Raw genomic sequence first — 141,536 nt, forward strand, 5'->3', positions numbered from 1 at the left:
CACTGTATTCTTTATATTAGCTAATGATCAACAACGACTGAAGTTTAATGGTTTTCTCTTTCTTTTTAATGTTTCGGATTTGCGATCGATAGATTAAAATATGCTGTACACTTTCTCAGTTTAAATCTGCCCTTCAATCAATTTACGAATCGACTAGCCCAAGCACAATCTCGTCGTCATTAACTCTGATGTCATTCTATGGAGTGTCAGGGTCACTGTTAACAACGTTTTGTAGATGCTCTTTTGACCTGCTGTGGATTGAATTATTTCTTATTTTTGATTTGCAAATGGAAGAACCAGAAGTTGAACACCCTTTTCCTGAAACTTTCTTTGAAGGGTAAATCCTATGTCGGCCATGTATATCTCGCCATATTAACATTACCCAACAATCCTGACTGTTGGCACATGTCTACATCTGTTGTACTGTCAGGGAACTTTTCAGAACCATAAGATAAACCCCCATAAAATGCATCCGAATAATACCTTTGCTGTATGACGACTCCAATATTCCCAACTACCGACTGTTAATCAAGTTCTCCAGGCTCATCTACCTCGAATTCTGTGCAGTCCAAAATCATAACGCAGCCCGGAATTTTTTTTAAAAGTATATCAGGTAGACATCATGCCTGTAATTCGTTCTTTGTTGGGTTCATATTAATTTTTGAAAACATTTTTTTGACGTGACAGTCCGATGTTGACAAAATGCATGAAACAGAAGACATTAAAACATTTAACAAAGAGGAAAGAACGGTTCCACCTATGTCTTGTCGTAGCCAAAAATACTTAAAAAAACTCGTCTTGTGCTGATAAAGGTCTGTGACTACCAGAACTTCTATCCAAATTCTTCTTTTCATAAGTTCAATACTGCTTAGATTTGTCAAATAGTGAAATAGTATTTCAAAAGTGTGACTATCAGGTCAGCTGCTTAATTATTTATCTTTAAATCACTGTACTTTTAATTGTCGTATTTACATTTTCCTCCTCTAAGTTAAGGCATGAAACCACTTTTTCCGTAATTTGTTTTTTGGTATTTTGAAAAAAAACGCAAGTTTTGTGCAAACGGCACATGTCAAATCCATAATATTATATATCTTGTACCAGCTACAGTTAATGGAATGATTTCAATAGAAAAAAAATGGTGTCTCATCGAATTGATTGGGTCATTTATGTATCTGTGTCTAACTAGAAACTTTAAATTTATAAGATCGTGTCTTTTATCAATATCTTTTCAAAAATATTAAGTCCTGTTTATTATTTTTCTGTGTGTTTAACATCACCATCCTCAAGCAATCCGGATCCGCTATCTGTCAAGTCTACTGATTGCTTATTTCTTAACGACTATAAATGCATGTGCTGCAAATATACGACTGACATTCCCAATGGGATAATAAAGGGTTATAAAGGTGTGGGCTAAATCCAAAATGTACAATTACTTGAAATTTAGAAATTGAAATGCTACTAAAAATTACTATAGTTTTCTCAATTGCGTTAAGGAAGTATGATATTGACTCTTTCGTCATATTGGATCGCAAATTACTTCAACTTAAATTTATAGTAAAATGAACAAAGTGGTAGATCGCAATCCCACGGAGTTGCTAAAATTCTGATAAAAGTTATCTTTTTTGTGCAAGCTGTAGCTTGAAAACAAACGCGATGAACTTTACGCATTATCAAATTTTTTTGAGAAAAAAACACAATAAAAACTCTCTTTGACATAGTAAGAATAATTTTGTTAATCTTTTGTTTATACCTCTATATTACCTTATTGTGTCTATTAACCTTTCTGCATGGAAAAATTATAACGAAAAGAATGCAGTTGATCAAAAAAGGAACTATCTAATGAATGAAAGATACGTAAAGGGGTGTTAACACAAACTGATTCCAGATCCATAGGACATGGTTTTATTAAAAATATGCATGCAACAGTATAACATATAGTGTAATATATAATGTGTAAAATGATTAAGTTAAAAGTCATAATATGCATTTATATTTGACCAACGATCTACATACTAGTATCGGTTCTTAAAAAATACAAATGAAACATTATTTATTTTCCCCAACATTTTTTAACCAAATTAACCAGTTCGGAATTTTTGATGCTGGAATAAAACGCCAAAGAAACACAGTAAATTAAATGATTAAAACATATAAAAAACGGTATGTTACCTTACATTACAACTTATGTAACTGTAATATTCAAGCACATGGTTTAGTAAAATATATGTTGCGTTATAAAGATAGCTCTTAATTAAGTTAGAGTATTATGTACTTACATATAAAACAATTTTTTTTAAACCTTTTAAATAACTTTACAGAAAAAAGTTGTTCTAGTATGGGAGTGCTAATGATTAAATTATTTTATGGATACAAGGTTCATCAATATATAATACACTAACATAGTTGTTTTCCCTATTAATACCTGAAGGTATACAGAATTATTTGTATACAACGCACGAAATCTTATAAAGGAAATCAGTATACATTGTATTTGAACCTACTACATCTTTTTTATGTTCTTTGATTTCATGTCCTTTTTTGTTTTGAATTTCAGTAATATGTTTAAAAGATCACATCAAATGCCCATAAGTAGAGGTGAATAATTAATCGCATTGCACCAGTCATCAATAAACAGAAACAACTGCTATTAAAGTCGTATATGCTTACTTAGGTGAAAAAGTGCTGATATAGTGCTTCCATGGTTATCTCCAACGATTGCATTTCATTACCTATAACACTTTTGGACAAGAAAAAAATGATATCATAGTTATTGGTGAATGTCATTCTATTTTGAATTAAATTGTGTACCTTCATGAATGTAAATACAGGTATCACAGTTTGTTTTTCCACACTTTTTTACTGTTGAAATACTGTTGGAAATGCTCGTCTGGCCAAATTCAAGTGTTGATTAATAGTTTCCTATGGTTTTTACATTGTCGTTTACATATGTATTTATAGGTTGCCGAGTGGTCTAGAGCGCTGGCAATTGTGCAGGCGGTGTTGTCTCGATATCCCAAATAGCATCAGTTCGAAATCCGGCAAGGGAAGAACTTTACTTTCGCAAATTTGCAGATTTAACATTATTGTTATAATATTTAGAGTAATTATTAATATGATATATATATATAGAGGCGAATATTTTGATATCAATTAATCCAACATATTTACAAATATCACAGACTACTACCATTAGGAAATAATCATTCTGCAAGTAGTTAAGTATTGTTTTTATATTTTTTCCCGAATGTCATTTAAGCGTTTTACTGAGCGTTTATTTATATTCACAAATTGATTATGCATACAGCTATACTTGACACATAGTTAGTGTATATGTATTTGTATATGTATATGTAAGTTGATTGATTGACATTTACAGTCTAATTTGATCATTAGAAATGTATTTGACTTTTTTATCTCCTACATAAGCCAAGTTGTCTTTTCCGTTTGATGCAACATTTCTGTGTCTTACTGCGTTTATTGGCTCATATCGCTTGCGAGGATCTTTAGCACGGTCCTCGTCAAGAGCAGGTCCCCATTCAGGCTGCTTCTTCAAAGCTCCAGGGAACTAAAATACAAACGCCTTTTATCATAAATACACAAAAAGTTCTAAAATGCACTATTTATAATGTTAAAACATACAAATAATATATAAAAAAAGGTATCTTTATCATGTGTGTAAATTGATGTACTGTTTTAAAGATTTACGATATTAACTGATTAATAGGTAAATCAAGATAAAAGGTAGAACTAGAATCAAATGATTTGGCGCAAAGAAAAGAATATGACATACGTTTTCTTTTGAAAATGCCTGTACCAAGTCAGGAATCTTGCAGTTGTTATACATATTCCGTTGGTAAATAGCGTATATGAATATGTGGCTGTTATATCTTCCTCGTGTATAACTGACAAGAAATTGTTTGGCTGTTTCATCTTTATCGAGAACAGATAGGTGGGCTGTTCTATCTTCCTCAAGCAAAATTGACAAGAGATTACTCGACTGTTCAACATCCCTCAGGTAAAATTGGCATTATATAGCTTTTATCTAAATGCTCTCACTTGTTTTTTGTGAGGATTTTCTTTCTTTTAGTTTGATCTCGGACATATATGTGGTTATTATAGACATGTGTCGAACACAATTAAGGCTATCCATCATATGTTTTAAGACATTATTTAAAATACAAGAATGGTTTATTTATCTGAAATTGCATGGTTGTGTCTTCATCTGAATTTTGAAACATTTTACACATTTAAAAGTCAATACAATCTTAATTTTACTGCTTTGTACTACTTCCTGAAATAGCTTAAAGTTATCCTGAAATGAAACACAAAAATATTTCAAAGCGGTTGTTATACAACATAAATGGAAAAATCACCCTCCAAGAATAGAAAATAAAATTGGAGTAAAAACCTTTTATGTTATCATTTATAATTCTCCTGTATATATGAAATCGCATTTATCATTTACGTATTAAGATATATCTTTTGTTTTAGGACTTCAACAGATTTTCCACTTTTCCACTTACAAAAGTTAATATACTTACACCGTATCGGATACTCTGTACGATGAAGCCCAATACAATGAGTGCTAATGGAGAGCATACCATCAACCAACCAAGAGCTTCGGCGTAGCCAGGAAATACATAATCTCCATAGTAGGCAGGAGCATAATTAACACCAGACATAACCACGATAAACTATAACAGAATTTCAGTGTCATGGTTATACAAATAGCAAGATAAGAAAATAAACGTTATCAAAATTTAAAGCGTTATAGTGCATTCCCCGAATCTGATTTTCTCGATTCTAAAAAATATTATCAATGAACAGTCAATTTTAGAATTAGTTTTATCGTGGAAATAAAAACCCATAAAAATCATACACAACTGAATTTCCTGATTGTACAAAATTATGGCATACAGTTTGGTATGTTTGAGGTTTTTATGATGTTGTTAATTGCCCCCTGTATCGTTCATGCTCTTTAGCTATTATGGGTTGAGTTAATTAAATATCATCATCACTGTTAAATTTATACAGAATAAAAGATATTTACCAGCCTAGTATTATGTGACGTTTTATCTTTATTTATCGTAAGAGATGTTGTTTTTGTCTTTTTGTTTTTTTGTTTTGGTCCTGGTATAGTTTTTATAATTGATTGGTAATCTTAATTGGCATCATATCCCCTTTATACAATATTTTTAAATCATTAAAAAAATTAAACAAAAATCATTTGTTTGGTTAACATGTTTCTACAACCAGGAACATAAATATAGATATACTGTTCACAGTTACAACACTGCTTGAATAAATGATGATTAATTGCCTCCACGCTTAAAAACAGTATATATTTAGTAATTCACTCTGTAAATTTGTATTTGTTTGTGTTTGCTCATCAGTAACATGCATTGCACACTATAAGTATTTTACAATTATTGATAATTGATATATACCTTAAGCGACTACAATTAATATGAATAGAGCCTTTATAGGATGAGAGCCAGTTCCTGACTTAGGAAGCTGACATTTTTGAATTCCGGAAGGTAACGACATGTAATCTCTCCAATATAAATCGAAAAACCGTCACATTTGGCACATAGAAATCTTCTTTTTATCAAATTTTATTATATTCTTAGGCGACCAAGAAACAAAAACACCCGGTGTTTATGTTTGACCCCGGAAGCATACCAATGACGTCACCTAGTTTTTAATGTTCAGTACTTTGGCTTATAACTACCACTATGAACATTTGAATACTTACAATGATGGCCACAGGTGTGATAAACGGCCACGTGATATACCAGTAAATCCAAAAGGCTGGATGCTGTTTGCCAACCATCATCTCAATATCATGTTTGAAATTATTAATGCCTAGAAAAAACATTAGAATATCATAAAAACTAAAAACGAAATGAAGGTAATAATTTTCCCTCAGAAAAAGTCATATCGTGGATCTCGGATTAAAAAAAACCCAATTGTTTGATACATTTAGCGTATTATTCTGATGATGTCGGGATATGGGTATTTATTCGAATCTTAACAGAAAGGTGTGATAATATTAAAAAACGGATAAAAATTCTAAACAATGGCAAAGTGTTCAGGCTTAAATTTTAATCTTTATTATGGGAAATTGATGCAAGCATACGATCTGTATTGTGTGTTGTACTATAAGAGGCAAAGAATGTTTAATATTCGTATTATACACATGTGTTAACACGTTAATTATGAGATTGGAAAGTGGAGTAGTTCGTGTCTTTTTCTGAATAAGGTTTAAACAATTTTTCAAACAAATATAATTTACTATTGGTTAGCAATTGTTAGCTTCCACTATCCATTAGATTAACAATTAACTGTTGGTTATATTGATAATCTAGAATATCAATTGAAGGTGGAGCACGAATGGTGTGTTGATTAATTCCTTTGATGAGTAGTTTATATATTTAAGGGTGACATCCCTTTGTACTATGTTCACACTGCCAAAAAGTCTATTTAACGATGTGTTAATTGTCTCCCTTAAAATGTTCATATTTTTTTTTATGTCTACGTATAGTGTTTCGATTAGATTTACAATTTCAATAGATTTTTTTTATTGGTTTATTTAAGACATTTATGTATCGATAATTTGTATTCATTTGTTTTGAAACGTTTAAAGTTGTTATATTATCCTGTCATACAATATAGTCATTTTAGCGGTATTTTAAACATTCCAATATAAGCGGGAGATTTGGCATATCATATAACCAGGTTCAATCAACCGTTTTTCTTAAAAAGTCAGGAGTATGGCAGTTTTTATCACATAGACCGTTTCTATGAATGTTGGCGTTTAATTTTGAAGCACCTCACAGTGTTTCTTTTGTTCCGTTTTTGTTTTTTCGCCTCTTATAATTGATGTGTTTTCTTCAGTTTCGGTTTGTGACCCGGATTTGTTTCAGTTAAATCGATTTATGACTATTGAAAACAGCGGTATACTACTATTGCCTTTATTTATATAACAATATAAAAATCATGTCATAATTTTATAAATATTATTTAGGTACATTAATTTTTAAGTATTAATATTCTCCGACCGTTCAAGACCCTTATGGATAGTGAAGGTAGGTTAAAGTGCCTTAATATAGTTGCATTACTTGATTCCACTTGTTTTTTGCCTCAATGATAATTAGACTAGTTCAAATTGAGTTACTCTCTTAATTTAGATTTTTTATTATTGTGAAACACCCCTAACACAAACACTTATAGGATACACATATGCGCAAACACAAGAACAGAGCACCATATCAACTACTAAATCCAGAAACTTCCAACCTATGGCAAAAGCTTTAGTGAGAAATCATATTTGGAACCTACACAAAGGATTTGCACTTTTTTGAAAAAGACTATATATGAAAACCAAATTATATCATCTTCGTAAAATGAAAAAATGTTTGGAAAACTAACCAGAGTTATCTTACATTAATCACAAAGAGGAGCTTTCATTTTGTTTTAATTTGAGCTGAATCTACGTAGCACAATTTTCCAATAAAAATAAAAGTGCTTGTACTTTTATTCATTTATAAGGACTTGGTTAGCCAAATTTACTAATTCTGTTTGATATAATGAATTTTTCTGACAATAGATAAACATGGTAATACTCACCCATATTATTATTCATTGCAACAAATACTGCTTGTGCATTTGGGCGAGATTCGGGTCCTTTTGTTTCAGTAAATCATTACTTTTATTTAATTATTTCTTACTGCTGTTTCATTTAATTACTAATAGCACAGTAATATAACACACAAATGCTTCAGTTTGTAATCATTGCACAAACTGTTTTATTATGTCACCCTGATAGAGGTCGGGTGACATATTGTTATTGTTCCATTCTTTTAGAACTTATAATGTTTATTATTCCACACTTTTTTGTCCCGACTATTTCTCGGAATTGTATGGACCAATGATTATGGAACTTTACCATAATGTTAACCCCCATGTGTAGATGTGCAATCGGGGGTTGGCACTTTCAAGATGGCTACCGTGGTCATAGAAACAGAATGAATGTGAAAAATTGGAAAGTCTTCCAAACTGAATGAAACTTTGTGGAAATGTTACTTGGCATACGAAGACATGCCATCCATCTTTGGAATTTTCAAAATAGCCGCCGTTGCCTTAGAAAGGGTACAAATATGAAAATTTTCAAAATGCTTTAAACTATCTGAAAATTAGCAGAATGATGTATAACGAGGTATATATCTAGTGTTAAAAAATTTCGAAATGGTTGCCACTTAGTGGCAATTGGTGAACCAGGGTGACATCCGCTATTGCTCGCAATGGCAATTCTAGTTCATATTCCTTTGATGAAAGTTATTTTAAATGCATTATAAATCCAGCTCATCATTTCTCATACATACAAGTCATGTATCTGCTAAGACAGATAACATTTGGTACAATCTACTCGTTTTGAATCCTTTATTGTTTGTTATATGTTACTCACCATAAACATAGCATATCCCAACCAGTTCACACAAACTGACAATCATAAGGTTGTAACTTCCCGAATACCAATCTATCAGTGTCAATAGGTATATTCCGCCCTGGAAATGTTTTTTTCTATTGTTAGGTATATATATATATATATCATGAGGTTGGTAATAGTCTATGCGTACATTTAGTGCATATAATACCAATATTTTACAATTAAGGCCAAAAATCCCCTTATATATAAATCAAATTTTGGAAACAAGCAGTCATCGATTGGTACATAAACAATTAATATACAGGTGAAAGAAATGCTGTAAATGAAAATATGGTAAATCAGTCATATCCATGTGAGACATGTTTGTACAATCAATGAAACACTGGGATAACCATCTTTCCAAAATACCACTTTTACAAGGATTTACACTCCTTGAAATTAATCAAATATTCCACGGTAGATAGACCCACTTTTTGTTGTTAACAAAACCTCTTTACTGAAATAATGTATTCGAATCATATGAACATTGGTTTATAAAACAATGACTATTTGGTTGATAAATGTCTGTTTTGCATCAAATCGTAATTAAGACAGGTATATTGAGGACTAAAATAGAACTCAATATATACATGTACCACCCTCATTTGTACAAAAGAGACACGCATTGTCGAATTTAAAACGTACTACATCGCTAGAAGAAAATGCAAAAATATACTTTTTAAGATAGTAACCTTGATATCTGAATACATTTTAAATTATTAGATCGTTCTCTTTAAAAATTAATGTATTCTTTGAAACGTATACATTGTTTATACAAAAAATCAACTATGATCAAGTTGATCAGGGTTTCAATTAAAAAAAACTCCTACATTGATTATACAACAAAATCAACTATGATCAAGTTGATCAGGGTTTCATTTAAAAAAATTTCCCTGTCTTTTTCTGTCTAGTTCTTCAACAATGTGTGTTACGGGATGTAGAGATATATGAAATATAGTTGTTTGACATACCTTGCAAACTTGAGGCATACCCAACAAAAAGCCAATGACACAGAGAATAAAGGTGAACAGTGTCTTCTTAGGTCTGAGGAATGCTGGAAACGCATCAATAAAACCACTTATGACAGTTTCCATCATTGCAAACTATAATAAATATTAAATCTTTTAGTGGGTATTGCTGTAGTGTTGTAATCTTTAACTGCACGTTGATACATATTTCTATTAGGACGTCTCTATAAATAAACCCTCCAAACCATACTTAGACGAAGAAAGCGCATGGATGATACAAATGTATATCTTCCTACTCTCACAGTTTACATTCAACAAAGCAGGTTTAAAAAGTACGGACATAATATGACCGGTCTTCAGTCCTTTTGATAAAATGGTAATGATTTAAAAATTATGTAGAGATTAAATACTGCCAAACACAGATAACAGAAACATGCATTTTTAATTATCAACTCATTTTGCAACACACAGAGCAGAAGTTTAGACAACATAAATTCACAAAAACATAAAGTTTTGATGTAGGTTTAGCTTACCCGGAATTAATCGTATTGCTGTCTTGGTGAAATTTAAATGAATCAAAATAAGACCTGTTTAGGAACGGGAACTGCATCGATGTAATTCTAACATACATATACTGGGTCTATACCGTTATATCATTGGCCCAGTAGGCAGTATTGCTTTGGTCCTGACATGATTTCTAACATAACTTTTTTTTAAATTCGACATTGATAAATTAAGAAATTGATAAGAAAGTAATGTTCAAACTCTCTCATGCAAAGTTGACCTTAGATATATTTGGCTATTCCTTCTAGGTCACTTTGAGTAAAAGAGGGACGAAAGATACCAAAGGGACGGTCAAACTCATAGATCTAAAATTAACTGACAACGCCATGGCTAAAAATAAAAAAAAACCCAGACAAATAATAGTACAGAAGACACAACATAGAAAACTAAAGACTAAGCAATACTGGGGTGATCTCAGGTGGTCCGGAAGGGTAAGCAGATCCTGCTCCACATGTGGCATCCGTCGTGTTGCTTATGTTATTACAAATCCGGTAAATAGTCTAATTCGGTAGGTCACATTCGTGAAAAGGGAAGGGTATTGTAGTTATGACATTAGGAACATATCCGATATCATCTGTGAAACGATTATTTCATAACGGTCAACCAACTCGTGATGGCGTCCGTAAAATTCAGGAAGGGATGATTTCAACTTCAACTTTTGGTACTCTTGATTTAATAGCTTCCTTAAGAGCAGTAATATATACAGCTCCTGAAGTATTCAAGATTTTATACATTTTTTGTTTTTGTTTGGATTTGAGCATTGTGAAGTCTATAACACGTTTCAAAATTTTTAAAATACTATTTTCATCATTTCGCTTTGATGGTACTTGATGAAAACATTTGCAATAAGATTTTATATTTATTTTTTTACTAAAGTCATCGTTTAAACCTTAACACCGCAAAATGATATTCAAAATTATACACCGAATACCTAGTGATGGACACAACTTCTAGATCTATAAGCCTTCTCGATGAAGAAAGAATAACTGAAATGACATGTTGTACTCTTTGATCCATATCCTTTTCCGTCATGTTCATTGTCAAGTTGAAGTAAGATAAGTTAAGGAAGTCGCTACTCAGTTTCAAAATAACAAGCTTTTCTAAACACTAGTATATATTGATACGGGATTAATAAAGGAACCGAAAGAGCAAAAAAATATATAGGTCAATGTGCTTGTTTTCGAGATGTTAGCCATTTATATTTTGGCGGGAAAATGTTCTCTCTTGATTTTTATAACTATATCATCGACAAGTTAAAGTTCTCAAAAACTATTAAAAAAGACAAATGTTATAAGACTTTTACAGATGGTTTATAATTATACATGTAAAAGATTTATAAAAAGAAAAATGGGGGTCAATGGGCAAATTGTTTTAAGGCATTAAAATGGATAAAACCAGAGGATTTCGAAAATCTATCAAAAATTCAATAACATGATAAGCAAACATCATTAAAGAAAATTACTTATAGCCATAAGTGTCTTAAATTTAAAGCACACTCACCTGACTGTCAAGTCCTAAAGTGAAAATCATGAAGAAAAACAGGAACGAGAAAAATGCTGGAGCAGCAGGCATCCTAGCAATACCTTCGGGATACGCAATAAACGCCAATCCTGGGCCTAAAATAAATATGTTATTTACTGAAAATAATTTACGAGATTATCTATAAATAAACTAATGGAAATATTCTTTATAAAGCACAAAAATGTCAGTATTCTCCTCAGAAACTAACAAAACCTTTAAATAGACTTATTAAAAGGGGATATAGTTACGATACTGTTGTCAGGTCATTAAAGATTGCATATTTTGGCTTTAACATTGATTCACTGATAGGGTCTTTGCATCGGAACTAAACACATTTATTTCTTAAAAAAAACAGTTGTTGGCATGACACGGGTTATGTTCTTCTCATATATTTTATGATAGTATGATACTAAACCCCCAACGGGAGGGATTGTACCTGATATTCATATGATGAAGACATAATCTTTCAATCAGTTTAATTGAGGTCTGGAGCTGGCATGTCAGTTAACTGCTAGTAGTCTGTTGTTATTTATGTATTATTGTCATTTTATTTATTTTCTTTTGTTACATCTTTTGACATCAGACTCGGACTTCTCTTGAACTGAATTTTAATGTGCGTATTGTTATTCTTTTACTTTTCTACATTGGCTAGAGGTATAGGGGGAGGGTTGAGATCTCATAAACATGTTTAACCCCGCCGCAATTTTGCGCCTGTCCCAAGTCAGGAGCCTCTGGCCTTTGTTAGTCTTGTATGATTTTAAATTTTAGTTTCTTGTGTATAATTCGGAGTTTAGTATGACGTCCATTATCACTGTACTATTATGCATATTTTAGGGGCCAGCTGAAGGACACCTACGGGTGCGGGAATTCTCGCTACATTGAAGACCCATTGGTTGCCTTCGGCTGTTGTTTGCTCTATGGTCGGGTGGTTGTCGCTTTGACATATTCACCATTTCCTTTTTCAATTTTATAATGTAACTTCTTGGTTTGGGGCACAACGATAATGATGCATGCTCTATAATTTGTAATAAAACCACTGTCCTAAAATCATGTTTATTGCTTTCGGTTTATGCACTTTACAAAAATGCTCTTGCTATCACCTAGATGTGAACTTTCGGTACGGTTTCATGAGATATATTTTAGTTAAAAGTGATATTAATTAATGTATAATATATGCAGAGAAACTTAAAACCTTTACAAAGTCTTACCAGAATCAACAACATCTTTGACATCCCTGTTTAGTGTATGTGCCATAAATCCAAGTAACGAAAACACGGCGAAACCAGCAAACACACTAGTACAACAGTTTATCAAGGTCACTAAGAAAGCATCTCTGAAAATAAGGTAGATCAGAAATGGTTAAAATTAATTAAAACCAAAATGAAATAAAATTTGAAGAAACAGTAGTTTTTTTTTTTCAAACGTCGTAATAACTTTTTATCACACGTATATGTATGTACTAAATAAATAAAAACGGATAATAATCACAAAGAACGTAATGCATTTGTAAATAGTATAATGTAGAAATAGCTACGCTAACCACAAGTCCATGTATCAACATTTAACAAAAACCGCCCTTGTGAAAGAACGAATTACCGAAGCATCCCCACACATTAAAAATAAAAATATATGTGTGAACAGTTTCAATAAAATAAAAGTAACTTTAATGTATATTGTATAAACCTAAAAACGAACAAGTCCCATATCCCATAAACCTATAATTGACAACAATAGTCAATTTATATTTCTACGAAAGAACAATATTGAAAACTGTTACCGAGCATCTTTGAAGTATATTTAAGAACCTGATAATGTAAAACGCTTTAAAACACCGTGAACTTTATTTTAAATGATTTACCGTATAGCTGGTTATTTTCGCGGGGTGTAAATTTTCGCTTATTTTTTGCGGATAAAACAAAATCGCCAAAATAAATTACGCCAATTTAAAAGTGCACATGCAAAGATATTGATAATAATTTTGAATCCGCCAAAATAATAACCGCCAAAATATTTCGTATACCTTATTCAATGAAAATCGAGAAATTTTACAACCATGAAAATAACCAGCTACAAGGTATAAAATACACACCTGATGGTATTGTTCTTAAATCTATTGTAGCTCGACATTGTAAGCAAACCTCCAAAAGCCACACCAAGGGAATAAAATATCTGTGTAGCGGCATCACCCCATACCTACAATTATAACATGTGTAGTTGTATAGGTGAAGTACAAGGACGCGTACCTTTATTATAAGCTAATTCAGTTAGAATGAGCAACTTATTGTTTTATCATTTTGTTAAGTGGACGACCTCAAAATTATAAAATTTGCAATCACTAGATTTTTTACCACATTTGAGGAAGGACAATTGTTAGTACTTTTTTCTGTTTTTATATGCACTATAGTGCAAATGCATTATCTTTACACCGGCGCTACTTTTTAGACAAATAGAATATTCATCGGCGAATAAAATGCGCAATATACAACATATATAACGGTACCCAAATTGCACCGAGTACCCAAATTGCACCTATTTAGCAAAACTAGCAGCGAAAATCTTACAAGATTTCATAGAGACTAAACAATTTGTATTTTTATGATTTAATACTAAGCACATCTTTCAACATAGGTAAAACTATTTAGATATGCCCAAAACGTTCACAGTATTTATCAACAGATGAAGTATTTACTGAAAAAGCAAAATGTACTGAAACGTCGCCATGCGACGTCATCAAAACGTCATCTTTTTAAAATGAGCAAACACAATATGTTGCAAGTATCCATTTAAAAAATAATGAAGAGTAAGCATGGACTAATATCCAATTGTTCAAAAATATTTGAAGAAATTAAACAAAAGCTCTGTTATTAGACTTTTGACGATGTGAATTTAAGCATGGATGCAATTTGGGTACTCCTCATTTCAGAATCATTGATGGTTTGGAGGTCAGTTTAGACCAATTTTTCTATGATTCCATATGGAATAAAAATCAAATTGGTGTATCTTGATAATAAAGAAGGATACGGCTACAAAATAAACACAGAATGGACATTTTTGTCTTACCATAAAAAAACGTAGATGAAAAAACTGTCAAAATAGGTGCAATTTGGGTACCGTCACGTTACATGTAGCTATTATTGTTCAATAACTATTAGGCATGCAGCAAGCAGATTGGTCCTTTATGCCATAATTTCTACCTTGTGATTACCGATACATTATGCCAATCAATGAGGTACAATTTTCCAAATGCTTTCATTTTTAACGATTTCTTCTGGTATATTTAAAACCTCAGCATTTTTAATCCAGTGCAGTGGATGTTAAAACTTAATATTGGAAGGAATTTTCTACGTTATTTTCAAAATTTCAGAAATCGAGGATGTACATGTATTTCCATTAGTGCCTCTTAATTAATTATTTTCCCCTAATAACTTACCTTGGGGTCTTTAAGTTTTTGCCAGTCTGGTATCATGTAAAACTCGATTCCTTTTTCGAATCCTTCTAATGTCAAGCCGCGGATTAACAAAATAATTAAGACAATGTATGGAAAAGTTGCCGTGAAGTAAACAACCTAAAATGAAAGACATACATGAATCGTAGTTCTAATTGTAAAAGAATGCTTGTTACTATTTCTAATATGTATAACTGAAAATTGACCTGTCAATTCTGCTAAAAAACGATTTTCTTATTAAGTACTTCATATAAAGCAAACATACACATAAATGATTTAGTAATTGTTTTTATAAATAAATCACGTATGTTTCTATTACAAATAAATTCAAAATTATTTTTAGCCAGTGGTAATTTCGTAGTATTTGAATGATTTAAGATGGGCACATTACTTGTTAATTTTGCCTAGAAAATAAAAAAAAAGTAATGTACGGGCACATTGGTTGTTAATTTTGGTTAGACAAGAAAAAAATTAATTTACCACGACTCCACTTGTAAGTGTTTCACGAAAAGCCGGAGCAGTGAATACAACCGATCAATAGATAATAATAAAATTGATTTCTGTTTAACGTCCAGTGGCAAATTAAATGCAAATTAAGGACTATAACATATTATTGTGATATGAATAGGAACCCAGCCGATTTTTAACATGTTAGTTCACAAGACACGTCACACTACTAAGGCCAACTAGTCTTTGGTCTAACTACTAAATGTCGTGTGCTTAGTAAAGAAAAAGAAAGTGAATGCTTAGTTCTCCTTTTCATTGGCAAAACTTTTAGGAACTGTTGGTCCTCAATGCTCTTCAACTTCGTACTTTTTAGGCCTTTTTAAGTTTCTTTTATTATTCGATCGTCACTGATAAGTCTTTTGTAGACGAAACACGCGTCTGTCGCAAATACAAAATTTCAATCATGGTATGTGTTTATTTTCAAGTCTTTATTTTGCCCGACGCGGATCGAACCATAGCCACGAGGTCCCACACTCGAGGCGAACATGATACCACAAGACTACTGTTACTGATGCTGTTATCAATTAATAAAGAAATATGTCTTTGAATATTTAATTCATAATCCTTAGACTGGCTGTTTAAAATATGACATGCACATGCAATTGAAAACGAGATTTACCTCTACAAATGTAATATGATAAAGAAATTAATAGGAGAACCAGTAAGGTAGATGGAAAATGAATTTATGTCACTCCCCAAAGAACAGAAATTTTTCAGATCTTTCAGAAAGGTCTTTAGAAAAGACGGTAGAGTAGCTTATTGCAATGATAATGATTCTTTTCCGCTATGACCTTTTATTGGTCATAAACATTAGAGGTGTTTGTTATAGTAAAGGTCCGTTTTTACTTTTATTTTCAAAATCATTTCCTTTATTTTGACTTTTATCCTATTCATCTAGAATGTGATTACTGACGCTATGTATATAGGAACATGTAGTTTGTACAATAATATTAATAGCATGCAATAATATCACAGCCGGGAATAAAAATGAATCCAGCTAATCATAGACAAAGTTATTATTATAACTATGTTTTACTGCAGACGCTGACGACGGAAAGTATGATACCTAAGTCTCGCTTATGTGACAATTCGTATATAACAGGCTCGACACAAAATATACTAGTAATTTGAAATTAAGGAAAGAAAGATTAAAATGAAAATCCCACATATCAATATCATATATTTTTTTGTTATGGAAACATAAAAGTGTTTGTTTGTTTAATTTAAATTGTCATTTGTCTGATTTGTCTCATTATTTGGGTTCTAATTCGACCTTTACCTTTCCGGATGATTTGATGCCCTTCATCAAGCAGAAGAAAATAACAACCCATGTTAATAGTAAACATATCACCAACTTCAAACTAACACCTCCAAAATCACCAAATCCGTTTGCCTCATGCAGCCGTAAGACATATCGTCTGAAATAAGACAAACCTGCAGTTATGTTACAGCATTTAATCAATGTATTACTGATTGTTTTTGTAGTAACCTGGTGCTACAATTAATGTTGATTAGAAATACTATTCAATATAGTAAAAATAATCACAAACAGATATTGACGGGACATCATTTGAGAGTAATGATTTATACACTGTATATGAAGTTGGTCGACAATTTCGTACGTTTACTTATCTGTGATTTTTTTTATGCTCATGTTAACTTCTTACAATATTTCTACGTCTATTACGTTTCAAAGATGCATTGTAAAATTACAAAAGATTGGTAGACAATGTCTATTTGGGACAACACTTATTTAAGGAGTCACAACTAAAGATCTCTTTTGTTGATTATAAACACAATTCTACCAACTATAATTTCTTGGACTTTAATTTGTTAAATGTATAAATTAACAGTTAATTGAAAACAAAAAAGATCAGATTAAAAAAGAAACAAAGTCTTTTAGAAACCTAACTGTCAATTTTAACAACCGATTAGTTAACAAACACGTAAAAATGCTTGTTGACAAAAAAACAAACCCATACAAGACAATTATAGATAATTATTTATTTTTATATGAGACAGACGAAGTAAAAAAATAAACCGCATTTATATGAGACAGACGAAGTAAAAAAATAAACCGCAAACAGAAACATTGGTTCACAGTTCATCCCCAGTTAATCAAAACCATTCCACACCAAAAGGAATAACATAATTCCTGTTAACTTGGATTCATAAGGAAAAACAAAGTCATTGTGCGTCGCGATCATACATAATTCCATGGATATTTATACAATTCTTACTTACTCAAAGTATTCCGCACTAGGTAGTTTCAGATCCTTATCACAGGATGTCGTATTTTGGATAAGAATAGATGAATTAAGATCATTATAAGTAGTGTAGTTCACAGAAAAGGATTCTGACAAGTTTGTTAGCAAACTGGTTAAACAGTTCGTATGCTTTAATTCTGCAATAGAATATAACATAATCAAACTTAACAGAGAGAAAACATCGAAAACCAAACAGGACATCCTAAATGATATACAATAAATATAAAATATCTACAGTTGTTATTTCTCACTTGAATTATTTCTATTGCTGTCTGGATAGTTTCATGGCAGTCATTAATATGCAGATTTTTAAACAATGACAAAGTTTGAAAAGAACAAAAAAAAAAAACAAAAAAAATAATGTAAGGATGTCAAACAAACAAACAAACTTTGAACTAAGTTCTACTGTATTTTAGATAAAGTTGATATTAACTCACCCATTGCCGATTTAATTTTATCTGTTTCATTTGTCATACTATCGAACTTTGGGTATGGTTCTTCTCTGCAGAGGTCTGATGCCCATTCGTGGTCGCAGTGTTGCCACGGTAGATCGCCATCCATGTTTACAAATGAAACCATCATATAGTAAACGGAATACATGATGATAACATTATAGTAAGTACAAACCATGGCGCTTATCAAGACCATGGCCCATCCAACTCCTAAAATGTTTATCATTATAATAATGATTATTCTAAAGTGAAAATTAAAATTTATGTAGATACATCTATATGTCTTTTTTTTTGTTTCATCTAGTTACTATAAAAATTAGAAAACAAAGTCTAGTTTGATAAGACGAGAAGTTGAACATATGTAAGTAATACTAGGTGCTAATAACTACCTATAAATCAACTCTGGGTTTTGTTTTAAATCATGTTGTTTTTGAAAATTGGGCCATGAATATTGTTTTAATGAGAACATTTCTCTTGATTCCTAATTCCAACTTTTCAATAAATCTTATATTTGATATTGAGTTACTCTTGTAGCTGTGCATTCCGTTTTTTTAAAATAAAATATGTTTACACTAATAGCTATTGAAAGAAATGTGTTGTTTAGTGTAAGACAAAAGTTGGACTTATTTTATGTCGTTTCATTAAAGCTTCATTGACATATATCTCAAATATTCCTCAAAAAACGTAATAATAAATCCCCTCCCCAAACAAAAATCAATAGAAATCAAACGGATTATTCATCGTTTTTATTGCAGTCTAGGAAGGTATGAGTAGTGCTTAGAAGTAAAATAAGGAGAGAAAAAAAAAACCTTCAATCAAAAATCGGAATCAAAATACCGTTGTGACACATATTTTTTCAGATGCAAAAACAAATCTCAGATTGTGCAACGTGTTTGTCTTATTCTTTGAATACACAATTTCAAATATGCAGAAGACTAACTTATGGAAGGTTATATATATGTTTCTTACCCATGAAAAAAGGGCTTACTGTCCAAACAGTAATAGGCCCCTGAGATGCAAACTGTCCAAAGGACAACTCAAAGAAATACAGTGGTATTCCAGCAATAACCAACATGATGGCATATGGAATGAGGAAAGCACCTGTAGAAATACGAAAACATTTCATTTTTTATTTCAAGAAAAATTGTGAAGAATCTCTATGTATATAACCTAAGCGGTATTTGGCACAACTTTTTGGAATTTTTAGTCCTTAATGCTATTCAACTTTGTATTTGTTTGCTTTATAACCTTTTGATCTGAGCGTCACTGATGAGTCTTATGTAGACGAAACGCGCGTCTGACGTATTAAATTATAATCCTGGTACCATTGACAACTTTTTATATTCACAAAAGTTAAATCTAATGAACAACTTATCACCTTACTTCTATAGGAAAACATCTTGTAATTCGTATATTTTATAATATTTATTAACTGGTTATCAAAGGTATCAGGCCTATAATTTGATACGCCAGACGCGCGTTTCGTCTACATAAGAATCATCAGTGACGCTCAGATCACAAAAGTTAGTAAGCCAAACAAGTATAAAGTTAAAGAGCATGAAGAACCTCATAACTGTCTGTTTCAGATAGATCCATAACTGTTTCCTCTTTCATCATTGGTAATTATATTACTTGTATATATAATGGAAGTCATACTTGTAAAGATATCAATTACTTGTTTCGCACTTATAATTCCTTGTAGTTGTACAGAGAACACAACCGATTGTAAACGTATTTCCAGAATTTCATATAACATTATATGGGCTTTACAAAGTGTAAACAACTACAAATCTAACCCTTAACTTTCTGATATCTACCTGTATTTTAAAGGCTTTCTTATAGCAGAAATGATTTTTGAAACACATCATGTATGTCTTTTCCCTGATTTATGAACGTTCGATATTTATATTTACGGAATAAAGAGAAACCTAATAATTGACCAACTATTTGATTTGATTTTTTGTATGGACACAATCTATGACAATCGATCTTTGGAGAAAAAAAGCATTTCACAGACATTATTTTTATACATGTATGTTATTTCAACAAAATGTAAGTATACATGTAGAAATGTCCGACCTGGAAATAATGAGAACAAGTTAATACCTTTAATACAAAATATAGCACAAAGGAAAAGTCTTTTTTAATCTTAAATTAACTTTAAAATTGTGAGTACACGTACTTGATGAATTGCAAAATTTTATTAAAAATAGTGGGCCATTTACATTAATTTACTAGGTAGAAACCTAACATCAAAATCATCACTTAAAGTGCAGATTTTTATTTTTTTTATCTTAGTGTGACAATTTGCCGTAAATAATTTGTACCTCCGCCATTTCTGTAACACAGATACGGAAACCGCCATACATTTCCCAAACCTACAGAAAAGCCAATACATGATAGGATGAAGTCCAAACGTCCAGACCAGTTCCCTCTATCTAAAATCTCTTTCTGGAAAATAGTGTATATTAAACAGTTAGTTGTCGGGAATCAATTCTTAACAAATTTTTATTAAAATAAGTATAATGAACTTTGTTATTAACAGCCAAGTTAAGCAATATTTTGCAAACCAGATTTGGTAAATCAATTGAAAAAACTCACAACAGTATTGCAATGATTTTAAGATATCATGAGTAATTTAAATCACATGTGTAAATTCATTATGAAGAATCAGTCGAATTGAACCAGTTTTTGTTGAACATATTTGATTACTCAGATGTTTTATTAAGCTTAGTATCATAATTATCTAGATAGCACATCAGTCAATTCAATGGCAACAACTAAAGCAAGAAATACAACAATTCACATATGGTTTGTTTTTGATTATTGTATGAGGTTTTGTTGGTGTGTTTTTGATAAACGAGTGAGTTTTTGTTGGTGTGTTAATGATTAACTTGTGAGGTTGATTTCGTTTGATTTTGATTTACATGTGATGTTATGTTTGTGTGTTATTGGTCATTATCGCTATTTTGTGCATTTTTCTTTTGATCATTTTTTGTGATAATTTTCATATCATGCTTCTCGCTTGAGATGGAAAAATTATCGCTAGAAACTAAGGAGGCCACGTGGCGTTGCTAACGAAATTGACATGAAATTGGCAACGTCGCATAGGTAAAATAGCGATAAACAGATTATCATTGGTCATCTCAACTCGATTGCTTTTCTCTCTTTCGCTGTACCAGCTCAAGCGAGAAAATTGATCTCGTTGAGATGATCAACGATAATCTATAAATGTGTAAGAAAGTTGTGTTGGTGTGTTTTTATTTCACGTGTGATATTGTGTTGGTGTGTTTTTGATTAACGTGTGAGGTTATGTGGGAGCTTTTGATTAACATGTGATGTTGTGTTGTAGTGGGTTTTTTTTGTTAACGTGTAAGCTTGTGTTGTATTTGATTAACGCATTAAGTTTTTTTGGTGTGTTTTTGATTACGGTAGAGATTATATTAGTGTTTTTGATTAACGTGTGAGTTTTTGATTGACTTGTGAGGGTATGTTGGTGTGTTTTTGATTAACTTGTGAGGTTTTGTTGATGTGTATTTGATTAATGTATGAGGTTGTTTTGGTGTGTGTTTGATGATTACTAATATGTTGGTGTTTTTAAGTAGTGTGTAAGGTTGTGTTGGTGTGTTTTTGATTAAATTGTGAGCTTGTGGTGTTGTACATTTGATAAATGTGTGAGGTGATGTTGGTCTTTTCTTTATTAACATGTGAGGTTGTGTTGGTGTAATTTTGAGTAACATGTAATATTGTGTTGGTGTGTTTTTGATTCAAATGTAATATTGTGTGGGTGAGATTTTGATTAATGTCTGAGGTTGTGATTGAGTTTTTGATTAACATGTGATGTTGTGTTTCTTTATTTGTATGTAAGCTTGTGTTGGTGTGTATTTCATTAATGAATGAGGTTGTTTTTGGTGTGAGTTTGATGATTAATAATATTTTGTTGTTTTAAAGTAACGAGTAGGGTTGAGTTGGTGTGTTTCTGATTCACGTGTGATGTTGTGTTGGTGTGTTTTTGCTTAACGTGAAAACGTGTGAGGTTGTCTCGGTGCGATTTAGTACCGATTATATTGCTTCTCTAAACAGTGTATGATATCAAAAACACCTTTTTGTTATTTAGCCAACAATATACATGTGGTTTTCAATTTATTACGAAAACAACATCATTTTCCTCTCTGTTGATCCGCAGCTACCAAACAGTAACGTATGGCATCAGAAATGTAAACATGTTTGCAAGTCTGTAAAACCTGATCCGACATTTAACCGACAACCTGTAAAGGTCAATTTTGTGAGGCACATATATATTGAAATAATAGAAATCAACAACAATACGAAAAGAATTTAAACATAATATGATCCGTGGTATGAAATATGAATTGGTGTCAACACAATCATAAAACGACGCATTAATGTTTTATAACCCACATATTGAATAGTTGTTTAAAGACTATGTTCTTCATAACTATGACAAAGAGCTTTTTGATCTTGAAACAAAATGTCAATTGTTATGATAGCAAGCAAGATAAAGGTAATTTCCACACAACTAGATTCAGGTCATCCTCTTTTTATCTGTTTACATTTATTATTACATTGTTTTTTTATATTTCAGAACTTACATTTAATGCATAATAAACAAACAAAAGATGATTGCAGTATTTTAAAGAAAAGAGTGCAAGGCTAGGTTACATTTTGTGTCACAGATAGTTGAACAGTTACCATGGACACGAGGAAAACACTAACTCTCCTAATTTTTTATTAGTGAGGTACTATTGTACTGGTTTGTTTCTCTTACATTATAAGATTAAATGTAATTTAGATACAGTGATAGTTATCCATAACATGCGTTCCAAAAATAATTGTTTTTAAATCGTACTATTAATATTGTGATGTAAAATACAAAAATCTATTGATGCGGTAGTGTACCCCTGACATACTGTTCAAATACATACGAGTGACAATATAGCCATCCCTTGTTTTATTAATTTATATTGTTGATATGAATTGAGATGAATGTTAAATCAAACGACACACACCAGTTTAGTCAACATGAGATGCACCAACCCATCGTAAAAAAAACCATAATTAAATAATATCAGTCTTTTGATCTCATAAAGCATTATTTATTGGGAATATTTATACTTATACTTATATCCATAAAGACAATTTTCGCCACTCAATACATGGAACTGGTCCCCTCCCAATTAACTGTTTACAGCCAGTGATTTGATCAAATAATTATCCAAATACACTGTCACTATGTCCATGCATATATGATACTTATAGGATCTAATTTGCTGGATTTTCATGGCTAAAGGTTTAACAGAATAAATTATGGTTGTTTGTACATCATGGAAAAGAAAAGATTTTTGACCACAATCAGTACATGCACAGCAAAAGTACAATGGACAGCACTTATATTGCTACTCTATCTCAAAGACAGAGTGAGGTCTTCAATACGTTCAACACTAACATATCTAAACATGTATGAACTATAACATCCACATATCTAAACATGTAAGAACAAAAACACCCACATATCTAGACATGTAAGAATAAAAACACCCAGTTATCGTAACATATATGAACAAAAACACCCAGTTATCTAAACATGCATTCAAATGTATCAAAACGTATGTGAGATGATAATGTTTTTAGTATACTCTCATCATCATTACCAATTTTTCAGTAATCATTTCAGTCACCCTTATTTGACATAACTCCTAAAGTATTGTAAATTTAGAAATATTGTCAGCTCGTATCAACATTATATTGTTACTGTTATACGGAGCGGACTTTATAAGTTTGATTTTTCATTTAACTTTGAGTAAAAAAAATCTTTCACAATAATTGATTGATCAAACGACTTATTATTTTTTCTCGGTTTTATCGACAATATTTCATTTTCGCTGGTAAGCAAACATTTATTTTATACACATATTCTACGTGAATTGATGTACATTAAATTAAAGTGTACCACAACAAATTCTTGTACTGCACGGTCCTGAATATAAAATATGTTTAATTTATGTGTGTCAAACATTTGATACGCTAAGCATAACTAATAAGGGTAATTAGCATTAGATTAATATGCCTTCACACGAAGCATCGAGTATCATTCTCAATGACATAATTAAGTACTCAGATTGGAAAACATTTGAAAGATTGTGTGTGGATTATGATCATAATGTCACGATGATTCTTCTGCAATATCAAAAACAACTATAATCAAAATATTGGAATGAAACGACTCCTTTACAATGTATATTTATCGTCAAATATGCAATTATTTTATAGGATTAAAAAAAGCGTTTAATCCTCAAAATACTTTAGAACTGGACATCAGGAATTCAATCCCCAAACTCGATTTCTCAGCAAAACGTAAATTGTATATTTGTGTCAGTTAATCGGCTTGGCGGATGACTGTATTTATTTTGCTATTAATAAAGAAATCAACCAAAACATCTTATAATCATCCAAATAAAAGTATTGTGTTTATCATTTAATCTAACGGGAAAACTTAGTTTGAACGTTGAGCTGGTTTGAGACATTATCTCTGACACCCTTTTAACATTAGTTATAAAAAGTGGTTCCGTCAGTTCTGTTTAGCGAAGAAGTAAATAACTCCAAGACCCACTACCGTAAGCCAATCATATAAACGTCTTCCCTAATATATAAATCATATAATGATTTTATTGAAATATCATACTAGTAATTTGATCTGCATCGACATTTTTATTAACAGTTAAATCGTCGTATTGAATTCGTTCTATAAACACACTTAATCATCCCCTTATTTGAGCTGTAAATCACTCAAACAAGAAAAAACAAAGTGTTAAGTGTGACACAGATAAACATGAAACCAGCAAATTCTACCAGTTTACTGGTTCTCAAATCATTAAATGTGTGAACGTCTTTTTCGGCTGTAATTATATCGGACCATGCATCAAAGGTCTTAAAATTCCAACTTTAGACAATCCATTCAATAACAGTCTAAAAGAACAATATTTCAAAAGCCCCCCCCCCCACCCCCCACCAAAAAAAAGTACACAATAGTTGTTCTACTCACAAAAAACTGCTATCATAAACATGACAACAATAAATCTATTTGAAATAGTACTTTGATTTCACAAGATTGGATTTTATGACAGCAACATATTAATAAATCTTGAATGCATCTACTTTATATAAATCATACTAGTTTGTGAGTAATACACAGATGATGTTTACAATAAGCCAGTGCTCAAACAGCAGAAGTCTTTATAAATAAATAAGATATTTAAATAATGAAGACTGTATAAGCATAAAAGTTATTTGTAAATTGCCCATCCAGTTTAAACAAACGTTCAGAAGAAACAATTTAAAAATATAACAACACACTTAATTAATTAAAAGTACCTTGACATACATTACTCAATGTATCCTACACTTTGTCGTCATGTGAATATACAAAAATTGGTATTCATCGTTATATGAGTAGACAAATATACTTATGTTACACTGTCTCAATTGTATTTTTAAAGACATACTAGTACTGTTAAATGATTTAATTATGTGTGTCAAGGATTTAATACAGTTAGCAACAATAGAAACTCTAATAAACATAAAATTAAGATGCCTTCACACGAAGCAATGTGTATCAGTCTTGTATGAAAAGTCATATTAATTAGTCATTTTTCAAAGTAATAAAATATTGCAAGTTGCGCATGTTTACAATGCATGGAGATAATTACTTTTATACACTCAAAACAACTATACAAAACCGGAATTAAAAGCCTCCGCAAGCCTACCTTTCCCCTTACTGAAAAGTCGAGCGGTATTGTATTGTTATTCAAAATTAAATTGTATTTACTTTTAATAAATGTTGAATAATTTCACAAGGATGGGCATGGTTTCATGCCTCATTTATTGTACTCCTTAAAAACCAATTTGGAAAGTCTTTAGATCCAATTAATTAGATGAATGACGTAATATAGAAACTTTACATGACTTGCATACACAAACAACAGTTAATCCATCGGAGGGTAAAATTAATATATATATATACAAATATATAGAATATAATGAAATATTATGTATCTCTATATGATATCAACTTCAAAATATTTATATAAATAAACTCATCAAAGATACCAGGATTCAATTTTTGTATTTGTGCCAGACGCGCGTCTCATCTACAAAAGACTCATCAGTGACGCTCGAAGCGAAAAGTAAAAAGGCAAAATAAATTATAAAGTTGAAGAGCATTGAGAACCAAACATTTCTAAAAAAAAAACTTGTTAAATACAGCCAAGGTTATCTATTCCTGAGGTAGAAAAAGAAAGCCTTAGTACTTAAAGGTTCAAAGTTAATTGATGAATTAACAAAGAAAAAGAGGACGTGCCGATGAACTAACAGAGAAGAATAGGTGCTGGTGAACAAACAGAGAAGAATAGGTGCTGATGATGACCTAACAGAGAAGAATAGGTGCTGGTGAACTAACAGAAAAGAAAAGGTGCTGATGAACTAACAGAGAAGAATAGGTGCTGATGATTAACTAACAGAGAAGAATAGGTGCTGTTAAAATAACAGAGAAGAATAGGTGATGTTGAACTAACAGAGAAGAATAGGTGCTGATGATGAACTACCAGAGAAAAATAGGTGCTGGTGAACTAACAGAGAAGAATAGGTGCTGATGAACTAACAGAGAAGAATAGGTGCTGATGAACTAACAGAAAAGAAAAGGTGCTGATGAACTAACTGAGAAGAATATGTGCTGATGAACTAACAGAGAATAACAGGTTCTGTTGAACTAACAGAGAAGAATATGTGCTGATGAACAAACAGAAATAGATGCTGTTGAACTCAGAGAAGAAAAGGTGCTGATGAACTAACAGCGAAGAATAGTTGTTAATGAACTAGCAGAGAACAATAGGTGCTGATGAACTAACAAAGAAATAAAGACATATATAAAAACTTCTTTTTCTAAAAGGTGTAACAATGGATGCAGGCTTTGTCTTATTTAGTTAAGTTTATTTCAGAATGTTTAGACTCTATAACACAAATAATTACTCACTCAAAAACGGTGAACATTATTAGATGTTAAATTGTAAAATAAAATCTTTTAGCATAATGTAAAAAATGAGGAGGGGCTGTATGTTTGCAAACGACACAACTTTACTATAGTGAAGGAGGATGTAAACAAATGTCAGCCAGAGCGCGGCCTTCCACGATGATGAAAACCCCCACTATATTGTTTTAACTATAAAAAGGCAACGGAATTACAAAATTTGTATATAAACAAAAAAGAAATAGAGAACAACAACATGTTTAATCTGAATAAAAAAGAAAACATCAACATTTGATTGTCTTTATTTGCCTTAGTGCCTTAAATAAAACTTTATATTTTAAAGAATATCGTATGTCCACATTGTTATGTTTACGTTAATAAATAAATTTGGTGTTTTTACTGTCTTCTGATTGGTTAAAATTATTAGTTTTATTTTCAATGCTGTCAATTTTGATGGCGACACGCCCACTCTGACGTTGTGTATTCATACGCCAACATGTGTAGGTTGTTATTGTTTATATATATAATACAAAAAGTTCTTTGAGCCTTATTTTTGATAGAAATTTATTTATAATGAATGGCAATAATTTATTTTGACTTTATTGAACCATAAAACTAATATTTGACTCTTCACATTTTACATAATCCGCTTCGCGGATTATTCAATGTGAAGAGTCAAAAATTAGTTTTATGGTTCAATAAATTCAAAATAGATAATAGCCATTCATTAAATGATTATTTCTTCAAATAAATCTTCAAGTCCTCCCTTCGGTATGAGTGCCCAAAGATCTAATGCGAAAGCTACCCGTATAATATATCTGTTTAATTCAGGTATCGTAAAACCATATATGACATATGTTAAATAAGCTATTTTAAAGCTTTTCTTTCATTTTATGACAAACATCTATTATATGTTTGCATATTAAATGACTATAAAGACCTTGATACTATTTTTATGTGTGTGTACTACATATTTTGGAGACTATTTGAAAGGTTACAAAGAGGTGAATAAACATTGCATGACTTGGCTTTTTCTACGACAACATCATTTGATCAATTCAAATGTGAAATTGAAATCCATATAAGATATTTAAACTGTAATGTCAAGTACTCTCAACAATGCAACGAATGGGATGAAAACAATTGTGACAATTTACAATAAATGAGAACATAAGAAGGGAGTTATATTCTATACAAGTTGTTACACCTCACAATTCAGAATATTTTTTATATAACCTAAAATGAGTTGAACCAGTTTGCCATTACCGTTGAAGTACATATACCCACTAAAAGTTGTAGTACCCACAAAAGTTGTAGTACCCACTAAAAGTTGTAGCACCCACTAAAAGTTGTAGTACCCACAAAAGTTGTAGTACCCACAAAAGTTGTAGTACCCTCTAAAAGTTGTAGTACCTACTAAAAGTTCTCTCTCTTTTTCATCAGTGGGATCTTTTACGTATCTTTTACGTAGCTGTCGTATCCGTACATGAGTATTGACAAATGACACCATCAAACTAACTTGGCGTACATACATAACATTAACCCAATTGTAAAAAAATAATGTAGGCGTCAATGGACTAACTGGAAAATAAAGTAGCCAGTATTTTTTTCTCTCTCTCAATATAGGGATGCAGTTGCGTGAGTATATGTAAATATGATGAACCTGATGAAGTTTATTCCACAACCCGTAGGTACTGAAATCGAACGATTTATTCGTAAAAGAGACCATTGAACGATTAAACATTGCATTGAAAACAAATAATTATTATTTTGGATAACTTTTACAAAACTGGTGTTCTACCATGATGTAAATATTAGGAGTTGGGGTATTGTTGCCAATGAACTTAAAGTTACATAAAGCTCCAACAATAACCAAATTTCATACATTGTAATTAGCTACATGTATTTAAAATATTAGAAAAATAACATCGTCCCCTGAATGAATGACACATTTGGAGGACAGGAACCAACAAGAATCACTGAATATTAAGTTCGTGCACATAACACTATGGCAAGGGTCTTCAACATGCTAATAATCGCTCTATTCTTCCATTTCATTGGAAATTGGTGTAAAATATTTACTTATGAACTGTGAAAATCAGTTCAAAATGGCTTCGCACAAAATAAAAACAGATAGCATAAAGACAGCTTGTATCAGTGAGAACTAGGACTGCGTGAAAGCTGATTCAAAGCTTTATTTCAACTAATAAATAAGTTGACAGGATGTAAATATTTATTTGTCATTCCTTTAGAATTCATATCAAACTCGTTTTAAAGTGTTAGAAAGTCATAAAACGTTATGTCATATTAACTATATACTATATATAATTTATATGAAAAACTTTAGGTTTTCAAGTATGAACATAACATATTGATATAATTCCTACACGCAATCAAGCAATTCCTAAACGAATCAACACACACGTATGAGAATGACATATATGATATATTTATAATTATATAAAGGCTGGCAAGAGATGTTTATCCTGCTAATGAGAACGTTGATTGATTTCAAGAGATTCTACTTTCCATGCATTATTTTTTTTGTATTCTCAACGAAGTTGGTTGACATATTGTTATTCTACGTTTTTTTTTTAATATGTATTATTTTTCTTCTACTTTATTGACTGGCATATGCAGATATCTCATTTGAGTTTGGAATTTCCAAAATGGCCGCCGTAACCATGGAAATAGCAAAAATCTGAAAAATTTCAAAATGCTCCAAACTCAATGAAACTTTACAATTATGTTAATTGGCATGTGAAGATCCCCTCTTTGATTTTCAACATCGCTGCCGTTACCCTGGCAATTGGGGGACGAGGATGATATGATCCGTTATTGCTAGCAATTACAAATCTAGTTTCTATATCTACTCGGTATTATGAGTTTATAAGTTACATTGATACAGTACCTGTATTAAGTAGTTACTGTTTGTATGAATCATTGGTATACAGACATACAGTACTAGATTATTCCCATTAGATATAAATATATGTTTTAACCGAACGTCATATTTAACAAATAGCAAAAACTAAACATTATAATAAGTGTAAAATTGACTATATTTTTGCGTGAACCCCTCGCTATATGTGGGTGAGTTTTGGTAGCTTCTATGTGACATTCAGATATCATCGGAAACAAGATTTTAGGAACGTCACGAATTTTTTTCGAACAATTAAACAAAATGTATGTCTTCGATACGGTTCCTCAATGGATAGGCTAGTACCATGTGGCATTGTATATTTCAACAAGGTCTATTTGTAGATCGGAAAGATAAATATTAAAATCATTTATTTATTATAATTTTGACAGAACATATGCGTTTGGCGTTAATGTTTGTTAAATATCTAGTATAAATTGAATGATAATAATCAAAGTACTGAAGTACTGAACATAGAATGACTTAAATTTCTTGTTGCTGGTCAAAAGCACTTGTCTAAAAAAGGACAATCATCCTTATACCTGAAAGTGAAGTTAAGGCACATATATATATTTTTTCTGAGATAAATTCATGTGTTGAGGATGAATACATGACAGGGAATTTAATCTCACCGAAATAACTATAAACGTATTTACACTTTTGGTATTTAGCTGAATCTTGCCTCCGAATGACCTTAGATCTACTCCGAATCACCTTTTGACGTCAAGCAACAATCACTTTTAAATTGTGACGTCAAATATTTTAAATTATGATGTCAAAGTTTACGGGAACCTGTGTGATTTTACGTAATGGCGGACAAATTTGCATACAAGTGTAAATACGTCTATTATATTGTAGTGATTCAAATCAGTATACTCTGGGTTTTTATAATATGTTATATTAATAACAGTAACATGTACATATAATTTTCATCCATTTGTATATCATTCTATCCTACTATTCTAAATAAATAATAGTGCAGTGCAAGTGCATGGTGGACCCTCTTCTAGTAATGTTATTACAAGCAATATTCTGGGACATAGTATATTATCAGTATACTATTTCAATGTCTATTCCAGGTTTTAAACACACAACGCATACAGTTTTGTCTTAAAATATAAATCATATAAGTGTGTTTCCTTTATTACATAGTGTATTGTTGCCACAGACATTTCTACCCATGCGACTTCCGTTTTTGACTGATAACTGAATGCAAAATATAATTATTTTTGAACGTTTACCACGTGATATTTTGTATTTCCATCATAGACCGAGCAAATGTCGGAAAATAGGAGGAAAATTAACAAAATGATTATAAAATATGTATCTTAGGTCGAAAGCATATAGTACTCGGAAAGATAAATAAAAAACCCATTTAAAAACAATATATATATATGTATGTCCAAATTTTTTTAATTTCATTAGAAGATATTAGCCAATCAAGAGACGATTCATTAGAATTATTATGTTTAAACTGAAACTAATAAATAAATATACACGATAACGCAAATGCATGTTACAATCTAGAATATCAGTGCGTGTGTTTTTCATTTACTATTTCTTGCGCCGTAAAGAACAAAACGTGCATCCATAAATATAGATTTTGCATTAATTCTTATCCAAATTCAGGACAGACCAGAAAGCTTAAAATGCGGCTTTGGAAAATGGTTTTCATTGTTATTCTAACCTAGTTGTTTCTCTTCTCTTTTATTTTTTAGTAACTGTCCTATCATAAACTTGCAATTTTCTACGACAGGAATAGATCACGTTAGCTGTAATAGCCAAAATGTTCGGAACTGGAGTCTACAGTCCACAATTTTCATCATGTTATCTATGTCAAGGTAATTGAAAATTACTTGATATGAAATATTTTTTAAAGTATGTTCAGCAAGGTATTTATAACACAGTGCTTTAAATTGCATTGTGCAGAATTATACAAACAATTACATATCTTCAATAGAGATAACATCTGCATTACCTCATTTCTTTTTCGTGCAATATCAGGTTAAATAATGAAAATTCCATTTTGATGTTAAGAAATTGTATTTTATTTCTATAGCTAATTGTATTGCTCTGTAATAAGTAGGACGTGAAGACTATTATCAATCTGATCTTTTCGTGATGTCTCGTGATGTCTCGGTGAGGGTCGTATTGAACCGGAATCTTACTTCCACAAGTTAAAGCGTGATACTTAAAGGAACAAATGTATGTCCAAAGAATTTATTTTAATCTACTAATTCTATTCAGTATAATATGCTAAAACGTTATTCAGCTAAAACACTAAAATATGTATTGAATAAAAATACAATCTATGGAACCGTTATAACGTATCAGCTTTTTGAGTGTTTTGACTGGACACCATAGCTAAATATAACTAATAATATAAAGACTGTTAATATAATTTGCGTGTCGAATCTATCAACGAAATCGTAATTTCTGGAACTTGCTTCTCTTGTTTCAGCATTTGTAACTGACATTCGTTTTCAACTTCGTACTTTATTTGGCCTTTTTAACTTTTTTGGATTCGAGCGTCACTGATATGTCTTTTGTAGACGAAACGCGCGTCTGGCTTATATACTAAATTTAGTCCTGGTATCTATGATGAGTTTATTCTTTCACTGGACATTTCTTACGCAACCGCAACCCAACTCCAACAAAGGTTTAATCTATGGTGGCCAGATGCGCTTATTTCGCCTTTTCGCGTGTTCGTGTTTTCTTCCTTAACTTTGCAAACGCGAAATCGGGAAATCGAGAAATAGGGAAATCGGAAAATCGAGAAATCGAGAAAGCAAAAACGCGAAAACACAAAAGTGAAAACGCGATAACGCGAAATGAATTTCTCGATTTTGCGTTTTTGCTTTCTCTATTTCCCGATTTCCCGATTTCCTAATTTCTCGATTTCTCGATTTCTCAATTTCTCGATTTCCCGATTTCCCGATTTCTCAATTTCTCGATTTTGCTTTCTCGATTTCTCGATTGCCCTATTTCGCGTTGGAAAATTGAGAGGAGAAATCGCGAAAACACGAAAAGGGGAAATGGCCGCATCCGGCCATCATATTAATCAAAGACCGAATGGGAAAGAATTCAATCGAAGTTGAATTATTCACTTTCAAACCAATAATACAATAACATCAGCAATGTTTTGAGTTCTTAATGACAAAATTGAATAAACTGGCAGCTAATAGCGAATAGTAGTATCATTGAAAAGTTCTATTTCTAAATTATCATTTTTCAATGTTGCAGACAATATAGTTGTATTATGCCCCTTTAAAACTCTTTATGGCAAAATGTAACGAAATGAAATATAAATCGAGATGAAAATGAATATTCAGGAACACAAAACAACTCACGATTGACGAACGACTGTTGCACGACCGACTTGCGACAGACCCACGACAGTAAAATTATATTTTTTTTTTCTGTCGTGTACCCATCGTGGACATGTCGTAGCTGATGTGACCACTCGAAATATTGTTTTGACATTTTGCACAACAGTGCCACGATAACTACTTTATAGATATTCAACGACAAAAAATCGTGCGATCTGTTGTGACCGGGGCTTAAGACAACAGTTAACAACACCTTGAAAAAGGCCAAAATAGATTAACATAAAAATGAATTGAAAGATTAAAAAACTGAGGACAATACTGACTGTACTTAAAATGACATTAAAAGGGGTGAAGAGGGGGTGGAGGTGGTAAGGGGTGGGGTGGACAATAACATGTAAAACACCTCTCGGTTTTGGCAAAAACAGTTAACAACATCAGTGGGTTGAAAACTGTTAACAGTTTAAATTTATCTCAGACAACAGTTACATGTAACAAAACCTTGAAAAAGGCCAAAACAATTTAACATAAAAATGTATTGCCCACTTTCCACTCCTTTAACATGTTCATTACATGCAAGTTTACTTTTAAGCAATTTAAAACTATTTCTCTTTGTTACATGTAATGTAAGCGATATTATAGTATATGTAATTAATAACTAAGACAATTTAGCCTTTTATATTCATATTGAATTTTCTACAAAAACTTATTGTTACATGAATTATATTATTTTAGATATTTTATATTAAAGCAAAAAGTTCGAATGTAATTCAGGCATAATAGATATAAAAAGGATACAAAGTCATTATGATTATCCGATATGTGTATATACATGTCGTCATGAGGTTTCTATTTTTAATTAAAAAAAGCACAATACGATGTTTTAAAAAGGTTGAAATTATGTAAGTCAAAAGCCGTAAGACTGTCGAACTCGAGACGCATATCAACATGTTTTTGTCGTGTTTCTTAAGGTTCAATCAACCTATTTAAAAATAGTTATTTCTTATGCAGTAAAAATGCTGCAATTTGATTGGTTAATTACCACGGTGTAGATTACACCCCACCCTAATTCACGGGATGAATAAAATTTTGACAAAAACTAAAAAAAAAATACAAAAGTTTACAAAAAAAAGATCAAATGTCGAAAAAAAGAAAAAAAGAAGTAAAATATCAAAACTTAAAACAAAATTGAGGATCAAAATTTGAAAAAAATTTAAATCTCAACTCGGCCGATTCCAAGGAGAGTAGCGGATTCTACCAAGGATTGGCAAATGGGATTTGTTCAAAAGACATAAATTCGTTATCTTTGTGTAATCAGGGGTGTACGGAATCGTCTGCACCTCAGGGTGTATGAATTTTCAACAACGGTGAAAAATTCTGTGCCCCCCTGGTTACACCAATATAACTAATATTTGCGTTTTTGACTGAATGAACGTATTTCGCATAATTACGCGTCTATTATCGAGTGCAAAATAACATTCCTTATCGCTTGTTATATAAATGTTATATATTATTCAAGAAATAATTTTAAAGAACATAGATAAATGATATAAACATTTTTGTACTAAGAAATATATGTGTCAATTACAACCCATGAATACCGAAAATGTGTGTTAACACATGCGGAAGAAAATGTCGGGAACGTTTTTTTTTCAATAAAAGCGGGAAAATATGAATGAAACTCAAATCCAATCTATTATAACAATCAATTATTAGAGAAGAGCGTCCATGTTGCACGTGCACTGCACTATTATTAGAATAATAAAATAGAATTGTATACAAATGGATGATAATTTGCCTGTAGAATAATTTTAAAAGATGATCTACTATATGTTTAACAGCTATACAAATATTGATATAACATATAAGAACAAACCAGAGTATACTGATAACAAATGATTATAGCACTACACTATAAAAAGTTATAACGGTGAGGGTGAATTCTCTGTCATTTATTCATCATCCACACACGAACTTGTCTCATAAAACAATATATCTATGTACCTTAACCTGACATTCAGGTACAGAGATGTGTTTTTCTGAGGCAAGTACTTGTGATCCAAAAGAACTTGAGGTCATCCGATGTTCAGTATGTCATTACTTTGATTTCTCTTTAGCTATGTCTTCTCTTTGAGCATCACTGTATATATTACATAAGTATGTTTTGTACAAGTTGTTTTTAAAATTTTCCAGGGGCTAGTAATCTATTAGACAGTGATATCTGATTTGTGAAATTACAAAAGACCTTTTTTTAACAGCGTTGATCCTTTTTGGAAAATCTGTACCGTGAATAGAGGGAAGAAGTCAAGGTTCGTAGAACATTAGTTAATATCTATACATACATAAGTAAACAAATATGCACTAAAAATCAAGATTTCAATATAAGTTTAAAATAACTTTTGACAAAGAAGTAATCGAAGCATGCAAATTTAAGTATTTTATTTTGAAAATATTCGACATTAGAATTAAAGTGAATTAGGTAAATGAAAAGTTGAAGTAGTGTGCACAGGTTTAACAAAATATAGAGTTATACTAAGTTTCAGACTCTTTTACAGATATATCGAGATCATGATTAATTCCAACAAGTCGTTCGCCATATAAATGATAATTATATTTATTGCAGTTTAAGGTGGCTCGGGCCTATTCGAAGTTTCTATCAGAAGTGCCGTATTTTTTGTTATTTTCCCTATTTTTTTTCGACAAATTTGATTCACTTGCTGTAATTTTCACCTTTCGTTTTTATCAATTTAAAAAGATCTCAAATGTAAACGTCTGCAGTATGTTCAAAAGAAGTCTAAATGCCTAGCTACCGAGAATACGAGACGTTTCCACGACATAAGGTAATACATTGTATTTTAAACCTCGACCTTGTTTATTTAGTTTTATACTTTTGTGATAAAAGAATGATAAATTTGGCTATATCGCTACTACTGAATTTCTATCATCATTGTATCTATGAGGGTATTCATCCGGGTTCTTCATATCTGTATTCTTTAATTCTTTTATGCCAATTTTTCTATTCTTAATTTCTGTCAATTTATATATTTTGTCCATTATTCTGTATTCTGTAAATCAGGTTCTAATCCTCACCAATGAAATTTGCACAAATGACTAATAGACGACGATTTGACTTTAAGGGAGAAGGGGCTATTATACAGATGCAAGAACGTGCAATAAAAGGATGGGACACAGTTAAATACTCAACAATATAAACAAGCAGTTAATGGCGGTTTTCAATTTGATACATTTACAAAACTTTTTGATACACTTGTCATGTCTGTCATTGAATACGGTGCCTCAATTTGGGGTCACCAGGATTTTTCTTGTATTAATGCTGTAAAAAATAGAGCAATGAGATTTTTTATGGGTGTGGGTAAATACACCCCTAACTTAGCCTTATATGGAGATATGGGTTGGATGCCCAGTATTATATCTCAGTGGACATGTATTTTTAGATTATGGTCGAGACTTACTAAAATGTCTCATTGTAGAGTTAATAAAAAGGTTTTCTTATGGGGCAATAAATGCTGTAATAGTAAATTTAGAAATTGGAATTATAGAGTCAATGTGAAATTTAAAGAAATGGATATGGAGTTTTTATGTAATACTGATTTTTCTATTGATAAAAATACAATTAAACAAATTGAAAAGGAAAATTTTTGTAGATATAAAGAGAAGTGGTACTCTGACTTAATGTACAATGAAAGAAGTAAATTGCGAACGTATAGAATGTTTAAGCAATGTTTTAATAAAGAAAAATATTTATGTATTAATATGCCTGGAAAATATAAGAGTGCATATGCTAAATTTAGATGTGGTGTTGCACCTCTGAGAATAGAAACTGGCCGATATGAAGGCATTATGGTTGACAATAGATTATGTTTTAATGAGCAATGTAAGAAAAATAACATTATTGAAGATGAGAAACATGTCTTAATTAACTGCCCAGTATATGCAGATTTACGAGCTATTTTATTTAAACATGCTAGCTCTTTTAATTGTGATTTTGTTAATTTGTCTGATGATGATAAATTCAAATTTTTATTCACTGATGAAAATGTGTGTTACTTTTTAGCCAAAATCTGCTATGATGTATTATTAAAAAGAAAAGGTATTTTATATAATTGTAGATAATTATAATGTGTTTTGTAGAAATTTTATAGTCTCTCATAACTCTTTTTAGAGTGGCTCATGTTGTTTTAAATATTACTGTAATTTTATAAATGTATAAATGTATGTCAATTTTGAGGTGAGACTCTAATAAAGTATTTGTCTTGTCTTGTCTTGTCTTGTCTATACAGATGCAAGAACGTGCAATAAAAGGATGGGACACAGTTAAATACTCAACAATATAAACAAGCAGTTTCGTTTGCGATGGGAAATATATCAAGCCAAACGTCATCTTTTTATTATTATTCATTAACTAACATTCAAGAAATAATTATAATTTATCAAATTTTATCACTTTTTTCACATTTCCCAACCAATTGGGAAAAAATATTCTCTTCACTAGTAAAACAACTGTTCTCTCGGCAAATGGTTGGTCGAAATTTCAATTATGAGGTCAAATTTCTTGATTTCTTTGGAATTTCCTAATGTGACGTCATGATAAAAAGACGATCATGCATGATGTCATAATAATAGTTTATTGATCAGTAATACACCGGTTACTATTTTCTATTTAATTGCAGATTTCTAATGATAGATAAGTAAGAGAAAATTATTTAAGCTCCTTTTGTCTCATATCATATTTTACATTTTCGGACGAAAATATATTTTATCTGAGTATGTAATGTTATTAGAAAGTAAAATATTAACAGTTTTTTTATATCAACTTTTTTTCCAGTATCAGTTAATAACAATATGACACTTAACAAATATGTGTAAAAAAATGATAATTTAGGGCGATTTTCTATTCAAAATTTTGCATTTAAGCAACATTATACAATCAGCATTATATATATTTTAACGCCTACTGAGAATAAAAAAAAAATCATAACCAGAAAGTGAATAATTTCCACCTTTCGTTTTTATCAATTTAAAAAGATCTCAAATGCATACGTCCGCAGAATGTTTAAAAGAAAACATAAGGTGCAGTTTCAATGCATAGCTACCGAGATTACGAGACTAAGAGTTACGAGACTTTTCCACGTAATAAGAATTTGTTATAAGATATAAAAATTGTACTTTAAAACCTAGACAGTATTTATTTAGTTTTATACTTGTGTGATAAAAGAATAATGAATTTGGCTATATCGCTACTACTGAATTTCTATGATCATTGTATCTATGAGGGTATTCATCCGGGTTCTTCATATCTGTATTCTTTATTTTTTTATGCCAATTTTTCTATTCTTAATTTCTGTCAATTTATATATTTTGTCCATTATTCTCTATTCTGTAAATCAGGTTCAAATCTTCACCAATGAAATTTGCACAAATGACTAATTGACGACGATACGACTTTAGGGGAGAAGGGGCTATTATACAGATGCAAGAACGTGCAATAAAAGGATGGGACACAGTTAAGTACTCAACAATATAAACAAGCAGTTTATTTTATTTTATCGTTTGCGATGGTAAATATATCAAGCCAAACATCTTGTCATTTATATTTATGAACTAACATTCAACAAATATATAATATATATATATATATATAATTTCTCAAATTTTATCACTATTTTCACATTTCCCAACCAATTGAGAATAAATATTCTCCTCATTAGTGAAACAACTGTTCTCTCGGCAAATGGTTGGTCGAAATTTCAATTACGACGTCAAATTTCTTGATTTCTTTTGAATTTCCTAATGTGACGTCATGATAAAAAGGCGACCATGCATGACGTCACATATAAAGATTTCTGCAAATCTTTGAAAAGAAAAGGTAAACTTGTTTAGATATTGTCTTTAAATCAGCAGAGAAACAGATTCCACTACTATCTCTCGTGTATTACGATATTTCACCACTATCAAGTAAATTTTAAATATTTAAAAAGCTCGGTAAACCTCGCGTTTTAAATTTTAAAGTTTAACTGTCTCGAGTGGAGAAATATCGTAATACACTTGATGCAGTGGTAAAATCTATATAACCACAACCTGATTTGATTGGAAATCTAGTACTTTAATACTTAAACTGGAACCCATGCATAGCCTTTATCAATAATAAGAGATTTTTTTGTCAATACGCGAAAATTGGTACCTAGGAAATAAATGAATCCAGAGTACTGTGAAAAAAAATTGCGAAATTTCAAAATTATCCATTGCTATCGCAAAACAAACATCAAGAGATCACTGTAGGGTTTCCAGTGCAGTAGCTATAGGAATCCTAAATGACCCTGACAAAAATTTTGCAATCAAATACAAGGACACTGCAAAATATCAATATATGAATATAAAAAGAAACATTCTACTAAGGCCGGGACATACCTATGACCAACATATATAAAGCTGTCTATGCGGTTTGGGTTTTGATCATTGTTGAAGGCCGTACGATGACTTACAGTAGTTAAAACTTTTATGTCATCTAGTCTCTGTTGGAGAATTTGCATTGGCAATCATACCACATCTTATACTTTTCATATATTCCTGACATGGGATGGGCAAATAGTACAAGCAATGGGGTTTAACCTAAAAAAAAAAAAAGATCTTTAAAGAGGGATTTCAAAAATTATCCTAAGGGTGCAAACGAGAACAAGAAAGCATCAAGCTTACCAGTATTAGATATGTCTCAAAACTTCCAGCAAAGATGGCAAATCTTTGTGTTGTGCATTGTCAGAAGAATAACAGCATTTTTTTTATTCTATGCAAGGAGTGAACAAGAGCCTGGGCAGTCTTGTGCTTTGTGGTTCCAAAAAATACTTCTAAATTTCAAATGAATTGGTTCAGGCATTCTGATGTTTTGAAATGGAAATAAAACTAGGTAAGAACTGCACACCTTGGACTCCTAAAGGTTGGACACGAAAAAGCTGCACGAGATCAAACTGACATGTCTGGAAATTTTTAAAACACATTCAATCATGTTTACATATAAAATCTTTAAATAAGCTAATAATACATAAGTATGTAAAAGTAAACAAATAGATCACAATTATTGTTTATTGTGGGCCACTCTCCTATTGGTGCTTGTCTCTTTAACACCACACATATTTTCGCTTTGGTGTTTGTTCAAAAGCCTTTATCAGTTTTTTTTGCTACCTTCATTACATCTGCTTTATACTGTGGTATATTGTGGAATCCTTTTCGGTATCGGATATCGGATATGATATCAAGTGTTTAATGTAGTTGATTAAATGAGGATATTGCTTTGAGTGCGCAACAATGCTTTCTTTGGTCTGGTGTCCTGTAACTATGTCCTTGCTGTCTCTGTTCAGCATTTCTACATATTGATTCAGAGCAAGGTTATTGTTCTTTCCCCTTGAATGTTTACTGTTCTGTTTAAAACCAATCTATCTCTTTGTTCTTAACTGATTAAGCTTCTTCTGAAGGAGCAGTCAAATGAATGCAGCCAATGACATATTATATATTTTTTTGTTTTGGTGAAAACTGGTAGTTCATATTTTGCTGACCTCACATATCTCCTCCCATCTGTCCGAAACATATCAGTATTTAAAAAACACACTCATCAACAATACTTGACCTTTTTGTTCACAGTTCTTTTCATTGAAATCAGATGTAATGGGAGTTCTATAAATCCTTTCATTTCAAGTGTAATGAAGTATTTTATAAATAAATACAACAGCAGGCATCAAATATAGTAAAGTATAACAGTTTGTATCAAATCGATTTGACAAACAATAATTGTATCCAGGAGTCAAAACACACAACTTACTAAAAATTCAAACAAAGACACAAAAAAAGCTGTCAAGGAGTGCAGACAATGAAGGCTGATGTAGTAGATAGTACATACAGTAAAGTTAAAAATAATTTCATACACACTTCCCCGAAGTACACATTAAGTTATATATAATTCAGTGGCGGATTCAGAGGGGGCGTAGAGGGCGTACACCCCCCTTTGCTCGGACTATTTTGTAAAATGATTAATCAGACTAGACTTCGTGAACTTTGCCATTTCCCGTGTACTCTTTATTTTATTTGTATGCGACAATTCTTTAATCATAAAGATATTTTTCGCTGGAATCTACTGATTATCAAAGTCATGTGTCTATGACTCGCTATGGTGGAGTTGACCAGTGCATCGAAAAAGTCGTCGCTCAGTCATTTTAATATTTAAATTACAGTAACACATTGCTTTTGCTGAGGATGATAATCATGACACCTTCAAAGCGACACATGATTGAGCAAGAACGTATTGACTTCTATTTCATTATTCCACCAAACAGAAAGTAATACTCTATATATACAGACTATTACACTCTCATGACAAAAAAGTTCCGCATCAATATAAAACACCTACGAAAACATGTTTAACCCCAAACGCCCCAGCCTATTTTAAAATAACATAGCTGAATAATGATCCCCAGTCAGTATAAGCTCTACATTCATTTTAAGTCTATTGTACGAACAATTTGATTTGAGTAGACAAGTCTTAGATATTGGAGAGAAAAAAATTGATTCTGATTATTGCCTCAAACAAAAATTCTGGTCGTATTTGGATTGAAAACAAAAATCTTGTCCACATTTTTGCTATTAGAAACGAAAATTTCCAACAGAATTATTAAGCATACAATGAACATGTTAATAATAAACAGCTGCGCCATGAGCGCATGATACGCCCGTCGTCTTGTGTGAAAGTTTTATGCAACCATCATAAATAGTTTCTGAGAAAGTTTTAAGCAATAACCATGTATTGTTTTTGAGATACGGCGGAACATATTTCCCCTCCCCCCTTCCATCTTTTTTTTTACAAAAAAATCTAAATATCACTAAAATAAAATTTTGAATCATCACCAAAAAGTATACAGATCTTTAGATTAATGTAACAAAGAAGTGTGTAAATTTTTAAGCAATTATAATAAACCGTTTTTAAGATACGGCGCGACATGTAAAAAAACCTCCCCCTTTTTTACAAAATACTCAATAACTCAAAAATGAAATTTTGAATCATCACCAAAAAGTATACAGATCTTAAGATTAATATAACTAAGAAGTGTGTAAAGTTTTAAGCAATAATCAAAAATCGTTTTTGATATACGGTGCGACATGTGAAAAAAAAACCCTGTTTTAGTTACAAAGTGCTGTAAATCAAAAAGTTTTCATCTCATTTTCACCAAAAAGTATACAGATCATTTGACCATCATAAGAGACAACTATAATAAGTTTCATGAAATTTGGATAAGTCGTTCTCAAGTTACGGTGCGACATGTTTACACCGGACAGACGGACAGACGGATTGACACCGGACATTTGTATAACATAATACGTCTCGTCAAAATTTTGACGGGCGTATAAAAGCGTGCATATTTTATTTTGTGGCAAGAGTTTGCATGTCTGGCCGTCATATCTGTTTCGCCGAACTGATATATTGAATACTTTTTTCAAGACCAGACTGCAACCTGCCTGCTGGGTGTGGCCATTATGTCTCAATTCGTTGTCATTTCAGACTCATTATTAGCCTTTGGTTGATTTGTAAACCCTCACTTCCCTTAATTTTGTTGGGTGAGATATATCAACCAAACATTTGGATAAAAATTGCTTGTTTGTCTTTTTTAACTCGTGACTGTCGTATTTTAAATTTAATCATATAGCCCGGCGTATATCTTGTTTACAACACGAAATTTGTGAGGTTATGATAAATTTATTACTTGCAACAAACCGGCGAGAATTTTCCATGTCTTTTTTTTTACTGATAAGTCCCACGCACATCAAATTTATCAGAACATAGCTTTGGATCCATACTACTAGTATCATTTAATGATAGACAATAATAGGGAGAATACAGCATCGAAAATATCCAACACTTACACTTAACAGCAACTACAAAATATACATGTTATATATGTTAAAATATTCGCCCCCCCTTCCAAAATCCAGGATCCGCCCCTGCATTTACAAGGGTATGCAATATGAAACCAACACCATAAAACACACGTGTGTTCGAAATGTACCTCTGGACACAACCAATATCAACATATTAAGTAAAACGATAGGATCGAATATCTAAATGCTTACATGTATGTGCACGCCTGCACTTTGTAATTTTAAGCTTGGAGATCTACTAATGTAGTAAACAGTTAGTAGAATGCAATCATGACTTCATTGAAAGTTACATAACGTGTACTTCAAAGGGAACGTCTGATAAGAATATCTCATTCGAGAAAAATAATAAAAAACATTTTAATCTTTGAACATGTAAATGCAAATACATAAATTAGGTATCAGATATGGTAAATGCTTGGAAACACAATAAATTATAATTATCGTGAAATGGACGTCAAGATTTGCACCAAAATGTTTTAAGCTTGAATTCGTTTGTATTCTATATACAAAATATACTCTAATCTTGAAACAAATTGTCAACAATTTTTCTTTGGGAAAACCGTAGATAAAATTAATTTGTAGTAACGAGATTCCTGACTAAATCATAAAAAATCTAAAAGCAAATTAATTAGGAAAAATACAAACCGTAAATAAGAACCTAAGGAACATCAAAGTCCAGAAAAAGAAAATGAAAGTAAAAAAAGAAAAATAAGAAGAAAGCCAAAAGATCAACGATACAGCGAAATAATCTGTTTGAATTAGCCTTTTGTTGTTATTTTTCTATTTTCTCTCTGTGTCTACTTGATCGTCATTAGTTTATATTTTTGGTATTTTTCACTCTCTGTCTTCTTGACCGTCATTGGTTATACTTTTTGTATTTTTCTCTCTCTGTTTACTTGATCGTCAATGGTTATACTTTTGGTATATTTCTCTCTCTGTCTTCTTGACCGTCATTGGTTATACTTTTGGTATTTTTCTCTCTCTGTCTTCTTGACCGACATTGGTTTATACTTTTGGTATTATCCACTCTCTGTCTTCTTGACCGTCATAGGTTAAACTTTTGGTATTTTTGTCTCTCTGTCTTTTTGACCGTCATTGGTTATACTTTTGGTATTTTTCTCTCTCTCTTCTTGACCGTCATTGGTTATACTTTTGGTATTTTTCTCTCTCCGTCTTCTTGACCGTCATTGGTTATACTTTTTGTATTTTTTCTCTTTGTTTTCTTGACCGTCATTGGTTATACTTTTGGTATTTTTCTCTCTCTGTCTTCTTGATCGTCATTGGTTATACTTTTGGTATTTTTTTCTCTCTGTCTTCTTGACCGTCATTGGTTATACTTTTGGTATTTTTCTCTCTCTGTCTTCTTGACCGTCATCTGTTATACTTTTGGTATTATCCACTCTCTGTCTTCTTGACCGTCATTGGTTATACTTTTTGTATTGTTCGGCTGTAAAGGCTCTTTAACATTTGTATATGCTTGGGATAATCAACTACTAGCAACTTTCACTCGATTATCACTGAAGGTAATTTATGTCGAAATTAAATTTGGTACCATAAATTTGGAATTTCGAGACAAAAATGATGTTCAGGAAGAACATTTGAATTTTTTTTTTAACCAGAACTGACCACCCACAACTGTGAAAGGCCTGGAAACACACAAGTCATCGTAATTGTACTCTTATATGATGTTTCGTCAATATAAGACAACTCTCTATCAGAGATACACACGTCTTTTTAATTATAATGCGTATATATATATATATATATATATGTTCAGACGTAGTTATAATATATATATATAATGAGCAACTGATTATTGAATCAGATGAAATTGCAGAATGTTGAACGAAGGTATTGTGTTTTGCAAAAGTAGTTTGTATTGATACACATTGTACTTTTAAAAACGTCGACATCTTTAAAACATAGATTTGTTTACCATATTTAGAGGTAATGTAAGGGTTTAAGGAACATACTTTACAGCTTAAAAAGTCAGTCTGGAGTTTTAATCGTTTTTAAACTGTAAATTGCATTCAACATAGTAATAAGGCTTATAATTGAAGCGTGCAAAATATAACATAAAATGAAAGCAATAAATTTAATAAGTACATTAAATCTGAACAGAAGAAGTGATTGGACTAATTAGATGTCTAAAACGTTGAAACGATGTCTTTCAAATAGTTTATAACATACACAACTTTTTTTAACAGTTTTTGTTATATCTTTTATGCTATTTTAAAAGGTCCTTTTGATTAAAATTGATTGAATAGAATACCTGATAAAGACTTGAAAGATGTTCAGCGTTTTAAATACTCATATTTTTGTACCCCAGACACGGACGTCCTTAACCAAGTTTCGCATAACGTTTTGGAAAATTTGGGCTTCTTTGCTCTTCACAATCGCTATTGATTTGACATATGAACTCTTTTGAAATGCACGTCTGGCGTACTAAATTCTTTTGTCAAAAACAAATAATTATTATGAAATAGCAACAATGACAAACCCTCCTTTGGATGTATTCAGTAAATAAAAGAGATGTAACTCAAAAGCACAGGAAAATAAAACAGTCAAGCATATGAAATCTATATTGCTATTAGCCGACATCAATACACTTGAAAGAAAAGAATGAAACAGATAAAATATCTAATTTTTTACATGATTAGGAGATACTTTAATGTATCATCGACAAAAGTATCCAGGGAGCTTTCGTATGAGCATGATCAACAGGTTGGCATTTCAAATAGGGAAATAAAGACGTATATAAATGTATATATCATTTATCCTCGACTCTTACCCTATTTTTGGCATTCAATCATAGCAAAATAAAAACAAGAAATATTATGTATACTTGTCAATCTTACCTCTTTCTGTCCCATTCTTTTAGCTCAGTATACAGAAGTTTAACAAAATAAAACGAAATAACTAAAATAATAATCCAGCGATCAGTTTATGAAAAAGTTGGCAAAAACAAGTACATTTTTTAAGTCATGTGACCATTGACGGTTCGTTGGACAGAATTTCGTTTCGTTTCACCTAAACAGTCATATGATATACAATGGGTAAAAAGTTTGTATATCTTGACGTGTATTGGTTTAAATGCAGTATGCGTTAATCGATACTATAATACTATATATGTTAAAATATGTTTATGTAATGTATAATTCAAATAAGATAAATAGCAAAAGAATGTTAAGGTATAGTGCCTTAAAAGCGTTATTTTGTAAGATTCATTGTATGACTAACATTCATTTCGTCTATTTTGATGTCGAAGAAAGAGGCCTGAACATGACCAGTTTGCCCGAAGACCTCAACATAAACACAACTTGCATCACCAACATAAAATCTCCCAGTGCCAGTACGGATGCTGCAACATTGACGGTTGGTCATTAAACCGAGTCATTACCTCTGAGTGTGATTAGATTAAGAAGGAGATGCAACTGATGAAGAAAGAGTATAATGCAACGTTCAAAGAACTCGAGACTAAGTTGATAGACAGAGTGGGGAGGTCTAAATTGGTCTCTGTCAGTAAGGTGGTATATAAGATGAACAACGACATAGATATGCAACAACATTCTATTCATAATCTTCCCAGATGGCAATAGACAGCAATGGCATGAAACAATAGAAGAGAAATACAACGGATTAATGAGATTCATACAAAAAAAACCAAGAACATCCAGCAAAACCTGGAAGTTCTTAAGGTTTTTGTTTGAATTGGTGAAAGGTCAAAACGTTGATCCGTTAACGATTTAACATTTGACATCATCAAATTATTGATCGAGTAAAGACACAATTGAATGTCTCGAATAAACCTTCAGTGCTTTACAGTATCCCAAACTTTCCAGTTGAAGTTAATTGTCCAGAAAATAAATACAGGTTAGATATAAAAAAAAAAAAGAAGTTGTGGTATGATATGATTGCCAATGAGACAACTTTCCACAAGAGACCAAATAACACAGGAATTAACAACTATAGGTCACCGCAGTGTTTGTTTTGAAACTGTATGTCTGATTATCTATTCCAATAATTGATTGACAAAAGAGGGACGAAAGAGAGACAGTCAAACTCATAAATCGAAAATAAACTGACAACGCCTGGCTAAAAATGAAAGAAGACAAACAGACAAAACAATAAAACACATGACACAACATAGAAAACTAAAGAATAACCAACACAAACCCCACCAATAACTAGGGGTGATCTCATGTGCTCCGGAAGGGTTAGCAGATCCTCTCCACATGTGGCACCCGTCGTGTTGCTTATGTTATAACAAATCCGGTAAATAGTCTTATTCGGTAGGTCACATTCATCATGTTCATGAAAGGACAAGGACAAGGAGTACCCTCTATTTTTATTGTAGCTCTTTGATTCCTATCCAAATTCGCCTTTGCTAGACCTTTTAGATGCGGTACACGTCCTGGTCGGTCTTCTGAAGACCGAACTATAGAAAGAACCATATTTCTGCTAGTTGTTGACATCCTTGAGGTGTTAGGTCATGGTCAAGTGTTTAACAATTTGGAAACGGTGAATACTGCTTCAGTCTTTAGACGGATACGGATCAAGGTATTTGTGTTCCATTAATATTCTCTTGATTATACAGATTTGCACCAGGTTCCGTAAAGTTTGTGCCCTTCAAAAGTCATCTCCAACGGTAAGATGTTGATCAGTTTGTTCATGAAATAGCCACCATTATTACTCAACAACTGATATTTCCTTGATACATACTTACATTCTTACTAACCATCGAAGTCTTTTGCTAATCATGATATTAAAGTAGCTATGATATTTATCCCCTACGTTTTACTTTTGTATTTAATCTAATTTAAATACATGGAAATTGAAGACATTTCATACGATGAAATTACTAACTCTTACAATTGGTTCCAGTTAAAGGTGACGTACGCATACTCTTGTTCAATATAAATTTCCCACATCGCTGATCAATTTGTTCTTGCGTTTATTGTGATGAATGTTCATGCGTATGTTTGTGTTGTACTTCTGTCACGTAGGGTTGTCATTTTATCGATATAGTGTAGCATTGTATTATAATCTGGAGATTTGACTAGCCATAAAACTAGGTTAATTCCAGCATTATCGATACAATAAAATGTTTTTTACCAAGTCAGGAATATGACAGTTGTTATCCATTCGTTTGATGTGTATGAGCTTTTGATTTTGTCATTTGTTAGGGACTTTGCGTTTTGAATTTTCCTCGGAGTTTAGTATTTTTGTGATTTTACTTTTTCCTACAAAAAAAGGTCCAATTTTGGGTTCTGACATTCTTATCCATAACACCCCCTAAAACTTTTAGAGTTTGTAAAAAAACGTTCGTATCAAGAGAGATAATCTAAACAATTTGAACAGTGTTTCATTCATCCCAAAGCAATATAGCTAATTACTATTTGCCTTGTACATTGTTGTACGCCATACTTTGATTGATAAAACAAATCCATCGTTTTATCAAAACTAAGCGAAATCAACTGTTACAGAAAGGGAATGGCTCACTCAAACTGATTTTTTCACACAAGAAAATATTAAAGTATAAACGCAACTTTATATTTTAGTACCGTTGATGCATTTTGACTTTTTCCGAACTATTTTAGGATGCCGAGAATATAGAAGGCTATTGCACACAATATTACAAAAATGATTTCTGGATGATGTTGAAAGGGTCGACACTATAAATAGAGTGTTACTAACATTTGTATAATTTCTTCTTTTGAAATAATTGTTAACGATTCTATTTACACGAATATGTGTATTTGAATTAGAACGAAATTCATAACAGTGTGGTCGACAGTAAAACGTTTATTAGTAATTGTACTGAAAAGTTTACCTTTAACTTGTTTGTCGTGGACGATGATTTTATGCTCACTCAGTCTATCGGAGGCCTTCAAGTGGGGATTTAAATAATCATTTGTTACACATTTTGATACATAAAATGAAACTTTCTTTTCACATATCATTTAAGGAATTTATTTTAAATAATTGTTATACCATCACTTACAACAGTTTCACTTTTAAGAATATTAATGTCCAGAGCTGATATCAATAAATAATAATAAAAAAAAAAAGTTTATTCATGGTAAAAAAAAAACAAAAAAACTTTTAAGTTAATAGGGACCCGCGTTATTTCAGAAAATATCTTATTGATTAAGAGAACAAAAACTTCTACGTTGTGATCATTTAAGAGTGGCCTTCTATTTATTCAATGCTAACCATGTGGGCTTTTTTTTATATACCATAAATCGATTCGTTCATTCAGATATTTGTCAGTTTGCCTTGGCTCTTCAAGTCCAACACACAACTTCTCACGAAATTGGTATTTTTCTTACAAAAATTACATCCATGTGATGTATTCTTTTCATGGAGAATGAATGTTGCACCTTATTTTATGTGTTATCGTTTTTTTTTTTGTGTGTATCATTGACGTATAAGACAACCTGAATCTTCTTTATTCAAATTTAAAACATACGAGATGGCAATTATGACACAAAATAACTAAATTAAACTTACAGCAGAAGAAAGATAATGAACATCGCTTTTATAGTCTTCTAAATATCGAAGACGCGTGGTCTTTTTAAAAATGATGTAAATTTATAAAGGAAACAATACACAAAATAGTTCGAATATTTATATTGGAAAAAGTAACGGTGTGTAAATCATAACAATTATTTTATTTCAATGAAAATCAAACTGTTGCATTTTTTCCGCTGCGAGCAAATTTTTAATTTTGGTCGCATTTTGAAAATCAATAAATCTTGTATTCTTGTTGGAAGCTGCACTGTGTAGTTTATACCCGTTTTTTTTCAATGCCACACAAATCCAACACAGACAAAAAAAATGGTAGGCTCAAGAAATAATTGATGCAAACTATACTTTATTGTAGTTTTAACATGGGTAGGCATTATATTCGTGATTATTTTTGCCCGAGCGATATCGAAAAACTATTATAAAAAGTGTCCTAGTTCAGGGAAAATGTACGTCATACTTATTTCCTAAACAAATAAATAAACAAACATTAATTAACATACAACACTACCAAAGGCCAGAGACTCCTTACTTGTATGATTTTGTAAAAAAATGCATCTTTTTAAAACAGTCGAAAACAAAATTGTCTGTCCAATTGAAAAGTCGAAGCCCAAAAAAGATGAACAGTGCATTATAGAAACATAGAAGCTGGTTGCAAAAGTTGACGACAAGATCTATTTTATAACTTGAGTATGGCCTAATACTATTAACCTGAAATACATTTATTTATAGCAATTCCCTTGATACGAAAGATCTACATGTTGCCTTGGGCTTTTTTTTTCTTTTTTTTTTGCTCTTTGGTTGGGTTTTTGTCTCAATGACAATTCAATTTTCATTCTTATCATAGATATAACTGCATGTTAAAATAAGAATATGAAGTGTGATAGGCAATCAGACACATTCTTTCCAGGGACCAACAGGCGTTATCAAGCTATAGGTCCCCGTATGGCCTTCGACCATTAGCAAAATACACACTTTATAGAATGAAAGCTCCAAGAGGTCTTGGGATGAAAAAAACAAACATAAAAGATGAGCGAGAAAAAAAAAAAGGGATACCGCATGGAAATTGGAAAATGGTCCGCAACATTAATTTAGTCAACTCACTTAGTTGAAATTAAAGACCTGGCGAATTTTAGCCTTTTGCAATGGATGTGATGTATGTTTAAAAAAAATCATGGTTTGTTTGGACATTTTTATAAATCAAGTCTTGTTTTTAAATTATTTGCAAGTAAGTTTTAAGTCATGAACAAATAATCACTCACAGAAAGACGACAAATCCATCAACAAAAGAAAAAAATTAATAGACGACCGACAACGCACAGAATATCATGTATGTGTTCCGGACCATATGAGTATTTGGACCATACGCATATATCATGACCATAAGGGTATACTAATATGGTCCAACCATACACGTATGGTCCAAATACTCATAAGGTCTGGAACATATTTTATTTGCGATCACAAATGCACGAAGACGTCCATTTCTATGTAAATTGGGTCGATTTTTTTATATAGATAAGATGAATGTGTTTCTGTTGCCAAGTGTTTTTCACAAGTATAGTAGCAGTATAGCAGAACGGTTTAAGTTTCCTATATACACCAAATGATACATTTTGCCAATACAATAACGTAAATGCATGCAAATTTCACAAGGTTTAATCCAAATAGCTTTCTTACTATCCAATAACTTTCAAGTACGAAAAAGACAGGGCAGAAGTATATTTTGTCTTTATGTTTCGTATTTGCACAACTTTTGAAAGTGGATTATGCATTCGTTCTAAAATAAAATTAGACCAGATAAAAGTTAAAAGATTACATAACTCGACAATCGCAATTGTTAAATCCGAAAAAGATAATCAATCAATACATGCATTCAGTAAGTCATTCTTTTTTCTGAAAGAACATGGCTTTGCGATATCTTATTATGAAAATTGATTGTCGAAACATAACAAATACACAAGTAAAGAACGTTTAATTAATCAATATAAATCAAAACACAAATTCCTGATTAGTATTTCGAATTATTTTATATAGACGTTGAGAACCTTTGGTGACCCCACGGTTTAAATGTTTATATTAAGGACGTCGTGAGCAATGGGCGTTATAGACGAACGTTCACCTAAGCTGTCCTAGTCAATGGGATATTAAAGTGCGCCAATCAATGTCCATAGCCACACTGTTATGAATTCGATACTAAAAATGAGAGCGAAATAAAGGCAACAGTAGTGTACCCTGTTGAATAGTCATCAGTCGATTAAAAGAAAACGAAACATATACTTCTGGGAACGAACCCGGGCGAAAATGTTAACTGGACGAACAGAACCAACACCATGAAAAGTGTTGACTGTTAAAGTTTTAAAGTGTACAGGACGATGTTATGGTACATGTAAAGTAATATAAAAAATAAAAACGACAAGATAAAATACTGATTAAAGTTTAAGAGTAGCAATTGCACGATGAAAATGATATTCTGTGTTAAAGAAAGTACCATAAAGATAGATTGTGATAGCATAAATTGAGTCTTTGTTCATTTAAAGTGAAACGCAGCTGCATATTCTAATACTTGTATTAACTGTCATAATTATTCATACTCAAATTTTAGTATTGAACTTTAAGAGTTATGTGCAAATCATTCACGATCTCAAAAATTTTCATTTACGCTTTGAAAACAGTAAAAGATGAAATATGGATCTGTGCATATCATTAGCTTGATTTTTCCCCTTTATTACGTTATTAAAAAAAATGAATCGGGTAAACCCTTTTGCATTCATACGGGTGTTTACGACAGTTTTTGGCTTTAAACGAATAAAACAAAAAACAGGTAACATATCATAATGTGTTTATTTTGAGGCTTTTTCTCTCTTTCTGACATTACAAATGCACATTACTAAAATATAGGTCAAATGAAATACCTTAAGTTTGTAATTTGTCATTATAACAGAGTGTGTGTGTTTGGGCTACAAAGTATTGGATAAAGGCCGAATTATGTGCAAATCTGTTCTTTTTTCAATAAAAGCCCCTTCCCCTTGAGACGCAACATATGAGATTTAAGTCAAATCGGTGAACATGAATTTGACAGCTAAAAAGTGCCCCTTCAAATAGGATTATAAAACCACATGTTGTTCAATAAGTTATCAAATGTACCAGAATTATAATTTAGTACGCCAGACGCGCGTTTCGTCTACATAAAACTCATCATTGACGCTCATATCAAAATAGTTATAAAAGCCAACAGTGGCGGATCCAGAAATTTTCAAAAGTGGGGGCCCACTGACTGACCTAAGAGGGGGCCCGCTCCAGTCACGCTTCAGTGATTCCCTAAATAAGCAACCAAATTTTTTCCCAAAAGGGGGGGGGGCCGGGCCCCCCCCCTAAATCTGCCAATGGCCAAACAAGTACACAGTTGAAGAGCATTCCAAAAAATTGTGCCAATACGGCTAAGGTAAAGATAATCTATCATGCCTTGGATAAGAAAATCCTTAGTTTTGCGAAAAATTAAAAGTTTTGTTAACAGGAAATTTATAAAAATGACCACATAATTAGAACTTTTACAGTAGAACTTTAAACAATTGCAAATAAGAGATGGAAATCAATGTGATCAGATTTTAAGCAGGCTTTGAAATCAAATCATTTATATCAATAAACAATTTGAAATTATCAAAATCAGGATAGCAGCATAAACAAGTCGAGCTAAAATTGATGATTAGAGAATCGAAATTCAAGTACTTATCATTATGTGGTCGAAGTTTTTATTTACGTCATACCTTTCAGCTTAGCTGGCCTGAAAGGCCATGTGAGCTTTTCTCATCACTTGGTGTCGTCCGTCGTCGTCGTCGTTCGTCGTCGCCTTGTGTTAACTTTTACAAAAATCTTCTCCTCTGAAATTGTTTTGCCAAATTTTACCAAACTTGGCCACAATCATTATTGGGGTATCTAGTTGATAAAATGTGTGTGACGACCCCGCCTGGCAAACAACAAGGCCGCCATGGCTACAAATAGAACATACAGGTTAAATGCATTTTTTGGCTTTTATCTCTAAAACAAAAGCATTTAGAGTAAAATTGACATGTTAAAATGTTCATTAGGTTAAGATTTATTTGCTCTGAAGTTTTCAGACGAATCAAACTCCTGTTGTCGGGTTGCTGCCCCTGAATTAGATATTTTAAGGAAATTTTTAAGTTTTCGGTTATAATCTTGAATATTTTTATAGATAGAGATAACCTGTAAACATCAATAATGTTCACTAAAGTAAAAACTACAAATAAGTCAACAAGGCCAAAATGGTCAATTGACTCCTCAAGGAGTTATTGTCTTTTATAGTAAATGTTTAACAAATTTATGTAAATTTTGTAATTTTTTTACAAAAACCTTCTCCACTTAATCAACTGGGCAAAATAAAATTAAACTTATAATTAGCCACAAATATCAGTAGAGTATCTTGATTGGAAAATGTATCTGATAAACCATCAAACCAACATGGCCACCGGGACTAAAAATAGAACATAGGGGTTTACTATAGAAGTCTATGGGAAAATTGTAAAAAAAAACAAAAAAAAAACAAAAAATAATTTTAAATTTTGATCAGGAATTTAAATAATGATAAGAAGTCTTCAGTAACTGATACAAGATTACACTAGGATGACCTTCTTTTAATTTTACTACTGGGCCAAATTAAACCAAATTTGGTCCCAATCATTATTGGGCTATCTACTACTATTTATTATGATTTTAATCTTATTTTACATGATTTCCAAACCACACTAGATATAGGTGACCGACACAGGCTCTTGAAAGCCTCTAGGTTTATTACGTATTTCTTTACAAGTCTGTACCTTTGCCTTTGATCGTCTCATTCTGGCTACAGTGAAAGAGGGTCTACAGAAATACTGTGCAACTGTTAAATCGCGTAGAGGTATGGCGTACTAAATTATAATCCTGGTACTTTTGATTATTAACTATTAACCATATGTGGATCCTAAAAAACCTCTAAAGAAGTTCTCGATAATTTTAAATCTCGATCTTTTTCTGAAATTTGTTCTATCAAAACTTTTGATTTTTTAACCCTGTATACCACCATTTCCCATGTGAAATTGAAAAATCGTCTAAAAGAAATAATCTACAATGCTTTTCAACACAAAAATGGTAGCATAAGCTATACATTTATTCTTTTAGGATACCATACGGTATATTTTGTTAATAGTGAACAAAAAGGTAAAACATGTTAGAAAGAGGAACAAGACTTAGTGATCAGTTTGCTGGAGGTTTTTTTTTATTGACAACACATTAATATTTTGTTGAATTCGGAGGTAGACTTTTTCAACATTTTGTCGGCATTCCTATAGGAACTGTGCACCACTCCTTGTTGACCTCTTCTTATTTTTATATGAATTGGAGCTCCTCCAGACACTTGTAAAAAAAGGAAGATCAAAGAAGCCAGGTCATTTTATCCACATTTAGATATATTTATGATGTTTTTTCCATTAAAAATCCAAACATTTCTGATTGGGTTCCCTTATTTATTATCCAGAACTAGAAATTAATGAAACAGACACGGCTTCCCCTGTCTCATTTTTTGACGTTTACCTCGAATTTGACATACACGGCATCTCTGTACCAGAATCTATGACAAACGAGACGATTTTAATTTTGAAATTATCGATTTCCTCCACAGTGTTGCAATATACTAACTTCACCTACATATGGGATATACTTTTCCCAACTCATTCGGTATTCAAGATTATGCAGCAACTACTCAGACTTTGTAAAGCGTCACCGGTGTCTAAGCAGATAGTTGATGAATTAGGGATATGTCAAAGAACGTCTCGTCCTCTTTCTAAAAAAAAAATCATCGGAAGTAACCAAGACCTTGTTGATAATATTCCGTCTCAACTTCACATATAATACACGATGGTCTTGAAGTATAGATTCTTGGTACTGACGTTGTTTACCATCTTAATTACTTGTCATATATTATTAGGTCTTTCCACCTTTCCGTGGAAAGACCTATTGGATTTCTTCTGATTATTATTAGGTCTTTCCACCTTTCCGTGGAAAGACCTATTGGATTTCTTCTGATTATTAGGTCTTTCCACTTTTCCGTGGAAAGACCTATAGGTTTTGTTCTGCATGATTATTATTAGGTCTTTCCACCTTTCCGTGGAAAGACTATTAGGTTTTGTTCTGATTATTAGGTCTTTCCACTTTTCCGTGGAAAGACCTATTGATTTTGTTCTGATTATTAGGTCGTTCCACCTTTCCGTGGAAAGACCTATTGAATTTGTTCTGATTATTATTATTATTAGGTCTTTCCACCTTTCCGTGGAAAGACCTATAGGTTTTGTTCTGATTATTAGGTCTTTCCACCTTTCCGTGGAAAGACCTATTGGATTTCTTCTGATTATTAGGTCTTTCCACCTTTCCGTGGAAAGACCTATTGGATTTCTTCTGATTATTATTATTATTTTTTTTTTTATTCTTCCGCCTAATTCTTTTCTTGCGTAGTATTGATGTTTCAAAAGATGTCGCTAAGATATTTGGAATATGATATCGTAAAGCGTATGCACTTTTAAAACTGACCACTGCGTAACCAAATACTTTACGTTGTAAGAGTTATCTCCCCAAACACTGTTTTTCTTGTGGCCACTACTCCTTCGCAACCATAAAAGATTACGACAAATTTATTTTACCAAATTGCTCGTTACATCCTCAGGATGTTCTGTTTTATTTTGACCGAAGCCGTATAGAGACTCCATATGAGAGTTAGTTCCCCTTTTGTATTTGAAATTTTGAAATGTATTTTAAACTGGAAAACCATAAGTGATAGAGACCTAGGGTCTTTTGTTTTGAGATCATTGGTCCAAAAAAATGAAAATTAGGTAAAGGTCAAAGGTCAAGGTCATATTCTAAATTTTGATTTTGGCCTATTTTCACTAATTTTCATTAACCTTATAAGATACCGACAAATTATTTTTACTAAATTGTTAGTTGCGACATGTCGTAACTTATATATTTTGGTTAAAAGGGTGTGTAGACATAAAATGGGAGTTTTTGCCCCTCCTATATTAAGAATTAAACGTAAAGTGATATAACTCATTAACTATACATATTACAGACCTAGGGTCTTTTTATTTGGGGTCCCTGGTTTATGACCTTGAAATATAGGTCAAGGTCATCAGTAAATTTGACGTTCTAGATTTTGACCTTTGCTCAAAATTCATATTTATACATCATTAAGCCATAGGAACTGACATTTTCAACTGAATTTTAATATTTTCATATCAAAATAGATCCTTATTGGTGGAAAGACCTTCAATTGTTCTCTGAACAATTGGTTTTTAATTATTATTATTATTATTTTTTTTATTCTTCCGCCTAATTCTTTTCTTGCGTAGTATTGATGTTTCAAAAGATGTCGCTTAGATATTTGGAATATGATATCGTAAAGCGTATGCACTTTTAAAACTGACCACTGCGTAACCAAATACTTTACGTTGTAAGAGTTATCTCACCAAACACTGTTTTTCTTGTGGCCACTACTCTTTCGCAACCATAAAAGATTACGACAAATTTATTTTACCAAATTGCTCGTTTCATCCTCAGGATGTTCTGTTTTATTTTGACCGAGGCGGTATAGAGACTCCATATGAGAGTTAGTTCCCCTTTTGTATTTGAAATTTTGAAATGTATTTTAAACTGGTAAACCATAAGTGATAGAGACCCAGGGTCTTTTGATTTAAGATCCTTGGTCCAAAAAAATGAAAATTAGGTCAAGGTCAAAGGTCAAGGTCAAATTCTAAATTTTGATATTGGCTTATTTTCACTTATTTTCATTAACCTTATAAGATATCGACAAATTATTTTTACTTAATTGTTAGTTGCGACATGTCGTAACTTATAAATTTTGGTTGCAAGGGTGCGTAGACAATAAATGGGAGTTTTCGCCCCTCTTATATTTAAAATTATGCGTAAAGTGATATTACTCATAACCCATACATAATACAGACCTAGGGTCTTTTGATTTGGGGTCCTTGGTTTATGACCTTGAAATTGAGGTCAAGGTCAAAGGTTAATTGGACGTTCTAGATTTTGACCTTTGCTCGAAATTCATATTTCTACATCATAAAGCCATAGGAACTGACATTTTCAACTGAATTTTAATATTTTCATATCAAAATAGATCCTCTTTGGTTGAAAGACCTTCAATTGTTCTCTGAACAATTGGTTTTTAATTATTATTTTTTTTATTCTTCCGCCTAATTCTTTTCTTGCGTAGTATTGATGTTTCAAAAAATGTCGCTTAGATATTTGGAATATGATATCATAAAGCGTATGCACTTTTAAAACTGACCACTGCGTAACCAAATACTTTACGTTGTAAGAGTTATCTCCCCAAACACTGTTTTTCTTGTGGCCACTACTCCTTCGCAACCATAAAAGATTACGACAAATTTATTTTACCAAATTGCTCGTTACATCCTCAGGATGTTCTGTTTTATTTTGACCGAAGCCGTATAGAGACTCCATATGAGAGTTAGTTCCCCTTTTGTATTTGAAATTTTGAAATGTATTTTAAACTGGAAAATCATAAGTGATAGAGACCTAGGGTCTTTTGTTTTGAGATCATTGGTCCAAAAAAATGAAAATTAGGTAAAGGTCAAAGGTCAAGGTCATATTCTAAATTTTGATTTTGGCCTATTTTCACTAATTTTCATTAACCTTATAAGATACCGACAAATTATCTTTACTAAATTGTTAGTTGCGACATGTCGTAACTTATATATTTTGGTTAAAAGGGTGTGTAGACATAAAATGGGAGTTTTTGCCCCTCCTATATTAAGAATTAAACGTAAAGTGATATAACTCATTAACTATACATATTACAGACCTAGGGTCTTTTTATTTGGGGTCCCTGGTTTATGACCTTGAAATATAGGTCAAGGTCATCAGTAAATTTGACGTTCTAGATTTTGACCTCTGCTCAAAATTCATAAATTTTATACATCATTAAGCCATAGGAACTGACATTTTCAACTGAATTTTAATATTTTCATAACAAAATAGATCCTTATTGGTGGAAAGACCTTCAATTGTTCTCTGAACAATTGGTTTTTAATTATTTTTTTTTTTCTTCCGCCTAATTTTTTTCTTGCGTAGTATTGATGTTTCAAAAGATGTCGCTTTGATATTTGGAATATGGTATCGTATAGTTTATACGCTTGAAAAATTTACAACTGCGTAACAAAATACTTTACGTTGTAAGAGTTATCTCCCCAAACACTGTTTTTCTTGTGGCCACTACTCCTTCGCAACCGTAAAAGATTATGACAAATTTATTTTACCAAATTGCTCGTTACATCTTCAGGATTAGGGTATTCATTTGGACCGAAGCTTTACGGAGACTCCATATGAGAGTTATTCCCCCTTTTCCATTTAATTAAGTGATATGCATTTATAAATGGTAAACCATAAGTGATAAAGACATAGGGTCTTTAGATTTGAGGTCATTGGTCCAAAAAAATAAAAATGAGGTCAAGGTCAAAGGTCAAGGTCATATTCTAAATTTTGATTTTGGCTTATTTTCATTTATTTTCAAATACCTTATGACACATCGACAAATAATTTTTCATAAATTGTTAGTTGCAACATGTCCTTACTTGTTTATTTTGGTTGAAAGGGTGCGCAGACAATAAATGGGAGTTTTTTTCCATCTTACATTAACAATTACGCGTAAAGTGGTATTACTCATTAACCAAGCATATAAAAGACCTAGGCTGTTTTGAATTAAGGTCCTTGGTTTGTGACCTTGAAATTGGGGTCAAGGTCATAGGTTAATATGACGTTCTAGATTTTGACCTTTGCTTTAAATTCATATAAATACATCATAAAGCCATAGGAACTAACATTTTAAACTGATTTTTCATATTTCGATATCAAAATAGATCTTTACTAGTGGAAAGACCTACAATTGTTCTCTGAACAATTGGTTTTTAATTATTTTTTTTTTTTTTCTTCCGCCTAATTTTTTTTCTTGCGTAGTATTGATGTTTCAAAAGATGTCGCTTAGATATTTGGAATATGGCATCGTATAGTTTATACGCTTTAAAATTTACAACTGCGTAACAAAATACTTTACATTGTAAGAGTTATCTCCCCAAACACTGTTTTTCTTGCGGCCACTACTCCTTCGCAACCGTAAAAGAATACGACAAATTTATTTTACCAAATTGCTTATTATATCTTAAGGAGTAGGATATTCATTTGGACCGAAGCTTTACGGAGACTCCATATGAGAGTTATTCCCCCTTTTCCATTGAATTAAGTGAAATGCATTTCTAAATGGTAAACCATAAGTGATAGAGACCTTTCAAAAAGACCTAATTAAAAACCAATTGTTCAGAGAACAATTGTAGGTCTTTCCACTAGTAAAGATCTATTTTGATATTGAAATATGAAAAATCAGTTTCAAATGTTAGTTCCTATGGCTTTATAATGTATTTATATGAATTTAAAGCAAAGGTCAAAATCTAGAACGTTGTATTAACATATGACCTTGACCTCAATTTCAATGTCACAAACCAAGGACCTTAAATCAAAAGCTTCTAGGTCTTTAATATGTTTGGTAAATGAGTAATACCACTTTACGCGTAATTCTAAATGTAAGATGGACAAAAACTCCCATTTCTTGTGTGCGCACCCTTTCAACCAAGGTCATATTCTAAATTTTGATTTTGGCTTATTTTCACTTATTTCCAAAAACCGTATGACATATCGACAAATAATTTTTCATAAATTGTTAGTTGCGACATGTCCTTACTTGTATATTTTGGTTGAAAGGTGTGCAGACAATAAATGGGAGTTTTTGCCCATCTTACATTTAGAATTATGCGTAAAGTGATATTACTCATTAACCAAACATATTAAAGACCTAGGGTCTTTTGATTTAAGGTCCTTGGTTTGTGACCTTGAAATTGAGGTCAAGGTCATAGGTTAATAGGACGTTCTAAATTTTCACCTTTGCTTTAAATTCACATTAATACATCATAAAGCCATAGGAATTAACATTTTAAACTGATTTTTCATATTTCAATATCAAAATAGATCTTTACTAGTGGAAAGACCTTCAATTGTTCTCTGAACAATTGGTTTTTAATTATTATTTTTCTTCTTCCGCCTAAATTTTTTTCTTGCGTAGTTTTGTTGTTTCATAAGATGTCGCTTAGATATTTGAAATATGATATTGTATAGTTTATACGCTTAAAAAATTTACAACCGCGTAACAAAATACTTTACGTTGTAAGAGTTATCTCCCCAAACACTGTTTTTCTTGTGGCCACTACTCCTTCGCAACCGTAAAAGATTACGACAAAATTATTTTACCTAATTGCTCGTTACATCATCAGGATTAGGATATTCATTTGGACCGAAGCTTTACGGAGACTCCATATGAGAGTTATTCCCCCTTTTCCATTAAATTAAGTGATATGCATTTCTAAATGGCAAACCATAAGTGATAGAGACCTAGGGCCTTCAGATATGAGGTACTTGGTCCCAAAAAATGAAAATGAGGTCAAGGTCAAAGGTCAAGGTCATATTCTAAATTTTGATTTTGGCTTATTTTCACTATTTTCAAATACTGTATGACATTTCGACAAATAATTTTTCATAAGTTGTTAGTTGGGACATGTCCTTACTTGTATATTTTGGTTGAAAGGGTGCGCAGCCAATAAATGGGAGTTTTTGCCCATCTTACATTTAGAATTACGCATAAAGTGATATTACTCATTAACCAAACATATTAAAGACCTATAGGGTCTTTTGATTTAAGGTCCTAGGTTTGTGACCTTGAAATTGAGGTCAAGGTCAGAGGTTAATATGACGTTCTAGATTTTGACCTTTGCTTTAAATTCATATAAATACATCATAAAGCCATAGAAACTAACATTTTAAACTGATTTTTCATATTTCAATATCAAAATAGATCTTTACTAATGGAAAGACCTACAATTGTTCTCTGAACAATTGGTTTTTAATTATTATTATTTTTTTTTCTCTTCCGCCTAATTCTTTTCTTGCGTAATATTGATGTTTCAAAAGATGTCGCTTAGATATTTGGAATATGATATCATATAGTTTATACGCTTTAAATACTGACAATGGCGTAACCAAATACTTAACGTTGTAAGAGTTATCTCCCCAAACACTGTTTTTCTTGTGGCCACTACTCCTTCGCAACCGTAAAAGATTACGACAAAATTATTTTACCAAATTGCTCGTTACATCTTCAGGATTAGGATTTTAATTTTGACCGAAGCTATCCAGAGACTCCATATGAGAGTTATTCCCCCTTATGTATTTGATATAGGTGATATGCGTTTCTAACTGGTAAACCATAAGTGATAGAGACCTAGGGTCTCTTGATTTGAGATCCTTAGTCCAAAAAAATGAAAATAAGGTCAAGGTCAAAGGTCAAGGTCATATTCTAAAATTTGATTTTGGCTTGTTTTCACTTATTTTTAAATACTGTATGACATATCGACAAATATTTTTTCCAAAATTGTTAGTTGCGACATGTCTTTACTTGTATATTTTGGTTGAAAGGGTGCGCACACAAGAAATGGGAGTTTTTGTCCATCTTACATTTAGAATTACGCGTAAAGTGGTATTACTCATTTACCAAACATATTAAAGACCTAGAAGCTTTTGATTTAAGGTCCTTGGTTTGTGACATTGAAATTGAGGTCAAGGTCATATGTTAATACAACGTTCTAGATTTTGACCTTTGCTTTAAATTCATATAAATACATTATAAAGCCATAGGAACTAACATTTGAAACTGATTTTTCATATTTCAATATCAAAATAGATCTTTACTAGTGGAAAGACCTACAATTGTTCTCTGAACAATTGGTTTTTAATTAGGTCTTTCCACTTTTCCGTGGAAAGACCTATTGTATTTGTTCTGATTATTAGGTCTTTCAACCTTTTCGGTTGAAAGACCTATAGGTTTTGTTCTGATTATTATTATTATTTTTTTTTTTCTTCCGCCAAACTTTTTTCTTGCGTATTATTGATGTTTCAAAAGATGTCGCTTAGATATTTGGAAAATGATATCGTTAAGTTTATACGCTTTAAAAATTGACAGAGGCGTAACTAAAATCTTTACGTTGTAAGAGTTATCTCCCCAAACACTATTTTTCTTGTGGCCACTACTCCTTCGCAACCGTAAAAGATAACGACAAATTTATTTTACCAAATTGCTCGTTACATCTTCAGGATTAGGATTTTAATTTTAACCGAAGCTATCCGGAGACTCCATATGAGAGTTATTCCCCCTTTTGTATATGATATAAGTGATATGCATTTCTAACTGGTAAACCATAAGTGATAGAGACCTAGGGTCTTTTGATTTAAGATCCTTGGTCCAAAAAAATGAAAATTAGGTCAAGGTCAAAGGTCAAGGTCAAATTCTAAATTTTGATTTTGGCTTATTTTCACTTATTTTCATTAACCTTATAAGATATCGACAAATTATTTTTACAAAATTGTTAGTTGCGACATGTCGTAACTGATAAATTTTGGTTGAAAGGGTGCGTAGACAATAAATGGGAGTTTTCGCCCTTCTTATATTTAGAATTATGTGTAAAGTGATAATACTCATGAACCATACATATTAAGGAACTAGTGTCTTTTGATTTGAGATGTTTAGTCTATGACCTTGAAATTGAGCTCAAGGTCATAGGTTAATTGGACGTTCTAGATTTTGACCTTTGCTCGAAATTCCTATTTATACATCATTAAGCCATAGGAACTGACATTTTCAACTGAATTTTAATATTTTCATATCAAAATAGATCCTTATTGGTTGAAAGACCTTCAATTGTTCTCTGAACAATTGGTTTTTAATTATTATTTTTTTTTTTTTTTTTCTTCCGCCTAAATTTTTTTCTTGCGTAGTATTGATGTTTCAGAAGATGTCGCTTAGATATTTGGAATATGATGTCGTATAGTTTATACGCTTTAAAAATTTACAACTGCGTAACAAAATACTTTACGTTGTAAGAGTTATCTCCCCAAACACTGTTTTTCTTGTGGCCACTACTCCTTCGCAACCGTAAAAGATTACGACAAATTTATTTTACCAAATTGCTCATTACTTCTTCAGGATTAGGCAATTCATTTGGACCGAAGCTATCTGGAGACTCCATATGAGAGTTATTTCCCCTTATGCATTTGATATAAGTGATATGCATTTCTAACTGGTAAACCATAAGTGATAGAGACCTAAGGTCTCTTGATTTGAGATCCTTGGTCCAAAAAATGAAAATAAGGTCAAGGTCAAAGGTCAAGGTCATATTCTAAAATTTGATTTTGGCTTATTTTCACTTATTTTCAAATACTGTATGACATATTGACAAATATTTTTTCCTAAATTGTTAGTTGCGACAAGTCCTTACTTGTATATTTTGGTTGAAAGGGTGCGCATACAATAAATTGGAGTTTTTGTCCATCTTACATTTAGAATTACGCGTAAAGTGGTATTACTCATTAACCAAACATATTAAAGACCTAGGGTCTTATGATTTAAGGTCCTTGAATTGTGACCTTGAAATTTAGGTCAAGGTCATAGGTTAAAAGGACGTTCTAGATTTTGACCTTTGCTTTAAATTCATATAAATACATCATAAAGCCATAGGAACTAACATTTTAAACTGATTTTTCATATTTCAATATCAAAATAGACCTTTACTTGTGGAAAGACCTTCAATTGTTCTCTGAACAATTGGTTTTTAATTATTTTTTTTTTCTTCCGCCTAAATTTGTTTTTTGCGTAGTATTGTTGTTTAATAAGTTGTCGCTTAGATATTTGGAATATGATATTGTTTAGTTTATACGCTTTAAAACTTTACAACCGCGTAACAAAATACTCTACGTTGTTAGAGTTATCTCCCCAAACACTGTTTTTCTTGTGGCCACTACTCCTTCGCAACCGTTAAAGGTTATGACAAATTTATTTTACCAAATTGCTCATTACATCCTCAGGATTAGGGTATTCATTTGGACCGAAGCTTTACAGAGACTCCATATGAGAGTTATTCCCCCTTTTCCATTTAATTAAGTGATATGCATTTCTAAATGGTAAACCATAAGTGATAAAGACATAGGGTCTTTAGATTTGAGGTCCTTGGTCCAAAAAAATATAAATGAGGTCAAGGTCAAAGTTCAAGGTCATATTCTAAATTTTGATTTTGGCTTATTTTCATTTATTTTCAAATACCTTATGACAAATCGACAAATAATTTTTCATAAATTGTTAGTTGTGACATGTCCTTACTTGTATATTTTGGTTGAAAGGGTGCGCAGACAATAAATGGGAGTTTTTGTCCATCTTACATTTAGAATTACGCGTTAAGTGATATTACTCATTAACCAAACATATTAAAGACCTAGGGTCTTTTGATTTAAGGTCCTTGGTTTGTGACCTTGAAATTGAGGTCAAGGTCATAGGTTAATATGACGTTCTAGATTTTGACCTTTGCTTTAAATTGATATTAATACATCATAAAGCCATAGGAACTAACATTTGAAACTGATTTTTCATATTTCAATATCAAAATAGATGTTTACTAGTGGAAAGACCTACAATTGTTCTCTGAACAATTGGTTTTTAATTATTTTTTTTTTTCTTCCGCCTAATTTTTTTCTTGCGTAGTATTGATGTTTCAAAAGATGTCGCTTAGATATTTGGAATATGATATCGTACAGTTTATACGCTTCAAAAATTCACAACCACGTCACAAAATACTTTACGTTATAAGAGTTATCTCCCCAAACACTGTTTTCCTTGTGGCCACTACTCCTTCGCAACCGTAAAAGATAACGACAAATTTATTTTACCAAATTGCTCTTTACCTCTTCAGGATAAGACAATTCATTTGGACCGAAGCTATTTGGAGACTCCATATGAGAGTTATTCCCCCTTTTTCATTTAATTAAGTGATATGCATTTCTAAATGCTAAACCATAAGTGATAAAGACATAGGGTCTTTAGATTTGAGGTCCTTGGTCCAAAAAAATAAAAATGAGGTCAAGGTCAAAGGTCAAGGTCATATTCTAAATTTTGATTTTGGCTTATTTTCATTTATTTTCAAATACCTTATGACATATCGACAAATAATTTTTCATAAATTGTTAGTTGCGACATGTCCTTACTTGTATATTTTGGTTGAAAGGGTGCGCATACAATAAATGGGAGTTTTTGCCCATCTTACATTTAGAATTATGTGTAAAGTGATATTACTCATAAACCAAACATATTAAAGACCTAGGGTCTTTTGATTTAAGGTCCTTTGTTTGTGACCTTGAAATTGAGGTCAAGGTCATAGGTTAATATGACGTTCTAGATTTTGACCTTTGCTTTAAATTAATATAAATACATCATAAAGCCATAGGAACTAACATTTTAAACTGATTTTTCATATTTCAATATCAAAATAGATCTTTACTAGTGGAAAGACCTACAATTGTTCTCTGAACAATTGGTTTTTAATTAGGTCTTTCCACCTTTCCGTGGAAAGACCTATAGGGTTTGTTCTGATTATTATTAGGTCTTTCCACCTTTCCGTGGAAAGACCTATTGAATTTGTTCTGATTATTAGGTCTTTCCACCTTTCCGTGGAAAGACCTATTGAATTTGTTCTGATTATTATTTTTTTTTTTTTTTTTTTTTTTCTTCCGCCTAATTTTTTTCTTGCGTAGTATTGATGTTTCAAAAGATGTCGCTTAGATATTTGGAATATGATATCGTAAAGTGTATGCGCTTTTAAAACTGACAACTGCGTAACCAAATACTTTGCGTTGTAAGAGTTATCTCCCCAAACACTGTTTATCTTGTGGCCACTACTCCTTCGCAACCGTAAAAGATTACGACAAATTTATTTTACCAAATTGCTCGTTACATCTTCAGGATTAGGCAATTCATTTGGACCGAAGCTTTCCAGAGACTCCATATGAGAGTTATTTCCCCTTATGTAAATGATATAAGTAATATGCATTTCTAACTGGTAAACCATAAGTGATAGAGACCTAGGGTCTTCAGATTTGAGGTCCTTGGTCCAAAAAAATGAAAATGAGGTCAAGGTCAAAGGTCAAGGTCATGTTCTAAATTTTGATTTTTGCTTATTTTCACTGATTTTCAAATACCGTATGACATATCGACAAATAATTTTTCATAAATTGTTATTTGCGACATGTCCTTACTTGTATATTTTGGTTGAAAGGGTGCGCAAATAATAAATGGGAGTTTTTGCCCATCTTATATTTAGGTTTACCCGTAAAGTGATATTACTCTTTAACCAAACATATTAAAGACCTAGGGTCTTTTGATTTAAGATCCTTGGTTTGTGACCTTGAAATTGAGGTCAAGGTCATAGGTTAAAAGGACGTTCTAGATTTTGACCTTTGCTTTAAATTGATATTAATACATCATAAAGCCATAGGAACTAACATTTTAAACTGATTTTTCATATTTCCATATCAAAATAGATCTTTACTAGTGGAAAGACCTTCAATTGTTCTCTGAACAATTGGTTTTTAATTATTATTATTTTTTTTTTTTTTTTTCTTCCGCCTAATTTTTTTCTTGCGTAGTATTGATGTTTCAAAAGATGTCGCTTAGATATTTGGAATATGATATCGTAAAGTGTATGGTCTTTTAAAACTGACAACTGCGTAACCAAATACTTTGCGTTGTAAGAGTTATCTCCCCAAACACTGCTTTTCTTGTGGCCACTACTCCTTCGCAACCGTAAAAGATTACGACAAATTTATTTTACCAAATTGCTCGTTACATCTTCAGGATTAGGCAATTCATTTGGACCGAAGCTTTCCAGAGACTCCATATGAGAGTTGTTTCCCCTTATGTAAATGATATAAGTAATATGCATTTCTAACTGGTAAACCATAAGTGATAGAGACCTAGGGTCTTCAGATTTGAGGTCCTTGGTCCAAAAAAATGAAAATGAGGTCAAGGTCAAAGGTCAAGGTCATGTTCTAAATTTTGATTTTTGCTTATTTTCACTGATTTTCAAATACCGTATGACATATCGACAAATAATTTTTCATAAATTGTTATTTGCGACATGTTCTTACTTGTATATTTTGGTTGAAAGGGTGCGCAAATAATAAATGGGAGTTTTTGCCCATCTTATATTTAGGTTTACCCGTAAAGTGATATTACTCTTTAACCAAACATATTAAAGACCTAGGGTCTTTTGATTTAAGATCCTTGGTTTGTGACCTTGAAATTGAGGTCAAGGTCATAGGTTAATAGGACGTTCTAGATTTTGACCTTAGCTTTAAATTGATATTAATACATCATAAAGCCATAGGAACTAACATTTTAAACTGATTTTTCATATTTCCATATCAAAATAGATCTTTACTAGTGGAAAGACCTTCAATTGTTCTCAGAACAATTGGTTTTTAATTATTATTTTTTTTCTTCCGCCTAATTTTTTTCTTGTGTAGTATTGATGTTTCAAAAGATGTCGCTTAGATATTTGGAATATGATATCGTATAGTTTATACGCTTTAAAAATTTACAACCGCGTCACAAAATACTTTACGTTGTAAGAGTTATCTCCCCAAATACTGTTTTTCTTGTGGCCACTACTCCTTGGCAACCGTTAAAGATTACGACAAATTTATTTTACCAAATTGCTCGTTACATCTTCAGGATTAGGATATTCATTTGGACCGAAGCTTTACGGAGACTCCATATGAGAGTTATTCCCCCTTTTCCATTTAATTAAGTGATATGCATTTCTAAATGGTAAACCATAAGTGATAGAGACATAGGGTCTTTAGATTTGAAGTCCTTGGTCCAAAAAAATAAAAAGTAGATCAAGGTCAAAGGTCAAGGTCATATTCTAAATTTTGATTTTGGCTTATTTTCACTTATTTTCAAATACCGTATGACATTTCGACAAATATTTTTTTCATAAATTGTTAGTTGCTACATGTCCATTACTTGTATATTTTGGTTAAAGGGTGCGCAGCCCATAAATTGGAGTTTTTGTCCATCTTACATTTAGAATTACGTGTAAAGTTATATTACTCATTAACCAAACATATTAAAGACCTAGGGTCTTCTGATTTAAGGTCCTTGCTTTGTGACCTTGAAATTGAGGTCAAGGTCATAGGTTAAAACGACGTTCTACATTTTGACCTTTGCTATAAATTCATATAAATACATCATAAAGCCATAAGAACTAACATTTTAAACTGATTTTTCATATTTCAATTTCAAAATAGATCTTTACTAGTGGAAAGACCTACAATTGTTCTCTGAACAATTGGTTTTTAATTAGGTCTTTCCACCTTTCCGTGGAAAGACCTATTGAATTTGTTCTGATTATTATTATTATTATTATTATTTTTTTTTTTTTTTTTCTTCCGCCTAATTTTTTTACTTGGGTATTATTGATGTTTCAAAAGATGTCGCTTAGATATTTGGAATATGGTATCGTATAGTTTATACGCTTTAAAAATTTACAACTGTGTAACAAAATACTTTACGTTATAAGAGTTATCTCCCCAAACACTGTTTTTCTTGTGGCCACTACTCCTTCGCAACTGTTAAAGATTACGACAAATTTATTTTACCAAATTGCTAGTTACATCTTCAGGATTAGGATATTCATTTGGACCGAAGCTTTACGGAGACTCCATATGAGAGTTATTCCCCCTTTTCCATTTAATTAAGTGATATGCATTTCTAAATGGTAAACCATAAGTGATAAAGACATAGGGTCTTTAGATTTGAGGTCCTTGGTCCAAAAAAAATAAAATGAGGTCAAGGTCAAAGGTCAAGGTCATATTCTAAATTTTGATTTTGGCTTATTTTCTCTTATTTTCAACAACCGTGAAAGATCTTGAAAAATTATTTTTACTGAATTGTGAGTTGCGACATGTTGTATCTTATAAATTTTGGTTGGAAGGGTGCGTAAACAATAAATGAGAGTTTTCGCCCATCTTATATTTAAAATCATGCCTAAAGTAATATAACTCATTAATCATACAAATTACAGACTTAGGGTCTTTTTATTTGAGGTCCTTTGTTGGTGACCTTGAAATTGAGGTCAAGGTCACAGGTTAATAGGACGTTCTAGATTTTGACCTTTGCTTTAAATTCATATTTGTACATTATAAAGTCATAGGAACTGACATTTTAGATTGATTTTTCATATTTTGATAATAAAAAAGATCTTTACTTGTGGAAAGACCTTCAATTGTTCTCTGAACAATTGGTTTTTAATTATTTTTTTTTTTCTTCCGCCTAATTTTTTTCTTGCGTAGTATTGATGTTTCAAAAGATGTCGCTTAGATATTTGGAATATGATATTGTATAGTTTATACGCTTTAAAAATTTACAACCGTGTAACAAAATACTTTATGTTGTAAGAGTTATCTCCCCAAACACTGTTTTTCTTGTGGCCACTACTCCTTCGCAACCGTTAAAGATTGCGACGAATTTATTTTACCAAATTGCTCGTTATATCTTCAGGATTAGGATATTCATTTGGACCGAAGCTTTACGGAGACTCCATATGAGAGTAATTCCCCCTTTTCCATTTAATTAAGCGATATCCATTTCCAACTGGTAAACCATAAGTGATAGAGACCTAGGGTCTTCAGATTTGAGGTCCTTGGTCCCAAAAAATGAAAATGAGGTCAAGGTCAAAGGTCAAGGTCATATTCTAAATTTTGATTTTGGCTTATTTTCACTTCTTTTCAAATACCGTATGACATATTGACAAATAATTTTCCATAAATTGTTAGTTGCGACATGTCCTTACTTGTATATTTTGGTTGAAAGGGTGCGCATACAAGAAATGGGAGTTTTTGTCCATCTTACATTTAGAATTGTGCGTAAAGTGGTATTACTCATTAACCAAACATATTAAAGACCTAGGGTCTTTTGATTTAAGGTCCTTGGATTGTGACCTTGAAATTGAGGTCAAGGTCATAGGTTAATACGACGTTCTAGATTTTGACCTTTGCTTTAAATTCATATAAATACATCATAAAGCCATAGGAACTAATATTTTAAACTGATTTTTCATATTTCAATATCAAAATAGATCTTTACTAGTGGAAAGACCTACAATTGTTCTCTGAACAATTGGTTTTTAATTATTATTATTTTTTTTTTTATTCTTCCGCCTAATTCTTTTCTTGCGTAGTATTGATGTTTCAAAAGATGTCGCTTAGATATTTGGAATATGATATCGTAAAGCGTATGCACTTTTAAAACTAACCACTGCGTAACCAAATACTTTACGTTGTAAGAGTTATCTCCCCAAACACTGTTTTTCTTGTGGCCACTACTCCTTCGCAACCATAAAAGATTACGACAAATTTATTTTACCAAATTGCTCGTTACATCCTCAGGATGTTCTGTTTTATTTAGACCGAAGCCGTATAGAGACTCCATATGAGAGTTAGTTCCCCTTTTGTATTTGAAATTTTGAAATGTATTTTAAACTGGAAAACCATAAGTGATAGAGACCTAGGGTCTTTTGTTTTGAGATCAATGGTCCAAAAAAATGAAAATTAGGTAAAGGTCAAAGGTCAAGGTCATATTCTAAATTTTGATTTTGGCCTATTTTCACTAATTTTCATTAACCTTATAAGATACCGACAAATTATTTTTACAAAATTGTTAGTTGCGACATGTCGTAACTTATATATTTTGGTTAAAAGGGTGTGTAGACATAAAATGGGAGTTTTTGCCCCTCCTATATTAAGAATTAAACGTAAAGTAATATAACTCATTAACTATACATATTACAGACCTAGGGTCTTTTTATTTGGGGTCCCTGGTTTATGACCTTGAAATATAAGTCAAGGTCATCAGTAAATTTGACGTTCTAGATTTTGACCTCTGCTCAAAATTCATATTTATACATCATTAAGCCATAGGAACTGACATTTTCAACTGAATTTTAATATTTTCATATCAAAATAGATCCTTATTGGTGGAAAGACCTTCAATTGTTCTCTGAACAATTGGTTTTTAATTATTATTATTTTTTTTTTTTATTCTTCCACCTAATTCTTTTCTTGCGCAGTATTGATGTTTCAAAAGATGTCGCTTAGATATTTGGAATATGATATCGTAAAGCGTATGCACTTTTAAAACTGACCACTGCGTAACCAAATACTTTACGTTGTAAGAGTTATCTCCCCAAACACTGTTTTTCTTGTGGCCACTACTCCTTCGCAACCATAAAAGATTACGACAAATTTATTTTACCAAATTGCTCGTTTCATCCTCAGGATGTTCTGTTTTATTTTGACCGAGGCGGTATAGAGACTCCATATGAGAGTTAGTTCCCCTTTTGTATTTGAAATTTTGAAATGTATTTTAAACTGGAAAACCATAAGTGATAGAGACCTAGGGTCTTTTGTTTTGAGATCATTGGTCCAAAAAAATGAAAATTAGGTAAAGGTTAAAGGTCAAGGTCATATTCTAAATTTTGATTTTGGCCTATTTTCACTAATTTTCATTAATCTTATAAGATACCGACAAATTATTTTTACTAAATTGTTAGTTGCGACATGTCGTAACTTATATATTTTGGTTAAAAGGGTGTGTAGACATAAAATGGGAGTTTTTGCCCCTCCTATATTAAGAATTAAACATAAAGTGATATAACTCATTAACTATACATATTACAGACCTAGGGTCTTTTTATTTGGGGTCCCTGGTTTATGACCTTGAAATATAGGTCAAGGTCATCAGTAAATTTGACGTTCTAGATTTTGACCTTTGCTCAAAATTCATATTTATACATCATTAAGCCATAGGAACTGACATTTTCAACTGAATTTTAATATTTTCATATCAAAATAGATCCTTATTGGTGGAAAGACCTTCAATTGTTCTCTGAACAATTGGTTTTTAATTTTATTTGTCTTTATGATATAACTTTTACCGTTTAGTCTGTTTTTGTGATATCCATTTGACGTGGCTTTGAACTTATACATCCCGTCATTGAGTTTTTGTTTTATGATATGTTTTGTATTCTTGTGTTTCATTTTAGCTCATATGCTTAGTATATACACCTTTTAGTGTTTCTTTGTTACAATCACATTGCTTTACTTGTATATCCCGTCATTATTGTATCATAAAAAAAATTATGTTTATCTTTCATTTTTGCTAATATGCTTTGTCTATATGCCTTTTTGTGTTTCTTTGATACATATGACGTGGCTCTGTCCCGTCATTGTGTTATTGTGCCATGTAAACGTTGGTTCATATATTTGTTTGTGCTATAGGGATTAAGATAATAACACAATTTTTAATGTTGTACCTCTTTTTGTGACATTTATACCTACTATTTCTGTTTGTTTTGTTCACACATCGTTGTAAATATAATGGAATTTTATGCGACTGTCATACAAGTGAGAAGTTAAGCTAGCTATAAAACCAGTTTTACTCCACCAATTTCTACACAAAAAATTGTCTGTACCAAGTCAGGAATATAATATACAATTATGGCCCGTTGAAAAGGTGAATATCCAAAATTGTCAACACGAGAAGGTTATTTCAATAAGGGCGCAGCCCGAAGTGAAATAACTTTTAAGGGTTGACAATTTTGGATATTCATCGATTCTAAGGGGCCACAATTGTTTTATAGTGAAAAAGCCTTTTAAACACTTTCTATATTTTTTAAACTTTACATAAGAAAGTCAAAGACAAGCTGACGTTTGAAAATACATTTGTGTTCTAGAATTTTTAGAATGTACAACAAAGATAGAATCTTTTTGTAAAATATTGATGGCCCTGAAAAGGACCGTTACTCTATAAGAGCTATCATCAGCTGCTGGCACTCTATTCATGTCCAATGCCTTATTTCCTCGTCTCTCGGTGGGCTTCTAGTGTAACGTGAACGCTGTCATTTTGTTTATTTACGTCTGTGACGTCATTTTCATGGGAGATAACTCAAGTACAAATCAACAATCTCAAAAGGTTATTCGCCGGTGAATAATAGGGTCCGCTGGTGGAAATTTTTAGGGTTATTCGTCCTTCCTTACAATTGAATGAAAAACAACTGATTCAGAATTATTCCCTGTCACGTGATAACGTTTCACCCAATAGAATTGTTTAACATATATGTAAGGTATAATAACAGTTGTTATTCATTTGTTTGATGTGGTTGAGCTATTGATTTTGTTATTTGATTAGGGACTTACGTTTTTGAACTTTCTTCGGAGATCAGGAACTTTGTGATTCTACTTTTTGCACATTGTCCTCTTGATCCTACACTTTTACTTTTTGTTCGATTCATGTCAACTTTGTAAACTTTAGTTTCCTATGAAACAAAATACAGAAACCAATCGGATAGAAACAATTGGCCGTTGTACACAAAACTTATCTTCTTACTTTAGACTATATAAACTTTTTGTACTTGACCTTTTATTATTATTTCAAAGCAGAATATACGCGTCACACTTTATAATAAAATATTATTAATGAAATAGAATTTCTCAATAGATGATATCAGACACATTTTGAATATTATGGAATATCATATGGGGTATTCATGAAGTCAAAGCCACTAAAGTTTGAATTATTCAGTGAGAGAACATTATCAGTATAGCGAAAAGTAAACTTAAAGGATAATATCATATGGGGTATTCATGAAGTCAAAGCCACTAAAGTTTGAATTATTCAGTGAGAGAACATTATCAGTATAGCGAAAAGTAAACTTAAAAGATACTGCTAACTTCTTTCATTCTTCCCAAGAAGTTTCTTTATCAAGTCAGACTCATATAAATAAAGAAACATATCTGTAGAGGGACACAGATTGTTCCCATGTGGATGTCGATTTTTTGTTGAAAAACACGTCCTCTAAACGGAACACATAAACTTAACATAGATGTTGTGTACATGTTGCGATTTTGTACAGGTTATACATGTAACATGTACAAAAATATTGTACGTGTTATAACTTGTATAATGCAAAAATACAAGTTATCTCATGTACAAAAGTACCTCGTACATATACTTGATTCGATACGATATTCCCGTGCTTGCATTTCCTATCATGATTTTCTTGATAGAGGGTTGCTGCTCACAAGGAAGCTATTAAACCAAGAGTTCCAAATGGTAAAGTTGAAATCATCCCTTCGTAAATTTTACGGACGACATCACGAGTTGGTTGACCGTTATGGAATAACCGTTTCACAAATGATATCGGATATGTTCCTTATGTCGTAACTATAATCCCCTTCCCTTTCATGAATGTGACCTACGGAATTAGACTATTTACCGGATTTGTTATCACATTAGCAACACAACGGGTGCCACATGTGGAACAGGTTCTGCTTACCCTTCAGAGGCACCTGAGATCACCCCTATTTTTTGGTGGGGTTCGTGTTGTTTATTATTTAGTTTTATATGTTGTGTCATGTGCACTATTGTTTGTCTGTTTGTCATTTTCATTTTTAGCCATTGCGTTGTCAGTTTATTTTCGATTTATGAGTTTGACTGTCCCTTTGGTATCTTTCGTCCCTCTTTTATAACATGTACGAAATATTGGTTAAAAATGGTTTTAACTTGTACAAAAATTAAGATAAATCTAAATAAAGTAAAACAGACATTACAATTTATTAATGAATACAGAACAACAATCAATAGGCCAGAATGTGTTTTTTTCTTTTGAGGACAATGATCACAAAGTTTCAGAAATGTATGCTTCATGGCTTAATATGTTTGCATAATGTGTTTTCATGTAATTGTATGGTTTATGCAGTTTAATATTATGGCTCACATCAGTGTGACACTAAAAGCATACATTTCCTTAATGACAATACATTAGATACTAGTAAATAAATTCTTCTGAAATTTTTAAGAAGAATGCCTTAAAATTTTGCATAATATTCCTCCCTCTCGTTTTATAGCTTGCAAAAACTAAAGCAATGTCTCATATGCCTACTCTGTAAAAGCAAGAGAGAGCTGAATTTGTTTTCATTGAACCACGCTTTATTATAAATATCTCTGGAGCTACTCTTCAACATTTTTGGCCTTTAGTATGACTTAGGTAAATTTATACCTTAAATTATTTTTTTTTTATAAATTATAAGATCATTGCATGAGGCGATTGTCATTTTGATGTTTTATATATATCCTCTACTTTGAAAGAAGGTCTTGGTGGCCTTCGGCTGTTATCTGCTCTATAGTCGGGTTGTTGTCTCTTTGACACCATTCCGGCCCCATTTCCATTCTCAATTTTATTTGTAGAGAAATCTATTCTGGCTATCCTCTTACGTCTTTTAGTGTCAACTACAAGGAAAATATTTTACTATTGTCTTCAAAGTGGACACTCACAATTATATACCATCGGATAAGAATACTGAATATATATAGTGTTTGTTGACTGAATGTGTGTTTTAAAAGGTATAAAGAAAGTATTAAAACTATGCATCTGGAGCCAGTTTCACAACGCTGTTCTAGGACCAAGACATGTCTTAGAATGGTCTAATGACATAAATTACTCCTAAGTGGGTTTCACAAAGTATTCCTAAAGTAGAACATCCCTTAAAGTTGGTCATAAAGTTAGGACTACACGAGAGGTGTCTAATGAGGGTCGTAGGATAGTCATAAATGTATTTATATAAATTACACTTATATTTTTTATCTTATCATCAATTTTCATTTTCCTGCTAAATCTTTATAGATTAACGGATTATTATGAGTTGTCAACAATAAACCTTCAATGTATTGGGTTTAAGTAATGATGCACCATTTTATTCTTGAACCTTATCATAACCGATACAGTGACAACTTTTAGTATATCTTTGCTAAGATCATCCTACGACAGCTTTGAGACGAGGTCTGAGATATATCCACAGATAGTCATAAAAAGATCATAACACATGTCCTAAGATATTTCTTATGACAGGTCTTAGGAATGCTTCGTTATACCGACCCCTGGACATTAACTGGACAAAACACACTAACATGAATATAAAATAAAAAAGTGATGAAAATATTATTGAGGTTAATAACATCTGTTGCAATAAAAAGTTTCACATTATGTCGAGCGGCTGTTATTTTACGATATCTATATGAAGAAAATCCGATTATCTGTTTATCGTTCTATTACTGGTCTTTTTCCCTCTCCCTAAGACAATTTTACGCTTGACGAAAGCAAGCTTGATAACGTCTCCTCTCGCATTGTGACGTCGCTGATAACTTCTCTCACATTGTGACGTCGCTGATAACTCCTCTCACATTGTGATGTCGCTGATAAGGGACCGTTCAATATTTATCAGATAGATGGGCCGGTGCAAAATGGGGCGGGGCAAGCACTTTTTTTGTGGAAATATTTGGATGGGTGAGAACTTTTTTTAAAATATTTAGTGGATGGGCCAGAACATATTTTATAGGAAAATTTTTTATCCATTTTATCGTTGTGTAAGAAATTTCTTTTGCGGGCACTCAAAAACTGGTAGCTTTGTTCATTTCTGTCAACTTTAGGGATTTAATTAAGGATTAAAAAAGCTAAAATTTTCCTTTCGGACTATCTTATAAATTATTTTGACCTTATGGAATACCAAGTTGTTTAATAGTTTGGTGTATTGCTGTTAAATTTATGGATTTAATTAATAGGTAAGAAAAAAAGCTCAAATTTTTAGTTAGGGATAAATTCAGATAGTCAACTTTAATTTTTTTGTAAATTTTTCAAATCAACTTGGATTTTCAAAAACCTATACAGCTTATTCATTAATATATTGATCTTACAGGAAACCAGGTTGTTTGGTAGTTATGTGTATTGCTGTTAAATTTATGGATTTTATTAATAGGTAAGAAAAAAAGCTCAAATTTTCATTTTAGGCTAAATTCAGATAGTCAACTTTAATTTTTTTTATAACTTTTTCAAATCAACTTGGATTTTCATAAAACTCAAGAGCTATCTCAATTATATATTGATCTTACAGAAAGCCAGTTTGTTTGGTGTATTGCTGTCATTTTTATGGATTTTATAAATAGGTAAAAAAATCTAGAATTTTAAGTTTAGGCTGAATCTAGATAGTCATCTTTAATGTTTTTTATAACTTTTTTAAATCAACCTGGATTTTCATAAAACTATACAGCCTTTTCATTTATATATTGAACTTACAGAATGCCACGTTGATTGGTAGTTTGGTGTATGTCTGTCATTCTTACGGATTTAATAACAAGGTTTAAGAAAAAGCTCAAATTTTCAGTTTATGCTAAATCCAGATAGTCATCTTTAATTTTTTTTATAACTTTTTCAAATCAACATGGATTTCCATAAAACTTTACAGCTATTTCATTTATATATTGATCTAAAAGAATGCCAAGTTGTTTGGTAGTTTGGTGTGCTGCTGTCATTCTTATGGATTTAATAAAAAGGTTTAAAAGAAAAAGCTAAATTTTCTGTTTTAGGTTATTTCAAGATAGTCATCTTTAAATTTGTTCATAACTTTTTCAAATCAACTTGCATTTTCATAAAACTCTACTGCTAAATCATTTTTATATTGATCTTACTGAATGCCAGGCTGTTTAGTACTTTGTTTTTTTGCTGTCATTTTTATGGATTTAGTTAATAGCTTAAAAAAAAGCTGGAATTTTAAGTTTGGACCAAATTTGGATGGTGACTGGTCACCTTTAAATTTTTTTTTAACTTTTTCAAATAACTTAGATTTTCATATAACTGTACAGCTTTCTCATTTTTATATCAATCTTACAGAATGCTAGGTTTTTTGATAGTTTGGTGTTTAGTTGTCAAATTTAGGGAATTAATTAATAGGCGAAAAAGGCTGCATCAAATTCAAAAACATGCCTGCCTATATTTGCTTAAAAGGACCATAATTTCTTTTTCCAAAAGTAGAACAGATAAAGGAATATTCATATTTGAACTAAATGTATACATATATGGAATTAACTAGCACATTTTAAATTTTGTATTAACACCAAAGTTTATTCTTTGATTTCAAGACATAAAATTTTAAAAACTTTAAAATAGAAAAAGAACCTAAATCATTTTTTATTGTCTTATAGTTTTAGAGGGGCAAGGACTTTTTTTTATAGATTTTTTTAGATGGGCAAGGACTTTTTTTCAGAATTTAAAAGGATGGGCGTTAGCTTTTTTAATGAAACAATATTAAGAATGCACCGGCCCATCCATCTGGTAAATTTTGAACAGTCCCTAATGCATGGTCTCGTTTTAAAGCCTAGATATGAGAATTACGGAGCGACAGAGCAGGATGATATAGGCGTAAGGGAAGGGCGATAATGTCAGTTTTCGAGAACTTTTGTTTGAATTAGAGTGATATTTGACTAGGTAGAATTTATCCCTCCCTAAGGCACAATACTTGTATCTACATTGACCATTTCTGTTAAGAAACAAATCAAGACCACCGCTTTAATTTGGCTTTAGTTTTGAATGGGAAATACTTATTCTTTTTGATGTTGGTTATGGAATTAATGTTGTCATTCTTTTGATTGAGAGATATGTTTTTGCAGTATCATGTATTTTTTTCTATTTATGACAGTCTTGTGTCCATTTAACAAAGACAAATTTATCATTATTAAGATCGGGAGGTATCTCAGTATCTTCTCCATATAAAGCATTTTTACTGTCTTTCATTTAAGATCTGCGTTAAAATGTGTTAACTGTTCTATTTCTATTTGTCTCCAAACATCGAATCATACATCTAGACCCAAAACTGAAACAACAAAAGTCTTAGGTATACCATGAAACGGACTAGAAGATCATAACAGACTGTCTCAAATTTCAAAAATACAAATAAAGTCTACAGTGGTTTACTGGTGTTTAAATGTCATATATCGATTGAGAGAAAACAAACCCGGATAACAAACCACATTCGAGGGAAACACATCAACTATGAGAGGAAAAACAAAGAAACAACAGGAACACCGAAAAGAACAAAAACAAACGCCAACACACACAGAAACGAACTATTTATAACAAAAATGCCATATTCCTGACTTGGTACAGGACATTTTACGAAAAAAATGGTGGGTTGAACCTGGTGTAATGGCCAGTCAAACCTCCCGCTTTATAAAAATATTAAAAAATATCGCTAAAACACTACGTCATACAAATGTAGGAATACAGCACAAACACAAGCAAGAACATTCTTTCATCAGGGTCTGGGATTTTGTGCCTGTACTAATTCAGTCGATATGAATCATGTGTGAATCTTTATCTAGATTAAATGTCTGTTTTAACGCTGAATTCTGTTATTGGTGGTTTGTGAAAGTTGATGATTCCAGCTATACTTTTGTGTTAGAATTAACAAATATTTTGTCATTTAGTTTTTAAAATGAAAGATGTTATTTCGCCGAAGGACTTCACGTAAAGAATTGTCTTTAACGAACTAATTTTTCAATAAAATTTCAGAAAAAAAAAAATAGATCACTAAAATAAAAAAAGATGTTTGTTCAAAATTGAATCGTCACTTTGGAATGAAAACCATATCTACAACGTATTGCTGTTATTGCTATCAAGACATGATTAGAATAAAGGAATCTAAGAGAAGACATGTAGAGATGCTTGCACCTAGTTGATTAATCTAAAGAGTTTAGTTTCTATAAATGACAGTAACTGTTGATATAATTCAAAAGGATTTTGATAATAGACAATTAATCTTTTAATAAATATTAGACATTCAAAGAAGTTTAACTCTTTACACATATTGTCATAAAAACATATTGAACATACTTGACAATAAGAAGAAACTTGGTTATATTTGGCAAAACCTTTTTGAATTTTGGGTCCTGAATGCTCTTCAATTTCGTACTTTATTTGGGCTTAATTTTTAACTTTTTTTCGATTCCAGTGTAACTGATGAGTTTGTTGTTCTTTTTTTTTAAAGAAAAAACGAGCGTCTGGTATACACCATCAACGCCTGATATGGATGATGAGATTAGTACAGTGTTAAAGAGACATTGTGAATAAACTAAATAAGTCATAAATACCAGGATTGAAATTACATATTTGCGCCAGACGCGCATTTCCTCTACAAAAGACTCATCAGTGACGCTCGAATAAAATAACGCCAATAAAGACGTACGAAGTTGAAGATCATTGAGGACGTGAAGAGCATGTGATAGTTCTTAACAATTGTTATTGACCTTTAACGGTTAAATGAAGTTTGTTTAGCTAATTTATCAAAGACAGTCATCAAAATGATTCTTTATCAAATTAAGAGACGCATGCAATTACTGTTATCTTTAATTTTTCCTGTATCTGGATTAAGAAAAAATAACGAATAGTATGTCAATGAGTATATATTATTACATTAAATTAGGAAAACTTATAAGAAGACCATCAAGACCATCAGCCATCAGTGTTTTGACTACAAGATAATAACTAATACTCCTTCACAGAAATTATCTAAGGTGTTAAATGCATATAGGTCGACCTATCTCAAGCAGGCACAGGTTCAGACAAAAGTAAATGTATTGAAAATCTATACTCAGTTAATAATGCCGTGTCAAATAGTATTAATTCAATTGGATTCCTATACTCGCAAAAATAATTATAAATTGTGCTTACATGGGGGAAACAAAATTATGTTAGAAAATGCATTATCATTATAACATGTATCTACTACGTAGCAAGAGTTATTTCGCTTCTCATATATATTTTAATACAATTATTAAACAGACCTAGATTCAAGTTCCCCAGAATGAATTAGGTGGGAATAATTTTAAATTAATGATTTTATGACCTCACAAAAATTAGTTAATTAGTACACTATAATGAACAAAAGTGGTAATCCATATATCAAAAACATACACAGATCTATACATGTGTAAACCGTGGGAAATGTTCTACGTATTTGATTGGACGAGGTACATTATGTACTGTTATTATTTAGGACGTTTACCAAATATGGAAAACATGGTATTTCACAATATACATTAGCTTTCAGTTGAAAAAAACACACTCATGTTGTCGTTTAAACTGCTTTTCTCAAGAACGAATATGTGACACGTTCCTATATTAATTTATTACATGTACATATTTGTGTTACTTAATAACTTTGATGTCTTTCGCACAACCTCATTTTGAATGTGCCGTTAACAGTTCTGTTTAATTTTGCATCGGAATTTCGAACAAGGTTGGTATCTTTTTATAAATTTTCTTGTAAATATCGTGATATAGTGAAAACAAGTCTCCGTGAAGTCAACAACATTGTCGAATATTTCCTTATCCAGTGGCGGATCCAGAACATTTTATAAGGGGTTGTGGGGGGGGGGGGCGACTGCCATAAGAGGGGGTTTTTACTGTTTATTCCATGGTTTTTTTACTTTTCATTTAACTTGTTGTATAAATGATCTTTTCTTCATTTTTCTATCCGTCTTGCAACAACGATACCGTTTTCATGAATTTTAAAAGGAAACCTTTTTTTATTAATCGTCAGTCATGTTCCCGGGTTTATAAGATTATTTTCTTAACACGTTTGCACTAGATACCATACAGGACGACTGTTACAATTAGCCAAATAGTTTTAAGGGAAGTATTGTTTTATAAAAGTTATTGGACGACGCACAACAGACGACGGACGCCAAATAATGACACTAACTCACAAATTTGTCTTCAGGTCAGGTTAGGTCATAACGAACTGACAATATCGCACAATTAAAACTAAGCAGTACTGCTATGCTTAATTAATTGCTATGTATATAGTCTCAGAGTATACAGTATAAGTAAACACGGGATTTTAAATTAATTAAAGTATTAATTATATCATATTTTTGAATGATCGTTATTGTGTCATAGATGCAGGGGCGGATCAAGCCATTTAAAAAAGGGGGGGTCCTAACCCAGGACAAAAAAGGGGGGTTCCAACTACATGTCCCCATTCAAATGTATTGATCGTCCAAAAAAAGGGAACCCCCCCCCCGGATCCGCCACTGTAATCTTACTGTGAATTGCTACGTACAGACTATTCAACTAGTAAATGTGCATGTACGCACCTTTATTAATGAATCATATGATCAAGCTTATTGTTTTCAACCCACGTGTTATACATGGTTATACATGGTTATATCGTAGACAGTTTATCAACTAGTACGGAAAACAGTGTTCAAACTTGATTTAATATTGTGTGACGAAAAGTTTCTTGAATGAGGCCCAACATGAAATCAATTTGTTGTTCGTTTGCATATATATGAAATGCATTGATATAAACAAGTTCATTACAAGTATATGTTTATTTAGGTGAATACTTATACCTTCTGACGTCAATGATAGATGATTCATCATATACAATTTAAGTGCAAAACAAAATTGTCTCGTTCGAATGATCACACAAGAATCGAATAGTATGATATTACATTTAGTTAAAAATTGTAATTCCAAACAATTTAATATTCAAAATACGTAAACAAGTGGGAGTGGTTTTTTTAAGTGTTTACGGTCTTAGTTTTCGTTTGTACTCATACGTAAATGGTAATTTTTATTTATTTTAACTTTTAAAATATGTATTGCCAACAGTCTTGATTAACAATGAGATGGTTTTTTTATTCCATTTCAGCCTTAGAACATTGATACAGCAACCAACAAACAATGCCACCTAACCACAGAGATGTAATAAATTGCAACTATATTCAACATGAACACTATGTTAGACAAGGCGACTTCTGTAAAAAATGTGATCAGTGTTTCCCGGGATTAGGGCTGGCACCATTCACGGTATATATATATGTGTATTTAGAATGTATTTAGAATGTATACACTTAACATCGCTGAAATGATTGTATCATATACGGTCAATGCTAAAACTAAATAATTTGGCAAAACAAGCTGAGCATTCAACATGATGAAACACACTTGTATATTTAGAAACTTTTCAGTTATTTTTCGAGTCTTACTGAATGAAACATACCTGAAGTATTCCATAAATGTGTTAATATATAAATATATAAACTATTAATTGTGCCGTCAGAACAATCTATTTGTGTGTTCCATTGCCAATTAAGTCCCTTTCTATCACTAACAGAATGCTGCCCTCGGTTTCAGAAATTTATCATGTTGTCACAGCACCTTTTCTAGTAATCAAAAACACATTGTGAAACACATATATTTTATTGATAAAAAAATATACTTAGCAATGACATGGTCTACGTGAAGTCCAAGATATTTTTAATGTATGCAGGTAGAATAATTATGAATGGTATTGCAACACATTTTATCAATGTATGTTCATGTCTATATTTATATTAGGAAAGACAGTTTGCAATCGACCAACTGCATGGTGCTTTGGGATGTCTTCACTGTATCCCCTGTCCATCAGGTTTCTATAGCAAACACCTGTCGTTTGAGGAATGTTTACGTTGTACAGATTGTAGAAAGCAAGGGGTACATGAAACACAGAATTGTACATCCAAACAAGATGCAGTGTGTGGGGAAATTAAACTGAAGTCAACCATGTAAGAAATAAAAAAAAAATATTATTTATTTTTTGTATTGATTTAAAATGAGAGAGGAGGCCTCTTAATCTTGACGAGACTTCAGCAAATATCATTGTAGATATAGACAGTCTGTAAAGCTGAAAAAAGCAATACAATAATTAATACTATCACTTTGACAAATTCTAAATATTTAATTTTTGATGATCATTTTCGTGTGCATCATTTTCTATCAGTTCTGTCTTGACTTAATACTTATAACCAGAAAAAACACGTAAAGTTAAGATTTGTGTGAAACAATGAAAACAAATTGAAATAAAAAATTATCAAAGTTTCTCCACACCTTCCAAAAAACTAAAAGAAATGTAAATCTATGAGAAATAATTTGATACTTTATTGTTTTAGACATGACGATAACAAACACTATAATGAACTGAAAACTATCGATACTAACAATCGGAAACAGAATCATTCTACAAATATCGATAATAACCATATGACAGCTGTAATAAGTATTTCTGTCCTTTGTGGTGTCCTTGCTGTGTTGATTATTTTTGCGGTGTCTCAACATCTCAGTGAGTATTTTCATTTCTCAATATTAATATTGAAAGCCAATCAGATTAAAATTCAGATCTACTTAGTATATTTACTCGCATGATCGTACTTGTATGAGTATAACGAAATCAGTTTTTTTTTTTTGTTTTTCAAGTACACAATAACTTTGTTTGGTTAACAATTCAGAATTTATATATAAAAGGGAATTACAAGCATTATGAATGTTTCGATACATGTTCTTTACTTGATTTTATAATGGCTTATGTCAATCCGATTAATTGAAATACTAACGATAGCATGACCTTGAAATTCATTATGAAGCCAGTCATCAAACATCTCATTTCATATATCAAGATTATACGATTCTACAACCTTATCATACATACTTGAAATTGTCCATATCCGAAATGTTGTTTTAGATATGAACATCTTGCGCGGTAAATGATGAGAAATATAGTTGAATTTACAAATACATAACAGACAATTGACTTCCGACATTGTAACATTTCCACTGAATTTGCTGTACTAAATTGAGTTAGTTGGATGGTTTACTTTATACAAAAAAATTACATGTAGGTTTATGTATGTCTAAAAATTAAACTTCATTCTTATGCTAGCTTTTGATTATGCTCATTTTTATTGGGTTTTTTTATACGACCGCAAAAATTGAAAAAAATTTGGTCGTATATTGGTATCACATTGGCGTCGTCGTCGTCCGTAGTCGTCGGCGTCCGAAGACTTTTGGTTTTCGCACTATAACTTTAGTATAAGTAAATAGAAATCTATGAAATTTAAACACAAGGTTTATGACCATAAAAGGAAGGTTGCGATTGATTTTGGAAGTTTTGGTCCCAACAGTTTTGGAATTAGGGGCCAAAAAGGGCCCAAATAAGCATTTTCTTGGTTTTCGCACTATAACTTTAGTTTTAAGTAAATAGAAATGTATGAAATTTTGACACAAGGTTTCTGACCACTAAAGGAAGGTTGGGATTGATTTTGGGAGTTTTGGTTCCAACAGTTTGGAATTAGGGGCCAAAAATTAAAAACAAGGTTTATGAACACAAAAGGAAGGTTGGGATTGATTTTGGGAGTTGAGGTCCCAACGGTTTAAGAATCAGGGGCCAAAAAGGAGCCCAAATAAGCATTTTTCTTGGTTTTCGCACCATAACTTAAGTATAAGTAAATAGAAATCTATGAAATTTAAACACAAGGTTTATGACCATAAAAGGAAGGTTGGGATTGATTTTGGGAGTTTTGGTCCCAACCGTTTAGGAATAGGGGGCCCAAAGGGTCCAAAATTAAACTTTGTTTGAATTCATCAAAAATAGAATAATTGGGGTTCTTTGATATGCCGAATCTAACTGTGTTTGTAGATTCTTAATGTTGGGTCCCATTTTCAAATTGGTCTACATTAAGGTCCAAAGGGTCCAAAATTAAACTAAGTTTGATTTTAACAAAAATTGAATTCTTGGGGTTCTTTGATATGCTGAATCTAAACATGTACTTAGATTTTTGATTATTGGCCCAGTTTTCAAGTTGGTCCAAATTGGGGTCCAAAATTAAACTTTGTTTGATTTCAACAAAAATTGAATTCGTGGGGTTTTTGATATGCTGAATCTAAACATGTACTTAGATTATTTTATTATGGGCCCAGTTTTCAAGTTGGTCCAAATCGTGGTCCAAAATTAAACTTTGTTTGATTTCAACAAAAATTGAATCCTTGGGGTTCTTTGATATGCTGAATCTAAACATGTATTTATAATTTTTATTATGGGCCCAGTTTTCAAGTTGGTCCAAATCATGGTCCAAAATTAAACTTTATTTGATATCAGCAAAAATTCCTTGGGGTTCTTTGATATGCTGAATCTAAACCTGTTTAGATTTTTGATTATAGGCCCAGTTTTCAAGTTGGTCCAAATTGCAGTCCAAAATTAAACTTTGTTTGATTTCAACAAAAATTGTATATATGGGGTTCTTTGATATATGCTTAATCTAACCATGTATTTAGATTTTTGATGTTTGGGCCCGGTTATCAGATTGGTCCACATTGAGGTCTAAAGGGTCCAAAATTGAACTTTATTTGATTTCATCAAAAATTGAATTCTTGGGGTTCTTTGATATGCTGAATCTAACCATGTATTTAGATTTTGGATATTGGACCATAATAGGTAATGTCCAATTCAAAATTTAAAGTTTTTAAGTTTAAGTTCTTAGACCACATTCATTATGTGTCATAAACCTGTGTTGTGTCAACTTTTTAATCACAATCCAAATTCAGAGCTGTATCAAGCTTGAATGTTGTGTCCATACTTGCCCCAATGTTCAGGGTTCGAACTCTGCGGTCGTATAAAGCTGCGCCCTGCGGAGCATCTGGTTAAATTTTCAATTTCTTTTATCTGAAAGGAAAGAAACGGAGAACAGCCAGAAAACAAAAGAAAGAATCGAAAAGGTGAGTTATAATCGCAAACGTATTCTATAAAAACAACTTGTGTATAAGTATATGGATTTTTATGAAATTTTTCCACAAGGTTGCATACTTTGAAAGGTAGGCTGAGATTGCATTCGGGGGTCTCGGTCCAAACAGGGAAGGAATTAGGGGTAAAATTCTAAGGTAGCAATACACAGTTAGAAGTTTAGTTTTCGCATTACGGCCATGGTGATCTTTTTTAAATATGAAGGTTTTTGTACAATAAAATGGATTTTTAGATGGTTACAGAATAATATAGCCTTCCAAGTGTGTTTATATGAGCATTTAGATTGTTTTAAGCATGGTTTATAGGTCATTTATCAGTTTTACAGTCCGTATTTTCCTATCCGTACCGCCCATAGGGCCAGAAGTTTTTGTAGTGTTTTTCAACAAAGATTTGACGCTCGATCTTTTCAATTCAATTTTATCGAAAAACGAGCAGAAATGCATATGATTTGTTTACCCTCTTGACAGATATATGTCTTAGGTTTCGGGAAAGGTATCACACAATTTGATTGACATTTTTATATGAACCAAATTTTTGAGACTTTTATGACTTTTTCACCCCCCTTTTTGCAATATTTTGTATCAAATAAATGCAGATTAAATTTCACCATTATAACTATTTGAAATCAAATCTATGGAAGATTCTCTTTCCATAAATGTACAGTTGCATAACACAAATATTAAGCTTTATTTGTTAGAAAGGAAGGAAAAGAGGGTGTTTAAAAATTATGAGTGTCAATTTTCAGTTTTTTTCCTAAATGTGTATTGCTACCTCATGAGCCAAACAAAACCTAAGCTTTTCTGGTTTCCGGACAATGAGATGCGTAAAAGTCTATAGAACTCTATGAAATTGTACCACAAAGTACCATGCCAAATAAGGAAGGTTGGGATTGATTTTGGGGGTTATGGCCCTTAGTGTATGGAATCATAAGGGTTCTTTAATATGTCAAATCTAACCGTGCATTTAGATTTTGATTGTTTGCACCGTTATCAAATTGGTTAATTCACATTGAAGTTTAAAGGGTCTAAAATTAAAACATTGTTCGATTTCTACAAAAACTGAATTACTGGGATTCTTTGATATGCTGAATCTAACAATTTCCTGTTTCAAAAAAACTAAGGACATACCGTGTTTATACTTATCACCGTGTTTGTACCTGCATCATGAGAATACGACAGGTGCCGTATGTGGAGCATAGTCTGTTCTACTTATCCCCTCCCCCTCCCCCCAAAGGTTACCTGAGCAATCCGCTTTTTGGTTGAACTGTTTTCCCTATCTTTAATTTTTTATGTTGTTTTTTGTATACTGTTGTTCGTCTTTTGCAATCATATGATATCTGCTTATTTTTATTCTTTGATTTCTTTTCATTTTTGACCATGCATGGCATAGTCAGTTCGACACGGACTTGGACTCATAAGTTTGAATCCATTTATTATCTTTCGCCTCTCTTAAACAACAACATAAGACTTATAAGTTAAAAAATACCGTTTTAAATAGTAAATAATTAAAACTTTTCATCTGATTTGAATCCGAATGGTACATAGTATCCCCTTGACAAGTTTTGTCCGAGATTGCTAAGGTTATACAATAATGTAATTGGTTATCTCATCCGGCAATGTTTACAGAAGACGGTCTAGATTCATTTGTTTTTTTTTTTTCCTGTTTGATGTTCATGCTATTAAAATTTTACAATGTTGTCCTTCCCTTCTTTAAGATTTAATTGAACATAAAACAGTGCATTCAAAAGCCATGTGTTGCAAGCAATCAAAGATATAATATCTGTGCTTCACTGTTTCCAAAACTTTCCCCTGTTATACACACAACTTTGACTTCAATGAGTATTGATATATCTTACCCAATGCCTTGATATATCTTACATAATGCCTTAATATATCTTACCTAATGTCTTAATATATCTTACCTAATGCCTTAATATATCTTACCCAATGTCTTAAAATTGAGAATGGAAATGGGGAATATGCCAAAGAGACAACAACCCGACCATAGAAAAAAACAACAGCAGAAGGTCAATATATATCTTACCCAATGTCTTAAATATATCTTACATGTCTTAATATATCTTACCCAATGTCTTAATATATCTTACCCAATGTCTTAATATATCTTACCCAATGCCTTAATATATCTTACCCAATGTTTTAATATATCTTAATATATCTTACCCAATGCTTACTGAATGTCTTAATATATCTTACCCAATGTCTTAACATATCTTACCCAATGTCTTGATATATCTTACCCAATGCCAGATTTCAGGTCGACAATTGACGATTGTAAACGGATATGCTTCACGAACCATAATAAGTAACACAGACATGTATTATTTTACTTTAACAGTTCAAGAGGACTCTTAGAGGCAGAATCACTAGGAAGTTCGTCATTGTCATCAAGTAAAACGACAGACAGTTCACTTCTATCATGTAGTCAAGAAACAGTAGAGACAGACGGGGAGGAAAATACTTTTAACTCAAAAAGTATTGTAGATATATTTATAGAAAGTCATGGTTAGTCACGAACATCATAAAAGTGTCTACTCTAAAAAGAGTGAATTTTTCCAAATCCTGTTAAGTAAAATCTTGTCATTTAAATTATCTAAAAAGGTTTGTTTATTATATAGTCAAAACAAAAAGTTCAGACCCAATACATTCAATAACTTAACTGTAAATGCAGATTCACGGAATAATGTCATGTTATACTCACAATTATACAATTAACATTGGGAACAACAGCTTAACATTCAAGTAAATTATGATGGAAATAAGTGATGCCGACATAATCATGGTAAAAAACGGAAAACTACGAAAAGACAAAATAGTTTACAAAATACTACCTTAATAAAACGTACGAACTAAGTAATACGAATCATTTTAAAAATCCGGTTGTGATATCAGGTGCTCCAGAAGGGTAACCATCTAAGTTCTGCTTTACTTGTGGCACTCGTCTTTATTACTTTATTACATATTTCTTCCTAAGTATAACGAGATTCAATCTTCTCGTCTTTCTTCTTCTAAAAATTACTGTTTTTTTTTATATTTCAGATCGTATAGTACACAATGAAGAGCTATCAGAAGCACATGCACGAATGATAAGTAAGCATATAGCTGTGGACAATATTTTCTACGATATCGGTATAGCTCTAGGGATACCAGACAATGATATCAAAATAATTATAGAAAATAATAAAGATGTAAAATCCCAAGCATACGAAACATTACTGAAATGGAAACAAGTGAAAGCATCAGATGCTACAGTGTTACGATTAATCGATACTTTACAACGATTAAAACTTCATAAGGAAATCAGGGAATTCTGTAAAACGTACGATCAAGTGACCAGGCCATTACGATAAACTGTGATATTAAATAATAAATTGTATTGCCGCAATCAGTATTATGAATGCTTCAAGATTTTGATGATGCAATCCAAAATGTTTAATGTTATAAAAATGACCAGGGCCAGTGCTATATTGTTTAAACTTGCAGCTAATTCACTGTTTGTTACATACTTAGTATTGATATGTTTTATTGTTTCTATGCATTATATTGATATGTTTTATTTTTTTATGAAATACATTGATATGTTTTATTTGTTTATGTAATATTTTTTATTGAATAAATATAAACAAAAACGAAATTATAATTGTTAATAGAATATTGGTACTGCAGAAAATTTTAAGATTACTAGTATTCCTTTACATGCGATAAAATCAATGCATTGAAAGTGACTGTTATTTGGCAATTTAACTTTAAATCTTGACTTAATAATGTTAATAAAACGAACTTGGCCTTCTCCCTTTTATTACTAAAAAGGAAACTCGGTGGCGAGAGGTCTAAGCAGTCAAACTACTGGATCACTAGCCTGTCAACACTGAAGGTACCAGTTCGATTCCCGCACGTGGTAGTTGCGCACGACTCATTTGACAAGGACTATTTATTTAATCTGCCGAAGGTTGGTGATCCTCTCCAGATACTCTGACTTCCTCTCGATATTTCTTCAAAGCTGACCTCTACAAAATAGCACAATAGTGCTGAAAATAGCGTTAAACACCAATATATCAATCTATCTTACAATCAATAAATAATTACAACAATGAAAAAAAAAACATTCGTCATTGATTTAATCATGCATCAACTTGTTATTTAAAGTAATTAAGTTAACCCAAAGATGGTGTCTAACTGATCCGAAAAGCGAACAGAACATATTATATATATCATCACTACAAAGCGGATGACCAGATAAAACGTCATTCTGACCAGTAGTACTGGCGAAATGTGTGACGTGTAGAGATCATTCATTATGCTGGAAAAAAACTGAAAGTCGGTGTCTGACGTCACAAATCTGTAATTTTTTTTGTTGCTGCTGACCAATTTGAATATGAAGTAATTCTGTAAAGTTAAATGGGGAGATGTGGTATGACTGTCAATGAGAACACAATTTTATCAATTTATTAGACACCTTATGTCTAGTAAAATGCAATACAATAAGTCAATAAGTTGAACACTAGTATAACCTGTCATTTATCCGTGGAAGTCCAGAAATATTAGAAAATTAGAAGAAGAATTTTTTTTTCGAATCGTTTAAAATAAAAGCATAGTTTTTCCATATTTAAGAAAATTAAGTCATACACAAGTAAAAAACGCAAGGACTACATAATTTTGCCTTTTAGAACATTTTTTTTATTATTACATATTAGGTCAAACGCTATTGTAAGATCTTGTCAAATATTCAGTAAACATACATTTATATTTGTTTTATCAGTGATCATTAAATACACCAAATTTACTTAGGTCATTGTATGTTTTTATCAAGGTAATAAGTACTCCTGTCACACCTTAGTGAATAAGCAAAGTTTTCTACATGTATATATATGACATATATATAATAAACATCCGGGTTTTGAGGATTTTACTGTTTTTAAAGTCGGATAATGACGTAGTTTATGTTCCACTTAATTTTTTCGATCAAGGACAATTTATGACCTTGAATTTGAAAACAGATTTTTAAAGAATAATTTGTTTTGATGATCTAACCAATAACAATGATATTTTAAAATGTGTTAACTTTGTATTTAGTGTCAGGTGCAAAATTGTTCAACTGTACAAACAACAAACATGGATCGAGAAATAATAAATAATTGTTTTTAAACCTCGATTTTCCATGACGTATTTAATATTTATTTTTAGGTATTACAAATAGTCATATGTAGACTAGTGATCACATGTTAAGATAAAGAGATAAATGCAATAAATCACAATGACGTACATAGACTCTAAGCGTCATGAACAGTGTATGATATTTTATGGAGATAATCTTGCAATAAGATACTGATTGAAGACAATTCATGACCCTTAAATGTCTAAGACATTCTAATTTAAAAGAAGAAACAAACGTTGTAAATATCATTAGTGTGAAACGCTTTTCTGGATTTACCTTCATCGGCTTGAAAGCAGGGATGTAAAAGAAACTTAACAGTTTAAGAGCTTTTTTGTACCAAAAATGGACGTAAAAAGCAGTTGTCTTTTTAAAAGTTGGTGTTAAGGTTTTGAAAGTTAAAAAATCCTTGCAAAAACTCTTAAAGATATCAGTAGTTGCAAAATTTCGAACACAAATCAACATATATACATAGATAAAAGAAGAAGTGGTTATAAGTGCCAATGAGACAACTCTCCATGTAAGTCACATTAGAGCTTTCTTACAAATTGAAGAAAGGTACGTATGCTTGACGAATCATACGTAAGACTCGTTTTAGGAATCCTTTATTTTGACATAATCACATAATCGTCATGGAACTTCGATGGCATTTCACCCCTCAATGTTAGCCTTCTATGGACCTTTACCCTACATGCAACGACACTTATTAAATTAGATTTTTCGTGAGATATAGGATTTCGGGACGTACGATAGGTAAAAATATCACTAAACTCTACAAAATAAACTTAAATATAAGGAAGACAGAAGAAAAACATACTCCTAAAATCAAAACAAAAAAGGCGTCCATTCCACATCCCCCCACAATTTTCAAAAAGAAAAAATGCAATATTCAATTTGCAATATTTAACCAAAGAAAATACCAATGCAAATACATTGTCCACTTCCCTGAGAAAAAATAAGAAAAAAAATACTTCCTTAATTCCTTAATTCAAAAATTGCAACGCCCATAATAATAAAATGAAAAAAAGATGACCTTTATACTCTGTCATATATACAGGTGCTCATTTAAAAACTTGTGAATCACCGCCTCTCCCTGGGTATTATTCATTGTCACCTTTTGATGTATATATACACCGGAGTAAGTCTCTTTTTATGGAACTATTTTTATAGCGTATGATTGCGTTTTGGTACTTAACATTCATGAAATATTAGCCACTGGACGTCTATGCGTCTATCTCCAAAGCATGTTGTGTGTTTAAACGTCATTATGAAATCTACAATCGTAACCTCCTTCCCCTTTTGAAGTTAAATGATTGCCCCATAACTTGTTGTTTGGTTTTCCTCTCTTTTTTTAGTAATTTAATGCTCGCTTTACAGTGTGAACTTTGTTACGTTCATAAGTACGTTTTAAGTATTAGTTTCACATTTGTTGACTGCGATCACAAGATTCACATTACTTTTCGTCATTCACCATAACATTAATTAAAAAAAAAACTTTATCACAAAATCTGTTTTCCTACATTTATTTCCCTTTGCTTTTTCAAAACATTGTAGCATCCTTATATCGATAATCCATGTTGAAAATTTGCTGAAACAAAAAAAAAAATAAAAATAAATGTGAACGGTATGGGCTTTGCTCATTGTTGAAGGCCGTACGGTGACCTATAGTTGTTAATGTCTGTGTCATTTGGTCTCTCGTGGACAGTTGTCTCATTGGCAATCATACCACATCTTCTTTTTTATACTTGTAGTTAAACGATTAACGCACTACAATAATGTCATTAAAATTTTATCGTGAAACTCGTGCTTGAAGAATTCCCGCGAAAATGTATGTAATCGTGGTTTACGTAGGTAACGTGATGTACGTAAGTGTATTGACACTATTTTTCTTATTTTCTGATATTAAAGCGTTTATTATTTGCGATATGCTTATTTTTGAAAGATACATTTGATTTAGAAAAGAATGCTGTTTTACCGATAAACAAAGACTCTTTTAAGATCTTTTAACTGTTATTGTGGAAATGTAATACGTGCTCCCTTCACGTTCGTTCGTACCTTTCGTCAATTTGTAAGAAAGCTCTAATATGTAAAAGCAAACCATTATAGGTCAAATTACGGAGTTTGGCTCCCATCGAGCAGCAAGCATGCATAGCAGCTAGCCTACTGTCGTGGTCTATTAAACTGTCAGTTTTTTTTTAATTGTAAAGATTTTCACAGATCTCTTTTGAAATTAGATCAGAATTATGTTCTTTACATATTTGTGTTATTTTCCCCATTGCAAGACAACTTGGTACAATCGTGACTTCATAAATACCATGCAATGTTAAGTGATATACAAAATGTAATTCTAGTGTCAATTATTTCGTTCATTCAGGGAGATAAAACTGTGTACAGTGAAAAGGTACACTGATGATTGCTTTCTTGTAGTTGATGTCCTTTTAATTGTTTAATTTTACCCGATTACTTGAATTAACCTTGCTTTTTAAACATGTTAAAGCTAAATAAACAGACTTTATTTTAAAAAAAAGAACTCTATTATATATATGAAATGGCACATTATTCACACCATCGTTATATTGGTGATCCATTAATTCTCTCTCTATACATGTATATCTGATATGCCACTCTGTCATGAGTGATCCTCTTGAAATACAAAATAGTCCATCAATACAAAAATGAAAATGTTAAGATGAACTAAATCTGCGAATATCCTACTAACGATGCAACTTAACGTTGTAATCAGAACAAAGATTGTCAAAATTGGTTGTTCATTAAGTTGAATCGACTTTGATTCAAGACTTTGCTAACAGCAAGTTTTCTTATTTTGCAATTATTAATGAATATCCAGACAATCAATTTGACTTTATTTTTTTCGTTAACGTTGTAGATGCCCCCAGTGAGCCAGAGTCTTTCTGAATACCGCACCTGTTATTGATTGACTTTTAATTTTTTTTCGTTAACGTTAACATTATAGATGCCCCCAGTGAGCCAGAGTCTTCCTGAATACCGCAACTGTTATTGGTTTTTCCTCAACACAATACACACATGATTGTGTTGCTAAATATAATTATTATATTCTGAGTGATGTTTTTGTTAAACTTTTGTCTGTCTTCTGATAGCCTCCAAGGTATTTTTTTACTTTTGGTCTCACTATTCGGAGGCGATGTGAACTTTTACATTCATATGTTGTCCGTCCGTTTTCACAATGATCCTCTTCTTACTTTCTAGCCGATTCTTCATAAAAAAAATAGCCGCTATTGTTAGGTGTCTGTTTTTATGAAAAACTTTCTGTTCAGATCCTCTTTGAACAAACTATTACAAACTTCCATAATATGTCGCTGGATGCCCTTTCCTGTAAATAAACTCTCATAATAGATACCAGAATTGAAATTTTATATTAGCGCCAGACGTGGGTTTCGTCTACAAAAGACTCATCAGTAAAGGTCGGTAATAAGAAGTGATATTTGAAAAAATGGACGATTAACCAATAGGATCCTCAAGTTCCTCATACTCCTTGATCATTGAAGACAAGAGACTAGACTCCATACTTATACGCAATGTCTACAGTGACAATTATTCCAGTACGTCTGATATACTCCGCACACCATCTCCCTTGTCATCAATAATGTCTGTGATGACATCAAAACCGAGTTTGCTGCTGAGGTGACACAAGGTACTACTACAGCTGAGGACTGGATCACCATTACTAAGTAGTTAAAGTATAAATTAAAATTTCCGCATGGCTGTGGGTGGCTAGCGTGTTAAGGTCACCTGTCCTTTGAAGACTGGCTCTGTGTACAGAAACTACAAGCTCTTATTCTTATATATTCAATATTGTTTTCATTGCTCTAGTCGACCCATCCCTCTTATGTATTCCTGACGTTTGGTTTAAACCCTTGAAATAGTTGGCAACCTTTTTCTGTCCATGAGTTTTTGTGTATTTGCGTTATCATATGGTATTTAAAAAAAATATTCGTATGTTAATTTGATTGTTTTAAACAAAATAATTGATTAAAGAAATATTATTTAAACATTTGATCAAATTATTCTGAAAAATTAACATGTAACATGTTGGAATAATGGCACATAACTTTGCGAAACCACTAGCAAAAACTCTTTTTAAACAAAAAAAAAGACAATTCTGCAAATGAAATTTAAAAAAAATGAAAACGCGTGACAAACATCGTAACATCAATCTAACATATTGTATTATACGTATGACGTCAGAAAGAGGTAACCACCGTATTGTGATGCTTATGTGTTATGAATGAATGAGATTACGTAGTTAACACGATATTTATAGTATACAGACATATAGGATGTTTAAAGTTATGAATGATTTATTCAACTAAAGTCTTCAGTAAGACAGGTAGGAAAGATAGCTTGTCATCTGTTTGTCAATATTTTGTCTGGTCATTTTGGTTCCAATATAAACATCGCTGCATTTTATTGTTTAAATTTGATAAAATTTATTATTTCAATTTATGTGTTATATCGCAATTAGAGTGTACCTTATTAACAACAAGATAGTATTGGCAATGCAGAATAATAGTTTTCAATAATTTAGGAGAGGGTTGCAGGGGTTTGATCATTTATTATTGGAATTGTATTTTCTGCATTTATCATTCAGAATACCCAGTTTGATATAACGACATCTTGATTTAGGTTTTCGTTATTATAACTGTGTATTCCCTATACATTTAAATGAAAAGGGATTTTTTTCAGGTTCAGCATGTCCTTTATTTTAGCTGGCTTACTGGTAAATCTGAAAATTGTCTGGACAATGAAGACTGACATATACTGCGATTATAGCAAACACGAATTTTATCTACCCCAAGGAGACTTCTGCAAGAGATGTGACAGATGTCCTCCCGGGTTTGGTTTAGAGCAACTGAAGGTAAATAATGATAATATAAGAGAAGAGGTTGAATGTGAAAGTACATGTAAGTTCGACAAACGCGTAGATAGGTTAAATATCTAAGTTGCTATGATATCAGTGTCTATAATGAGGTAGATATATATGTTCTATATTGAAAGATTTTGTGAGACTGGTAGACTATAAAGCAAATTGTTTATTTACGTATATGATGACATTATATGAAAAATATATTACACAACATATGACAGATTATATCCATAATCAGTAAGAATCAGAAGTGATATTACCCAAGTCTATGTCATTAATTTCCTTTGTCTTTCCTGCCTTATGTTGTTGTTGCTGTTTAGTAAACATATTACATTTCTGATATATATATATATCCTGAATCTAAAAAAAAAAAAGAGTTAAAAATAATAATATTTGCTTTGTTTGAAGGATAGGAAAGTTGAATTTGATCCAGTTCATGGTGCCTTGGAATGTAGACGCTGTGTAGCTTGTACTAATGGGTGCTTTAGTCATTCACGATCATTTAAGGAATGTAAACTTTGTAGAAATTGCACAAGTGAAGGAAGGTTGGAATTGCGACAATGTACAGAAACATCAAATGCAAAATGTGGAAACATTCTACCAGACATGTAAGTAATTGGTGAATATATATTGCTCTCGATATCGAACTAATTCGGGATGCTTCACTTACGACGTTTATTTTACTCGTAGTAATTGTACATTCGGTGATAAATGAAAGCAAGATGTTTGTTTGAACCAAATATTGGAACGTGTCAATATCTGTTGTAATTTTCATCTTAAATGGTTTTATGGGATTTGTATATATTGTTATTAATTCTTCAATTCTAGTTCACGTCAAATTAAAGGAAAAGATTTGCTAAAGTCTGGAGTGGTACTGCATGTACCAAACACAGAAGATGGAAATGGTAAGTTGTTGTTTCTTGTGCTTGGGATAAGTTATATAAGCTGACAAATTGATGTTCACCGAATTTAACCAAATTCTAATATTTTATTCATAATATACTAAATCGTGTATTCAAAATGCAAAAAGTCCAAAAGAAACAATAACAATACGCAGGCTAGCTGTTATATATGATCATTTTGTGTGTATAGACAAAACGCCATTTAATTGTCCAGAAAGATGATCTCCGAAGACTGCCAACGTTCATTTAACATGATATAATCATACATTTCAATATAGATAGACAGCGAGCATGTGCAATCTTATTTTTCTATATCTGTTTAAATTCATGCTATATGGTAAAAATATAGGATATTCCACGTTTTACCAGTATACGAATGATCTTTTGCCAATTGTTGAGCAGATAAGTCCATGACATTGTTATTTCTTGTGACTACGTAATAGTTACTTCCTGAATTCGCGGTATATCGGTGTAAGATCACCCAGATAGCCCGAGGGTAATATTACACTGACACAACAAGGGTAAGATTCTCTGTATAGACACCGGAAATTGAATGAATTTTACATACAAAAGTGATGTTGCAACAGTATTGCGTTTGATTTGACTATAACATCAATGATTTTATTCCTCTATTTAACAAATTTGTTTTTCCAAATCAATCTAGTTTCCTGTAAATAAAAACAAACAACTTTATTTTAAAATCAAAATACATCGGTTTATTTTGGTTGTTATTCATTTGGACTACATCAACCATTACTATTAATCGTTCATCAAACTTATAGCTGCATTAGATCAAAGTAATTTAAATTTCAATTTCTATTTTTATTACTTCAAACTTCATATTATTCAATATAATAAGCCCCGATAAGACAATGTAAAACAATTCAAACGAGAAAACTAACGGCCTTATTTAAAAAAAAATGAACGAAAAACATATATGTAACACATAAACAAACGACAACCACTGAATTACAGGCTCCTGGCTTGGGACAGGCACATATATAATGTGGCGGGGTTAAACATGTTAGTGGGATCCCCCCCTAACCTGGGACAGTGGTATTACAGTACAACATATGAACGAACTATAAAAATCAGTTGAAAAAGGCTTAACTCATCAGATGTACAAAAATAATTGGACGTGGCCGGGTACTCTATATTATCAAATATTATTAATAGTTCATCTTTCATGAAGGATCGTGTCTTCTGATATTAAAAACACACTGTTTACGTTTAATATATTACACTATTACGTAACTTACACACCACGATGACTCATCATAAATAGGGTAACATGGGATCGGTTCAAACGTACAATATTGAAAAATATTGTTATTTTGCAAAATGATAAAATGCATTTAACTTACATATTAAATAATGCAAAATCATTATTAAGAAAATATATAAACATGTTTATCTTGTACCTTTCCTTTTGAATATGAAGTAGAGTGTTAAGCAGACAAGAAACAAAAGAGGGACGAAAGATACCAAAGGGACAGTCAAACTCATAAATCTAAAACAAACTGACAACGCCATGGCTAAAAATGAAAAAGACATTGAAACAGAAAAACAATAGTACACATGACACAACATAGAAAACTAAAGAACAAACAACACGAACCCCAAAAGAATTCTACATATGTATACAAGTATGCAATACAATTTTTAGGCACATGGTTGAGACCTAATGACAATCGAACCGAATATAGTACTCGGTAAAAACATCAAAACCGCTGAAAAGGTTGAAGACGTGTACTTAATTAAAGCAATAATTTACAAACGAAAAATATAACTTTTTTCTAATTGCTTTACAGATATTGTATATGTTCTAGCCGCTATTATAGCTTTATTAATAGTTACCATTGTGACCACAATAGGACTCCTTTACAAAAACAGAAAACGATTGGGTGAGTTTTTACTTATTGTATGGCACTCATGCTAGACCAGTTGTTTTAATGTAATCGTGACTTATAATCGTTTCCTTTGTGTGAAACAAAGTGCTGGAAGTGACGCTCTTCTGTGCACAACACAGGAGTCGCGATCGCGATCGCTCATGAATATTCATTATGAGTAAAAGAGTGTTTAATTTGTTACAATGGAGAATGTGCAATTTGCCTAAATCTTTTTAGACTACGATATTTTTTATATATTGGAAAACCATACCTTTACTTAACATATTCAGTTAACTAGTTTTAATGTTTCTCATAGATGCACTGCTACGAATTTAAAACACGAAACTACCTAATATTGTCTTAAACATTGCAACACAATTTAATAAAGAGAAATATAGGCGAAAAGGATATTCAAAACTCATCGGTAATAAACTGACAATGCCATGACAAAACAAGGAAAAGATCAAACGACAAACAACTATACATAATCACAATATAGAAAATAAAGATAGAGCAACACGAACCACCATAAACCGGGAGTGATCTCAAGTTGAAGAATATGTTTATGTTGTTTGTAAATCCATGTTATTTGAACTCTGTTGGATAGTCGTCTGATTTTCGATCGTACCGTACCCCTCTACAATCTTATGAGTATAATGTCACATACTATACTTGCTACGGCAGAACAAAAAATGTAGAATGAGACTAACCATGATCTATAGTTGTTAATTTCTGTGTCATTTTGGTCTTTTGTGGAGAGTTGTCTCATTAACAATCATACCACATCTTCTTTTTTTATAAGCCTCATTTATTTGAATATCGATCTCTGTATTTTTTCTTAATCTAAGACATTTGCGTATGTTTGTAGGAGTAAGACAAAGGAAACTTGTTATCGACACGAATATCAATTATTCCAAGGACCGTATTGAAAGGTAAAAATTGTTTATTTGTAATATATTAGCTGCGTCAGATAGTAATCTGCCTCATCTATTGAATATTAATACATCTGTTTACTTATTTCAGGTTTTAAAAAAAAGATAATGAAAAGGGGTATGTGTCAATGTGAGACATGCATATGACCAATGGCAGAAAAAACACAAGGCCAGCAATGGGTCTTTAACGCATCTTCATCTTGCCCTTTAACAGTTTAACGATGTTTGTGTAAATCAAAAACAAAAGAAAGTTCTTGGTGATGATGATTGTAATTTCATGTTGATATAGTCATTGCTCTCAACCAGAATCTGTTAGAAAATTCACTATTCATTCACCCGTCATGTAAATTTAGTTAAAACTGAATAAATTCATCAGCTTACAAAAACACTGTATTTATCAGATTTGGTTAAGCTTTCAATATATCACCTACCGTTTTTGGTTTAACAGAGGGAATACAGAACAGGATCGAATGTTGGATACTAAATACAATGACAACTCTGTGATATGTGATTTGGAAGACGATTGCGTGAAAATTTCTTTCCCTGTTCTTGAAAATTGGAAGAAGCAACATGGTATGAAAATTAGTTTTGTTATTAACATGGAATTTTACAGTCTTGGTTGCATATAAAGGGACACAACTCAATCATATATCGAAAAAGTAAGGCATGTACCTAATGTGTAAATAAAACGTCAACCATAAAAATCCATACCCGCATTTTTGGTACATAAAGTGTTGCTAAATTTATTACCACTTTCACGTTTTAAATTTGAAAGAATAAATATATATTTATACATATACGTGTACATTGTTAAAACTTTAACACTAGTTTGCGTACGTTTCGGCCATTATGGCCTTTTCCATCGGGACGTAAAGGCCAAAACGTTTGGCAACTTATGTTAAAGATTTCTTTCTAATGAATAAGGCCGTAAATTAATAGCCGAAATATATGGAAACTTGTGATTTACTTTTTATTATTTAATCAATCACAGACTTAGTATATATTTATTTATTTTTAACTTTTGATTTTGATAGTACTTAATTTGGTAAATTTATTTCTTTTTTTTTTTTAGATCACAACGAACTTCTTAAGGATAAACATGTCTTGTTTCTAAGCAAACTTATCGCCACAGACAATACATTTCACAAACTTGGAATAAAACTCGGCATTCCTGAGAACGAGATAGCCATAATAAAAACAGATAATCCTGGTGACGTTTCCAATCAGGCATATTATACTCTTGACAAATGGCGAAAGCTTAAAGGTGAATCAGCTTTTATACTGGTCATTTTAAATGAGTTACATGAATTGGAAAGGAACGATATCATTAAAAAGTTCTGTTCCGTGGATCGGTGACCAACAATTGGTACAACATGTACAATTGTGAAAAGAAGTGCAGCTTATGCTGAAAGTTTGATTGCCCAGAAAAAAATGCATATGCGTACAGACATGCCGCTACAAAGGAATATCTGGTTTCACGACGATCAAGAACCGAAAATAGGAAATGCGTCAGGTGTTCAGTTCTGCATCAAGGCAAAATTGATATAGAAATGAAAAATAAAAAAAAAATGTTTCCTACATATTTCTGAACTTACTGTCTCAATTGCTACGTGAAATTTTTGTTGCAACAGTTATCGTGATAGCAATTAAAATATCTTACTTGTCTTCTTTTTAATTTGTTATATACATCATTAATTACATTAGATGTATGTTTCATTATAATAAGTTATTCTGATTGGCTAACTGCACATCACGTGTTATTCCTTAAGCAGTTGTATCACACAATAAAACTTATCATTTATGATGACACGAGGTCTCGTAATAAAGAGCACAGGTAAATTAAATAAAAACTTGATGTAAATCGTGTTTTCATGATCCTAGCTAAAAATGTAATTATAAGTATTGAATGCTTCTTTTTGTAACTTCATAGGGTTGTAAAAGCGTTGACCGTGCACACATTTTTAGAATGAAGCGCTTCCGTGCTTCATACAAAATGTACTTCGGTCAACTCTTTTACACCCCAATAAAGTTACAAAAAGAGGCATTCAATTCTAAAGTAGTATACCGCTGTTCCAAGGCCAAACATCAATTGAGAGAAAACAAATCCGGGTTACAAACTAATACCGAGGGAAACACATCAGCTATAAGAGGAAAACAATTAAACAACGGAAACAGTGAAGTGTATATGTTACGTATCAATTGTAATGCTGTACAAATAAAATTTGTATGAAAAAGTTATAGGTAATTTGTAAACTTTTTAACATAATTGGATAAAACGAGGGTCTGTCTTTGGATTATCTTATTGCTATCATATTTTTTTCATGACTATAAGCTATTGTCTTATACATAGCACGTTAGAAAAATAAAATCAGAACACTGAAATATACTTTGTTAGACATAAATTGATTGATGGTGTTTTAACGCCCCTTTTCGGTTACCTAGTAGTGGCCAGTTTTTATTGGTTGAGGAAGCCGGAGTGCCGGAGAAAATCACTGACCTTGATAGGAAACCTGACACTCCTAGTCAATTAAGATTGGAGTCGAGTGCACCCGCACGAGTTGGTTCGAATTCACTGTTGACTGGCTAGTGATAACAGTAGTAGAACTAGACCACTTGGTCACCGAAGCCCTTGTGTTAGAGATAGAGTATTGTACCGTAAAATGGCAAAAGTAAGAAGAGAATGTTAACAGGTTTTCTCATTTGCTCAATGTTGTGACTAACCGTACAGCGCTAAACGTTAGGTTTATATATTTGTCTAGTAAAACATTAAGCCGCTTTAATATTAAGGTTCATCATAAGGAATTGAAAAATATGGCCGTGTTTACACCTCCACAATTACTATGAGTACAGACAAACTGGTACATCCAGGAAAGTTTTAAGGCATGGCAGGAACTAGATACATAAAAGTTATATGAAGTCTACGTTTCAGAAAATTAAAAACTTACCTGGATTTTGATGTTCATTTTTTTCCAGTCTGCAGAAGATAGCAAAATAAACAAACACCCGAGTTTCATTTGATACGGTCCACTCAGTTACACAGTTTAAACCTGTTAAATAACCTATTGTTTACAGGTGTCTATTGTCCATCTATTGTCCATTTAAATCAATACTACTCACAACATTGATTATATGAGGGGAGCATCTCAATTGTTTTCACTACTTAGTTAATTTTTGCGCCTTCTGCAGGAACGAAAAAAAATGGATAGCAAAATCTAGAAAAGTTTATAATTTTCTGAAACATAAAATGCATTTAAAATTTATATATCTAGTTCCTGCCATCCCTTAAAACTGTTGCAGGTGTATAGGTTAGTCTGTACTCAGAGTAAAATTTGGGGTGTAAATACGGCCATTTTAGCCAAAATGTTATGATGAACCTTAAAGATAAACTTGTATCGCCTAGTGAAAAAAGGTATGTGCTTAAGATTCATCATAACAAATCGACAATTATGGCAGTATACACCTCAAAAACTCCTCGGTGTACAGACTTACCTGTGTAGTTTAGAAAGGATTAAGGCCTTGCATCCACTAGATATATAACAGTTAAATGCATTTTGTGTTTCAGAAAAAAAAATATTCTCGAATGCTGTCAAATGAATATTTTTTCCGTTTCTTTAGAAAATGTAAAACTAAACAAACACCTGAATTGTATTTGATACTGTCCCCCAGTTACACTCTTTAACTTGCCAATAGATGTGTAGATATATTGTCCATGCCAATCAAGGACAGTCAATACAATACAAAACAGTTGTTACCTGAGAGGGAGCATCTCAAAGTTGTATCCCAATAGTTATCAAAGGTACCAGGATTATAATTTAGTACGCCAGACGCGCGTTTCGTCTTCATAAGACTCACCAGTGACGCTCATATCAAAATATTTATAAACCCAAACAAGTACAAAGTTGAACTTAATTGATTTTTTCACCTTCTGCCAAAATTCAAAATACTGTTAAGTTTTACATATCTAGTGGATTCCAGGCCTTAAATCTTTTCCAACTGACAGGTTAGTCTGTACTTAGAGTAGTGTATGGGGTGCAAATACCGCCATTTTTGTCCGTTAGTTATGATGAACCTGAACTGCTGATAACTTCTACAAACAAACAAAATCTGTACAAAAACAGTGTACACGTCCCGGTTCATATAACAAATGTTTTTACTCTTAAAGCAAACAAGACTACAGACACCGGAATTGTTTTAGTGATAAATATTATCAACGTTTTCCTTCAAATTGATTTGCAGTGGGAATTAGTTAATAAACTTTAATTTATAACAATTCATACAAAAAAGTCTGCTATTCAAAAGTCGAAATTTGCGTTCATAAGAATCCCTACATCCTTCGGATAAACTTTATTTCCGAATCGTGTATAATTGATATAATTGAGAAATTGAACAGCTTCCATCATTTCTTTGCAGTTATGTGTCGTGAATGGTAACCCCATATACCTTTTGTTCTATTCTCGTATCTGGTTTGCCAAAAATATGTTAGGTACAACATGAAATAAGTCAATGTCCTCTCCCCACACAAGATTCTTTCTAAATAATATCTGAAATGGGGTTCGCCAGTATCTAATAAAAATAACTTTATAAATTTGTGTGTCATACGCGCTTTCATATTAACTGTATTTACCTTCACCTGAATCGCTCAAGTGTAAACATTTGGTAGAAATGACATAAAATATTCATAAAACAAGGCAAAACAAAGTGATAATTGTCAAATATCTCCCGTTTAAACCACACAATAAATTGTTAAAGGGCACTAGCTATACGAGAATATAGAAAAAAATTAAATATGAATTTCTTTTGTTCAATCATTAATGAAAGTGAAATAGTGAAATAATTCGCTTTTAGCGGCCAGTATGGCTCAATTGTTTCAAAATAAGCTAATGAACCATGATGATGAATTATTCACTTGCAAGTGAATAATTCGGCCTAATATTTATGTGGACTTCAGTTTAAACCCTTAGCTAGAGATGGATAACGCATAAACTGTACGTGTTTAGTTTGTTGACGGAAAAGAATGTCAACATTGAAAGCGAATCAAAGATAAATCATTGTTCTAACTACACTATAATTTAGGCCAACTAAATAAAACTCAACTCAAATATGTGAGTTGTCGTCAAATCAAATCATACATCATTGTCCCGTACAAAATATGATAGAAATTTAAAGACAAACCTATACTGCGAAACGCTGAAAAAACTGATTGACTCATTCGATCACATAACTTTTCATTCTTACACAGGTAAAAGCGATAATTTATAACATTATTTTTAATCTAAAATATGAAATAAAACAGACCTAGGATAATCAAATTGCAGGAGTTTACTATCTTTTTATATATATAAAAAGTATGTTTATATAGCTAATACGACTATCGGAAGTCTTTTGAGGTCAACTCGATAGTTACATAGACGGCGTAAAGACCGAAATACACACGAAACGAAGCTACATATTCTGGAACCAATGACCTGTAAAATATTTACTTTTATACTTTTTTATAACTTGGATAAATGTTTTACATTGTTATAAATCAAATATGAGAATTTAAGTCGAATCGGTAAACACGAATTTGACAGCTAGTCTCCCATTAACACCACCATTGTAATGTTAATTTTGGCCTTTGTTGGTGTAATGGTCACATGGAATTAAAGAAACTTATTCATAATCATTATTGGTTAGACATCACGTGATCATAAACGGTTTAGATAAGATGACATCTTAATTCTTGTTGTTGGATATAGGGTTGCCCACATAACGTGTGTGCAATCTAAAAATGATTTTATTAATTTATTTCAGTGCCTTTTTATGTATTGTCCGGATTACTACAGGTACAGTATACCTTATGTTATTGAAGTTTGATGAATTCTTTAATTTCTTATAGTTTTATGTGAGTGAAATGTGATTTTATTGTAAAAGAAAAATGCGGTGGCCAGATAATCTTCCAAACTTTGATTGCTACTGAAACACTCAAGCTTTCTTTGTAGCTAAACAAATCTTTGTATAGGTCGCAATTCTATAACTGTAGACAATAAGATTAAACTCGATATTAAAAAAGTCTATGTCCCTAATACGCTTCTGAATGATCACAGAACATTTGACTTTTTTTTCCATTCCGAATTGACCAATTGATGACATATTTTTCACGCACGATATTCCAGGTTAAGACTTTTTTTAGGTTGTAGTTGCGCGTATCCACTTTCCTCTATGACATTGCATTGGTTACTGGATAAACAGTGACTCAACAAGAGTATTGATCTGGATGAAATAATAAAAGTTAAAAACACATTGATTGTAAAATTCATTTACACTTATAAATAAAATGTAGCGGTTTTTTTTTATTAGATTGGGAATGAAAATTGCGTATATGTCAAAGAGACAATTACCCGACCAAAAAGCAGATAACACCTGAAGGTCATCAATTAGCTAATTCAACGCAGCGAGGAAATCCCGCAACCGGAGGTGAGCCTTGGCTCGCCCCTAAATTGTCCGAGACCACAATTGTCGTCCCTTGAATATAGTGTTGACAGTGGGTTACTTGTCAATATTTTTCATATCCCTTCCAAATTTATTTCCCAATGTTTTATGCCTCAAATTGGAAGTAGGGGGTGAAATTACACTGTAAAAAAAATTGGGTCCAGAATTTTAAAGGAAAGCAGTGAATTGGTCCAGCTGAAAAAGGTTACAAATTAGCACTTCGGAAACTGTCAAAAGATTTCAAGACGCCCTAAACATAAAATTGTCCATATTTTGAGTTAGAGCCGATGAAGTTTTCAATAATTTTGATATAAATTGTCCCAAAAGTAGTACAACTCACTGCAAAAATTTCATTGAGAAAGTGCGGGTGGGATTTTTTAAATTTTCATTTATGTTCTAAAAGAAATGCAATACGAATTAATTGTGGTCTCGGACCAAATAAAATTGTGTACTAGTTCAGTGAAAATGGACTTCATACTTAACTCCAAAATATATAAATGAACTAATATTGAAAAAAAACATACAAGACTAACGAAAGCCAGAGAGGCTCTTGACTTCGAACAGGCGTTTATGTTTACATTATGTCTATATATTTTCAGCTGTCTTGGATAATAGAGGAAAGGAGTTCCTAGTTGCTTTTATGGAAAACGAAGTAATTCATGGTAATAATATAAATCCCGAGATATATGTTACAACCTCTAAGAAAACAATAGTCCATGTGAATGTTTCAGCCTCTGGTATTCCAAATGCTAAACTCTACAAAACGTTCTCGGTGATTCATGGCCAGACTCAGTTAGTCAAACTGAATACAAGTGTCCGTTTACATCACACCGAACTAACTAAAAAAGCAGTACTTATTGAGGCGGACGATGAAATCGTAGTTTATGTTGTTAACAGAGAAGAAAGGTCCGATGATGCTTATCTTGCTTTGCCCATCGATGTCCTTGGCAAAGAGTATTATACTGTTTCGTATTCCCCTGCTTCACATTACTGTCTTTTTGCGATCATTGGGATTTATGATAAAACAAATGTTTCCATTCATTTACCAGATGTACATGATTTAAGTGTTAGTCTGAATGGAAATACATATCATGGAGATCAATGGATGAATGTGACTTTAGATAGACTCAGTACACTACAGGTTCGTTCTAGACACGATTTAACTGGCTCCCATATTGTATCCAGTAAGCCAATAGCCGTATTAAGTGGAAACAAGAAAACCACAGTTGGGCATGGAGTCTCACGCGATCATCTTGTGGAAATGCTACTTCCATTATCGTCATGGGGTAGTAATTTCGCCACCGTTCCAATACCCGATAGACACGATAAAGGCGATATATTTAGATTCATTGCTAGCGAAGACAACACACACGTACACGTTTCTGGTATAAACTCTGGAAAACCATTTCAGGACATTATCAAACTTAACAAAGCTGGTCAATACGTCCAAAAACACTATAGTTCCGATTTGTACTCTCATATAGTTGCTGACAAAGCTATATCAGTGTTCCAGTTTTTACTGACAAAAGCAGGCCATGGTGATTATACTGATCCATCAATGATAACTATCGTTCCGATAGAACAATATGCTTTTGAATATACATTTACAACTCCGGAATATTCTCATGGTGATTATTCGAACTATTTTATGTTTATCATCGATTCCTCGCAGACGAGTGGCCTTAGAATTGATAATCGATCGTTAGCTGGCAATCAAGTTTATCACAAAATACCCGAGACTCATCTCGTGGGGGGTTACATGAAGATATCAGTTGGTACACATACAGTCATGCATAATGATCCAACTATAGTATTTGGCGGGATACTAGTTGGCAAGGCGGACCATGAATCATACGGATTTCCGGTTGGGTTATTATTAAAACCTATTAACGCGGTAATTATATAAGTATATGTTTAAAACAATTAGTCTTTGGTTTTATTACGCTACGTAATGTTTATGGGGAACCAAGTGATAACAGTTTCCTATTAGAATAGGGATGTTGACATTTGATTCCTTTTCATACTGTTTTATTATTTGTATGAGAAAAAACGATTCTTGTACCAAACGCAAATATATTTGACAGACACTGCAGACAAGTGAAATACAGAGATAGCCAAACACTATCTGGAAACACTGTCTTCATTTGTTTTATCTTACCAGTTGCAGTTCTACACGTGTATAAACCTTCTAAAAATGTTGTATTGGGTCATATAAATTTTTAAATTACTTTAATTTTAAAACGTACCATTTAGGACGAAACAAACTAAACATGCTTTCTGATCTTGACCGATCGTAAAGCGAGTGGGATCAAGTATTAGATACAATACAAAGGTAACAAAGAAACAGGCCGGTAACAACCGTTGTCGGAAAGTTTTATGTACAAGTAGTCAAGTCAACCTGACTACAAGTGCAGAAGAAATATCCGGCATATTGTTTCCACCCTTTTTTAGTTACCTTTGTTTTGTATCTGACTTGTACGACATTTCATAGAAAGAAGAAGTACAATTTGCATTTAGAAGAAGTAGCAAAATTAAACAGATTAGAAAGACAAATGCCACTGCTGGTGGAGTTTTATTTCCTGAGGGTATCACCAGCCAAGTAGTCAGCACTTCTCTGCTGACATGAATTTTCATTGATATATTTTTATTTATAAATTAACTGTTCAAAAAACTTTTGAATTTTAAAAATACTTAGGCTTTTCTACCTCAGGAATAGAAGCATTTTCATAACAGTGTAGCTTCGGTCATTGATATGAAATTTGCATTTACGTTATTTGTAAAACGTATAAATTGGTGTATATGTTACAGGGAATTTGTAAAATCAGTGATTTTGTAAAATCACTGGACTAATCAGTGATTTTGTAAAATCACTAACAGTTTCAGTGGTTTTGTAAAATCCCTGAAATTTTAGGGATTTTACAAAATCACTGAAAATAGAGCTAGGGATTTTGTAAAATCCCTGATTTCAATTAAGTATAACTTGCTATTAGAAATGTGTTTTTCTTATTAAGATAATAATAGACTAATGATCAAATATATTTGTTTATTAAACACTATGAGCTAGAACTAGTGTAAAAAACATTGGCAACAGAAACGTATTCAACTTATTTATTTTCTAAATCGACCCAATTTACATAGTAATGGACGACTTCGTACATTTTATGATAGCAAATAAATATGTTTATGATATTCTGTGCATTGTAGTTCGTCTATTTATTTTTCTTTTGCCGTCTTTCTGTGATTGATTATTTTATGTATGATTGACTTTAAGCTTATTTGCAAATAATTTAAAACCAAGACTTGCATTATCAAAATGTCCAAACGAATCATGATTTTCTTTTTTTTTTAAACAAACATCACATCCAAAGATAAGGACTAATAAATAATTTATCATTCATGATGACATGTGGTCCCACAGTAAAGTGCACAGGTAAATTAGATAAAAATTTGACAAAAATCGTATTTTCATGATCCTAGCTAAAAAAAATGTAATTATAAGTATTGAATATTTTTAAAAATCCCTACTGGAAGGCCTCTGATAGACTGAGTGAACATAAAGTCATACCCGACGACAAACAAGTTATTATAGGTAAAGTTTTCAGTATAATAACTGACAAACGCTTTACGTCGGTCCGACGACACTTTTATTTGATTCTAGATTACCGTAGCTGTATTTGTCAACACTTTTAGGACTTTGGGTCCTGAATGCTCCTCAACTTCGTAATTCATTTGGTCTTTTTAACTTTTTGGATATTGAGCATCACTGATGAGTCTTGGGCAGACAAAACGCGCGTGTGGCGTAAATACAACTTTTAATCCTGGGATATATGATGGAGTTTATTATTATACTAATTAATGTAAGTTACAGTTTAAACAATTTATTTTTTGAATTTCCGTTTAGCCGAGAGTTTTTTTTCAAAAAATTCACGAATCTAATAATTTTATATAAAAAAAAACATGTCAAGTAAAAGATGAATGTCGTACACACTTGAGACTTAACCGCAATTTTTATACGTGTGCATGTAAAACAAATTCGTTAAATATATATTTTTTCTGTGACTGTATATTACATTAATTTGTAGGATCCTTTACTATAGATAATTTAGCTGATCTGTAACAATAACATCTTCATGCCTTATATATCATGTACTGACGAGGAAAGGTAACACACGGCCAGCGAAAGCTCTTTTTTGAGAGCCCAGGTGGTCGTGTGGTCTAGCGGGACGGCTGCAGTGCAAGCGAATTGGTGTCACGATATCACAGTAGCATGGGTTCGAATCCCGGCGAGGGAAGAACCAAAAATTTGCGAAAGCAAATTTACAGATCTAACATTGTTGGGTTGATGTTTAGACGAATTGTATATATATACATGTATATAGGCTATAGGCATATATTTTGGATTTAAACAAATCATGCTTATAGGTGTGTATTTCTCTCATAGGGTTAAATATGTCACAATATGATCCAATTGCGGCTTACCGTCCAAAATTGGTGACATAAGTTGAATGATTTCATTAAAGATTTGCGGTCTACATGTATTAGAACATGTTATACAAGGACACGTTTTATCTATAGGATCAATCGTGTATTAGTGAGTTGATAGGGATTTTATCTATGAATTTGATTAGATTTGATTTTTTTATATACATTTTTAGTTTTTCTTTTTGTTGTTGTTGAAATATAAACGTTGGTACCAGAATTTCATTACTGTCAGCATGGTCAAGAATACTATTCATGTCCATATATTGAGAAAAAAGAATACTTTTATGGACCGACCATTTAGCTTAAAAAGGGGGATATGTTTTTTTCAGAATAAGAAAATTATTTCGAAATTAGCCCTATTATATACGGTATTCTGAAAATCAAGAATTTTTTGTAATCTGCATGAAAACAATATATTGTTTCAAATAAAATTGTGGATCAGTTTTTTTGGAAAAAACATAGCAAAGAATAGTACTTCTGAAATTGATGAAAACAAATATAGTTATTGATGATATGCCAACGTAAATATTTTAATATAAAAAAAAAGAAGTAAATATGTCGGTAAAACAAAAAGTACATAATTATCTAATTGAAATTTAAAGTGCACATGAACTCACTGTTCATGCACTCAAATTCTATTCATAAGAAGTATCAGTGTATCTAAAATGTGTCCCTGTAACAACCGTTAATGTACTGTTTTTTTTCAAAAGATCTGCTTGGGGAAAGTCGTAGAAATAAGAAAGCAATCAAATTGCATTCATGGTATTGGAAATGTTGGACATTTAATAGTTTTCATATAAAATGTTTGTTATGTAAACGTCTTTTCCTTTATTAAACAAAATAAAACTGGTTTGAAATTGGTTGGACATAAGAACCAATCCAATAATGTCAAATAAAAACAAACAGATCTATGTGGCCTTTAGTGTTTTGTAAAAATCTTTTTTTTTTAAATCCTGGAAAAGAATATGAATGACAAATGACAGAAAGAAAATCCAAATACAATAACTGAAGCGGATCTGTTATTTTTGAAATGAGAGGCATAAGTCCCGAGATCAGAAGATATACCGATTTACACTTTATTACGATTTTATGCTAAAGTGGAAATATTTTCACATCAAAGAGGCGGGGTGTAGACGTTCTTCTACCAATAATCCGCCATTGATCACTACGTAAAAAGGGCTTGATGTTATGGTTGCAGTGTTTGAAAACATTTTATTTTTATTATTTTTACTAATTGCAGGATTGCCTTGTTAGTCAGATGATAGAGGGAGACAAAATAGATAATGACTGTGACGGAGAAATAGACGAAGAACAATCAGATGGAAAAGGTGAGGTTTATCTTACTTCAAATACATTTTTTGACGAATACTAACGAATACTGAATAGTTATGTTTCCTCAAAGGACAGTGTTTTTATTACTGCAGATCAAAATGTTGACAATCTTAAGCGTTCTTAATTCACTTGAAGGTTTTTTTGTAAGTACATCACCACTTACGTAATAATCTGTACGAACCCTTATGAGCCCCATCAATAAACGACAACCACTGAACATCGGGTTCCTGACTTACGGAAATATAGTCTGTTTAGAAGTGCCGGTTGCATAAATTAAATTTACAGTCACGACTGGTCACGATGAGGACATTAAAAACATTTTTCGACGAGAATAATTTGTTCTCAGCACGTTAAGAAAACCATCGCAAAATTACGCAATTGATCTGTTGCAAGTCAACTGTTTATTGTTTTCTAGTGGCAATCCTTCGTCCGACCATGCAGAACATTAATATTGTATTAGTTGTTTTATTGAAATAGGTTTTTGTCCTGATTATGCATGTAATAATTCCATTGGAAGTCCAGCAAACATCAAATCAATTAATCATCACGACTTTGACAAAAAATAAAAACAAGATTTTTGTTTCGTTTCAAATGATATTTTGTAATAAGCAGTGATTTTGATTTCAATTTTGCCAAACTAAGATAAAAATACCGGTGATGTAATATAGTCTTGCATGTAAATAATTCAATCTCATTTGAATCCGTGTTCATGCGATATTAAATTTGACCCTGTATATGTACTTGAGACGAGTCAGATATGTGCTAAGCATGTTCAGTTCAAAGAAAAGAATGACAACATCGAAAAGTGATGCAAGAAGCCACCGGGAATATGCATTGCGTTGGCTGAATCGATCAACAATAATTAATTCTCATACAGGCAACAGCGATGACTTGCATATGTTTAAAATCACCGAAATAGAAACGACATAGACAACTGGTAATTAAACGATGGTACGTGCTGAAGTTTGCTATCTTTTTTTTATGTTTTAATCGGGTCGAAGACCGTCGGCATGGTCGGCATTTTCTCGGAATTTATCCGATGAATAATAGGAATGGCGTCTACAATATTTTTCATTCAATGCTGTTTTAGAAGTTAGCCGAAAAAAAAAATATCGATTTCTGTGTTTTCAATTTTGCCCTTATTTCATAATCTTTTCGGTTTGAGAGCTAGGCATTAATAGACGGATGGATTGTTTTTTTTTTTTTTTAAAGTTGAACGGCAAATATTATCTGCATATCAGGACGGGAATACGTAATGTTGATGCAATATGAGAAGGAACCCAGCTTTAGATATCCAACTGACACACTGAGCTAATTTTAATCGCGTTGGTTGTAGTCTACATAAAGAATGTTATATCCAAGTCCTTTGCAAAGAAGAAGGACAATCATTGTGCACCACGAATAGAATCATAGACGCCGTATCACACCCAAGTGAGTAGAACCGATGAACTCCCGCACCCAGGTCAGTCCCTGGGAGAAAACATACGACCTAGCTCTCATACCCATGTAAGTTCCCTGGGATAGAATCCACGGCCTCTCGTACCTGAGTCAGTTCCCTTGGAAAGAACACACGACCTCTCGCACCTAAGTCAGTTACTTGGGATAGAAACCACGACATCTCGCACCTAAGTCAGTTCCCTGGGGTAAAACCCACATCTCGCAACTAATTCAGTTCCCTTGGATAGAATCCACGATATTCACACCCAAGTCAGTTTCCTGGGATAGAACCCACGACCTTTCCTACCCAAGTAAGTTCCCTGGGATGGAACCCACGACCTCCCGAACCTAAGTCGGTTCCCTGGGATAGAACCAACGGCCTCCCGGACCAAAGTCAGTTCACAGGGATAGAACCCGCGAACCCCCCCGCACCTTAATAAGTTCCCTGGGATAGTATTCACGACATTCCGCACCTTAGTCAGTACCCTGGGATAAAACCGACGACCTCCTGCATCATATCAGTTCCCTTAGATAAAGTCTTCCCTCCCACACCCAAGTTTGTGACGACATCCTGGACCTAGGTTAGTTCCCAGGGTTAGACCCTACGACCTCTTGCAACCAATTCAGTTCCCTTAAAACATAATTCACGACCTCCCGTATCCATGTAAGTTCCATCGGATATAACCTATGACCTCTTGAACCAAAGTCAGTTCACATGGATAGAACCCATGACCTCCTGCAACTAAGTCATTTCCCAGGGATAGAAACCACGACCTCCAACACCTAATTCAGTTCCCTGGGATAGTTAGTTTAGTTAGTTTCCTGGAATATAACACACAACATTCCGCACCTAAGTCAGGTCGCAGGAATAGACCCAATGACCGTCCGCACCAAATTTAGTTCTCGAAAGAAAACCTACCCACTGGCATCCACCCAGTTTCCTGGAATAGAACACACGACATCCCGCAACCAAGTCAGTTATCAGGGATAGACCCCACGACCTGCCGCACCCAAGTAAGTTCCCAGGGATATACCACACGACCTCCCACACCCAAGGCAATTGCCAGGGATAGACCCCGCGACCTCCCGTACCAAAGTCAGTTCCCAGGTATAGACGCCACGACCTTCCGCACCTGACGCAGTTTCCTGGAATAGAATATTACATGAAACCACACACCCAAGTCAATTCACAGGGATAGACCATATGATCTCCCGTACCCAAATCATTCCCCTTGGATATACCCCACGATCTCCCGCAACCAAGTCAGTTCTCAGAGATAGACTTCCCACACCCAATTCAGTTCCTGTCATTATATAATATTTATATCAAACGTTAAAAATGATTGAGCCAACTCTCCACTAGAGACTTAATGATGTAGTAAGTAGCAACTATGATACATCCCCGTATGGCCTTCAACCAGGAACAAAACACATACTGCATAGTTAGCCGATCAATTATGTAGTATAAATGCGTGTGTTTTTTATTTTTATTTATATAATAAGACTTATGATATTTCTTGTATAATGTGACTAATAATAATTTTTCATAACGTCCTAAATATTGACACATTTTGGTAATTTGTAATGGGTTTGTATATTTTGGGGATTTGAAATATACTTCCATTTTTTCCTCACAATTATTTCCCCAAATTAACGATATTGATAGTTTCCTATTCTTAATTTAAACTAAACCAATATAAATACTTTTCCAGATAACGATGGCGATGGTCAAATCGATGAAGACTGCATCTGCTGTCCATTTAATGGTACATTGAGTGGTCCAAAATTACCAGACATATGTATGTATAACTCTGTATCTTTCAATTCTTCATTTGAAAAAAATATAAAATATAACTTACCTGTATTAAAAATTGAAGTTGAGAATGAAAATGGGGAATGTGTCAAAGAGACAACAACCCGACCAAAAAATCATACAGGCTAACAAAGGCCTGAGGCACCTGACTCGGGACAGGTGCAAAAAATCGGTGGGGAATTAATAGTATCCATTTTACTAATGACGTTCATTACAAACAACGTTGATACATATATAAATGGCCGAATCAGACACACATTTTGCAGACATCCCAAAAAGTTTTACTTTGTCTGAAGTTAGATTGAAAATGAACGAACAAGCATATAATTCGACATACATGTATTGCCAAGTTTTCACTTTGTCTTGCATAATCCAACTTGGTTAAAATGGTCTGTTTATTTTTAATTTTGCTTTTCCCTAAAACTTTCAAACTCCTTGGGTATTTTCTCTCTTGTTGAAACATTTAATGAATGGCTGTTATTTATTTTGAATTTATTGAACCATAAAATTAAATTTTGACTCTTCACATTGAATAATCCGCGAATGTGAAGAGTCAAAAAATCATTTTATGGTTCATAAATTCAAAATAAATTATTGCCGTTTAATAAATTTCTATCAAAAATAAGGCTCAAACATATATATTAATACGAATAACAACGTACACAGATGTTTGCCTATGAATACACAACGTTAGAGTGGGTGTGTCGCCATAAAATTGATAACATTGAAAATAAAGCTAATTCTTTTAACCAATCAGAAGACAGTAAATACACCAAATTTATTTATAAAAATATAATGCTATCGATCAAACTTTCTTCTCCCTAAATTTGACGTAAGACAGAAGTTGTTTTATGACCAAGAAATGTTATTTCTAGTATTTAATCGAACTTTCTTATTTGAATGCCATTTCTCGGTCATAAAGAAACTTCTGTCTTAGGTTCATAACATATCTATGCCGAGGTTTGGCAAAGTTTTTGATGTCTACAACATTTGATCCCAGTCTTTATGTAAATGTAAAGTTAGTATGTTTACAAAACTTTTACACCAACAAAGCATCGTAAAAGAATATTATTCATATTTAATCAAATCTTGTGTTTTACTTTTTTACAGTTGGAAGACGATGATTTGAATGCTGCAAACCAAGTTCACAAGATGCATTTATTATCATGTTTATCCTATAGTACAGTTTATAAAAGACGTTATTCGAATATGTCAATATATGAAAATTGGGTCAAGTTTTATTTTCTTATTCTGTATGATTAAAAGAATGTTTCTGACTGGTTCGAAAAAAAATGATTAGCAACATGCTGATTTTATTTTCTCTTGCGTAATTTCCATGTCACTGTAAATTCCCTTTCATGAATGTGACCTACCGAATTAGACTATTTACCGGATTTGATATCACATAAGCAACACGACGGGTGCCACATGTGGAGCAGGATCTGCTAACCCTTCAGGAGCACCTGAGGTCACCCCTAGTTTTTTGGTGGGGTTCGTGTTGTTTATTCTTTAGTTTTCTATGTTGTGTCGTGTGTGCTGTTGTTTGTTTGTCTTTTTCATTTTTAGCCATGGCGTTGTCAGTTTGTTTTAGATTTATGAGTTTGACTGTCCCTTTGGTATCTTTCGTCCCTCTTTTCGGACAATAAACGAGGGAGTATGCATGTTTTAAGAACTTTATAAACACTCAAGACACTGTAACAAGAAGCAGATAAATGATACAAATAATATTTTACAATGGTGAACAATAAAATAAACAATTCAGAACTATTTGGTTTTCCCAGCATTCATCATTTATGAGTAACAGTGAAAACTGACCAACTCGAAGTAGGCCAAAAAAGTTTGGTATGGTTGAGTATGTTTACATTTTCTACTAAACATTAAGCAATTAAATAGCACAATACACGTGTAATCTCTCAAATTTGATTTCAAACTTATCTATTTTTTGCTTCACGACTTCTTACTATCTGCAATCATGTCTGCAGATGTAGTTATTGAATGTAAATTTAAACATCATCTTTAACCTTTTATCAATTATTTCGTTTGTTACAAATTGTTGGCCTTCAAATATTCGACATTTGAGAGTTCTTGATGAAGGTAGATCCGGCGTGTCGGACGCATGCAATTTTTAACGTTTTGCTTTCATTTTTTATCGATTGCATGACGATCATATATTGCCTTACATCATTGATTTCAGTTCTAAGTATTGGTACGGTAGGAATAATGAATTCATGATGTCTCAATGAACGTTTTGCTAGGCTCTAATGTGGGATTTTGTACACTGCTAATACACGCTTAATCTAAGATTCAGATCAAATATTAGTTTTTGTTCTTCCGTTTATTTATTTTCTAACTATGAATAATGATGTGTCTTATCAGTGTTTTTACTTTTCTAGTGTGTACGACCATGAATCTCACGGAAGATTCTATTGCTATTATATATCACCCGCTTAAATAAGGACGATTGCCAAGCCAACAATATAGTTCTGTTGACTGACCTTATTATCGTTAGATTTAAATGCAAACAATGCAAATAGCATGTTATCAAATTATATAGCGTTCTTTGAAAAAATAAAGATATTAAAATGTTAGAAATTTCCCCCAAAAAAACATTACCTTTTGCATGTGCGGTTTCAAAATAATTTCGGGTAAAATTGCTACAATGTATATCCAAAATCATTACAAGTCTAGCTAATATCACCAAAGCAGTGTCGACTTTTGTTTTGTGCTGCATATCCATCTGTAATTCGTGCATTGTACGGACCGGATAAAAGATGGAATTTAAGTACTCTGCAATATTCTTTCGAACTTCATGAACATAAATAAACTCATCATAGATACCAGAACTAAATTTTGTATATACGCCAGACGCGCGTTTCGTCTACAAAAGACTCATCAGTGACGCTCGAATCCAAAAAATTTAAAAAGGCCAAATAAGGTACGAAGTTGAAGAGCATTGAGGACCAAAATTCCTAAACATTTTGCCAAACCCAGCTAAGGTAATCTATGCCTGAGGTAAAAAAAAGCCTTAGTATTTTAAAAATTCTAAATTGTGTAAACAGTTAATTTATAAATATAACCATATCAATGATAATTCATGTCAGCACAAAAAGTGCTGACTACTGGGCTGGTGATACCCTCGAATGTTGATCATGCTGCTGGTCATTACTTATTACAAAAAAATGTTCTGTAATTATTTCAGGAAACTCATATGTACTCTCAACACCATTATATTATTGTTACATGTATAGACACTTCCGTTTTTTGAAAATATGAACTTTGGAGTTCTTTTAAATCCGTACAGCGGTAATTTTCAGAAAAATTATGTACTCAGACGCAATGATTTTGGGGAAGATCAGTAAGTAGTGTTTAGAATTGTTTGTTTTGCCACGTTACTCTATGCTGATGTAGTGGAAATGATTTTTAAAGTTTTTAAAAAATTTGAAAATAGTTTTAAAGCTTTTGTTTCTTTCTCCACAAGGTCCAACCTTTTAATTGTTTCTTTAATTTTAATGTCTACCTTTTCAAATTTCTCCATTTTACTAGTTGTGCAGTATCTAAATCATCAGTTTCCTCTGTCAGTAGTTCTAGTTTGTTAATACCATATTCTCCACAATCTCTTTTGAAGCAAGATATGTTGGGGACATGATCCTCTTTGTTACATAATGTGACATCTACAAGGTCACTAATGTAATCATAAACTTTAACATGATTTTCATCATATGCATCATTATCGTTCAACAATTTTTTTCAGAAAAATTCAGGCAACATTTGAATACGCTTTTGGTTTCTTCGTGATACCTGCAGCAACATGTTTGTCTATCTTTCGGACGAACTTGACGAATAAAATACGGTTTACAATTTTCGAACGAACGCTGTGACATTTTATGCATGGATGTTCTGCTGTAAAATCAATGCATACCTCGGTCTGTGTTTTTTCAAGTAGGTATACTTGGTGGCTAGCTTATATATAGAGTCTGTTTTGGGACCAATCCTTTCTCGTTTTACATCTGCCTTGTTACCTGTAGGACGGGATATGCCAGGTTTCATCCAAATGTTATATGCCAGTCGTTTTGTTTCCTCAAATAATGCGTCTTTGCTGGACTTTCTGCATACATAAGCCCAGGATGATTTTTCTGATTTTAAAATATTTGTCCTGATTTGGTTACCCCTACTCAATCGTCTTACTGGTAGTCCTAATTTTTTTTGCAAATTGTTTGCGATACCTTGTCTCTGTAACTTTATTGCCACTAATGGATTCTACAAGAACGTTCATTGATATAACAGAGTCTTTTGATCTTTTTGGTTTGCAACTATTGGTGGCTGTCTTTATATCTTGTAGAACAGCCTTTTCTATTGACATATCCATCTGGTCTTCTGGTGAATATACAACTTCCCTCTGTCTTAGGATCTCAACAGCTGGTGATTTTGTATGCTGAAGGTAAGTAGCGAGAGTAGCGGATCTTCTTTTCGGTGTTCTTGTTAGTGCGTTTTTCAATCTCTTAATGATTCGGTGTTTAGTAGTCCTGTTATAAAACACATTCTATAAATATTCTGTCGTCTTGTATTTTGAATTATGTGTTGGTTTTTCATAGCTTGTCTGTAATTTCTTTTTCTTATGTTTTCCTTTCTTTTTTGTTGCTTCTTTGGTATTTGTGTACGTATACTAAGTATTTGTTTTACTTCTGTTTTTGTAGTATGAGGTCAGTTTTTGTTGTCGACGTTTTAAGAGATTCTGTTTTCTTTTAAATTCCAGTTTCTTTTTCTTCCGTAAACATGTACCAAACCCTTGAAAAAACGTTTGTGTATAACTAGTCATTAGATGGAACCAGTTAATGCAGCTGAAGTATTTGACCCACTAAAGGAATGTCTGTGGTTTTGGAGATTGTATCTAATACAAGACTAATCATTTGAACATGATTGACTAATCTTGCGTAGGGAGGGAGACTGCAACGCTCCAAGGAGGAAGAAGCATCCTCGAACTTTATCCATTTATAGAAGAGTGTCGGTGGGACGACACTTACTTTGTTTTCTATGTTATCCAAAAAAATAGAAATTTCTCTAAATTTTCAGTGGCAGTAAAACTACTTTTTCAATTCTTGTCTCGTTTCATCCCATTTTCATTTTATGTTCATTTAATTTTGATCGTCGCCCCAATATAATCTGTGTGTAAAACAGAAAACAACAGCAAGCAATTGGTATACTTTTAACAAATGTTGTACAAACTGATTTTCTACCGTGACAAAGTCTGCACTTTGTTTTTCTATATTCAAAGATCTTTAAACAGCCTATCATAACTATGTTAAATCAAAAACATAAATTAATGTAATTCTTAGAAGCCTTTTCATATGATGAATTTTGCGCAAACATTGTTCTTTGGAATATAGAACGAACTCGTGTATATTTTAACACCTACTTTGTAACGTTTATGTGTGCTTCCAATGGTCACCTGTGTGTATTATACATCATATAATTGTTTGGAAAAAAACACATTTCGTGCGCACCAAAATAGCTGTCACTGATATACCTTGATACAATGTCACAATCTTGTATGATTTATTTTATACTTCTTTTCAGATTTAAATAAAATTACTTCAGTCTTAACTTTCAATTTGGAACACAATCTTACGGCATTATTATACAAACATCACGTGACCATTTTAGATAAGATGAAGTCTTGATACTATTTCTTGTACATCATGAACCTAACAGTTTGTGTAAAGTGTGTGTGTGATCTTAAATTGATTTTATTAATTTATTTCAGTGCCTATTTGTGCATGGTTCAGTTTACCTCAGGTACAGTAAACGTAATGTTATTGAAGGTGGATAGATGCTTTAATTTATCATAGTTTTATTTATGTAAGTGATTATTAAAAAAACCTGCAGTGGTCAGATATACATCTAAACTTAGATGAGATATTGAAAAATTCCTAAATGTGTGCTACTCAATCTTTCTTGGTCCCTAAACAAATCTTCTTAACGACAGTTTTGAGTATCCGATGCAAATTTGAAGCATACAATATTTGGATAAAACTTTGTCTAATTTTGTCCTAATTTGTAAAAAAAAAATATAAGGGAGTTTTAGATTCAGTACCGGTGCTAGAGTCTGGGAATGAACAGACTTCAATAAAACTTCTTTCTCATAGTATATGGAACTCAAAAATGTATTGTAAGTTTCATTATTCAGACATACCGTAATAAAAGAGAAGGGAAAAAAAGAATACAATCTTTTTAGCTGAGTAATATTAAAAACTTGATGAAAATCAAATAATTTTCAAAGTCATGGCAGGATAATCAGTTATTGAATGTGGACATTATCTGGTAGAAGTAGAAGTATGGATAACTGTCACTAGAAATGAGTAACATTATCGGTTGTTTATCATGTCATGAACTTTCTTAATGAGAAATGTTAACGATATACAAGGTAATAGTGGTTGCATCAGAACACCTACTTGACAAAAAATGAAAAGCCAACAAATTTCAACGTTTTACATTATGTCACATTAGATAAAAGATCATCCTAAAAAATACAACAACCTGACCAAAGAGCAGATAACATCCGAATGCCACCAAAAGGTCTTCAGCGCAGCGAGAAAACCCAGCAACATCAGGTGGGGCTCATCTGGCACCGAAATAAAATTGAGTACTAGTTCAGTGAAAATGAACGTCATACTATAAACTCCAAAACATATCAATGAACTAATATAAAATAATATAAAACAAACAAGACTAACAAAGGCCAGAGGCTCCTGGCATGGGACAGGCATTGATGTTTACATTATGTCTATATATTTTCAGCTGTGTTGGATAATAGAGGAAAGGAGTTCTTAGTTGCCTTTATGGAAAACGAGGTATATCATGGTAATGATATAAATCCCGAGATATATGTTACAACCTCTAAGAAAACAATAGTCAATGTCAATGTTTCAGCCTCCGGTAATCCAAATGCTCAACTCTACAAAACTTTCTCGGTAATTTATGGCCAGACTCAGCTAGTCAAACTTAATACAAATCTCCGTTTAAATCACACCGAACTAACTAAAAAAGCAGTACTTATTGAGGCGGACGATGAAATCGTAGTTTATGTTGTTAACAGAGAAGGAATGTCCGATGATGTTTATCTTGCTATGCCCATCGACGCCCTTGGCAAAGAGTATTATACTGTTTCGTATTCCCCTGCTACACATTACTGTCTTTTTGCTGTTATTGGGGTTTATGATGAAACAAATGTTTCCATTCATTTACCACATATACATCATTTAAGTGTTTCTCTGAATGGACAAACATATCATGGAAACCAATGGATGAATGTGACTTTAGATAGACTCAGTACACTACAGGTTCGTTCTAAACACGATTTAACTGGCTCCCATATTGTTTCCAGTAAGCCAATAGCAGTATTAAGTGGAAACAAGAAAACCGCAGTTGGGCATGGAGACTCACGCGATCATCTTGTGGAAATGCTACTTCCATTATCGTCATGGGGTAGTAATTTCGCCACCGTGCCAATACCCGACAGACACGGTAAAGGCGATATGTTTAGATTCATTGCTAGCGAAGACAACACACACGTACACGTTTCTGGTATAAACTCTGGAAAACCATTTCGGGACAATATCAAACTTGACAAAGCAGGTCAACACGTTCAAAAACACTATAGTTCTGGTTTGTACTCTCATATAGTTGCTGACAAAGCTATATCAGTGTTCCAGTTTTCTTTGACACAAATAGGCCATGGTGATCATGCTGATCCATCAATGATAACTGTCGTTCCGATAGAACAATATGCTTTCGAATATACATTTACAACTCCGGAATATTCTCACGGTAATTATTCGAACTATTTTATGTTTATCATCGATTCCTCGCAGACGAGTGGCCTTAGAATTGATAATCGATCGTTAGCTGGCAATCAAATTTTTCACAAAATACCCGAGACTCACCTCGTGGGGGGTTACGTGGAAATATCAGTTGGTACACATACAGTCATGCATACTGATCCAACTACAGTATTTGGCGGGATTCTATTTGGCAAGGCGGTCCATGAATCATATGGATTTCCGGTTGGATTATTATCAAAACCAATAAACACGGTACGTATATGTGTATAACAATTAGTTTTATTACACTACGTAATGTTTATCGTGAATCTAATGATAACAGATCCCTATTAAAATAGGAATATTAACAGAAAGAAAGAAATACTGGAAAAGAATATAAAATTGAGAATGGAAATGGGGATTATGAATGACAAATGACAGAAAGAGAAGACACATACAATAACAGGAACGGATCTATTATTTTTTAAATGAGGTGCATAAGTCCTGAGATCAAAAGGGTACCGATTTACACTTTTTTTTCGATTTTATACTAAAATGGAATTATTTTCCAATCAAAGATATTAAAAAGAAGATGTGGTATGATTGCCAATGAGACAACTGTCCACAAAAGACTAAAATGACACAGACATTAACAACTATAGGTCACCGTTCGGCCTTCAACAATGAGCAAAGCCCATACCGCATAGTCAGCTATAATAGGTCCCGATAAGACAATGTAAAACAATTCAAACGAGAAAACTAACGGCCTTATTTATGTAAAAATAAAAAGAACGAAAAACAAATATGTAACACATAAACAAACGACAACCACTGAATTACAGGCTCCTGACTTGGGACAGGCACATTCATAAATAATGTGGCGGGGTTAAACATGTAAGCGGGATCCCAACCCTTCCCCTAACCTGGGACAGTGGTATAACAGTACAACATTAGAAAGAACTATAAAAATTAGTTGAAAAAGGCTTAACTCATCAGATGGACAAAAATACAAGTGGACGTGACTGGGTACTTATACATCCCGACAGGCGGGTTGTAGACGTTAATCTTCTACCAATAATCCGCCATTGATCACTACGTAAAAGGGGCTTAATTTTAATGTTGCAGTGTTTGAAAACAATTATTTTTTTTATTATCATTATGAATTGCAGGATTGCCTGGTTAGTCAGATGATAGAGGGAGACAAAATAGATAACGACTGTGACGGAGAAATAGACGAAGAACAATCAGATGGAAAAGGTGAGATTTATCTTACTTCAAGTTCAAAAAGGTCAGGTTTATTTAACTCCAAATACATTTTATGACGAAGCATAGATATCAAGGTGTCCGCATCATACTGAATAATTATGTTTTTTTCAAAGCATGGTGCTATTTATTACTGCAGAACAAAATGTTGACAATCTTAAGAGATCTAAAATCAAGCAAAGAGTTCAACACTTACGTAACAATTAACCCATTCCAGTTTTCATATTCCCAAAAGAACATCATTAAGGTCATAGAGAAATAAGCAGTTGTGGTATGAGTGGCAATGAGACAACTCTCCAACCTAGTAATAATTTGTTAAAGTAAATCATTATAGATCAAAGTAAGGCCTTTAACACGGACGCTTGGCTCACATCAAATAACATTCTATAAAGGGCCCCAAAAAAGACAAGTTTAAAGCCATTAAATCAGGAAAACCAACGGAGTAATCTATACGAGAAACACTTATGAATCCCATCAATAAACGACAACCACTGAACATCGGGTTCCTGACTTATGGAAATAAAGTCTGTTTGGAATTGCCGGTTGTATAAATTGAGTTTTCAGTCACACGACCGGTCACGATGAGGACATTAAAATCAATACCTTTTTTACGAGAATAACTTGTTCTCAGCACGTGAAAAAATCCTAGCAATATTCCGCAATTGATCTGTCGCAAGTCAACAGTTCATTGTTTTCTTGTGGCAATCCTTCGTCCCATCATGCAGAACATTAATATTCATTTGTATTATAGTTGTTTTATTGAAATAGCTTTTGTCCTTCATAATCTTTTCGGTTTGAGAGCTAGGCATTAATAGATGGATGGATTGATTGTTTTTAACGTTGAACGGTAAATATTATCTGCGTATCAGGACGGGAACAGGTCATGTTGATGCAATATGAGAAGAACCAAGCTCCAGATATCCAACTGACACACTGAGCTAATTGTAATCGTGTTGGTTGTTGTCTACATGTCCAAGTCCTTTGTAAAGAAGACAACCATTGTGATAACCTATGGTTTGACCGCACCACGAATAGAATTACCGATGACATACCACACCCAAGTCAGTTCCCTGGGGAAGAACCGCTGACCTCCCGCACCCGGGTTATTCCCTGGGATAAAACCCACGACCACCCACAACCAAGTCAGTTCCCTGTATCAAAACCCTAGACCTCCGATACCCAAGTAAATTCCCTGGGATAGAACCCACTAACTCTGGTACCTAAGTCAGTTCCCTGGGGGTGGAAACCACGACCTCTCGCACCTAAGTCAGTTCCCTGAGATAAATCCCACATTTCGCACCTAAGTCAGTTCCCTGAGATAAATCCCACATTTCGCACCTAAGTCAGTTCCCTGCGAGATAACCTACGACCTCTCGCACCTAAGTCAGTTCCCTGGGATGTAAACCACGACCTCTCGCACCTAAGTCAGTTCCCTAAGATATAACCCACGACCTTTCACATCTAAGTCAGTTCCCCGCGATATAATCCACGGTATTCACACCCAAGTCAATTTCCTAGGTTATACATAACGACCTCCCGCACCCAAGGCAGTTTCCAGGTATAGACGCCACGACCTCCCGCATCTGAAGCGGTTCCCTGAATAGAATACACTAAATCTCACACCCATGTCAATTCCCAGGTATAGACGACACGACCTCCAGCACCTGAGGCGGTTCCCTGAAATAGAATACACGAAATCCCACACCCAAGTCAAATCACAGGGATAGACCCCACGACCTCCCGTAACAAAGTCAGTTTCCTGGAATAGAACACACGACATCCCACACCCAAGTCAATTCACAGGGATAGACTCCACGACCTCCCGTACCCCAATCAGTTCCCAGGGATAGACCCCATGATCTCCCGCAACCAAGTCAGTTCACATGGATAGACCCACCGACATCCTGTACCCAAAGCAGTTCCCAGGGATAAACCACACTATCTTCCACAACCAAGTCAGTTCTCAGGGATACACCACACGAGCTCTCGTACCCAATTCCGTTCTCTGTCATTATATAACATTTTTAGATCAAAAGCCAAAATGATTGAGCCAACTCTCCACCAGAGACTCAATGATGTAGTAGGTAGCAACTATACATCACATTGTAGCCTTCAACATTGAACAAACCGCATACTGCATAGCAAGACGATCATGTATGTAGTATAAATGCGTGTACTTTTATTTAATAGGACTGATAATATTTCTTGTATGATATGACTAATAATAATTTTCATAACATTCTAAATATTGATACATTTTGGTATAATGGGTTTGTATCTTTTAGGGATTTGATATATGCTCCCATTTTTTCTTCACATTTATTTTCCCAAATTAACCATATTGATAGTTTCCTATTCTTAATTAAAACTAAACCAACAAAAATACTTTTCCAGATAACGATGGCGATGGTCAAATCGATGAAGACTGCATCTGCTGTCCATTTAGTGGTCCAAAATTACCAGACATATGTATGTATAACACCGCATCTTTCAATTCTACATTTAGTAAATGGAAATGAAGAATATGTCAAAGAAACAACAAACCGACCAAAAAGCTGAAAACAGCCGAAATCCACCAATGTTTATTCAACACAGCAAAAAATCCTGAACCTGGTGGCGGGATTCAGTTGGCCCCTAAACAAAAATGTATACAATATAAAAAAGAAGATGTGGCATGATTGCCAATGGGACAACTATCCACAAAAGGCCAAAATGACACAGACATTAACAACTATAGGTCACCGTACGGCCTTCAACAATGAGCAAAGCCCATACCGTATAGTCTATAATAAGTTAATGGAAAATAGACGTATACTTAATTCAAAAACATATAAATGTATTATATTTAAAAATCATAAAGACTAACAAAGGCCTGAGGCACCTGACTCGGGACAGGTGCAAAAACTCGGTGAGGAATTACTAGTCTCCTTTTTACTAATGACGTTCATTACTAACAACGTTGATACATATATATATAAATGGCCTAATCAGACACACATTCTGCAGACATTCCGAATGTTTTACTTTTGTCTGAAGTTAGATTGAAAAATGTATGAACAATCATATAATTCGACATACATGTATTGCCAAGTTTTCACTTTGTCTTGCATAATCCAACTTGGTTAAAATGATCTGTTTACTTTTAATTTTGCTTTCCCTCAAACTTTGAAACTCCTTGGGTATTTTCTCTCTTGGTGAAACATAAAATTATAATCGATCAAACTTTCCCAACCCTAAATGTGACGTAAGACAGAAGTTGTTTTATGACAAAAAAATGTTATTTCTAGTATTGAATCGAACTTTCTTATTTGAATGCTTCTTGGTCATAAAGAAACTTCTGTCTTAGTTTCCTAACATTCTGGTTTGGCAAAGTTATTGATGTCTACAACACTTGATCCCAGGTAAAGTTAGTATGTTTATAAAACTTTTACACCAACAAAATGATATCGTAAAAGAAAATTATACATATGTAATCAAATCTTGTGTTTTACTATTTTACAGTTGGAAGACGATGATTTGAATGCTGCAAACGAAGTTGAAAACATGTATTTATTATCATGTATATCTTATAGTACAGTTTATAAAAGACGTTAATCGTATATGGCAATATAAATTATGTAAACTAAATCACGAAGTTTTATTTCCTAACTCTGAATGATTTAAAAATGGTTCTGACTAGTTTAAAAAAAAATTGCTGAACAACATGCACATTTTATTTTCTGTCTTTCCATATTCATTTTGAACATTTCTCTGTAAATTCCTTTTGGAAAATTAGGAAACTATGTTACAGCCACTATGTTCCGTCAGTTACTTTGTTCCGGCGGAACTTTTCAACTAGTTTTTTTCGTTCCGATGGTACTTTTCAACTAGTTGTTTTATTCCGAGTGCAGTCGAAAAGTTCCGGGAAAAAAGTAGCTAGTTGAAAAGCCCCGGAACAATGTAGCTAGTTGAATAGTTCTGGTGGAACAGACCAACTAGTTAATTTGGTCAGAATGTTGCCTTCATAACGAAATAAGTTTTAATTTCTTGTTATATACATTAATCTGAAATTGATATGTTTAAAAGTACCCACATGAGGAGGAACTTTTGGGCTAATTTGTTAGTTCCGGTTTTAACTAATTTGCCAAAGAGGAACTTTAAGAATAGTTGAAGTTCATTTTGACTTTTGTAATCAGTATCTTGGTTCCCCTTTGAAAGGTTCAAATATAATATGTTGCGCTTTTACTTTTCATCAAATCTCCAAATGGAACTTTATGACTGGTTGATAAGTTCCGTTGGAACTTTTGGGGTAGTTTGTTAATTCCGGATTCCGGACCAATTTGGTTCCGTTGGAACTTTTCAACTAGTCACTTTGTTCCGGTGGAACTTTTAAATCAGAGGAAGAACAAAGTTTTTAGTTAATAAGTTCCTCAGGAACTTTGCGGCTAGTTAGTTCTTTCTGCCCGGAACTTTCCAACGTCGGAACAAAAGAGCATTTACAACTACACGAAGGAATACGTAATGAGTAAGCAGCTATGGAACACCGTACTACTTTATCAACAATGAACAAAACAATTTAACTAGTACTACATATAATGAGCTACAAAAGTAACCTCCCTCAAAAAACAAATCTTAAATAATTCAAAGGAGAAAATCAAGCACCTATAATTAATGACAAAATATTAAACGAGACAAAGTTATGTGTTGTGACAAGATTTGTGACAATAGTAAAAAATAAACGTCGAATTTCACGGTGCAAAAAAAAAATCCCAACAAAAACCAAATAAGATTTTATCTTTCATGTGCCTGTCCCAAGTCAGGAGCCTGTAATTCAGTGGTTGTCGTTTGTTTATGTGTTACATATTTGTTTTTTTATATTAATGATGCCGTTAGTTTTCTCGTATGATTTTTTTTACATTGTCTTATCGGGGCCTTTTATAGCTGACTATGCGGTATGGGCTTTGCTCATTGTTGAAGGCCGTACGGTGACCTATAGTGTTTAATGTCTGTGTCATTTTGGTCTCTAGTGGACAGTTATCTCATTGTCAATCATACCACATCTTCTTTTTTTTTTATACTTAAAACTTTCCAAAACTACACAAGAAGTCTGTTCACAGATTAGTTTTTGATTTGAATATACGGCTATATTTGTCCATTTGTTATTATGAACCTTAACTGAAATAAATGTCTTCACTCTGAACCCAAGAGCTGAAACATGCACACTTCGGGTTAGCCTTATAATTGCTTATCAACGACATGTCTACTGAGATAGTGAATGCTGCATTCAAATGGGGACTGTTCGATTCATTTTCAAAAATTTGGATTGTCGAACATAGAAAACAACCTTTTTTTTTTTTTATTTGAAATTGATATTCTACATTAAAAGGAGTCGACGGTAAGGTAGTAATGGAACTTGAATATTTTGTATAAATGTAAATTGGTACAAGTCTTCATCAAAATATTAATGTTTGCCACATATGTATAGTCGCCGTCAGCTGAAATTCGTAGCGGTTATCGGTAAAAATAATCTAAACTATCAATCGCGTTCACTCAAGATATAGTTTTTCATATTCCATTCATAAATCGCATAAAGAAAAACCACTACTGACCTACCTTTTAAGTGATCACACTGTAATAATCCTGACCTTCACATTTTCCAGAATATTTTCCATTGTAATTCCGCCATCTTCGTTTCTATGAGGATCATTTGTTTACATATGACATTCGTCACTGTACGCAGATTCCTGAAATGTTTCTTTCATTGATGTGATAAGGTTTCCCGCGCTTTATGCAAATTTTATGAAATTGAACTCCACGGAAACACTTCCGGTAAAAACAATGGCTGATTCCACCATTCAAAATCGTCTATGAAAAAGTGAAGGTCAGGATTATTACAGTGTGATCACTTAAAAGGTAGGTCAGTAGTGGTTTTTCTTTATGCGATTTATGATTGGAATGTGAAAAACTATATCTCGAGTGAACGCGATTGATAGTTTAGATTATTTTTACCGATAACCGCTACGAATTTCAGCTGACGTCGACTATAATATGATGGTGTTTAAAGATAGGTCCCTTCTATGTTGCTTTTTCCTTTCAATTCTAATATAGTTATCAAAGGTACCAGAATTATACTTTTAAACGCCAGACGCGCGTTTCGTCTACATAGGACTAATCAGTATCGACGCTCAGATCAAAATAGTTATAAAGCCAAACAAGTACAAAGTTGAAGAGCATTGTGGACCCAAAATTCCAAAAAGTTGTGCCAAATACGGCTAAGGTACTTTTAATCTATCATGTCTGGGATAAGAAAATCCTTAATTTTCCGAAAAATTGATAGTTTTGTTAACTGGAAAGTTATAAAAATTACCATATAATTGGTATTCATGTCAACACCGAAGTGCTGACTACTGATACCCCCGGGACGAAACGCCCAGCAGCAGTGGCATCGACTCAGTGGTGTATTATGTATCATAAAACTTGTAGAAATATTAAAGAATAAGTATTGCTGTCCTGGAAAAATATGAATTTTCAATTATTCTTTTTTTTACTTTAGCATTAAATTGGTTGCCATGGTACACTTATTTTTACAGTTGTATATTCATTATATATTCACAAGATATTTGTAATAATATATGAAAGATTAAAAAAATTCAACTCAAAATTTTTGAAAACAAATAAAAAATTCTTAGATTAATTTAAAAAGTATGCAATTTTTAGTGAAAAAAACACCAATTGAAAAAAAGTTTGAAGAAAATTATTTGAATTGAGACTGAATGTTACAAATGAAAGTCATCACTGAAGAAATTTACGGTCGCCATCATGAGCTGATTGGCCATTAGACAAAAGTGTGTCATATCTGATATTCTTCCTCAGTCATAATAACCTTCCATCATTACCGAACTGAACAAAGAAATAACACGACGGGTGCCGTATACGGTGCAGGAAATGCTTACCCTTCCGGAGCACCCGATTTCACAACCGGTTTTCAGTGGAGTTCGTGGTGTTTCTTATTTATTATTTATAACTGTTGATGTAAATGTCTTTTGGATTTGTGATTCTTTATTTACTCCTTGGTTTTGATTGTTATTGTCTTTTAATAGAAATACGTAAAAAGATACCGGTTTTATATGATTTGATCCTAAGGAAATCATGCTAAAAATAGTTTTATGCCAAAAATAGTCAATTTTGCATATCTAAAAGTGAAGAATTTTGGCAAAAAATGGAAAAAAATGAACTTTTGAGTCTTCAGATTTAATTCATCATAAATGTATCATCTAAGAAACTTCAGAATTTTGGTTATCTATCTAACCATGTACAAAAATCAATAAAAAAAATTCTATATTTGACATACATGTATATAATTGAAGAATAATTTACTCGTAAAATGTCCAACAATTGGATATCTATTAAATCGACAAAATAACCCAACAATGCCTTTAACTTTTTCATCTTAAAATTGATCTGTACTTTTCATTTCTTGTCGGAATTAAACAATCAAAAGTGATTTTTCCATGGAAAAGTAATTGTTAACGGGAAACTCCGCAAAAAAAAAAACCCAAAAATTTATATTATGTCCATTCTGTATAAAAATGCTCAAATTCGTAGAGATTAAAGTTTTATTCTGCTAGATAAGAGATCACCATCGATTTTTAATGTAGAGTATCAATTCTCTGCGTGCCGCCATTTTGATTCTCCGTTTTTAACCACGATATGTCTATGAACCACAAAGGACAAAAACTACAGATACCTAATATAGTCGTAATTGCGTGTCGATATCTTGTCAATCGTACGGTTGTTTTATCCCACTTACTAACTTAATACGGAAAATGTTATTTTTATTTTTGAATTACCAAGGTCTGTCGTTTTTAAACTGTTTATATCATTCGGGAAATTGGTTAAAAAGTCATACTATTATTAGTTCAAAGTCATAAATGATCATATATAAGTGTTCCGTGAAAATTGTTTTCGAAAATCTAATTTGTTCATAATTCTTCTATGTAATAAACTTATTTAAATAAATTCGGACCTTCCCTTGTCTGATCACCAGCATGGCTACATGTATAGGTATTACTCTGAAATGTATTGTGAGGTGAAACGTCAAGGTATTCAAGCGATTTTCTGTCGGACTTGCAAGTTCATGCATCGTTTCACTTCTGAGGGTAATGATCAGTGTACACGGCCGATAACTTGAAACTTTCCAATTTGAACTATCAGTTGTATAATATACATCTCTGTCTTGCATGTCCGATAGTGATATACTTGTTATTACTAAAACCAGAGACATATATACATATATATGTGTATATATGTCTCTGCTAAAACTCGTACGCTTGTTTATAAATAACATTTCTGGTGTAAAGAATATTATTTATTAAAATCTAAATAATTCCAAAAAAAGACTTGATAAAATAAAAATCTGTTTACACATTTTTTCCAAGGGTAGAGTTGGGAAAATGTAAGTACTCGAATTGTCAAAAGTGAAGGACAGTTTGAAACATACAAGAAATATTGATTTAACAAAATTAATATATACGCACTTGTCGACCATTCGTTTATACGCCTGGATAGAAAGTTACGGAACTATAGATAGTTGCAATTTAAAATTATATACATTGAACATAAGAAAGAAACATACATTTTGTTTAAATAAGTCTTTGTATGCCAACAGTATGTTATGGGATGTCGATGGACTATTGTATACAAAAAGGAGAAGAAGAGAACCAATTTAAAATATAAATCAATTGCTTTAAAAAAGCAATTGTAGGGGGTCTTTCCCCCTTTAAAATTAATTGAATGGGGGGGGGGGGTTGTTTGTTTGTTTGTTTGTTTGTTTGTTTCTGTATGGGGTCTATATTATTGTTACCGGAGAAGTTTCATGTTTAGTTTGGAAAGTTTTTCTTTTATTTTAGGTACAGCGCGCGCGCCACATCACGTGACACGGGTTTATAATAACGAAAAGATAGTCTTTTTATTCCTTTTAGGTGGGGACTTTGAACAGGCAACATGTATAGAGACGGAATGCACACAATGTAATTTCTTTTGTCATTGTAGGAAATTGACATTTTGATGACAGTTCACAAGCAGTGCATGTTTTGGATTTAATCGATCCGGTGTAACTTTAAAACACATTTATTGATTATTTTCTGATAATGTACATTTTTCAGCACCTGTTTGTAACACAGATTAGTATTTCAATCTCGGAGCGGACATTTTATTGTAGGTTTTTACTGAGATTTACGGACCTAGCAAGCGATTTTTACAGCATTGCCATTTCTTTTTTCTAGGAAAAGTCTTGAGAGATATCTGCAAACAGTTTTTTTATGAACCTTCAATACATGTATGCCCTGCTGACTGCAAATTTTCAGGTCGATTGGACTTGTAGTTTCAGAGAATATGTGGATTTTTTTTCAGAAGAGACGTAAGAACAATAATAAAATAAAAATTTTCTTGAATAATTGAGAGTTTGTTCCTTCAATATACTGTCATAAATAAACAGTCATACATATTGATTGATTGATTAGTTGGTTGATTGATTGATTGGTTGGTTGGTTGGTTGGTTGATTAAACACGTTTGATAGGGTCACTTAGAACAAGGGAAAAAAAACCAAGAGACCTTGCATCCCGTATTAAACGCATGACACGGAAACATACATTAAGTGATTGATTGGTTGGTTGGTTGGTTGGTTGGTTGGTTAAACACGTTAGTTAAACATGTTGGTTGAACACGTTGGTTAAACACGTTGGCTGGTTAAACACGTTGGAAAGGCTCAATTTAAACAAGCGAAAAAAAACCATCTTGGATCCCGTATTTAACAAATGAAACGGAAACATGCATTGATTGGTTGATTGGTTGGTTGGTTGGTTGGTTGGTTGGTTGGTTGGTTAAACACGTTGGTTAAACACGTTGGCTGGTTAAACACGTTTGATAGGCTCAATTTAAACAAGCGAAAAAAAAAAACAACATCTTGGATCCCGTATTTAACACATGAAACGGAAACATGCATTGATTTATTGGTTGGTTGGTTGGTTGGTTGGTTGGTTGGTTGGTTGATTAAACACGTTGGTTAAACATGCTGGTTAAACACGTTAGTTAAACATGCTGGTTAAACACGTAGTTTAAACACGTTTGATAGGCTCAATTTTAACAAGCGATAAAAAACCATCTTGGATCCCGTATTTAACACATGAAACGGAAACATGCATTGATTGGTTGATTGGTTGGTTGGTTGGTTGGTTGGTTGGTTGGTTGGTTGGTTGGTTGGTTAAACAAGTTGGTTAAACACGTTGGTTAAACACGTTGGCTGGTTAAACACGTTAGATAGGCTCAATTTAAACAAGCGAAAACAAACATCTTGGATCCCGTATTTAACACATGAAACGGAAACATGCATTGATTGATTGATTGATTGATTGGTTGGTTGGTTGGTTGGTTGGTTGGTTGGTTGGTTGGTTGGATGGATGGTTGGTTGGTTGGTTAAACACGTTGGTTAAACATGTTGGTTAAACACGTTGGTTAAACACGTTGGCTGGTTAAACACGTTAGATAGGCTCAATTTAAACGAGCGAAAAAAAAACCATCTTGGATCCCGTATTTAACACATGAAACGGAAACATGCATTGATTGATTGATTGATTGATTGGTTGGTTGGTTGGTTGGTTGGTTGGTTGGTTGGTTGGTTGGTTGGTTAAACACGTTGGTTGGTTGGTTGGTTAAACACGTTGGTTAAACATGTTGGTTAAACATGTTGGTTAAACACGTTTGATAGGCTCAATTAAAACAAGCGGAAAAAAGAGACCTTGAATCCCGTATCAAACACATGAAACGGAAAATTGATTGATTGATTGATTGATTGATTGATTGATTGATTGATTGATTGATTGATTGATTGATTGATTGATTGGTTGGTTGGTTGGTTGGTTGGTTGGTTGGTTGGTTGGTTGGTTGGTTGGTTGGTTAAACACGTTGGATAGGGCAAATTGAAACAGCGAAAAAGAAACAAAGAAGATCTTGGACCCTATATTAAACACACGAGACGAGACGGAAACATGATTGATTGATCATGATTGATTGATTGATTGATTGATTGATTGATTGATTGGTTGGTTGGTTGGTTGGTTGGTTGGTTGGTTGGTTGGTTGGTTGGTTAAACACGTTGGAAAGGGTCAATTGAAACAGCGAAAAAGAAACAAAGGAGATCTTGAACCCTATATTAAACACATGAGACGGAAACATGATTGATTGATTGATTAATCATGATCATGATTGGTTGATTGATCATGATCATGATTTGTTGATTGATCATGATTGATTGATCATGATTGGTTGGTTGGTTGGTTGGTTGGCAAACACACATAAAATTCTTCAAGTCGTGCCCCAAATCACATATGCACATGACCTTGACCTTTGACATTGTGACCTTTGTCAAGGTCATTGCTTCACAATGTCATTGCAAAAGACCCTATGGGTCCAGGACCTTTTGTTTAAGAGTTTTGCCTAATAATGGCTTTTTATAAACCATCAATGGGGGTTATGTCCCTTACATAATGGTAAAACCAATACAGTCATAATGTAACAAAGTTGCCCCTTGAAGTACTGAACATTTTTCACTGCTTAAATTTTCTGTATCTATAACCATTCAAGAATTATAGGGAAATCAAAGACATATGAAAATCTAAAATATGACCTTGACCTTTGACCTTGACCTAATTTTCTAAGTTAGGACCCAGGGGACTCAAATAAAAACATTCCAGGGTTATACGGTTAACGGTTTATGAGTTAAAAAAACATACCGACAAATTTATTCCGTAAAGGTACATAACTCCTATAAAATTTCATCGAATCGCTTCGATCCAAATTAGCCAAAAATTCCTGAGGATGTAACGAACAATTTGTAAAAAGAATTTTGTCGCTTTCTTATTTTGTTACGAAGGAGATGCACACACATGACAAACAGTGAATAGGGAGATAACTCTTACAAAGAAAATGGTTCGGCTTAGCAGGGTGAAATTTAAAAGCGCATAAACTATACGATACAATATGAAAAAAATCTAAGCGACATATTGCGAAACAAACATTTATCGCAAGAACAAAATTTGGCGGAAAAAAAAAAAAAATAATAATAATAATAATCAGAACAAATACAATAGGCTTTCCACAGAAAAGTGGAAAGACCTAATTAAATGCAGGTCGATATTTAACTTGTGTTGGTTCATCGAAGTTATGGACATAGTCAAATCACAGATTTCTATTACAATAAGATTGTTCTCGAACAAAGGAAGGTATTCGTCATCATCACAATTAATGATTAATGTATAATAATGTGAACATGGTTAAGACTTCTGAAAGTACTTTTATACTGATTATTTTTTGTATTTTTTTCCCTTACTATCCCTAATCAGAGGTACCAGAATTATATTTTTTTACGCCAGACGCGCGTTTCGTCTATATAAGACTCATTAGTGACGCTCAGATCAAAATAGTTATAAGGCCAAACAAGTACAAAGTTGAAGAGCATTGAGGACCCAAAATTCCAAAAAGTTGTGTCAAATACGGCTAAGGTACTAGTAATCTATGTCTGGGATAAGAAAATCCTTAGTTTTTCGATAAATTGATAGTTTTGTTAACTGGATTTATAAAAAATACCATATAATTGATATTCATGTCACCACCGAAGTGCTGACTACTGGGCTGGATGATAACCTCCCAGATATCTTCTAAATTTTTAGTCTTTCTCTTAAATGGTTTACAAATTTTGAAAAAAAAATCTTTTAAATTCTTCGATTCTTTTATGTACATCATTGTTACAGCGGCACATATTACAGTCATATCCGGATTCATCATGTATTGTTAGCAGTCATGAATAATGATAAAAAAAATTATTTGGAACTATGTATTATTATTGTTTAATCTATCATGTTTATAGAAACATTAACCAAACTGTTTTATTATAATTGAAGGTTTTCAGGCTAACAAGAAGGTTTAATATATAACTGACAATAGTAAATATTAAAAAATGAACAGAATTCATAAAAAATTGTCAATTTCCTCATGGAATGTACATGGCCTTGGGGATAAGATGAAAGACCCAATGTTTCTGGATTTTTTAAATAAAGATATAAATATACTGTTAGAAACCTGGAAGGGGGATCAGAAGATTTTAAAATTGAAGGTTATAACATTATCTCTAAAATACGCAAGAAAACAAAAAAAGCCAAAAGACATAGTGGTGGCATTATAGTCACGATTAAAAAACAATTTTACAAGGGGATTTCTTATCTTAAAGATGCTACGTCATCCCAGAATAGATTATAGTTAAAGCTTGCTAAGTATTTCTTTGGACTTAACCGAGATTTATATCTTTGTGCTGTTTATATTCCCCCTTTTTTCATCAGGACACTATGATAGTGACTTGGAAAATCTTGAAAATGAAATTAGTTCATTTTCTATTGAAGGACAAATTATTTTAATAGGGGATTTTAATTCTAGAACTGCAATGAAAGCAGATTACATAGAAAATGACTCAGATGAAATAAATATTTTTGATGAATGGTATTGACCTTCTTCCAGAGAGCTATATAACTGATATTGAAATCAGAAGAGTAAACCAAGATAGCACTTTGAATACATTGGGGAATAAATTGCTTGAATTATGTTCGTCCTCAAGGCTACGTATACTCAATGGTCGTTTTTTTGGGAGATTCTCTGGGATATTTTACTTATATGTGTAATACTGGGTTCAGTACAGTTGATTATGATATTGCAAGTGAGAGTCTTCTGCCTGAGGTAAAATACTTTAAAACAAATGACTTTACACATTCATCAGATCATGTTCAAATAAACTTATATATGAATTGTTCTATTATATCAGATACATGTATGAAGAAATGTTTAGATGAAAAGAGATGGCATTTGATAAAATCATACAAATGGACAGAATTGTCATCTTCAAAATTAATTGCTGTTCTATCAACAGAAAATGTTAAAAAGGAAATTTTAGATTTAGAGATGCAACATTTTGATAGCAATACAGTGATATGTAGTGAAGTTTAGCATTTGATAGTTCATTGATAACATTCTGGCGTATCATAAACAAACAACTTGTAACGTCTCATTTCATTGGCCGAAAGATTTAAATACAACAGCAATGTAGTCAGTTTGCACGTGAATTGACACAGGTGACCGACAATGGAATTTACTAGTATATGTTACTACGAACGTAAAAACAATGATTTGTATAGTTTACAAACCTTTGGCCAAAAGATTTAAATAAATGTTTTGTTAACTTCAAATAGTGGGGTCGAAATAGTATACTGATATTCTAAGTTCTTTATGCATGCAGCAACTCAATTATCTTGTACCCGGCATGATGAGAAATATAAGGATAAAATAAAATACATGTGCCGCTTTTATACGGATGAATAAATGAACCACTTTTAATTTCTTTCATACCTACGATAGGTTATTATCCTTACAATGTCGTAGTCACTTATAAAGTATTTCATAATACTGATTCCGCTTTTAAATTACAATAATTAATGATGGGTTGCACTGACATTCCTCTTTTATTATTTTCATGCTAAAAACACACACAGTAGCTACCATAAAAGGAGGAAGTTGTCCCCCAAAGATAGAAACAAAATAACTCTAATCGTATCATTTGTGCACCTGAATGAATTCAGTGAAGATTATTTCTTTCGCATATTTGAAACAAAATAAATATTAATACTTGTGAGAAATGTGGTAGTTTATAAGGAACAACTCCCGTTTGAATTGTTTTACATTATTATTTCGGGGCCTTTTATAGCTGACTATGCGGTATGGGCTTTGCTCATTATTGAAAGCTGTACGGTGACCTATAGTTGTTAATTTCTGTGTCATTGTGGTCTCTTGTGGAGAGTTGTCTCATTGGCAATCATACCACATCTTCTTTTTTTTTTACATATATATTATTAAATGTACTGTTTTCGATTATGAAATGGTGAATATTTCTTTTTTAAATTTATACTAAGAATAGAGTTGCATAACATTGTTGAACAATCCGCTAAAGTATATGTAGTATGTATTCGTATTTAAAATAAAATACAAAACGAAACGTGCATGATATACTGAACTAGGCGTTGATGGTGCAACTGAAAAACTTACCAAAATTTTACAAACTATTGCAGAAAATACATGTAAAGTCATATCTAAACCAACAAAAAAGAAAAAGAAAAAAATTAAACAAGTATGGTCAGATAATGCAGTATATGAAATAAAAAGACAAATAAACTATTTAGGAAATAAAATCAAGAATAACTTAAATGACAAAAGTTTAAAACCTGAATATTTTGAATTATGTAAAAAACTAAAAAAAAATATGATTAAACAGAAAAAATTTGAATATCACCAAAAACTTTCAGCTAATTTTTAAAAATAATCCAAAAGAATACTGGAATGTTCTAAAGGCAATAAAAAAGAAACCAAATATTGAAGAAGATATTCCTGAAATTTTAATGAATGAAAATAAAATCATAAAACATTTTCAGGATCAGGGTACACCAGCCTCATATGCTAAATCCTTTGTAAATAAACTGGAACGTGAACTTAACATTCTAGAAGATAATATTGAATTGAATATGGAAACTGATGCTGCAATTACATTTGCTGAGGTAAAATTGGTCA

The 141,536-nt window shown here is 32.4% G+C and overlaps 5 protein-coding genes and 1 long non-coding RNA gene across 12 annotated transcripts; 5 read left to right on the plus strand and 1 right to left on the minus strand.

Moving 5' to 3' along the window:
- Window positions 1-1,886: 1,886 nt before the first annotated feature.
- On the minus strand, window positions 1,887-46,452 carry LOC143042544 (sodium-dependent proline transporter-like). Its single transcript, XM_076214916.1, has 15 exons — window positions 46,299-46,452; window positions 20,540-20,663; window positions 19,182-19,313; window positions 18,198-18,422; window positions 17,738-17,897; window positions 16,773-16,911; window positions 14,972-15,106; window positions 13,631-13,734; window positions 12,750-12,874; window positions 11,521-11,636; window positions 9,460-9,591; window positions 8,468-8,567; window positions 5,756-5,865; window positions 4,542-4,694; window positions 1,887-3,565 (listed from the first exon to the last, which is right to left on the minus strand). Exons 1-15 carry the CDS (start codon window positions 46,311-46,313, stop codon window positions 3,371-3,373), a joined length of 1,965 nt encoding a protein of 654 aa, XP_076071031.1. The 5' UTR covers window positions 46,314-46,452; the 3' UTR covers window positions 1,887-3,370.
- A 35,501-nt stretch (window positions 46,453-81,953) lies between these two features.
- On the plus strand, window positions 81,954-91,134 carry LOC143042545 (uncharacterized). 3 transcript variants are annotated; one of them, XM_076214918.1, is made up of 7 exons: window positions 81,954-82,158; window positions 83,578-83,735; window positions 84,267-84,472; window positions 84,857-85,026; window positions 87,410-87,455; window positions 89,839-90,005; window positions 90,540-91,134. In XM_076214918.1, the coding sequence occupies exons 2-7, from the start codon at window positions 83,610-83,612 to the stop codon at window positions 90,848-90,850; spliced, it is 1,026 nt and encodes a 341-aa protein (XP_076071033.1). In that variant the 5' UTR covers window positions 81,954-82,158; window positions 83,578-83,609; the 3' UTR covers window positions 90,851-91,134. The 3 variants fall into 3 exon arrangements, with proteins under 3 accessions (XP_076071033.1, XP_076071034.1, XP_076071035.1); XM_076214919.1 differs by lacking the exon at window positions 81,954-82,158 and adding an exon at window positions 83,342-83,365; XM_076214920.1 differs by lacking the exon at window positions 81,954-82,158 and adding an exon at window positions 83,469-83,492.
- Window positions 91,135-96,874: 5,740 nt separating this feature from the next.
- On the plus strand, window positions 96,875-102,945 carry LOC143042546 (uncharacterized). Of its 5 annotated transcripts, none has more exons than XR_012968041.1 (8): window positions 96,875-97,021; window positions 97,378-97,549; window positions 97,967-98,166; window positions 98,387-98,463; window positions 100,272-100,364; window positions 101,218-101,281; window positions 101,683-101,854; window positions 102,354-102,945. XR_012968041.1 is itself a non-coding variant. In XM_076214922.1 (8 exons), the coding sequence occupies exons 2-7, from the start codon at window positions 97,385-97,387 to the stop codon at window positions 101,908-101,910; spliced, it is 780 nt and encodes a 259-aa protein (XP_076071037.1). In that variant the 5' UTR covers window positions 96,875-97,021; window positions 97,378-97,384; the 3' UTR covers window positions 101,911-101,940; window positions 102,354-102,945. The 5 variants fall into 5 exon arrangements, 4 of the variants coding, with proteins under 4 accessions (XP_076071037.1, XP_076071036.1, XP_076071038.1 ...); XM_076214922.1 differs by having other exon boundaries at window positions 101,730-101,940; XM_076214921.1 differs by having other exon boundaries at window positions 101,730-101,854.
- A 111-nt stretch (window positions 102,946-103,056) lies between these two features.
- On the plus strand, window positions 103,057-103,519 carry LOC143042547 (uncharacterized). Its single transcript, XR_012968042.1, has 2 exons — window positions 103,057-103,180; window positions 103,323-103,519. It is a non-coding gene; the product is annotated as an uncharacterized LOC143042547 (long non-coding RNA).
- A 3,427-nt stretch (window positions 103,520-106,946) lies between these two features.
- LOC143042550 (IgGFc-binding protein-like) lies at window positions 106,947-118,051 on the plus strand. Its single transcript, XM_076214926.1, has 5 exons — window positions 106,947-107,106; window positions 108,352-109,646; window positions 113,475-113,562; window positions 116,716-116,802; window positions 117,927-118,051. The coding sequence occupies exons 1-5, from the start codon at window positions 107,052-107,054 to the stop codon at window positions 117,938-117,940; spliced, it is 1,539 nt and encodes a 512-aa protein (XP_076071041.1). The 5' UTR covers window positions 106,947-107,051; the 3' UTR covers window positions 117,941-118,051.
- Window positions 118,052-122,470: 4,419 nt separating this feature from the next.
- Window positions 122,471-129,523, plus strand: LOC143042548 (IgGFc-binding protein-like). Its single transcript, XM_076214925.1, has 5 exons — window positions 122,471-122,609; window positions 123,612-124,906; window positions 125,803-125,890; window positions 128,291-128,365; window positions 129,398-129,523. The coding sequence occupies exons 1-5, from the start codon at window positions 122,513-122,515 to the stop codon at window positions 129,409-129,411; spliced, it is 1,569 nt and encodes a 522-aa protein (XP_076071040.1). The 5' UTR covers window positions 122,471-122,512; the 3' UTR covers window positions 129,412-129,523.
- The last annotated feature ends 12,013 nt before the right edge of the window (window positions 129,524-141,536 follow it).

Source organism: Mytilus galloprovincialis, chromosome 8 (genome assembly GCF_965363235.1).
Source record: "Mytilus galloprovincialis chromosome 8, xbMytGall1.hap1.1, whole genome shotgun sequence".
Taxonomy (NCBI): domain Eukaryota; kingdom Metazoa; phylum Mollusca; class Bivalvia; order Mytilida; family Mytilidae; genus Mytilus; species Mytilus galloprovincialis.

Excerpts from the sequence above, each read along its gene's own strand:
- LOC143042548 (XM_076214925.1), top strand. The coding sequence starts at position 122,513 with ATGAACCTAACAGTTTGTGTAAAGTGTGTGTGTGATCTTAAATTGATT. Across the intron at positions 124,907-125,802 it reads TATCAAAACCAATAAACACG|GATTGCCTGGTTAGTCAGAT; the intron begins GTACGTATATGT and ends TATGAATTGCAG. Across the intron at positions 125,891-128,290 it reads AGAACAATCAGATGGAAAAG|ATAACGATGGCGATGGTCAA; the intron begins GTGAGATTTATC and ends ATACTTTTCCAG.
- LOC143042546 (XM_076214921.1), top strand. The coding sequence starts at position 97,385 with ATGTCCTTTATTTTAGCTGGCTTACTGGTAAATCTGAAAATTGTCTGG. Across the intron at positions 101,282-101,729 it reads TCCAAGGACCGTATTGAAAG|AGGGAATACAGAACAGGATC; the intron begins GTAAAAATTGTT and ends TTGGTTTAACAG. Across the intron at positions 101,855-102,353 it reads AAATTGGAAGAAGCAACATG|ATCACAACGAACTTCTTAAG; the intron begins GTATGAAAATTA and ends TTTTTTTTTTAG.
- LOC143042550 (XM_076214926.1), top strand. The coding sequence starts at position 107,052 with ATGATTTTATTAATTTATTTCAGTGCCTTTTTATGTATTGTCCGGATT. Across the intron at positions 107,107-108,351 it reads TATTGTCCGGATTACTACAG|CTGTCTTGGATAATAGAGGA; the intron begins GTACAGTATACC and ends ATATATTTTCAG. Across the intron at positions 109,647-113,474 it reads TATTAAAACCTATTAACGCG|GATTGCCTTGTTAGTCAGAT; the intron begins GTAATTATATAA and ends TACTAATTGCAG.
- LOC143042544 (XM_076214916.1), bottom strand. Across the intron at positions 18,423-19,181 it reads AGTAAGCCCTTTTTTCATGG|GAGTTGGATGGGCCATGGTC; the intron begins GTAAGAAACATA and ends TAAACATTTTAG. Across the intron at positions 15,107-16,772 it reads GCATCAAATCATCCGGAAAG|GTTGTTTACTTCACGGCAAC; the intron begins GTAAAGGTCGAA and ends CTTTCATTTTAG.
- LOC143042545 (XM_076214918.1), top strand. The coding sequence starts at position 83,610 with ATGCCACCTAACCACAGAGATGTAATAAATTGCAACTATATTCAACAT. Across the intron at positions 83,736-84,266 it reads TAGGGCTGGCACCATTCACG|GAAAGACAGTTTGCAATCGA; the intron begins GTATATATATAT and ends TATTTATATTAG. Across the intron at positions 90,006-90,539 it reads TATATTTATAGAAAGTCATG|ATCGTATAGTACACAATGAA; the intron begins GTTAGTCACGAA and ends TTTATATTTCAG.